Source organism: Labrus mixtus, chromosome 20, assembly GCF_963584025.1.
Source record: "Labrus mixtus chromosome 20, fLabMix1.1, whole genome shotgun sequence".
NCBI classification, from domain to species: Eukaryota; Metazoa; Chordata; class Actinopteri; order Labriformes; family Labridae; genus Labrus; species Labrus mixtus.
Window position 1 is genome coordinate 13,399,839 of NC_083631.1, and position 144,179 is coordinate 13,544,017.

The 144,179-nt window shown below is 39.1% G+C and overlaps 2 protein-coding genes across 2 annotated transcripts in view; both read left to right on the plus strand.

The window, feature by feature from the left end:
* Positions 1–5,904: 5,904 nt before the first annotated feature.
* Positions 5,905–75,904, plus strand: elfn1a (extracellular leucine-rich repeat and fibronectin type III domain containing 1a). The gene is made up of 3 exons (XM_061026814.1): positions 5,905–6,486; positions 51,658–51,759; positions 71,283–75,904. Exon 3 carries the CDS (start codon positions 71,679–71,681, stop codon positions 74,025–74,027), a length of 2,349 nt encoding a protein of 782 aa, XP_060882797.1. The 5' UTR covers positions 5,905–6,486; positions 51,658–51,759; positions 71,283–71,678; the 3' UTR covers positions 74,028–75,904.
* A 36,314-nt stretch (positions 75,905–112,218) lies between these two features.
* Positions 112,219–144,179, plus strand: part of gpatch8 (G patch domain containing 8) — a 197,666-nt gene continuing 165,705 nt past the window's right edge. The window contains exon 1 of the mRNA XM_061065664.1: positions 112,219–112,228. The gene's annotated coding sequence lies outside the window, so the exon portion shown is untranslated. The remainder of the gene's footprint in view (positions 112,229–144,179) is intronic.

The window sequence follows — 144,179 nt, forward strand, 5'->3', positions numbered from 1 at the left end:
CATATTGGTCTCATATCATGTTTTACAGTTGAATATAAGCATGATTGTTGCTCACTATTTGGTGAGGACTGGGTCTTTCTTTTCCTTTGATAATCCCTTTTATGCCATTTTACTCTACCGCCCTCTGGCCCAAACAGCTCCTTTTTCATTATCATCTATTTCACAGCACTGTAGACTTTTGGTTCTTGGTGAATTTTAACATTCATATTGATGATGCCTCTGACAGGTTTGCTTCTGATTTGTTTTTTATATAACTGAATTATTTTATCTCACTCAGCATGTTATGGGTCCTACACACATCGCAGGGCGCACGCTAAACCTTGATTTGATTTTTGGCTTAAATGTTGAATTACGCTTCTTTAGTCATTTCTCTGCAGAAAGGTGTTCTGCTTCCTTTTATGACTGCCCTGTTTTTAAAAATGGGGATGTGGATTTGCAAGTTCAGTCCTTCTATGAGCACTGGCTTTCAGTTTTGGTTGAAGTTGTTCTCATAAAATCCAGACTGGCACCTCTGAAAAAGTCCCCCTCTTTACAGCGAACATAGAGCGACTGGAAATCCACCCGTCTACAAGTTTAACATCATCATCTCAAAGAGCTTCAAGCTGAGTTTAATACTATAGTTAAGAGGCCGGAGCTACTTATTTTTTAAATCTTGTTACACACAATCGATGTAATCCCAGAATCCTATTTGAAACTGTAAGTAACATTGTCTCTCCCGCATCACCTGCCCTCACAATTTCTTCAGATGATGAGTGCAACACATTTCTTTCCTTCTTAGTTGACAAGATTATTGACATTCAAGCAACAGTTGCTCCGTTCTGTTGCTGCCCTGTACCCTTCTCTACTCAGCCAACAATCCTGGAAAGGTTTACTTTCATTTCTGTAGAATAACTCACAAACCTGTTTAGCCATTCAGAACGTTGTTTGACATTTTACTCACCCGTCTGTTAATTTTTTTTTTTTGATTCCATAGGGCCATGCATTTGTTCTATAATCAATAACTCACCAACATCTGGTTATGACCCAGTACCACTTCTCAAAAAAGAAAATGTTGACCCATCTCTACCCCAAAACTACAGGCCTATTTCAAAATCACACTTCATTTCCAGAGCTTCAGAAAAGTGGTTGCCAACAACTCACAGCTGCCTCAGACACACACAACATCCTTCATTAAGTTTCATGCTGGTTTTTGGCACGCTCGGAGGAGGTGTGCTTCTTAATCTGTTGTGTATATTGTTGATGTTTTATTTTGCCTGTGTTTCGTTTATCTTCTTTGTAAAGCACTTTGTCACTTAAGGTTCTTGACATGCTATTTGGCTATATTATTATAATAATTGTTATTATAATCACATAGCTCTGAAGCCATGTGAAACAAACAAAAAGAAACAACCTGTGAGTCCCTTCTAGATGTTTTTCAAAAGTCAGAAACATAGCCGGAAATATGAGATCAAATATGAACTCAAACAGTTTATCTGAGCTGACTTAATATTAAAATTAATGCAAATGGACTTCCCACAAAGGCTGATGGCTTGGGATGTGTGTCATAACCTAGTCCCACTCAGTGCTGTACCTAGTGTTTATGCAAATCTCTCTTCGCAGTTAGTTTGCTCATTGCTATTCGTTTGGTTTGATCAGGTTAAAATGTTACCTGCGTTCATATCTGCTTCCTCAAATCATTCTGAGTTTTCTTTTCAATCACTTCTTGATGTGGTCTTCAGTTCTAATGGGAACTATTTAAGAGCACATTTTCACTGATTGTTCTAATTATAACAATGGCAGAATCTAACTGCTCATTTTTTTTATCAAGTGCTGAACTGGAGTACAAATGTAAAGGATTTCATTGAAGTGTTTCTATTAAATCATGATATTTCTATTGAGCATTATTATGTATTTATTGCAATTTTGACTCCATTAAATGTATTTGACGACAAGCAACAAGGGATAACAATTCAATTTTCAATTTTATTTTTTTCTAAAACATATAAGTCCTCTGAAGTAGGGTGCACTGGAAATTAAATTAAAGTTCTCAACAGTATAAATAACCCTTTAAAAAATTGTTATCTAATAAAAAAAGATGTTTCAATTTGAGTTTTGGTTGTTACTAATCTTTTCCCATGCAGAGGCAGTAGTGTATTTTGATACTTTATGTGCATGTTCTGTACATATTTTAACTTAAGTAACTTTTTGAAATCAGAACTTTAACTTGTTGAATTTTAACAGAGGGGTAATACAAAATTAAAAGCTCTGATTACTTCCTCTACCCCTGCAAAACTTGTATCCCTATGTATTACTGTTTAGTGAATAATAGTTACTTAATAATAATAATAATAATAATAATAAAGTGGAATACCTAGTAACCAGTTTTGTGACCTGATCAGTGATAGTTTAACATGATCAGCCTATAGTTCTGTATGTTGACATTTATGTTTCCCTTTCTTTCATCATGTTCATGAGTTTTCACAGAAACCACTGAGAAAAAAAAAAAAGTACATTAATTCCATGACATGTTCCTACCATACTGCTTTCCTTTTCAAGGTGCAACACTCAATCTGTTTGCTGTGTTTGTGTGTAGCTATGAGGACAATGAAAATGTATGTTCTGTAACTACCGCTGTTAAGCATCAACATGCACATTGCAGAGCATCTTCCAATACACCCCACCGAACATTATCATTGGTGAAACAGCTGTAGATGTTGCTCCCTCTGCCATGCCTGTGAGATGGATCTCCTGCACTCCACTGACAGCACACATTCTATTATATCAACCAGCAGTCTCCGTCTCCTCCTCTGAATTATTGCCGCCCATGTTTCTTGCCTCAGCACCAAATTGGCTTAGCCACTAAATGAAGGATTTGAATAATACATTCCACCTATCTCCCTCTTTCTGCTCTCTACCCAGACTGCCTGGACTTCATTTGGCGACATTATAATCCTTTCAGTTGTAGTTCATGATTTACATGAAGCATTACTACTGCTAGCATTACAAAAATAACTCTAATCTGCGTATTACTGAAAGCAGTATAGCAGTCATTTTTAACTTTGATAAGCCTGAATTAGATGTAACTATAATAATATTTGAATTATACATTCAGAATTATAATACAACCAGAAAATACAGGAAATATATACACAAAATTAGAATGAAAATTCACCTTAAGATGGCTTCTTGTCAGTATTTGGTGTGACCTCCTTTGCACTTAAAACATCTTGAACATGTTTGGCTGTCTTCAAGTTTTCTCAAGTAATATTCTGGTACATTACAACAGGCTTCATCTGCCTGTATAACTTTCTATTTCCACATGATCCCATACTGCCTCTATTATATTGAGCTCTTGTCAAACTGTCAATGTTTTATCAGCTGGTTTTCTCTCCATACATATGCTTAGGATCGCTGTGATGCTGAATATAAAACCTATTTCCAATTAGGCACTTTCCAGGAAGAATGGCATACATTACTTTGCTATTAATTATTTATATTCTAAAGGTTGCCCAAGATTCCTGCACAGTTCTTTTTATCATCAGGTTTGGGCACTAGCAACAGAATACTAAGTTGAACTTGTTTATTTAAGATAGATTGAATGCATGTTCAATATTAACATCTATTGCACATACATTCAACTGTGGAACAAATCTCTTTCTAGGCTTTTAGAGCCATGTTCAGACTTTGCTTAGTCATTTTTAATAGAATAATTAAAAAGATGAATAATAGAGACCACTTTAACATTTGCCAGCAAAAGTAAAAAAAAAAAAATAGCTGAAAGCATGTTACGGTTTTTGTGAAGGTACAAATGCACTAATGTGCTGACCTGTTTCAAAGGACAATCACAGCAAACATAAATTGCAGCTTTAAAAACTAAACCTGAAAACATCAGTTTGACTCATAATGTAGCTGATCCATGCAAAGTGACAGAATAACAAGAGGGTTAAATACTTCAAAGTAAACAAGCCTGTTGCCCCATTGTGTCTAATGTAAAACCTGTTTGTTATTCCATGAACCCTTTAAAACAGAAAGTACATGTCTAGATTCAGTGACACATTCAATTTGTCAATCAAGTAGGATGTTGCATTAAACATCTGGATTTATTTAAACATACCCTCCAGTGTACATTTTACATTATTAATAGGCTGATCAGGAAAAAAAGGTCCTATGCATTGGGATTCAGAGCGTGTACCTGGACGACATTAAATGTATTTTACCCTAAGGGTGAATTCAGATAGGAAGGTTCATTATGAGAACCCATCAAGCCCAACCTCTCTGCTGCACTCTGATTGGTGCAGAGTCTTTATGTATGTGTGTGTGTGTGTGCGTGAATGGAAAATAAACAAACAAACATATCCTAAGAAATATAGATCATGTTTTTCTACAGTTCAACACGGGCAATATCAGTGTTCATGTAGTTTTGCTTGCTCAATCAAAGCTTGAGACCTCAGACTGTGACCTGTTCGTCTTTATTTTGCTAGCTGAGGCTCCTGATATCTTTAAACCTTCATTTTCTGAATTCGGGGTGGCGCACAGGCTACAGTGTCTGTATGAGGTCATGTATCATGCTCGGCCCGTGGTTTGTGAAGATATTAGGCAGCATTTAACAGTGTGTGTGTGTGTGTCATTCTCAGTGCTGCAGCTGCACCGCTGTGACTTCCTGTGCTGGGCTGTCCAGATCCACATTTCACAGCTCCAACGTGACTGCTGCAATGAGACAAGACATTGCAGCATCGGTGCCAAGTCCTCACACGGGCACTTGCTCCCTCTCTGAGAGGAGCATCTGCAGCCTGGCTGTCGCTTCCCGACTTGCTCGGGTCATCCCCTAGACTACGTCATTACAGAGGACATCAGGCTGCACTCTCCATAAATTAAATCTGGGAATGCGTTTACACGGGGACAGACAACGTGGGTTTAACCCTTGAGGCACAGACCTGATTCTATTTCAGCTATTAGCAGAGATATGTTCATTCTTCTGCTGTCTTTGTTTTCTTTTTCAGTCACCTTTGCACTGAAAATTAACTATAAGGTGTTAAATCCACCTTGCCATAACTTACATGTCGTGGTTAGTTTGTTTAAACCTAAAGGGGAGGTAATTGATCTCTTGGATATTAAAAATACAAACATACATGCATTTAAGAATGTTAGTATCCTCTCCTAGTCCTTGTAAACACTATCCTGTGTGGCACTGTGTGGATGGAATTCTGCATGAGTGGGAATTTGTATGCTGCTGCTTTTTGTATTCAATAATTTATCATTGATATGTATTGATTTACTTTCACTGAGACCACGGCTTGACCTCCTCGGTGAAGTATGGTCTACTTCAATAAATACCCTGCCTCCTCACTTTCTCTGCTCCCCCCCTCCATTTAACCCTGAAATTTACAGACCTCTGCCATCACTGTGTGGCAGTTTATACTTGTCCAAAGGGAGCCCTTAATGGTCTCCATTTACATTGCTGTGCCTGTGAACTGCTTCGACACAAACAAGATGCACTCACAGAAATTCAGAACATGCACACCATTAGCTCTACATGTGAATATGAGAAGAAAAGAAAATCTAGCATTCCTCGTATTATAGTGTTTTTTAGACTCCCAAAATCACCAAATAGCATTAGAGACACATTCAAGCCTCTTTGACTATTACGGAGCCCCCTGCTGGTAGGACCAATGGACTTTTTGTCCAAAAAAGTATCTCCTTTCATTCAATACCAAATTAAACATACCCCCAACTAAGCTGTGAAATTGAGCAATTCAAAAGCATTCCCAGGGCAGATCAGAAAGGGGGTAAGGGGATGGGGGGGGGTTTCATAGGCTGCTCGAGCCTTAAAGCTCTTGTGACGTCGCTGCTACTTTTCACTCTGTGACTGTTTTAATCAACTGGAAACTACTCAAGGTTTTTTCGGGTTTTTTTTTCTTTCAGAACACCGGCTATCATGCGTTTGTTTGCGCCTCAGCCGGAGGTGTTGCCATAACCCTCCCGGCATCCGTGATGATCCGCCACCATTTATAGCCTCGCAGTGACAAACAATCTTATTATGAGATTTAAACTTTGCCTCGGCTAGACTGGAGGATCAACATGCGCTCCTCTAGCATTTCTTCCCCGCAGTTCTCCAAGTGATACATTACCTGCCTACAGCTTCCTACTTTATACCCGCCTCCTCTGATAGTGGTTAAACGCCGGTTTAGCTCTCAGTGTAATAGAAAGCCCAAGCAGGGCTCTGGGTCTGTTCAGCATACATAAAGGCGAGCTCAGTGCTGAATTTAATCACTCAGCTCTTAATGGATCTTTGAGACTCTCCATCGTCGCAGGCTGCTGCCCGTGTGCGTCTTCAGAGCGAAAGCAGAAAACTGGATTCTTTTTCATTTGTTTTTTGATTTTTTTAAGTAGCTTAGCTGACAGTTATATGAAATGTGTCTGTGAAGACGTCTCGTGTTCGTGGTGACATACAGTAAAGCTGCCAGCTTTGTGTCGGGAAGAGGCTCGCGCTCCGAGATCATCCAGCAGGTAAGCTGTTACTGTGTTGACACATTTTACAGAGTTTACGCACAACATACTGTACTCCATGTCTCCTGCATTCAGTGCTAGATTTAGAGTCGATATTGAGTGCTTAAGGAACTAAGTGGTTGTATTTAAATAGTATTGCAGGGCTCTTTTGTGCACCATAAGAACAGCAAGGCTTCTATTATTGAATTAAAACCTTGCAGCTGAACTTGTGCACCATCACGTTGAAGTCGGTGCATGTCATGCTCTTTTTCTGCCGTATCTTTGGATGCATGGGCTGTTAGCGGGACATGGGGGACACTTTTGTAGCTTAAACTGCGATCCGCGTATGCTGCACATAGGCTGTTAACTTTCTTTTTTTTTCTCCATTTTTTTTTTTTTTTTTTTTTAAGTTTGAACAGTCTGTGTATCCACCTACACAGTGTCGCATTTAATGAGACAGTGCATTTGATACAGTTCCAGTGGAAGTATAGTGGTTACTTGGCAAACCTCCGGTAACAGCGCCCGCTTGAGTTGTCACTTCAGCACCAGGGACAGCTCCGCTGCCGCTTTACCGGCAAAGATTCAACGTCAATTCCGACTCTCAGATAAAAAGTGTCTATTCACATTTATGTGAGAACTCGTGCTTTGATATAACACCCCGTGTTGCAATAAATCTTGACAAATAGAATAGTTTTGATGGTTTAAAACACAAATAAAAAGTGCAGTGTATGTGCTGTACGTATCCTGTTGTCATTATACAGTCTTAGTACAGGAGTCCTGTTTGCAGTCTCACTCAGATTAGCTGAGGATTTTGCTGCGCCTGTGCCATCTGTCTTGGAAATACGTACTAGATACTGCACGCCTGAACGTGCTGATTTGTTTGATTGCAAAAGCCTTCAAATGGGTTTGATTTATTTCATTTACTTTGCAAAAGGCCTTGCTTCAAAAGATTACACCTGATCCTCGGCCGGAGAAGGAGAAGGATGTGATGATGCTAATAATGGTGTGGGTATTTAAAGTCTAAAAATGCCAAAACAATAACAGGCTTAAAAAAAAAAAAAAAAAAAGCAACACATGTGGTAAGATGCAGCCAAAGGAATGACATGCCCATTGGAACAATCGTCTTGCTTTCCACACAGATGCACTGTGGATGAAGGCGTATGGGCTGCCGTATCATCTCTGTTCATTCTTAATACTGTGTTACTGTCTCAGTGGCACTCAAAGCATGGAAAGCATTTAAGATAAAGCCCAAACAATCTGTTTAATGCCTCTGCACTGCAGGAGTAGGACTAATTATGAGTGGCAACCCTTGATCCAGTCATACAGAACATCAGCCTCAGCTTAGCCTCGACCACCAGTCTTACTTCCTCCAACTTTAATGTCGAGTTACAACTGTTTCACAACATCTTAGTTTTGCTGCTGTTGCTAAAGCTCTCTCACTTTAGCCTTCACATCTTCTTTCCCCTCTTCCTGTCCCCGTCTCCTTTATCTTGATTATGCAGCTGGATGATTGAGTCAGCTATTTTGTATGCAAGTTGCCTTAGCCTGGTTCTTTGTGGAGGAGAGAGAAAGAGAGGGAGATCGTGCCAAGGATACTGAGAGAGAATTACAGCTTCTCATGACGTGGAGGGGCTGGAAAAGACGAGGCTGCCCCGTTCAATAAATTGCTGGACGAGAGACACAGAGAGCCTGTAGGGGACAGCGGTTTTTAAAAAATGTGACCAACCTTCATAAATGGAAATGGCAAAGCACATTTTAGTCTTCCACAGCAGCTGACTTGAACTGAAGCATTCAAAGAGTCTCTTATCAATTTCATTTGATATAAAAATAATTATCTGATTTGAGAGTGGTACTTGTTTTTCGGACGATCCGTGTAAAAAAATGCTATTTAAGATGTTTTCAAAATGGAAGGTTAACAAACCCTTATCTCTGTTTTTAAAAATGTTTACCTTCTTCTCACTGATGTCATGTTGTTGGGAAGTCGCAGTGTCTTGGCTGACTGCATGTGCAACCAACTGCTGTGGTTATACGGTTAACAATGTGTAAAGTGTAATCAAAGGGACACGTCAGGGTATGCTGCTGAGCTGTGAAACATATGGTACAACAGCACGCCAAGTTTCACTTCCACGGGTCTCCACACCCGTAAAATGCATACAATAACTTCCTGTACAGTTGTCTGTTTGCCAGGTTACGGGAGCTGTTGCACCACCTCAGTCCCAAGTGTACCGTGTGACACGCAACATATTTATAAAAAGAACACTGAGCTCATTGTGGAAAAATTTATAGACCGGTAAATAAGTTTCAGGGGGGCATATTAAAAAAGAGAGAAACATGTCATATATTCTACAGTAGGCATCATTGTTGTCAAGTTAAATCCAGTTAAGGATTTAAAATTTCCAATCAGACTGAACATTGAACCTCAAATGCTCTGTCACGTCTGGTTTTTAGCCGGCATCTAGGAACATCCAAAGAGCATCAGGTGTGTCGTCTACTGTGCTCTGAATGGAGCATGCTCGGACAAGTATAGTGTTGCCAGCCCATTTAAATTTTAAAACAAGTAATAAAATCTTGAACTGGATCCTGAAAGTGAGAGGAGGCCAGTGGAGAGAAACCGACACAGGAGTGATATGATCACGTCGTCTTTTCTAAATGGGAAAGAGACGACGCAGCCACATTCATAACCAAGTGATGAAGAGACGACTGATCAACAATTAAAAGACAGAGAGTTACAATAGTCCAAGCAAACAGTGATAAACATGTGAACGTCTCTCAGATTAATTTGGAGGAAGCCAGGCCTTTACCTTTTCCAGAAGTCTCAACTGAGCTAATCTGTTTGTTCAGATTTAAAAGAGACGTCAAAAGTGATTTTGACTGCAGGAGACTAACGTGCCAAGAAAACTATCAATGCAATATAGGAGTTCAGATTTTCTAAATTCTGATTTCCAATGGATAGATTCTGAGGCGTAGTTATGTTTGATGAAGTTATAACACATAAGATTGAATTCCTCAGATGAAAATCTTAATAATATGTATTGTAAGTTGTTTTTCAGCAATATTTTTTAAATATGGTAATCACCGCTCTCTGTATATCTATTAGTCCTCATTGTTGGTGGCAGAGTTTAGATTCCATCATAATGCATGTTATCCAGATATAATGTTTTAAATGTTATTTGATTAAAATTGCACTGTTTATGTTCACTCTCAAATCATACGAGTTGAAGGAAAGTGAGGACCACTTAGTTAGCACAGCATAAGTATTCGACATGTACAATGCAGTATTTTGCTCTTATTACAATGAACGTCTTGTTAAAACAAAATGCCGCAGCTTGGTTGGTTTAGTTCGTTTCTTTATCTAAGCATTGAAAAGACTTACTGTAAGTGTTGTTAAAGACACGGCCACCACTTAGTGTCAGAGTTGTGCTTCAGGTACATGGTCAAGTCATGAAAATGTTATTGACAGTAACTTAATCTTCGATAATGAAAGGCGGTTGGTTGAAGATGTTCAATACTTTATGAAGACTTTAATTAGCAGGTAGGAAACACGAACACACCGGCTGTCCCTTAAATGCAGCTGTACTTGCAAAACTCTTACCTGAGTTGATATTTGTTGAATCCTTCAAATCATTTTCAAACCTCGCCATGTGTCGTCAGCTCAGACTCGTTTACTTCACATCATGTCTTTACAGGATATGCATTGATTGGGTGGGTTTCTTGAAAGTTTCAGCAGTGGCTCTTTGGATCCTCTCCCACTCTCGGGAAAATGACATGACATTTATGATGAATTTTTCATATTCCCTGACAAGTGATTAGCTCACCGAGATATGAAGTGCATACTGTGTGTACTTGAGAAGAAAAGCAGGACACAGTCAAGTTGGAACGAGCGACAGTGCCATTGACAGCTTGTGGGGATCAAGCCGGAGATGTAGGGATTCACTTGAGGGTGTGAATCAGTCATAATTAATTTAGGAGTGCACAAAAATTAATCCACCCAAGATTGCCAGAAACGTTTCTCTGTAGTTTCCCCAGCCACCTGCTGGCCGCCTTATGATAGATGAAACCCCTTTAGTAAACAAGCCACACAAAATGGCAGAGTATGAACATTGCTCAGTCTCTTCCTTGCCATCTTCAATGTAATTAGATGCCGGGATGCAAAACAGCATGACCGTGTATCTGCAGGCACCTGCTCAGCTCCGTGAATATCCTGAACACCGGAGCCCATTAAAGCCGCACATACATAACGGCTCTGTCACAGTCCAGAAGCAGGATTTATGTATGACATTATAAAAATAAAATAAAAAACATGCTTATTGTGACATCAGATTATGCACAAGATGACAAGGCAGCATTTTGCTGTGTGGAGTCGTGTCATTAGAGACAAAGAGCAGAAGGCCTAAACAGAGCTGGTTTGTAGATACACTGCTCTCAAACACAGATTCACATATGGAGGTCTGAATGAGCTCTCCAAAGCCAGCATGCAACATATTTCCTCTGTGCATTGTGCTTTGTAAACAGTCACATCCTATATACTCTGTGCAACAACACACACAAAACACTGGCTCAAAAAAAACAACAACAACAACCTCTCGCCTTCCCACCCATGTTATTATATGAAACTCAACAATTTAATTTGTGGTATTAAAAGAATGTGCTATTCTTTATAAGAGTTATAAGCAGTGTGGGTCTATGCCAAAGCTATACGCCAAAAGATAAGGATTACATGGGGGGTCATGAGTCAATACCACGGCCAGTTCTTCATTTAATTAATTCCTTGCCTTACATTCCACAGAAGAGAAGCATATATGTTATGATCGATTACATTTGACTCATACTTAGATACTTAAATCAGGGGAGTCTCATTATGTTGACATTAATTCTTTGATACACAGCTATACTGTACTACAAAATGATCTGCTTCATAACAGGAGTTTGTGTGGCTTAGAGAGGATGGTTTTAGACATTGTCTCGTCTGCTTTATTTTCAACATAATATATATGTTTTTCTAACTGTCTTATACTACTTACTTATGTATTTGGCTTCCAAAAGAAAACAACATTTTAATTGCATTGTGCCCTGAAAATGAAGAAATAGGACAAGAGGACTTGCATTTGAACACTACGTTTACATCAGACTAAAAAAGTTGAATTCTTCTCCTTGGTCCAAGTGTGATCTGGTGAAAGTGCTTAAAGGCTTCCTCTTCTCTTGAATGAATAGCTGGATACGACAATATCCAACTTCTTAAAGTACAGCTTTATGAGGATAAGGAATAAGGAATCGTAATAACAGTAATCATTTTTTTTTTTTATCAAGATTTGACATCATTGGTGATCTTAACAAAGTTTCACCTACATAGGAGATCTGAGGCTGACTTTTTTCCATTCCTTGGCATGGTGTACACCTGAGAATGAATTTCACTGATCTCCCCTTTTAATGAAACCAAACTCAAGAATAAAATGCGGTAGGATCTTCATGAATTAAATGTAGCAGACTCTTTGTGTGAATGTGCTGTGTCATGTGAATGAGCATTAATGACATTTAGCCGTCATATGTATTCACATCTCTTCTGTTTATTGAACGTAGCTATTTTCATATTTAGGGTATAACACTGCTAAGTTACATCTCCGGGATCATGAAAACAACTATTTTCAAGAACTTTCTATCATTTTAATTACGTACAACTTCTTTAAGGAAGTCCTCTCTAGCTCTGAGAAGTCACACAAAGCGGCATACATGTTCTTGCAGAGGGTGCACACACACACACCCACTCACACACACACTCCCTCTCTTTCACTGAAAAGACAGGACACCAATCACATTAATTGGTTCCTCTGGGAAATAAAACACCCAACGAGTAGGTTTGCAAAGTCTGCAGCACTCGAGTCCACCAATAAGAAATATATTTATAAATGCAGTCAGTCGATCAAATTAAAGACATTTTATACTGCAGACTTTTGATTTTGTGTTTCTCCACATGCGTCACATCTCTGCTTTAGATAATTATTAGATTTCCGCACGGTTTCAAAAAGTGTTAAACTCTTGCTGATTAGATCCCTGATTGGTAATGCAGCATGATTAGCAAGATTGCAGTTTAACTAAAAATTATACAATTTAAAACCAACAGCCTTTAACGATGACGGATGCTCTGTGAATAAAGCCCCGCCCACAAGCCGCTTTCAAAGCAAACGCTTCTCATCAGCCCCTCTCAGCTCATATACTAATGGTGCATTCATGGAATTAACCTGTTCAATGACTTCAGCAACTATGAAGCTGTAAATGTGCTCTGCTTTACATCAACATTTTGGTACCCTCAGCAAATCTCCGGAAACATGTCTCATAATATGAGCATTTTGCTTTTCATCATTTAAATGTTAATTTGTAGTTTTTCCTGGAATAAACAACAATCATCTATTTTGAAATTGTTTTCCGCAGCCTCTCAGAGTTTTTCATTTAACTCCTAATGTGAAGAAAACAAGTCTGGAGACTTCTAATTCACTTTGTAATGGTAGCTCATGTCTTAGTGTGATTCATTCCCACACAGTGTGAGCGTTTTCTGTTGTCAACAGTCACGCTGCTTCCAGGTACGTGTCCCGTCTCTGTCTTCGTCCCAAATAATAATCAGTCAACTAACAGCTGATGTTGAGTGTGATTATGTCAGAAAAGACTCCTGTTAATCACAGTTCCTTCAAGCCAACAGCAATAAACTAATGCATTGGTTTGATAATTATTGTACCTACACATAGCTCTTAATTAATTAAGACTTGAAACGGCTGAGTGTTAAGACTCAAATTAAAATTATCACGCTTCTCACTCATTGTAGACAGTCATAACTCAGAGACATTTACAGAGGATATACTGTATTTCTGCTATATATGTGTAAAATGTTGCACAATCTTCCTTTGATTGCTATTTTTGTAGTTCAAAAAGCCTACAGCCATAACCAGCTATAGAGACAATGAGCTCCTGAAACACACAAATAATAAAATACCTGCACCATCTACACAGATATAGGACCACCAAACTGGGGGGAAAAAAGTTTTGAAAGACATTGTTGTCATTTTTTATTATTTGTGGTAGTTTTATTGCCTCTTTGTAGCTGTGGTTTGTTGTTGTTTTGCAATGTTTTTGTAAAATGGTTAATCTATGTTTCTCATTGGTCGGTCTGGGTCTCTTTGCAGTTGTTTGATTGAGTTTGACGCTTACAAAAACCCTTATCTGGACACTTCTTATTCAACCTGAAAAGAACTGTGATTTAGGGGACAAGGCAAGTGTTTCATAATGCGATCTAGACTGGGATAAATAATAAAAAACAAGAACATGTCAGAATTGTCATTTCACCATTCTAGAACAATCTCAAAGAACTTCGCCACCTTCAGTCACCTCACATTTGCAGGATAATCTCTCTGTTTTTTTTAACCCCGGGGGAATTGATTGTAAAGTTTGTGCACCCAGTTGAACCTGACTGAACAAACATTCCTTAAAGTGTACAAACATTCCTTAAAGTGTACAATCACGTGAAGTGAACGCCAAGAAGACAAGGGGCAATCAGGTGATCAGTCAATAAGGACTCATCCACACATTGCTCTTGTGTGAAGGTCATCCCTCCATCTCCCCTCACACCGCAGACAACTACACTGTGGTACAAACGTCTGATGGATTGTGCAAACCAATTGCTTCCTGTTGAGCCAACTATAGGAGCCATACAGGGGACAAACTACATTCTCTGAGTGCTTGACTGTTGATAGGCGACCCCCACAGACACCCTGCTGCCCCATGGAGCAAGGTTATCATAGCTGACATCAAACAGCGATCACTCTAATCAGAGAAATGCAGTGACCTCGGTGACAGAATTATTCTTAAAACTTCACTAAAATCGGTTAGTTGGTTATCATTGCCACTTTTCTTAGAAAGCAAGCTGAGATAGAAGCTTGTTTGTTTACGTCAAGATGGCGATGTGATGAGAAAAGATAAACAAAGATTAATTCACTCGTGGCAACACACAACAAAGATAAATGTATGAACGTAATGCATTCAACCCACACGTCAACCTCAGTGAGGGAGTTCTAAAACCTGCAGTTCCTCAAATGTCCTCTTGAGGCTTGCACCAAAAACCAATGAATCTCCATTAGAGCCCATATTTATAAATGGCCATTTTTACAACATAAATACATTTGTTTACAGTCTGGTGCAAACCTCCCCACAACAAACATGTTTTTTTTTAGTTTTAATAGCTCATTTCTTATTGGTGAAAACTGTAAGGAGGATGTCATAAAATACATTTTAAAATAATGATTCTTCAGGCTAAACGTTAGGCATGCATTTGCATGATTGGGGGCGTGGTTGAGTTGATGAACAGGTGGCCGCGTTGTAGCTATTAGCCAGGAGGCTTAGGGCCTTCTTCAGCTCCACCACCTTCCTGTGTTTCTTGATTGACAGAAGGTTAGGTTGAGATGGCGCTTCCAGTTGGGAGACAGCCATCCAAGGCCTTCAAAACGCCTCTTCAGAAACCAATGTGATGCCATTAAGATGTCCATATTTAATACTGTCTGCAGTCCAAGTGTGGCTAAACACCTATTTAGCTTAAGGAGCTCAATATTTTCTGCTGCTTTAAATGATAATGGAATGTTTTCATTAAGTGATGAACATAAAAGGCTTTTAAATACATTTTCATTCATGAGAAGAAGATTTTTGTTTTTCATCAGGAAGTATATCAATAACAACACCGATTCCTACATCAACTGTCTTTTTCTTTGTGGTTCATCAGAGATGCTGAATGCTTGTCATGTTGACACCACAGAATAATGTCATCCAAGTGGTTGTAGGTGATTGTTTTGAATTTGAATTGCCCCCCGGGGACAAATAAAGTTTTTGGAATTGAATTGAATTGTCTGCACATCCTGTGACTACCTCCTGACGCAGAGTGCAGATTCTTTTGCAACACAAGGCTTAAATCTTTCAACCATTCCCAAATCTGTTCTACTATATCAGTTGTTGTCTGAATGAAAGCAGTCCAACTAAACTATAATTCCCCCAATTCTTGTTTTGGGGACTTTAAATGGATCTGGTGTTACAGAAAATAGGAGCTTCTAGCAGGGACAAGTAGCTTACATCATACTGTACTAGGATCGACAAAGTCAAGCTTCATTCAATGAGTTTGCTCCTTTAAAGACCAGCTGAGAAGGGCAGCGTGTAAATAATAGGGTGCCTGACTCATCAATAATTTCATCAGCTTGTCTAGCCTTTGTAACCTGCGGGCGACCTTGTTTGTTGCTTTGCCGGGGTCAAAGGTCAATTCTGTGGGGAAAATAATTAAGTAAAACGTCTTTTGATATAGCTATTAACTTAAAGAGTGTGTATGCTGCCAGAATAACCCCTGATGCTTCTTTACGTGTCTACTTAAAAGCCTTTAAGCACTTCAGTCATGATGGCTACAGCTTTTAAGTTTTGGCACACAAACAGCTCTGCTTACCTCAGCACATGTGTCTTGTCATGATTAAAGAGTGCCACATGTTTCAAAGCGTCCATTCAAGGACTAGCTGCCAGGCGTGAATAGAGTGTGATTTTTTTTTTTCATCACTAATGCTGGCTAAATCTACAGATTGTCAGTGAGCAAGATAGGACATTGTTACCATAGAAACTGCTTCCAAACTTGGAGCAAACATACTCGCATCTACTTATAAAAATGTGCCAGTGCTCACACCATTAGCAAGCCACAGTGTACCATAACACTCACACTGGAGAGCGTCGCTGAATACTTGACTTACTGCTCATTGACACTACCCGAAGCTTTAATAGGATGCAGATTATTCAAAGGGCCTGATTTCTACACAGTCATTGAAATAACATCCTGAAAAGGCTGCGGGGTAGATGCTGTACACATTGACTAGCTTTAAGGGCCTTGAAACAGCTAATAAATTAATTAAGACTCAAAGTGTTTTTTTTTTGTCTGTAAGAAAGATACAAACACAAGTAAGTGACTTAGTGGGTTTCTTTATTGTCCGGTTGTTGGGCGGGGGAGGGGGGTGGTCCTTTACAGAGAAGATTGATTGCAGAGCAACAATGCAAGGCAGGACACTGGACTTTCAGAGCAATAACTAAACCCAGCCACATCAACTGCATGGAAATCACTATATTTGGTGCACCCAGTGCAATGAAGTCAGTATTTCAGTGTGCCAAGTTTTAGAGTGCTGATACCAAATACTACAGATCATGATTCAGATCGGATGCGGGACCTTTCTTGGCAGCTTTCTTGCTTTGCTTACAGCAGCGATTCGGAAACATATCAATATTTAGCTGGATAAGTGCCATGCTCAGAGCTGATGTCTTTGAACCACAGCCAGATGAAAAACATCTTGTGCGCAGGGCTTACAGAAAAAATCTTGGTGGCATGATCACTTTTGCAGACATACTTTAAAATTTATGATTATCTCAGATGGCAGCTGGCAAGGAAAGTGGTCCATCGGCGGCTGCAGAGCATTAATCTGACGCTCCACCTGTTGTCTCCAAACCCTCCGCTGCTCATTAAACAGCACTGCCTTTCAGTCCGAATCAGCTCAGCCTGGTGATCACCCACTGTGAGACCAGAGCACAGAGGGAGACAGGATCTGGGTGCCAGATTGTCAGGCACTGTGAGGTGTTATTCCTCAAATAAATACAGAGATTGTGTGTACAGCCGTGTGCCAATTATGCGTTCTCACTTCTTCAGTAGAACCACTCAGAATCTGTGTGAAGCTACGCACAATGAAGGAAAACGTACTGTATAGTGTCTTGTGATTTGACGAGTGTTTGCCAGATAACATGAACAGAAGTGGAAAAAAAGTGTGAGATCTTTTTTTTTTTTAATTCTTCTTAATTCTTGTCAGTACAAAACAAGAAGTAGATAATGCCTCCACAGAGAGACTTAACATTCAAACTGGGGAGACAAACATAAAGTGTTCTGTATGTGAAGGCAGACTCTGTTCTACCCCCTGGGCCTACATAATGCCCATGCACACATGCATTCTTACACTTAATGTGTGCTGTGCTTCAACTTCAAGGTGGCTGTGAGATAAAATTAAACATTTTATCCCCAGGTTGTTGCTAAGAAGTGGCTTTATGTCAGTCAATGTTTATAGAAGGAGGAACTGGCGAGTCATTCTCATTGATGCAGTAAAACCTTCTCCTGCGCGCTACAACACTGAATATTCAAAGGATTTACTACACATTGGCTTACTGCATATCCAAGAGAGTCTTTTTTTTGTCATTGTGGATCATACACAAGCGCTCTGATTTGAACATTGGGATATTCCTGTTTTAATATAGCTCACTGTGATTGTCTGAGGAAACACCTATAAGCATCCATTGATAACATGTTAGGGAATCAGTTATTTAAGAAGTCCTCGTTCAAGCCATAGACTGTTTAAAACATGCGCGTATAGTCTCAGTGATGTCACCCATTGGTTTTCTGAAGAGGCATTATGAAGCCCAACGATGGTGGCCACTATAAATGAAATGCTGACTCCAACTAACTCATCTAGAAGCTGGCAAAGAGGTGGACTTTAAGCCGGCCAAATTCACAACCTGGTTGCTGATAAACGCCCATTCAGCTTGTCTAGCTCATCATATAGCCAGCCTATTCTAAAAAAATGAGAAGAAACAATGGAGACAGTTTAAGGTTGTAAGAAGAAAAATCACAAAATCTTATAAACAACTACATAGCGCCTGCCTGTCAATCAAATCCAACATGCCTTTTGTCGCGTTTAATTATGAATTACTCTTACATATGAGTTATAAAAACAAATCCACCCCTCACCCCAATTTGAACCATAATGCAACACTTGTATTTCATAGGCATTTAGATATGGTCTGCAATGGGGATTTCTTGGTTTTAAGAACTCATGTGGACACATACAGTACTGCAGTTTCTTTTGCACTACCGCACTGCCTTCATTTTTTTTGTCTGTTGCACTTCTTTAGTCTGACCTTTGACCTCTCCAGCATCACTACAATCATGTTCAAGACTGTGCTCTGTTGCAAAAGTGGGTGATTGTTAGTTATCCTTTGAAATAAATTCTCTTATTAAGAAGCTGCGTCAAGATTAGAGCCAGCCTCATTGTCCACTTTGTAAAGACCTTACAGTCACTTTGCTAAGTCTTCCCACACAAGGTCTGTTTCAACAGTTTTAGCCAGTAAAATTCAGTAACACAACATTTCAAATACTAACAAGGACATTTGGAACCAATCTGTTATTATCAGAAATCTTTTTCTTTGAAACAAAAAAAAATTTTTTTTGCTCACCAAAGATGAGTTAATTCTGCTATTAAAAAACAAAGAGAGTTTCATGCTTTAACCCTTCATTTAACAGTATACTGTGCTCCTGTGCATGAAAAGTCCAGTAAAACGTCACCTGTAATAAAGACAGAATCATTTTAAAGAATATAAAAGTAATGATAGTTGGCTGAAACAAAATACATTACAAATAAGAATCTTAACAAACTGCTTAACCTTCATTTTGATTAAGATGGTTTGTTGGTTGAGCTCTGTTGAGATCTCAGAAACAACATTTAAAAGGAAAACAAAATAATTTTGGTGCTCTCCATAGCATGTCATCGCTATGGAGAGCACCAAATACGTCAAGACATTACAATCACAAATACCACCATTTTCTGTTTCTACCATTCAGCTTTAGCTGGTTTGTGTGTTTGTATGTGTGAGTGTGATTTCCATGTCCCGTGTCCATGGTTGCATATGACTATGAGGTCTAAATGATGGGTTTTTCCCCTCTATAACGTGTGCTATAAATAGGCTACATATACAAACTATGTCATAGGTTAGAAATCAATACAGGTCCTCACCTTTTTATTCTGCTTGTTGAATGTTAGACGTGGACAATGCTGATGAATATAGAGGTTGACAGACTGTTCAAAACAATTCAAATAGTATTTCACAGTTTGAGAAGTCTAGCATGTGAGTGAGAAACTGAAGAAATAGATCAGTTGTCTTTAGTGACTAAAGGCTAATAAGGAACATATGATCACTTACAATTTACATGCGCAGTCTTTTGAGTGTTACAGTTGTTTGTTACAGCAAGAAAGAGAGGTAGCTCTCATGTGGTCAGAGTACTCTTTGTAGATAGAAAATTAAAACTGTCTTTGAATCTATGCTAACTTGCACCAGCTGTAGAAGATATTTGTCAGGAAAACAAACCCAACAAACTACAGTTATCGCTGTTCTGATATCTATACCAGAATCACAAATGTCAGCAGCAGTGATTTGTTAATGTTAGCTTAGCTAATTTGCAGGCCCTCTTCTTGTTTTTAGTTTTGCATTCCTCTGTTGATCTCCATGCTTGAGGTTTTAAACCAGAGCAGACTAAAACTGGCAAAATTGAACCAATAAGTAAAGCAGCTTCATTGGTGGTAAAAAAATCAATGTTTCTCAAATGCTCTCTTGCGGACATAAGCAAGACAAACGTGCCAAACAAGTCTTCTCAAAACACAATTATTTATTCCAAGATTTATGTTTTTACATTAGGTCACGAGTAAAACTGTCAAAGTAGATCAGAAAAGATCGTTGTCATCCACTCTCTGAGCCAGACGACATAACAACTGAAAGCATTCAGAGGACTTCCACACAAGGTTTGTACACAGCAGTTAACGTTTAAGTCTTATCCTTTGGATCTGCACTCAGTATTAGCTATAGTATCAAACAGTATCAAAACATGTCTAGGTATAGTATTCTGTGACCCTCATCGTCCTTTCTTGGACCAGAAATAAGAAGAGTGCACGTGAACGATACAGAAGAGAACACTGTTTTCTCTTTTTTTCCTCAGCTTTTATCTTGAACCTCTTCAACTGAGAGACAAAGCACCTTATGACCTGGGGAGGGATGAACACCAGGGCAGGGGTCCTCTCTCCGAGGAACACTTCACTGTGGGGAAAGACGACAAGATGTTCTCAGAAAGAAGAACATTTTCTAAAAACAGACATGCAGCACAATGCAGCGCAGTCATGTAGATCAGCACAGCTCCAGGGAAAATGAGGAGTGTTTAAGGCACATATTGTATAAGTTAGAGATGTACTGCAGTCTGCACATATAACTCCCTGTGCCATTAGAATAGAAGAACACCACTCACATCCTTTAACATCCTCAGAGTGCTCTGTGGAATAAGGCCTGAGCTGTGAATATGACTACAGTAGAGAATGTATGTTTTATTCGAGGACAGGGCCTCCCTCGAGGGCCCGGGTGCCTATTAGCCCTGCGGGTGAGCCTGCTCAGACTTCACTCCCATCTGCCGCAGGCACAGTCCCTCTGTCAATTCCTCTGTGCTGTGCCTCCAGTCCCTCCTCCAGGGGAGTTTTCAAAGAAGTACATCTGTTATGATACGGTCAAGCCAGTTATAACATGATGAGAAACTTGTTCTGAGGGTTTTTATTTTTCATTGTAAATGATCACAAGCTTAATGTTTAACTGACAGTCTCTTGTAAATGTAACTAAACCACTACTTTGTTCATCTTTTTCACTCTAATAGGACTGTATATGGATCTCAATCAAAGTCAGACACAGGATACGTTTGAGAAACTATTCTTATTCACGTGGGATCCAAAAAGTAATTAATAATTATCTTTGATTTTATGAAAAAATAAAATCATTACATAAAATGTTTCCTGGACAGCATGTGAGACAAGCTTTCAATATAGTAGTTAATGCCTAGATTAGGGTGTAGCATTAATCACAGCGTAAAAAGCGTGTGAAAACTCGATTAATTTCCCCCCCGATGGTCTCCTAAGATGTGCGCCTGATTAAAACGTTTAATCCACTTTGACCAGCGTGTAAATCCACATCAGAAGAAGCAGATCCATCCTTGAGGAGCAGTGCACAGTTTGGTGAGCGTTGGGCTTGGCACGCTGTTATTAGAGGTTCAGGCTTGACTAACTGTATCCTTTTCTGTCTGATCTGATTTGCACAGTTAAATGCGTATGCCTAGTGCTTACGTGCCTGTGTCACTGTACTTTTAATTGAAAGTGTTAGCTCTTTCACTTTTCATTATTCTTGCTGTTTAAGCTTGATCCGATCCGATTTTAAAGACGTACAGCATACGCGGCTGTTTCTGGACCAGAAGATTTTGAGTTCTGCCTCAAACTATCCAACAGGAAAACAGACTGCCCAAGTCCAAACACTGCACTTAATCCTCCTATCTTGTATCCAACACTTTCCTCGGCTCTAATGCAAGACTGCTTTGCTTTTTGCTCATATTAAAGCGGGCTAACTTATGGGACAGAATACATATAGTTCAAAGCATTCTTATCTTTTCCACGTTAATTGCCAACCTGCATGAAAGCTGCTTGATGAAAATGAGAAAAAAAGAGCGTCCTAATGCATGAATGTTTTATATGGACAGTGTTCAAAGAGACGACACTCTGCAGCTTCTATCATACACAGAGCACAGGATGTTTCTGTGGTTGAAAAAAAAAAAGGAAGTATGGGCAAAGTATGTCATTCACTGGTGGCCGGGATGGACATCAAAGCTTTTAGTTTTTTTGTTTTTTTCATGAGTGAATAAAAGCTTAAAGATTAAAGCTGGGTTCTATAGTGCTGTTGGCTGCCGGTCCTGCTGCTGCTCGGACTGCAGCCAGGGTGAGGTTTCAAAAGTTTAAAGTGACCTCCACTAAAGGAGGGAAACGTTTGAACTTTGGTCCCTATTCTCTGTTACTGAGTAAGAGATTAGTTTTCTGTGGAATAATCACCCAACAAAGTCTTAGCATCCCTAAGTGTGCAAACCTGCATAAGTTTTCAAAATGAATACATTAAGAGAGGAGGATGTGAATGCCTCATTAGGCTAGATTATAGTCAGGTGAAAATGGCACCATGAATATCTTGTGACAAAATCTATCAAGGATAAACGTATTAAGTTTTAAATTCATGATACATTCATAAAGACCTATTAAATGTCTCAATTAATTAAAAGCAGAAAAATGTACGTTTTTTCTTGAATGCACACAAGCACAAAGTGCAACATTTATTATCAAACAGGCTACCACTAAAATATGTCCATCATGATGACTCTGTATTTGTTTGATTTGACGTTTCATCCTTTTTTTCCACAATCCCTGAAATGTTAACTGTCAAAAGGCCGTCTAATTCTAATAAGTCATCTTTCAAAACAGAATGTCAGCCTCTCTCCTTCCATGTACTTTTCTATATAAAGCCTGATGTCTGCGTCTGCTGTAACCTGAGCAGCCTGCAATGATTCATTTGCATTTTCATGCATCACAAACCATGCAAGCCCTGACCACATGGGGCTTCTTGGTCAACCTATGCTGTAAGACGTGTTCGATGTAACCACGATGTCATCATCTGCATGAGGGGTTTGTCACTTTTGATTGTAAAATGTCGAACCTGAAAAAAAAAAAAAAAAGACATGCATGTGAGAGGAGCATCCCTGGCCTCCAGTGGACCTGCTAATCACACTGGATCCAGTGATTACTCTGTGTCAGTTTGGAGCTTTGCATTTTGCAAATGCTGCATATAATGAGATCAACCACTTAGAGTTTGATACACAGCCAGCGGTGGATGTTGCTGTATTAAAGTCAGTGATGACAGGGTATATTACTGTCTTTGTTTTGCTGCAGACACAGACAATACTGCTCACAACACATTGACGTGTTCTGTTTTTGCTCTCTCAAATCTGTAAAACTGTTAGCATAAAGAACGAAAAACATGTGAAAGAGAAAGGATTCCAGTTTTACTGCGAGGGGATGATGATGGTTGTGCACAAACACATTATACTGAGCTACATTTTTTTTTTTTTTTCACAATTCTTGTAATATATGCTTAAAGTGAAATGTTTTATGCATGGCTCCCATTCTCCGCTCAGCTGTTTTCTTACTATGAGTGTTTGGCCCACATTGGAAACAAAGCACTCATGTTTGTTTCAAATGATTCAATGTGTGCATGTAGCTGTGTGTGTTTGCAGAGGAGGAGCAGAAGATGTATGCAGATTTACATCTCAGTTAACAAGTTCACATTCACAAGTTGTTGTTCTTTTTTTTTGTTTCATTTCCTTCATTCAGAGCGTTTTCTGAACTATGTTGGTTTTTGTGAGTGTCTGGTGTGCGAGAAAAAAAAAAACAGGCTTTTGTGGAATTACATAACAAGTCCTTTCACAAAACTGGAGTAATGCCAATGGCAGCTTTGAGAGACCAGCTAGTCAGGGCTTCGCCTCTCTTTTTAATGTGCTCTGCATACACAGCCATAAGCCATCATACTTCCCCTGGTAGCCTACATTCAATAGCCGATGAATGTTTGTCCTCTGGGTTTGGCCTCTTTATCCAGCAGACTCTGACTTCACCCCAAACCACCAGCACTGGTTTTAAACGGACAGGTGGGAGGAACACATGCATGCTTTTATTGTTTTTATTGACTCAGACAGCTGAGCAGCAGAGAGAAGAAACAGACACTGAGGTTTGAGATTTAGCGCTGTGAGTTTTTTTGTCACAATATCTATTGTTTTTGTAAGGTGATGCTTTAAAAAGCTGGGGATTTGGATAAAAACAATATTATAATCAAATATTTTTTTCTTAACTTTGCATCTATATGACAATTTCAATTTGCAATATCCCATTAAAGTAAAGACAGTAAAGGAAAACACAGTTGAATGTTGCACCTTTTTTGCAGTAAAACAGTTAAGCATTTATTTTTTTTACGTCAAAACTTTTGCAGAAATATTTCTTGACAAATCTGTCAGTGTCCTGCATTTTCCCCAAATATTATTCTCCCCCCAAAAACAGACATCTAATTATTTAAAAAGATGATTGATGGCACTTTTAAACATGATCATATATGACAAAAATGTAGTTAATCTGCTGAAAATCATTTTAATAAAAGAAAAATGAACAAGCCAAAGAGCCATGGTTCTGCATAAAAAAACATCTCATTTTTTTCTATTTTAATAGACTGATAGTTAACAATCTAAATATTTAACATGTATAAATCTATTGCGCTTATATTCCCATCATTTTGACTGAATAGGAAAATCAGAGGAATAATAATGATAAATGGAAAAATGTTTTCCTGTGACTTTCAGGATCTACATTCCCGTCTCGCCCGCCGTCATTACGGCTCTGTTGAATTGGTTCTTAGCTCTTATAAAATACGTGTTTATGTGGACATGTATTGGAACTGCCAGCCACTTTGATTGCATAGAGTGTAGCAAACCAAGGCCACACAAATGCCCTGCCACTCCGGCAAGCTGTAAGCTCTCCCATGCACCGCTCTGAATTACCTGTCAGCATCGATTACACAGAGTCACCGTGGATAGGATCTTGGATTTTCTCTCTCTCAGAATTAAGATAAGCTCCTGCCTGCCCGTTTGAGATGCCCCTTGTTGACCCACCTGTTGAGTGCGATGCGAGATGTGTGTTCCGCTACCCTGGTCATATTATCCCCACAGCTACACACGCATGCACTGAGCTTGGCAGCGCTCACTGTCCTCGTCTGTTCATTTCTCCCCATTGTCTCGGCTCTCACCTTTGTTCTCACTCCTTGCTTTTCTCCTCTCTTCTCTAACCCCTCTTTCTAAGATATCTCTCTCTTCTCTCTCTCTCTCTACACCGCGTTGACAGCAAATTCCAAAGAGAATGTCCCATTTCCGCTGTTATCCAAGCAGAAACAAAACACTCTGCTCATTTGGGTTTGGGAAATTGCAACCATACCAATTTAACTAAGCCATTCCTCAAATAGTGGGCTTGCACAGAGCGATCTACTTAAGAGTAACGATACAATGTCTACTTGTTTGTAGATATGTCATTTTACATGTATCTACAGTAGATATCTACTGTGATAAGTTCTCTCAGCTGACTAGCACATCACCATGTCCACAGATAAAAAGCGAGGTTGATGAATACTATCAAAATAACAACTACACACTGAACAGATTTAGTAATAACTCCAAAGAAAGTTTAAGTGCAGCCACCATGTTATAGCCTATCGATTTTTTTTGCCCTATCCATCTGAAGCCTACAGTTCATTTTGCTGTAATGTCTCTGTCCTGGTTGAGAAGACACAATGGTAAGGACTCATCTATCACAGGAGGCCACACCCGGAAACCATCCCCGTTTTATCCTCTTTTTTTTTTTTTTTATCTCTGAATGGAATAATTGTATACAAAATGCTCAACATGCTGTATTAAAGAAGACTCAAAAATGGTGACTGATATCACAAATATTTTATAAGATAATAAATCAATTGAGAGATTTTCTTATCTGGTTTCATAGAATCAGACTTATTTCTGCAACAAGTCACCGTGCTGGCTGTTAGGGAGAGTGCAGGCACTTCCTCATCAGCTAGAATTCAACTCCTTTTACTCTTGCTCAGAGATTTTTCAACAGCACTGTAACAGAGCTTCACCATTACTCCAACGAGTAAAAAGAGATTAGCATTGATTAAAGCTTCATTAGCTTTACATCCTCAACCACAGCACCGTCCTGTCCCTGTCGGCGCCATCATTTACACGGACGCTCCGTCACCTCTGTTAATACCGCCGCGGCTTTATGGCAGAAAACCTCCAACACACCAATTCCGCCTCCTACCTCTTACACAAAGGCCAAGGCAGAATGACAACATAACAGTCCTGTCTGTGCTGTGCAAAAAGAAGCTTTGAACACCGAGAGTCTATTCCGTCTGCAGTCTGTAATAAGTCTCTAACCTCTGTGTCAGCACCACAGCAAATCATACTTAAGTCATTACTTCTGAGAAAATAGAAATCTGTGCTTCAGGCGTATAGACTGTCTACAATTAACATTCACAAGCTGGACAGAGTTTCTTAATAGTCTGCCAGAGATCAGAGTGCAGCTTTCAAACATTATTCCTCTTTTAGAAGACTTTGACCTGCTGACATTTTCATTATTAATACCATCCAGACATAAACAATGACCTCTTAGTCTTATCTATAATGCACATTATGTTACGCTAATATAGATTAGGTATTGATTAAAAGGTGGAGAAAGAGACTGTTACAGAAAATACTATTTTTAGATTGGATTCTGATGTATTTTCTCTTTTTTTAATGTAAAGCTCTTTCATTATTGCAGACAAACTTTTTATGAGTCCTCCTCGTCTCGTTCATTGTCAATGCAGGAGCTCTGGGCTGTGCGTCAATATGACAGTTTTTGAGTATTGGTTATCTGGCTTTGAAAGGGAGTTTTTTTTCACCTTTATGGATTCTGATTGGACTTTTTAACGCCCCAAAGAAAATAATGTGCGACTTTGCGGCGCTCTAAATCGTAAAAGGTTTCATCAGCAGAGAGAGGCCGGACCCTTAAAAGATCGCTTTCCATAATTTCTCAGCTTCCAGCCTAATGTTACGTTGATGAGAGTCTCATGGAGGGGAGTGTGGAATCTAATATAATTTCAGCTGAAGGCTGATTACACTCTAAATTGCGTGCAGACTTTTCAATGTGTTGGGTTAAGTAGATACGGGGGAATATATTGTTAGGTTTTCTTCTGAGGGATTTCAATTTCATAAACACTGATAAGAGTTTTCAATGCTGTAGAAATACGATTTGACTTTGTGGTGTTGTTCACTACTCTTAAAACTGTTTTATGTAAAATTAATGTGAACTACAAAATATATGAAATATTAGACAGTTAAAAAAGGACCAAAATGAGTCAAAGTTTTCTCGTCTTCCACTCAGAGCGCACTTACACTACGTGTCACATTCATCCTTTCACACCACATTCATACACTGATGGTAGAAGCTGCTACATAAAGTGCCATTAATACACATTTACATGCCGCTGGCTATGCAGTGGGGATCAGTGTCCTCCCCAAGGACACATCGACATGTGACTGCAGGAGCTGGAGATCAAACCCTCAAACTTCTAATTTAGAGATGACCAGCTCCTCCAAAGCCGCCCACTTGGGTATAGACAGGTTTTCTAACCGCTAATAGACAACAATCAAAGGAGAAGAAGGCAGACACCACAAAACACGAGAAGAAGAAGAGCAGCAAGATGACACGGTGGAGCTACAAAACCAGCCTGCTTCTTTAAATCAGATGTGTGGGTACCTTTCAGAGTCACAGAGTGATCTGTTGGAAACATAGTGTGTTGAACACGCTCTGAGTATTTGATGTCACCACCTCGATGTGCCAATCACTGGAGCTACAGGCACAAGAAAACAGTAGTTATAGGAGGAAAATCTTGGGTTTCAGCCACTCCACAGAGGGAGGTCGGTGCTCTCAAAGAAGGACCTAAGACGTAAAAAATTATTCAAAGGACGCCTTCACACAGGCAGAATCCAAGGAAAGTACAGGAGCACACGAATCACTTACGGCAAAATGATTAAGGTGCAAAGGACTTACAATTCCAAAGCACTGCGTGTTCCTCAGAGTCAAAAACGAAGAACATTAAAAACGAACGACAAGAAAACGGGACTCCAATAACTTCTCCCTGCTGCTTTGAAAAGAAGAAACGTCTGGGTATGAAAGAAGCGAGGGTCAAAAACATCACAGAGTTAGTAATACATTTTTAAGGCTATATGCGCATATATGGAATAGTAGAAGACCCTGGCTTCAAGTGTGTATTAAAAGTGCTCAAGCCCTGTTACAATGTCCAATCATGTGCGCACATAAACCAGTCCATCGTCTTCTACTGCACTGGCAAACATGAGCAGTGACTGAGTATTGAGTCCACGAAAAACAGACGAGCTCCCATGCCACTTTAAGACTGCACACTTCATCAATCATAAATATGATATATTGCTCCTGAAGGCAGGTATTTAAATGAGTAGATGCTATTTATTTTGCATCATTTTGTTTTTCCTGTAAGGTTTTGGTATAATGTTTGATACCCTACAGACTGTATCAAAAATCACAGGTAGACTTCTAAGCAAGATAAAACAAACTGTAACTTTCACTACTAGAAGTTCAAAATAAATTAGAGAAACCTAGAAATATGCATCCAGGAGTTTTGTTGCTTTTTACCTGTTGACCAGAACCAAAACGGTGACTCCAAATCTGAGGTGCGCGCCGAACTGTGACCTCTCTGAACTGTTGCACCCCTGTAGTGTCTGAATAATCCTGTTGGGTTAATTCTCAATTAAACATATACTATAGTTGCAAATAGAGTCAGCGTTAACTATGTCATAATTTGGGTACAACAGACAACAAATCAGTAATATATATTTAAAAAAATAATCATAATAGTGCTGACCCAGTGATTGTTTAGAGGGTCCTGTTATTTGATATTGGTTCAAATCACATCTTAGTTCAGGTGAAGCCCATTTTTCCACTGTGACAGTGACTCAGCCCTCATCTTGCGTGCCTTATCAGCTTGTCCGCAACATGGCAGAGTAATTGTGTCCTCGTCAAGCCTTTTTGTTATTGTATTTACAGTTCCTAATCCCCCCCAGGTAATCCCATCGACTGCACAACAGCCACAACCTCCAGGGTTGAGCTTTCCTGGACAGCTGTCATCCGTTTCCATTGAACTGTCACACTGTTTGGGTAGATAGGAGTTTATTAGCCAGGTGTGATGTGGTCAACAACTTTTTATTGGCCTTCGAGAGGGAGAATAACTGTGCCCACATGGACGCATGTGAGGTGTGAGAATATAACAGCTGCGTAATTGGATTCATTTGGAGATGATCACTGTCCCCCATTAGTGCCATTTGTGGACGCTGATATGGACTCAATCTTTCATTGCCTTTCATTGCCTCCTCCTCTCCCCTCGGCGATGAACAATTATCTTCTGTAAATTGATTTCTGCCGCACACGGAGTTACACATCAAACACATGCGCATAAAAGCAGTCAGAACCGTCACCCTTTGTCTCTCACACATGCCAACACACTGCATGGGCTTTATCTCTGCTTTTGGGTTAGCATACATCCAGGCACAATGAGAATTCAAAACATATGATTCTTTTCATGTTTGCTTGCCTCTAATCCCTCTAATCCACTATTTGTCATGCTCAGAATACGCCCGCTGTATTTGAACTTTCAGCAGGATCAAGTGATTCTGGTGGAGGAAAGGACTCAAAGGACTCAGTTGTTATCAGATGAGCTGGTCGACAACACGGCTGTGAGGGCGACGCCATTTCCTCAGTGCCGTCACTGATTTAATATTTCCAGGATCACTCTGAGGGCCTCTGTATGAGCAGACTGGCAGACAGAAAACATAAAGATGATTTGATCTTACTGGTTCATATCACCTTAGTATCAAACAGTCAGCTCTACCCTCAGACAAGGTAGCGAAGAGTACTAGTTTTGATTTTTCACAGGACTTCAGCTTTAGCTTTAGCTGTCAGTTTCTATTGTTGTTGGGGATAAGATAAGAATACCAAGTAGACTTTGGTTATTTATCACTGAACTGCAAAATGGACATGGCCTCTCGATTTCATAGTGAGGATAACAGCCTGTCCTAGCAGCTCAAGACGCAAGCGAGGGTCAGCAACAAAATCAGCCTGTTTCTGTTGTTGAGTGTTTGAGTGTCCTCTCTTCCCAACGGCGACTACACGCAAAGCAGCGTGACACGGCGTGCGGTTTTCACCCAAACACCCGTGTCTATTTTCCTCTCTGTCGCTTGTCTAAACGGACAAGGAACGAAGAAGAAGGAGGCTGAGCACAACACCGACGCTCGCTTTTGTCACTCAGCAGAAGCTTGTTAGCTTGTTTTGCAAAGTGGAAATAGTAGTGTATTAATAATATCCACATCTGTGATTGATCAGTTGAGCTTTACCTTGTGTCAACACCGGAGAAAAATTTTGTTTTCCGCTCACAGCGAGCTGTTTATTGACGAGTCTCTGAGTATTGTGATTTGAGTCGATGGCGACTCATTACAAAGCACCACAGACACGTTTCTCCACCTTCAGTACAGAAGAACTTGATATCATACTGTTTACGAAGGGGAAAAAGAAATTCACAGAGCAGAGAATAACTTATGGAACAGATGCAATGTGGACAGTAATCATGCGATCATGTGATGTGACGCGATATCTAACGCTCCGAGCTCTTACGTCGTGTGCCTGGTACCTGAATTCTTTCTAATAGCCAGAATGGGGCAACTAGCATCATGATTCCAATTGAATGGAACCAGAAGGGTCAATGACCAACAATCTCCTTCTTAGTTTTTTAACCACCTCAGTTAAAATGAGTTAATGGTCAAATCCATAGTCCAAAGTCTTCTTCAATGCATCATGAAGATCATTTTGTGAATCGTGCTCACATTTTAAGTAGAACTTTTGAAACAGGGTTTGCTTCCTGTGTCTAGTTGCGCTGTATCATCTCTTTCCTGGTTGAGAGGTCACCATGGTTGTGAGTTTACACTGTGGACCAAATATGGTCTGACTCCTAAAGATAAAAAAGATGGAAAAATCCCAAACATAAGGCTTCAAAACGGTCCTAAATGGGGCAGCGGATAGCCTAGCAGTTATGTTGCGCGCCCTTTGCTGAATGTCACCCCCCACTGTCTCCTCCCAACATTTCCTGTCTCCCTTTAACTGTCCGGGCAGTCGTATTGTAAATTATACAATTGGTTTGTGTACAACGCTTATGGTGGCTAAGGGAATTGGTCTTTTCTCCACCTTTCCAAACTGAACCGTATAAGAGAACAATTGAGGACCATACAGGAAAACTGTACTTTGGGCTCCAGATGAGTAAGTGAATTTCTATAGTCTTAGAACAACCCTAAAACTCTGCTGTAAATCTATTTCACTGAGTCGCACAGCCTTGTGCAGAGGATTAGAGAGAAAATCCACAACAAAGTCAGAGCTCAATCTCTGCATCGTGTCTTCATTATCTTGAACAGCTTTCTTTACGTGCAGAACTTTCACCCAAAGTTAAATAAAGAGCAAGGTATAAAAATAAAACACTACTGAAAGACTGGAGAGCTCCTTATGGCGCCTTGAGATGCTCTGTAGCTGCATAAGCTCACCAGGTGTTGTCTAACATGCAGTTTAGACCTTGCTCTGCTCTCTGCTGCTGCCTTCAGGCCGCCCGGCTCGGCCCTACAACATAGTCACTCTTACTCACTGTTTGTTTATCCTGACAGCCTCCGCAGGTTCACAGCACAAAGAGACGAGCACTGACCACTGCTTACTGAGAGACTACTTAATGGTCTGTTACTTAGATTCACCTTAGACTCTTAAGAAAAATGGTCAATCTCTTCAAACACTTGCATCCCCACGCTGTCTCTCCTGGCAGCCAGATCATTGTTTTACAGGTGTTTCATACATTTAGAATTTGTGCTTAAAATGTTTAAAACACAATATTTGCAGCTGTTATAAGGTATCTTATGTAACATTTTGAACGGTCTAAAAGCAGTTCTGCAACATTCTGTTCCCCTTAGAACAACATAGTTAAGTGTTTTCTAATCTGATGCTACAACTGAAAAGACAAACTACAATGTGTTGTGCTCTGGCATCACTAAGGTGAACACTATGTGATGGTAAAAGCAACATCAACGCCAAAGCTTTAATCTCCCGAGTGTCCCACACTATTTGATTCATCAAAGAATTTGTAGAAGTAGCCTGAGCGAGGCTGGCATCAGAGATGTTCAGTGAAGGACAAAAAAAGGTGACAGCATTGTCCCCTTAGGGTGCTTGAGGTTCTCAGCAGCTCGATCAACCGGCTGCTCTGCAGGTGGACAAACTCTAATCTGTCCGTGAGGTGGCAAACACCCTAGAAACTTGGATTTGGTGACGCAGTACTTCAAACGTGTTGAAGGTAATGGGGGAAAAAAGTATATGACTCTCATGAGCTTCCTCTTGCAAGAATAGAATACGAGTTTTATGTAACATTAAACCTTGACCTTCATCTAATTAGTCTAACAACAAAGGACATGTGACAGTTGACATACATTGCTATCCAATTTGAACACAGGAAGTGATGTTAGGAAACTATCAACATAATGCTACAGATGGTCTCTATGTATTTTAACAGACATGCAGGTTTTTCTGTTTACTCTTCTCTGGTTACTTAAAGCTCTTGAAGAATTTATAACTGCTTATGAAACAAACTGAAAATGATACTAATGCCTCTATATGAAAAGTCAACCAGAACATCTGGAATAATATAGATTACTTTCCTATTGTTAAATTTAATGGCTGTAACCATTGGCAATGGCTCAGTGTCAGATCAAATGTTTTACAGCAAGAAGATCAGAAGTGCCATTATTTTCATTTTCCATAGATACAGTGACACATACATTAGATAATACAACAGAATTAGACTTCTCTTCAGAAAACACAGGCAAGAGATACAACTTTGTCATCGTGTCACTTTCTTTTTGGGCCTCACACCAGTGACTGTAAATAAGGATGACAAGTCTCCACCTCCTCCAATTGTAAAGAAATAAAGCCAAATTACCCCCCCCATGACAGGCACTGACACGTCGCATGGAGCAAGAGATAGTCCAGGATTGAGGTGGCCACCCCAAAATCCTGAACTATATTGGCTATTTGCCTTGTCAGAGGCAGGACTTATCTTTAAATCAACTATTTGGTCTGCAAGTGGTTTCCTTTGCAATTTAGTGCAGCACATTTCCTTTAGGACTTTACATTTTGACTTTGGACATTTTTTATTTATTTTCCGAGTCCTTTAAGAATTTAGACAAGTAGGTTTAAAATGTGGCATTCTGTTACGTTACTTTTTAAAGTTAAAAAATTATACACATGACACAAAGGAATCCTTTATGACCTATACCGAGGCCAGTCAGTAGGGGGAACTATTAATTTATTGGCTTTTTGAGGAGCTGTCATGTCGTCCATCTTTTTATACGGTCTATACTTCAACTAAGAACATTTTATTGGTAATGGTAAGTGCAAATTAAATGAGCCTTACATCCAGCAGCAAACTGAATCTGAGTGAAGCTCTTTTTTGCTCTTTGCTCTAATTTGTTGGAGTATAATTTAACAAGATCTCGTTCTCCTACATGTTAAGATTGACCTCTATGCAGACATAATGTACATGTCCTCTGATGCATGTTCAGGACCACAACTACAGAGAGTTGATAGAAATGAGTGAAATGGAGAGGAGAGTGTAGCAAACTGTCACCCAAAGGCGGCAGACAGATGAGCCGTATACCTCCCTGAGCACTGATTCATGAGTCCTTCATACATTACAGTGATGGACGTTTGTCAGGTGATGAGAACAAGTCAAGCGACTTACACCAATCATTTGCTGCCTTACATCTTGGCAGCTTAACAGGCTCATGTAAAAGGAAAGATAGACAGTCGCTCAGCTCTCTTGGAGAAGACAGACCTCTTCCTACATATCAGCTGTTCCCCTCACTGAACTGACAGTCGAGAAAACTGTCGTCTGTGTCGGCATGGTGTGAAATTGTTCCATTTTTAAAACGCTTTTTCTTGTGAAATATTCCTCTGAGTCCATTTCCTGTTTGGTCCGGGGGATGTTTTTGTCTTCCATTGGTTTTGTAGTGAAAGCTCTTCTTTTTTTTTCAAACCAGCACAAAGAAACAAGTGTTCTGACAATCTGTGCCATCATTCAGTAAAATCTCTCAATGCACCATCGCTTTCTGTTTTGTATATGGCTCTGTTTGCTATAAGGGAGGCACAAAGAAACACAAGCTTTAAGAACCATGTTACACAAGTGACATGATTGACTATAGTGAGGTTTACAGATTGTCCTACTTTGCATTGAAATTTCCTGATTTTTTCTGGTTACTTTCAGTCCGAGCAATATTGCTATCTGTCATAGCCTCAGTGGCAAAGAAAGGACGGCTATGTTAGTATGGTGGAATCATTGGATGAATACTGCAAAACAAATATTGCTCAAGTCCGTCTTCTCCCCTTTTCAGTCAGTGTGTTTGCTACTGTTTGTAGTTACTTATGTCAAATGTGTGAATTTATTCACCATGTGGAGTAAATACAATTGTAACACTTCACAAAATGTAGCCATGCCTATAAAGTAACACCTGAATGTGCTGATTGCACTTCAGCTGACAAAAGCTGAAGAATTGGACACAGTGTTTGTAAGTGTGATAAAGATAAGTATTTCAAATTCAATCAAGGCTTGAGCCAAAAAGGCAACCAGACTGGACCAGCTCCTTTTGGATCAAGCCTTGGATTACTATGACCTGGATGTCTGAGAACCCACACAGACATTTCAAATCTTTTATTGTTTAAGCTTACACTCAAGTTTGAACACAAACACCAATAGATGGAAATGTTCAATGCAATTGTTAATGCTCATTTGTCAAGTTTCTGTCTTATTTACTGATTGCACTTGTGAGACATCTTGAATTGAAAGCCACTAAACTGTAGTTCATTAGTGAAGCAGACCTAGGGTAGAAGCTTGCACTCCCCTGCCTTTGACAGCACCTTGCTCTACAGCATCCATCAAGTACAACTCTAAAGACTAACCAGACTTATTTCACATCCCAATGGTGACTGAAAACAATCACACACAGAGCCCTTTAATGGGCTCTTTGCCACTTGTCTTTGAATCTGTGCTCAGGCAGATTTGCATATGCACCACCATTCAGGACAATCTACACAGTCCCATGGGTGCTGCCTCCCATGAGCTGCAACACCACTTCTCTTATAGGAGTGCAATTACTGCGCCCTCCACACTGACACAGCAGCGTAATTAACCCTGAAGTTGGCCCAATGCAACTTTCATAGTTTAACCCTTTGTGTAACAGGTCAGCAGGGACAGCCGCTACCCGGCTATGCTGAGAGCAGAGCAAGGTCTGCATTAAATCTGACAAAAACAGCCACTCAGGAAGAATCCAGCACATGCCCCCTTCGTTAGGAAATTGATGGGTTGACTGACGTAAGGCCCCACTGTGCAGAAAACACACAAACACACACCCACACCCACACCCACACGTAACATTATAAAGGAAATCAGAGAACAGGCCAAGTCATTGGATTTGATCTCCGTTTATACAAGATATTATCCACCCCTGCTTTTAGTTTTTCACATATTTTGGTGAGTCAAGTACCTTGCTTTTAAATGTCACCAATTGCACCCGGCAACACCTGCTGGAGATGTTGGACAGATGAGTCAATGATTGTCAAAATAATAATCCCACTTACATAACTACTTCTATGACCATGATGTGATGTTTATGAGTTACATTGTTGACTCATTTCACAAGACATACAGATATAATTTTAAAAATGTTTAGTGCTGATGGAAAGAATCTCATGACTCTATCTTCTTGTGGCATGATGATGGATAACAGGTATACCGTACCTTTAATAGGTCGTATCTGTGTTGTGATTAAAGAGAAAACATAGATTAAACATAGAGTGACAAACATTATGTGAAAACTAAATAATCGTATCTTGAATAGTTGCCTGTCCCCCTATGAAAAAAAAGGAAACTCACAAGGTGCTCATTCAGAATTTGTTTGTATTTACATTGTAAACCAAACCCCTATCCTTGTAATCAATGCAATATTTGACTCAAGAGTATGATAACTTGTAGCGAGGTTTCTAAGACATTTATAGACCACCCATTTCCTGATTACTCTCTCATGGAACATTGCTAAAAATGAGGTTGTACAGTATCGTACTATAAATTGAAGAGTGGATTCTTTACAGCCCCCAAAGCGAGGAGAGGAAGTCCATTACATCATGTTTTTATTGCTTCAGTGATCCTGCATGTGTCGTCATAAGACTCTCATCCAACCACTGATACACTAACAGCTCTGATTGCAAAATGGAGACCTGGGAAAAGGAACATTTTGACAAACATCTCTCTTCAAAGCAGAACGGTGATGTAAGCACACAGGCTTTTAGGTGGCTGGTGTGCAGCCAGGTAGAATGACATATGGCAAGAAGGCATGAGCAATGTGCTGCAAATCACACTTAGGTGAGCACAATCTCTGCCTTGACTTTCAGGTTTCATAAATAATGCAACGCGGGCAAGGGGAAACATTTGGATTTCCCAAGAGCAAAGACAAATACCTTTTAGATTTTAAAGTGCACTGACTTCAAAAAAAGCAAAAAACATTTTTTGGCAAGAGTAGACTGAAAATACCACTTGACGGTTCAACTTTGACCTGGAAAACACAATCTTTAAAACACTTATAAAGCCAAGCCAAGCAGGTCAGAGCCATGTCCAGACAAAGCTGTGCTAGGCTCTGTCTCATCTCTAACTCTCTAGTGTTCAATTGTGTACAATAAGAAGTCACACATTCTTTAAACAGTCTTTAGTGATATTCTTACTACTGCATTATGAGAAGTATACAGAGTTTAAGGGGAAACAATAGAGTGAAAATCAGTGTGAGAAGTGTGCAGAAATATTCAGTGTCTGTCTCACTCAGGGACGGTAAATATTAACGGACAAAGCCTTAGTGATGTCACCTATTTGTTACTGCAGGGGGCTTTGGAGTTCCATCGATGGTGGTCCCCATGCTGGGAATGCTGTCTCACCCTAACTGTCAGTCAACCTAATGACAGACTGAGGGCTGCAGCTGAGGTGGGTTTTAAGCCTCTTGTCAAACTGTAACACCACACCCACCTGTCATTCAAATCAGCTATGGGCCTTCATAACAACATCAAAACGGATGAGTTATCAAACCCCCCTCAGTGTGTGTCAATAGAGACCTGAGCTTTATTGAACCAGGCCATGTACATGTTCATTTCTGCTGTAAAAACAGGCTTTTTTAAATGGGTGTTGATGTGACTTCTGATGCTTCTACAGACAGCCTCTAGCAGACACTTGACGTATTGTCGAATTTTGCACCTCTGCATCAGCTTCATTTCTTAACAGCGGCGGTAAAAGCTTGGCCTCGGTTAGAAAGTGAGTATGAAATTGTGTCAGATTTTAAGTTTTTAAATGGTCATCTACCATAATGTAATGCCAGTAATGTATAATCATGCCAACTTTGTTTGAAGTAAAATGTGGTTTTCTGTGTCTAAATATGGCCAGTAGAGAGACCCTTTTGTGAGGAAAGATGATTCCAATACCTTCCAGTCTTATTCCTCCTCCAGCATGACTTCAGGGAAAGGAGAACAGACTCTCAAGGGCAGTGACATCAAAAGAACCCTAATAAGGCGTGAGTAGGTCACAGAATTAGAAAGCCCACTGGCATAAAATACACATTACTGTCCAGGAAATGAAAGCAGCACAAACAAGAAGAGATAAGAACATGAGGATCCTGAAAAATCCATCTTCATGTCACTTGTATATATTTCCTCACAGCATTCTATCAGATGTGTTGAGTTTCTATAGTATGGTACCATATAAACTCAAAGTATAGCGTGTGAAAAAGGTCAATGACAAAGAAGTGAAGTGGATAGGGAAGGGTTGGAGAGAGACAGAGAGAAGCTAGTGGGCTTTTGTGTGCTCGCTGGTGGCTGGAGGAAGCTGTGAAAAAGATAAGGTTTACTAATGGGCTGCTCACGAGAATGTTCAATTTGTTATCGTATTCTAATAATGTGACCGCGATGTAATATAAAGCGTCAGTGCTATTCATGCAGGCTTGGAAAGGTTTACATTGTAGGAAGGTAAGTGATTATTCCAAAAGCATTAATCCTGTCAGAGGTGGCTCCAGAAGCAAGGAGCAGTAATGACGTTTGGCTTAAGAAAGGCCATTGGCAACGTTACGTCTTGCAGCTCTTTGCAGTTTTGAAATGTTGAATGCTAACCAAGTAATTTCCAATGTTATAGGCAACACATTATTGCAGCATTTCTTAACAGACTATCCCACAGATTTTTGATTGTAACTGGTTTTGGTATAAATTCAATTTTTTCATACTCAACGTATCCCTGTACCTTTTGTTGAAACCTGTAAACTCCGTTACCCACAATGCAGCATATAAACTGCTGAAGATCAAGATGTGTTATGCAAGAGAAAAAGTAAAGTTGGATACAGAGGTCAGGCGAACGGAAATTTAACATGTGTACTGCCTGGTTCAAAAAAACGAAATAGGTCGGATTAGCTAATAGCTCAAACGAAAACAACACATTTTATGATGTCTCATCTGTGTTGATTTCATGAAAGGTAAGAGTTATTCACAATACTGACTTGATTGACGGACGGGCACGCTGCAACAGTTTGTCAAGAGGCTCAGCTACAGCTAGCCTGTCGTTAGGTTGACGTTAGGGTGAGACAGCATTTCCAGCATGGGGACCGCCATCGATGGGACACCAAAGCCCCCCTGCCATATCAGAAGGATGATGTCACTCAGGGTTTGTCCATTCATATTTACAGTTGGTTGTAACATTATCTAATCATTTATTTTGCTTATGTTTCTTCTTTTTTATGCTGTTTCTCTACATTAATCATTGCATTAGGATTTTTAAACTTTCTTTTCTTGTTCTCATCTTTGGTAAACAAATCTTTCTTCTTTTTATCTTCAGCTGAAAAGCGAATGAGAAAGCAGTGGAGTTCCTGCAGTTTTTAGCACTGTGATATAAGACTGCAGGAGTTAGCGCTTGTGCTTGGTCCTCTCTGTATTAAGATAGGTTAATCTATCATTGTTTATGACTTTATTATTCTATCTAGCTGACTGCACATTTGCAGGAGGCTTAAGCACCACCAGCAGGATAGTTTATCATTTTAAACCTTCACACCAGGTATTAGACAGGGTCTTATTCTTATAAACAGAGCAAACAAGAGTGATAGTGAGGATTACAGTCAATAACGTTGCACTAAACTACAACTAGTGCTTTTGTCTCACTCACCTTTCCCTATATGTACTTTCAATTAAGTTATACAGTGTGGAATGACACCTAATAGATAATCAACATAAAATAAACGGTAAAAGCTTTTAAGAAACAGTGATAAAAATAACACAGCAAATAAAAGAAACCACCCAGCAGATAGTCAACAGGACAAGACATGTAAATCTATTTGGCAGCAAATGTCTTGCAGTTGACCAGAAAATAAAAGCCAAGGAACGCAGCCAGCAAAAACAGATGCTAGAAAATGTACCAAAAATCCAGTTTCAAGCCAGGTGCTGGAATGTAGAATGAACGAGCAAGCACGACATGTGGACAAAAGATGACTGAGAAAAAATGTTTCCACTTGACAGTTGACCATTAAGTGTAGTGAAAGAGGAGTGGAAATCATCTTAAGAGAGAGAGCAAAATGTGAAGAATGAATAAAATGCTAATTCCATTTGAAAAAAAAAAAAAAAAGAGAGTTCATGCAACTGACATGAGGGGTGTGTTTAAAGAGGGTGGCCTGGGGTGGCATGGGCAACTCCTGAAATATGATTGGCTACCCAAGGCACCACCCCAATTTCTTAATAAAGATTGGCTTCTTGACTGGTCAAGGATGGGACTCAAGCGCTAACCAACTTAAGGGCTGTGTGCTCGAGGGTGAAAGCAGTTTTTTGTGGTATTTTACTGTTGCCTTTTCCTTTTGTCGGTTTCTTTACACATTGAAATGTAGAGGTAAATCTTTTAGAAACCACAGAAAAAATAAGTATAGGATTAGTACAACTGTATAACTGTTTTATCACATGAGTTAAAAGTTATACACATGACTTGAACATTATGTTAGATATTGAAATTGGAAATGTAAATGTGGTAATGGGTAGTGGAGACAGAGCTGGTGGTATTGGAGTTCAATGATTTGATCAAACTTCTACCTCAGAATGTTAGGATTAGCTTTTATTTTTTCCTGAATATAAATGTTTTGTGTATTCCTGGACAACAAAAGTGCTAACAGAAAGCAGTCTAGAAAGAAGAAATAACTACAACAAACCAGACTGCAAAGCAGGGATGCTACTAAAGCCCCAAATGAAGCGACAAAGCCGATGATTAACTGCTGTGCACAGATGTTTCATGTGATTAAATGAGAGAAAACTAAAAACTAAAAAGGAAAATACAAGTCCATGATGTTTCACACTTTGACATCAGCCCAGCTATATGCAGCAGTTACCTCTTCCCTTGATGCACCTTGTGGGTTTTTGGCAAATCCCACTGCATTAAAGCATTCCAGAGTGCAGGCTGCTCAATGACTCTGCATGACAGGTGGTATTTTTATCACTGCCATGTGAACTTGTGCGATTATCACTCAGACAAGGAGTTGATATCACAGGAGTAGATCAGAATGCAGGTAAACAAAAAGCCTGACACCCTGGTGGATGTCACTGGGTTGATTTCCAAAATAGTTGCTTATTCAGAAGTTTGACACACGCAGGTCTCTTTAACAATGTCGCCTGCTACTGCAAGGCCACCTAAGATGCTGCGATAAATCCGTACTAATAAATCCACCATCCAGGATTATGAGCAATCAGCTCTGACAGAACTTTGTACGGTGTCCAAGGTCAAGGTATGCCACAAAATATCATTCTCCCGTTCCCTGGTTCTCACAAACACTCAGGCTGTGTTAGACAGAGAACCCTGTGGAGGGAAAACAAGACCTGGAAGAAATTAGAAGGAGGAAAATAGGGAAATCTGGGTGTGCTGTCTTGCCTAACCATTAGAGATGAGACATTAGCCTTAATGTGCTTGATGCCCTCAGATAACCCAAGACAGGGAGGAGGTGATTAATTATAGATATCTTACATAATAATATTTTCAAAGGATAGTTATTGCTCTGACATTTCTCGTATTTTATGGTGGTGGGAAAACAAAGGCAATGTATTTACTGTATGTTGCCTTATTATACAGGTGAATCAGGTGTATATTCTGTGCATTGATTTTCTTAAAACAGATATTGAATTTTTGCATTTTAAGCAATGTGACATGTTGCTTGATTTATTTATCATCTTTTTTTATCTGATACCATTCTGATTTTTTTTTTCACACTTCAATGCCTTGATGAATAAAACCAAAGAAAGTGAATACAAAACATGTGACAAGCTCTACATTACAGTTGCCCCGACACACATATGTGTACAACTTTGGATCTTGAGGCAGGAATTTTATGTTTTAGTCCCGCCCCCTTTGAATTCATTAATTTTAATCAACTTTCCATGAGCCCCCGGGTGAATTTGCTTCTGTTGTGTTCATGTTATTTACGATAGGTAATCCATCACAGGGATGAGCATGTAATCCTCCTTTTATTTCACATTAATTACCTGTGATTGTTGCATACCAATGACAGCCACACATTAGCAGAATATACTCATACATAGGAATTGAGCAGACTTGTTCCAATTTAAAGTGTTCTCTTAGGGCTGTTCCTCAAGCCTAATCCAAGTTATTACTTTGCGAATTCATTTAAACATAATGTAACAAGGGGAATTATACAATTCCACTGCAAAAAAACACAAGAGATCAGAACAGTCACTGGATGTTTGAAAAAACTTTTGGAAAGTTTTACAAAGTGTCAAAATGTGCTGGCCCAGAAAAAATGGTGCTTGTGTAAACCTCTGTGTTGTTAAAGAAAGTAATAACTTATACTGAGTCCTAAAATATTAAATGAGGCCTTGTTTTTAAATCAAAAACTCAACTGCAGATTTTTTATGAGCTCCTTAATATGCAGCTCAAAAGACAAAACCGTTGAATGTACTGTATTTATTCTTATATACTCATATACGTACATTGCAATATGGGTAAAGGAATTAATAACCTATTTCCAGAATGACAAAACACAAAAAGCTTTAACCGAGAAACTACATTAACTAGTATCTGCTGAGCCATATAAAAGCTGAATTGTAACGCAGCTTGAATTCTTTTGTACAAAAATAAATTAGAGCATCATCAGCGTAACAAAGTAGCTGGGCGCTCTGTTTATTTTTGTTCCATATCATAAATTGAGGGCCTAGGGGTTGTAAATACTTTCTATTGTTAATTATTTGCATTTACATCGAGCCAATACTCAGTCTTTGAATTACTGTAGCTCAACTAAAATGAATGTCGTTGTGGTTTTACCTTGGGCTTGGAAAGATTTAATTTCATGCCCACAGTTATCAAGTTAGGCTGAAGAGAAAAAAAAACAATTAAATATTAATAGGCACTCTATGACTGTTCCAAAAAATTGTGTATGAACATAATGTGCTGTAATAAGCACTTACAAAACAGTCTAAGCAGTCAAATAAATTCAGCTTGAATAACTGACAGAATTACTCTGGCCAATGAGTTGGCTGACGCTCAGGTTTTAACAACTTTAAACCTTGGATGACTCAGATACTGTGATAATTTTATCAACAATATTTTAGTTTCATTACTGTACACTTTGCAATGTATGCACTGTTTTTGCTAAATTAAATACCAGCATGATTTAACCTAACATTTCTATTAAAATACAACATATTCTGCAAATGAATTTTTAAAAACTATCATTCCCTGACCAATTATGTAGATGTTCTCCATTGCACTGCAGAATGCACAGTGCATAGACTTGAACTGACTGCTTGGCTTCACTGTAGCTTCATCAGACCCCAGAGTGCATTACCGGCTCCACTCAAACCCTTTAATGAATCAACTCTGGCAAGAGCCATCAATATGAGGACACTGAATAATGCCTTTAGTGCAGACACTATGCTTGTTACCCTATCCATTCTATAAGTGCTGATGGAGGGAGCAGGGGAAAAGAGCTGCAGTGCACAGGTTGCTCTCGTTATGGTGTCAACCTCAAGGCATTTATGTTTGATAGAATTAGCTTGATCAATGTCACATCTGTTGATTTATATACATTATAAGTATGGAAAAAAAGTCTGCATAAAACACTCTGCAATACTCAAACTCAATCACACTGTAAATCAAACCATGAAATGTTAGACCAGTTATTTGAAGAGGTTTCTAATCAACAACCTGTACATGCGAGTGTCTAGAGTTACTTTCTACTCTTTGTATTATAGATGATGTCTGCTGTTCATTTTCCCTTTTTAATTATTCAATTCATTTGAGGGAGCCAATTACATTGATCACCTCTAGTTTTGCAGGACTTGGCAGTCATAACGTCCACTTGTGGTAATTTTTCTAAACTGAATTTGACTTTTCACATATTGGTATTAGAGTTCTTGAAATAGAAAGCAAAAGCAGACCTCTTTCAGGCGAGAGATTGCTGAGTCATTACAATTTATCCTCACAGACACTGACATTGGCGTGTTAGCGACTGCAGAGGTAAGGCGGAGCGTTGAGCTTAGATTTATTGAGTGGGCCTACTGCGGAGGGAAGCCGGGAGAGTAAAGTGCTCTCACCTGGAAAGTGAGGCTTATTCCGAGAGTCAGGAGAGATTTTTTTCAGAGGCTTTCGCTTCTTGCATAACTGTAAAAAGAGCTAATGAGGTCTGAATGACTCCAAAATTCTAAGTAGATTAATGAACAGTCACAGGAATGTATTTCCCAGAGCCAAATTGATTCTTAACATTTCTCAGTGTTGGACATATGAATGGACAAGACAGAGTAAGCAGAAGGTTTGACCACTTCGCTGAATAATAAACACACAGAGTGCATATCTCTCCTGCACACTCAGTTGAAGGGCTGGGGCAAACCCCTGTAAACTGCTTGAACACACCCTCAGCGTGAGGGAACTCTGCGTGATGCGTCTTCCTTGGGTTTTTTTGCTTGTAGGTTTCCATGTTAACGTACGTACAGTTCAGCCTCTGAGGCCCTGCATGCCCTCTCCGCTATTATAATAAACTTTAATGCAAGGATTTTGCAGCACTCAGTCGTGGTGACAGCCTCTGCAAAATACTTTAGGGCCTTAAGGTGCTCACCAGGGATGCAGCAATTCCAGGCTTTTACATCTCACAGTCCTCTAAGTCTCCTCTGATCCTATCAATTAAACTGCAAGCTCCTCTTTATAGTAGGCTTATACCTTCTGTCCTTTACACAGTGAAGCCTGCTTTAGAGCTAGACACTCAACTTTACAGTAGCTTTGTCAATCCCTGCAAAGTTACATTGTATTATGCATTGTCTGATGCAAAGGATGCCAACTAAAAACAAATGCATTATGGGCAAAGAGTACACACTATAAAAAATGGTATTTTAGATTTTTATTATTCAGGGTGAAATGTTGATTTTCTGATGATTCTGATGTCGATTACAAGACTCGGTATGAACCGTTGGATGTTCATGGACTTCCATCGCAAGCCTCTGAATCACAGTTTGAATTTAGGTCTAAAGATGGCACTGATGACAGGCGGGATTTTAAATGGATGCAAGAGCTGTTGGTAATATTTTGCTCAGATGTGCCTCTACTAAATCACCGCAGCTGCTCCGGAGATGTTCTGCAGATGGGTCCTGATAAGATCCCGATTTGAAACACAGAAAAAGCTGTTGGACAGGAGCATCACTGCAGAATCAGTGCCTCTTTGCATCGTATGTCTTGACCAGATTAATGTCTCATTTAGCTCATGGGAATAACAGAATTATTTTTGACATGAAGTAGCCGTTGAAATGTACACAGTACACTTTGGGTGAGAAATTATTCAACTTCAAACTCAAATAGAAATTATTTGGATAGAAAGGGTCCACAAGTTTCTGTATTTAACATGACAGACATACAGAACACTAGTATTGCTAAAAATAAATACAGGAGGTGGTTTACATGGGCTTGATGCATCCCTGTACTGAAAGTGCACAATGTGGCATGAATCCTTTCTCTTCCTGAAAAGAGCCCATGTGCATTAGTCTGTTCTCCAGAGTGCACATGCTCCTAACTGGTCTATATCCAGAATATCCCAGAATACCACACCACACAAAGCCCTCTTTAGCTGGTTCTGCCTTGAAGAAAATCTGCTACAACCACGTAGAGCCCCTGTTATACTTGTCATCCTTATCATTCTACCCCACTTATTCCAGATAATAACAAATTACTGCCTGTGTCACTCAAGAGATGTGACTGCGAGCGAGAATAAAAAGTCATTATGGTGCTTCACAAGATGTTCCTGATGAATAATCCTTGAGAGCAGAAACAGACCTGGGAGTACATTAATGTCTTTGTCACCCGCTTGTGTGTAAGGCCACTCTCGGGCACGGATTCTGTAACCATTCATCACTATTCACAGCTGGCCTGGAAGCGGAGAAGGAGAAACTTTTAAAGCAAAGATGAGACATTAAATGAATGATTCCCCAGACTAAACAAAACAGCCCCGGAGTTTGTGCTGTTTAATAGCTTCCCTGCTTCCATGCCCCTCGGTGTGTGTTCAGAGAGCGCGGAAAAAGACTCGAACAAAAGATTGTGAAAGCACCTCAGAAATGAAATGTTGAAAGGTTAAGTGCACAGCTTTCACATGTTCAAACAACAAAAGAGGTTCCACACTTGCGTGACACACAGCTCATAAAATAATATATGTTAAAATACTTCAAAAAATGGTAAACACTCCATCTGGAAATGTACATTTCTATTGATTCAATGTCCCGTAACTGCAGCAATGAGTGGTCATGAAATAATATTTATTTTTTATTTTTGTGTTGCCCCAGAGCTCAGGGTCAACTTGTTACTGCTGTGAACCTAAAAGGATGACGTTTTTACCTACACAAACTGCACTTCATATTAGCCGCTCTGTTTGATAGTGTAGAAACTGAATTCAGACCAACGGAGCGATTGAATAAGAGAAGGACTGTTTGTTTTTTACAAAGAGAGACCTCTCTGTACTGTCAATGTACAGATTCAACTGAGGGACTGAAGGAAAGTCTATATGTGTGTAAGCCTTTTGCCAAAGTGCAGTGAAAATAGATGTGAAAAAGATATAACTGAGACAACATAGAACTATACTAACCCCTCCCCATCCTCCACTCCCAAAATGCTAGTGCCAGATTGCTCCAGAATTATATTAAACAAATACGATTTACACATCAGATCATCCAATATGGAAAAAATAAAATATGAAATGTATATTTTAACGAAAAGTTACATTGCCTCATGAAGAATCAAGGCAAAAGCTAAGCAGAAAAAAATAGTACTATCAATTACATTAACAGTAGTTAATATGTTATAAATGTAAATAAAAGTAAATGGTGTATAGTAATAATGTAAAGTAAAGATAAAGATAAAGTTTATTGATCCCCATGGGGGAAGTTTTTGCGTAATATTGCAGATTTACTAGTATTGATCGATAGTGAAAGTTCAAGTAATATTGCTATGTGTGATGGATTTGAAAGTCAAATTATTCAAGTTTTCTAATAAAAAAAGAGATCAACTTATGAAGCTAACTAATTTAACAGCATATGGTTTTGCTATATATTCATACAGCTCGTAATAATCAGGTGACCCAATGGCAGTTTCGTAAAAAAATGCCCATTAACTTTTGTGACATCTTGTCACATGGCTGAAACACTGTCACGTGTCTTTGATGTGAATTCTTCTGGGGCACGTGGTATGACCGCTAGGCTATAGGGTGCTCTGAATTCTTCATCTTTTGGGTAAATTTTAGATGAGGTAGCATGTACAGTAAGAATGTATGAGAATTTTAACCTTAACATACATGACTAAGAGTCAGTTTCTCGCATGACATGCATTGAAATTTCGATGTGGATCACAGTAGGACGAAAATGTCTTGTGATGTTTGGTCTTTCAGAGTTTATCTCGCCCAGAAACCTTCCACACACGATCACTTTGTACTGTCCAAACAAGCATCCATGTTCTATTTCTCCTGTCGAGTCGTTACAACATCATTATGTGTGCTCTAGAAAGCAAGCAGTGCCACTTTAATATTGAATGAGCGGAGGAATAGCAACACCAGTATCTTGCCTTCCGTAAAGCTATCAGGACACCCATTCTGTGTGGAATGTGCTTTTTGCTGTAGATAGCATTTGCCATGGCTGACGGTACTGTAAGTATTACCACATGTCTATTTTTAGAAAGGCAATTTCAAAGTTTATTGTGCGCATATAAATGCATATGGGTAAGTGTTTAAATGGCAGTAGGCATGTGTGTTCCAGTGTGTGTGTGTGTGTGTGTGTGTGTGTGTGTGTGTGTGTGTGTGTGTGTGTGTGTTGCCTACTGTAGCTACAGGCTTGTTGTTTGAGGGTTCAACAGGCAGCACATCTTCTTTTATTCTCCAGAGGGGGAAGCCGGCTGTTTTGCTCTCCACTTTCTTTACCTTCAGGCTCGACTGAGACTGAATCACTCAGACGTTAAATCAAGAACTTCACATCTTGAATATTAGAAAATATGTAAATCTAATAACTTTGCCCCTCCGGGTTCGTTCATACATGGACAGTTGGAAGCTGGCTGCATATAAATCCTATCCCAATAAAGCCTCAGGTAGTGTTTTCTTTCAGTACTGTTGGGTGGTTTTAAAAGACAAATGCAGATTTAAAGCAGCAGAGTTAAAATTTAACAACAACCCTCTTATCACACACTCTCTCTCACATGAGAGTGGACCCATTAAGAGCAGCGATACTTTTAGCCGGTCTGCTTCTCACTGTGTGCAGACTGTTGCCTGTGCAGCATGCTTCAAAGATTTGCTAAATTTTCATCCACACTCCTCCACTCCAGCTGCCACACTTTTTTTTTTGGTGCTTTTTAAAGGAGATGTCCTCTGTGATTGGCAGCTCAGGATCAGTGAGGTACATATTCAATATAATATATGCAACACCTAAACTGTGTCATCCAGGAAAAACAACCAAGATTCTCTGAGTTATTATAAGTTACTCTGACAGAAGTGTGCCAGGCAAGGAGCAAATCATGTGTTCATTTAATTTGTAGTTTTCAATGGCATTTTGGCATTCTGCTACTAAAAGGAGATAACTATTAAAACATAATTAATTAGTGCTCATTGTTTGCTTTTGCAATCTGATTTATTCAAAATAAATCTGTTTCATTTGTATGATGTATGATGAGCCAGCACTTATAACAATACCTGCAAAGGAAAACTTTCTTTGAAAGACAGAAACCTTGAGCAGAATCAGACTCATTGATAGAGAGTCAATCGTTTCAAAAATCATGAAAGGAGACAAAAGTAGACTGCATGTTCAGAGTCTGACCTACATCGATGTCAAAAACACATAACTCAAACAGGTTACCACAATCAGAAGAACTTGTGTTTGTTTGTTTTCGTTTATTTAGAAAAAATGTGGTATAGATAGTGTTTAATGGATCTGTATTATAAAATTGGACGGAACAGTATGTTGTCTGCATTTTAATACAGCATGGTGTCAGGGTCAACAAGTTTTGAAGGACTCTTTCTCTAAATTAGTTATGGTTGTTGGTAGCACCTGCTGCCCACCGGGTTCACGCAGAAGTACAACACTTGAGATGAGTTTTGTTAGCGTAGAGGGAGAGAGCGGAAATCTTTATGTGAGAAATTTGCATATTGCTGCCGAGGCTGTTCAATTTAAATAAATTGAAAAATGTTGTATTGAACTTTTTGTTCACCGGCATCTGAAAAATGTATGAGTGCATGGCAGCTTCCTTTTCAACAGGATCATTCAAATGTGCAGGTTTGTATGAGATGATCTATTAACCAGGGCTTATAGGGGTACAAAACAATCATACCAAGTATGATATAGCAACAGAAAATCAATCAGGAGATGGTTCAAATAGTTATCATCAATTAATTGACTTAATTGTGGCTATAAAAAGTGATGTACAATATGTGTACTGCTGTTAATAATCAATAAATCAAGTTAAGTAAGCACACATGCAGAGGTGCTGTTTGTCAACAGGCGAGGCAGGCAACTGCTTGGGGCCCCAGACCAATAGGGGGCCCCTGAGGGCTCACAAATACAACCAAAGCAGTGGCCCAAAATGTGCAAATTGTGACCTCCCTAACGGGGCAACAATCTGACAACGCTCACTCTCATTGCCCTGATAAGTGTTGCATGCATTATTGCTGTGAAAACCAAAGTTTGTCAATCAAAGTCAACAAAGAGGAATTATCCGGCTATAGGAGAGAAAAAAGAAAAAGGAGAAAATAAGGAAGTGGAGTAAGCGTCGGGACACTAGCAGACATGATGGTTATGAACGCTGGTCGGAGGGGCCACTAATTGATTTTTTGCCGAGGACACCGGAATCACCACTGCACACATGTCGGGGTTCCCTTTGCTGCACTGACACTGCAAAAACAGAAAGTGTGTCATACTGAATGAAGAAATCAGTTCCCCGGTTGATTTTTCTCAAAACTTCAATTTAATATTAACTTTCCCTTTCTCCTGTCTTTATCTCTAACGTGGAGGCCTTCCCTCTGCAAACCACTTAAGCGCACTAATCTCTTCAATTAATGAATGGGCACAACAAGATAGACAGTTTGCCTGTTCATGCACAAAGATGAGGGGGGCACACATAATTTGACTCGGGGTCATGTATTTCTTGAATATTTTAACAGCTTGCTTTATTCAAATAGATTTAACACAACTTGTCTTGAATAGCAAATCTATAATCCCTTCCTAATGTGTTACAAATTTGATTTTTTTAGCATCCACTTAAAGTAGTCATAGCTTAATTTAAAATAAATTACCTCAAATATCCTTTACACACTATAACTGGCATAAAAAGTGAATAAATAGCCATTGATTTCATCTTGCGTCAAGCTGTTGACCACAGCGAGCTATTTTTACCCTCATATCCATGCTCGCTCCTCTGCACATCAGATCGGTGCCAGCGCTCAACCTTTCAGTGCTCTGGGTCAGCATCCTGGAAGTCTGCCAGACACTCCAGCTCCTCGAGACCATATGGGGTCTATGTCTCCTCACCGACCTCACTCCGCCCCTTCTGCACCTTTTGCTTCGGGGCTGCAACCTTAACCCATCCTCACCTAAATCACATCTCATGATTAAACAACACTAAAGCCGGAGCTGTTAGGACTGAAGCGACGATGCTCCGTTTCTCCAAATAGAAAAGTCACTCGTTTTCTGAAAATGTCTCCTTAGGTTGTGGCAAAATGAGGTGTTTTGTAGTTCTTCTACATTTTTGTAGACACTTATTTTCATAATGTTAATTTAGATGTGCATATTCCCAGAAGCTACTTTGTGCCCTCTTTATGGTGTGTGCCAACATGAAAAACCTGTCTTTGTCTAACGCACGGCAGCACTCATTAAGAATAATTGCTTTCCTCCATATAATGAACCCTTCTTTGACTTGAGTTCCCTTATGGATTGATGGTGAGTCCATGCTTCATTTGTGTTTCGAGGGAAGAAAATCTTGGGAAGCCTTTCTGTCAAAGCCCAGTGGGTGGGAAAAAGAAGTAGAAGAAGAAAAAAAATGTCCTCTTGGTTGGAGCATGGCAGGGCCGGGGCAGCTGCAGGACTGACCCTGCCAAGGACAGAGAGCTTCCCATGCCTGTTCAATGCCATAAAACGGGTCATTGAACAGCTAAATGGAGTCATTATGATGAGTAATTAAAAGAATACTGCTGAAGACTCCTAAAGTCCTCTTTTCTTTTGGTTCCGCTTTTTTTTTTTTGTGTCGTCATGGCCTTTTTGCTGAAAGGCAGCTGCCTGGGGCCACTTAAACTATCACCCCTTTCACTGGAATGCAAATAGCGGCCTTAGCAGCTAATTGAATCGCATTATCTATTGTCCTCTCATTTACGGGAAATCTAGCCATTTTGCAGATTTCCATTACTGATTGTTGGCGATTGAATTTTGCCCGAGCTTCATATCTGATACAGCATGTCATACACTCTGAATCACAAGGGATGAGAAAGCTGAATTGTTTCATTAGAGCAGGAGGAGTAATATGAATTTGGATCGTGCCGTTATCTAGAGCTATGCAGATATTAATATGTATGTAGGCAGGGGGAAAAAAAGGCTGTAGAATTTGTGTGTAAACAGAACCATAAAGCAAGCATGAGCAGCGCACAAAAGATGAGGAAATCATGTTTCGTTCGTATATTATTGCGAATACAAAACATCTCCCTGCAATACAAAGCTTCTCTTCCCTTTATTCTAACTTCCAATAAAAATGCATGACGTGCCCATGCGGCCTCCCTCCCTCCAGGGCGGTGTGAGCAGCACATTTTTCCTCACTTTTACCGAGAGTCATTAAGATGATAGGGGGGTGGGGGGAAGGGGGGGGGCCTGATGTTTGTTTAATTAGTAAAACTAACTTTGGAAAGAGCGGAAACTGAAACAGAGGATTTTTGAGCTCGTGCTCACTAGATAAGGTTAATGAGGTGGTTCAGAATCTTCAAATGAAAAAAGGAAAAAAAAAAGGATTCATACTTGCTGAATTCATTTAGGAGACTGCAATGCCAAAGAGGGTTATCCTCTGAACGAGCAGGTTTCATAACACTGATTTAACATGTTGACTTTATACGTGTATGTGTGAAAATGTTAAGTGCTTGTTGTAGTGGTTGACATGCTAAATCCATTCTCTTGCACTCAGTTGTTCTCAAACAAAACTCTCAAACTGAAATATTAATAAGTATCTCTGCTGTTTTTTCCCGCCCCCCTTCAGAGTAAACAAAAGAGGAATCCGTGAACACTTGCCCTGCAGAAGGACACCAGGGATGGTCCCTCGCTGCGAGGACTTCAGCCTAGATTACAGACGTAAGCGCAGGTATTTGGTACACTTGCTTGTTGCAGCTCTGCATGAGCAAACGCTTCCTAAGAGGATCACACAGAATCCATCGCTAAGCTTCTGGTCAATACTCATGACAGGGACAGTGCCAAAGACATGTCGCTCAAAGGACATGTTGCACAGTTTGCATATCACTCTATGGACTGTTGTTGTGTTCAAGCGTCCGTCGCTCAACTTCTGCTCTTTCATCCAGAGAAGCATTTCTCCACTGATAAACTAAATGTTTACGAGAGGGCTCACAAGGCAACGTACACAAACACAATAGGCTCGGGTTTGTATTTTTTTCTGGCAACAAACACATACCTGTAGAGATGATTAATTTACTTTTTCTTCTAGTTCTATTTTTGTAACCATCTCAAACTACTTCATCACTTGTCATTTTATTCTGCTCTATTCTTTACTATTTTTTTCTAATCTCTATTTGAAATTATTCTTTTTAAATGCAAAAAAAAAAAAATGAAAGAGCAAAGCTGCACAAGAAAAACAATCAGACAGGGTCACTTATTTTGAGCAATAAGATATGATTATCCAGAGTGCATCAGTATTTTACAAATATGCAAACTGGGATTTAAAATAAACAGTTGTTCTTTACCAGATATGGTTGTATGGTTACCCGGCTGAGACAGTTTTTTTTTTTTTTTTTTTTTTAAATTCTTCTTCTTCTCCTCCTCCTGATCCTTTGCTTAGTTCAGTTGTTCTTTGGACTTTGTTTTGGACATTTTAAACATGTTCACCTGAAGGAGCATGCTTTTTAAAGGTGCACTATGTAGTTTTGGTAGAGAAAGTTGAAAGTTGGAGAAGTGTACAGCTTCTGTGGTATGTGTCCATAACTCTATACACAAACTGTCCTCAGAGGAAAATTTGGTCCCTGTAACCCTGTTTGAAGATAAAATGATACGCGATAAGTTATGGTGGGGGGCCCGCAACAGTGAAACCGTAACTCTTCTGGCAGTGTTCCAGGGACCCAATTTTCCTCTGAGGACAGTTTGTGTATTGAGTTCAGAAACTATAGCATAGAATTGTTTCACTTCTCCAACTTTGAAATTTCACCACCAAATCTACATAGTGCACCTTTAACTATAGCATTAAGCTAACGTGCCATGCTTTGAAAGTTATTTTGAAAGAAAGTTATTTCCCTCTAATATGTGCACACTGATATGAAACATACGCATGCATCAAACAACGAGCGCTGCATGTACGGTAATTATGCGCCTATTAACAAAAAGGACATGACCTCAAGTTTTTAATCATCATTGACTCTTTTTCCTTGAAACACATTTTCAGAAACTTGCACAGCCTCTCTATTTAACTGACTCACTCGTTAATGGGCTAAAGTCATGTAAATCAGAGCAGATGGGGAGTCCCCTTTGGCTTTATTAAGGCTCATGTCAGCAGCAGTACAGTTTGTTCCTACTGTACGTTCCTCTTGCTGTTGACTTAATTGTAGCCAAAGGTGGACACACTATTACACAAGAATAAAGAGAGGTGGCAAACAGCCTGAAAGCTGCAATTACAGCTGTTGGCATAATGGAGCATCACCATTACATATATTACATTTAAATTATCTTGATCACAAGAAGTAAATTATAATGTTTGAAAATCCAGTGCCACAGCCCCCCATGTTCTAGATGTATTTGAATAAAATTCTTAGTCAATATAAAATTTCAATGCACTAAGTTGGTTAATAACAATTAGCATGTAAGATGTTATTAGCAAGTAAAAACATCACATTTCCACCTCATGTACATAAATATCTAACAAAACAAGCTTGTAATTTTATTCCTTCTCTGTCATGCAATTTTATTTTCTCTTGTGTAAAAAAACTGTTCCTTAGTTGTAAATACTTGACTCCAAAATGGGACTGCATAAAAACGTCCTATAGTGCCAATTTAACAACAAAGAAGTTCACACCAAACAGAGAGAAGCAATCTGAACATGAGAGGGCTCTGGAGAGACATGATAATAATGACCCTGCTCCAGAAACAAAGCAGATACAAATAATTTACACGTGTTTGAAAAGCATTTCTCACACTGTAGATAATGTATTCTGGGAGTTATGTGTTATCATGTCGCCTTAATCATTGCAACAATACATTCAGTGTGCAAGATCTGCCCGACGCCCTTAAACATGGAGAATAAGTCAGCTCTTTCAGTGCATTAACCAAAGTATATTTTGATGTTTTTCTTTAAAGGTTTGTTTTCTTTGACTTTTATGTTCACTTCGGCAGCTGTTTGAGTCACATTTAATTAAGACTAGAAGTTTAAAGAAAAAAGCCTTTATGATATATGGGAGTGTATGTTCTCATAGACTCTGAACATTAAGTCCCCAAAGGAAACATCAAACGTGGGGTTTTAGTGCTGGATCAATTTATTGACTTTGATTTCATTCTCGCTGCCTTTCAAGTGAAGCCAAAGGGGATTTTACTTAATTTGAACTTCCATAAATATTTCTACAGCAATTTAAAGATTTAATTTTAAAACGTGATTGTAAATGGAGTGCATGAACAAGCTAAATAAACCTACTACTTATCCCCATCCTAAAATAGGTTTGAAAGGCCATGGGAATTGTTTTTCAGGTGATGTTTTTAAAGAAGATGTGCCTGCACACTTTCTCCAATGCTACAAAAAGCCTTTATTCATGTACACCTTTTCGACCAGAGGTCTTCCTCAGGTGATAATTTTTAAAACCGTAGGTGGAGATATAGGGCTGCTGCTGCTGGAGAGGGTAAAGTGACAAATTTGTGTGTCCAGGGCCGAGGAGGGATCACAAAAGTCCCAGTTTAATTATTTCATTTAAAAAAAAAAAAGAGTGTCCAGAGCTATTTTCTTTTAGGGGACCCATATTTCACAGTTTTTCTGTAGAGATATATGCTTTAATTTAACTGGTTTGTAAAGAAACAAGAAGAAGAAATGGAATAATGATGGAAGAAGAATTTATTGTACATTTTGTTTTAAACACTACTCCCCGTCCTTAGAGGTATTATTGACAGTCACAGCTCCGGCAACTTTACTTTTGTACATTTGTTTCCATTTTAATTCATCACTCAATTACGAGATTTGACTATGAAATAAGTATAAAAGTTGGCATTGGATTCAGAGTAAGGTCCCTAATCCCTTTGATTGCCATCCTCCATCCAGGTCACAACAGCTTAAGGCTTTAGCCCTATCAAGCTGTAGTGCCAGCTCCCACGCTAACCTGGATTCCTAATTGATGGCACTCAAGAAGAGTTATTTGAATGGATTACTTTAAAGAGCATCATGGATTAGCCTGTGAGAGACATGGATCCAGAGGAAGCCTTAATTTAGCCACATAAAGTGGTTATAAAACATCTGTATGGATGGCAATTATTGAGCTTGCAACTCATCAAAGGAATGTAACCCTTCCTCCTCGATCGCTCGATGTATCAACCTCACTCTGGTCTGTTATCTCACTTTGGCATGTTGGCTGCTGTTGTGTTTGTTGGCGCCAAAACAGTGCATACTATTATCTGATCAATGCAGTCAAAAACACAACTGGTGGTATCTATGGCATCTATATTTGTGTCTTTTTTTCCGATAGGCAGAATAGCACCATTTCAAGGCAGCACGATCCATAATACAAGGCTAGATGTTACACTTTATGATAAGCATTGCATTTGATCAATCACAAAATACCAAACTAAACCATCACTGGTTCTGTATGGTTCTATATTAGTTTGTTTCACACATTGATCATCCAATTGTTGCGACAGAGCTGTCATGACTTCTAATATAGTTGATTTTTTTTAAATCACTTGTGACTCCTTTTGTGACAGTGACTCCTCCCCCTAAATTTCATCAAAGCACCCCTGAAATAATAGTAACGGGGGCACATACCTCACTACAGTTGGTTTGATCCAAAAGTCACAATCGAACCAACAGGTATCTACTGGCAGACACAGGAAGTGAGTTTCAGAATTACTCGGCATGACGATATGGAGTTTTAGGCTTTGTGCCTAACAAAAATGTCATCATGGTTGGTATAGGTCCAAGATAATTTACTTCAGATATCGTGTAAGAGATGCAGTGTTACATGTAAATGTCATGCATTCAAAACTTTCAAGATAGTAAAGTATAATAGTATTGGCATTAAAATGTGGCTCAACAAGCTGGATTGCTCCTACAGAGTTCCGTGGTATTAATTTGCAATGACAATAAAGATCTATCTATCTATCAATGAGTAACATTTCCTATTATACTAAAAGGCTTTGAAATATTGCACATATTGCAATATTAAAATTAAAAATACATGTAGTTAAATATTTCTTGTTCAGTGAAATTAGTTGTTTAGCAGAAGGATTAAACTATATATGTCACAATTACTTTAGGAGCTGAGCACCCCTAAAAGTCTGATCCTAAAATCGCCCCTGACCCAACAAAAACATGTCAAATGTTGTTCTTACATTGTTCTTATAATGTCTTCCCCCATTATAATCAAGTGTTGTATTTTGTAAATTAATGCTTGTACAGGCCAACACCCAGTCTTAGCAATGAATAAGGTTATCATAATGCATGAAAGTTACATAGCTTTGACAGACAGTTGTCAGGCTTTTATTACAGACTATCTAATTATTTTTTTCCCACATCATCGATAAAGAGCTGTGGCAACTTTCTCAGCACGACAGCAGACATTTCTTGATTCATGACACCTTCATTCTTCCCTCTTATTACATCTTTATTACACATCATTCAGGCATTCTGCCAGGGGACAAAAAAAACAAAGCCTATTGTCTCTGTTAGAATTATACGTTTTAAATTAAATCCATAAAAACAAACACTGATAATGTGCATGTTATTTTCAAACACTGACTCGGTGAAACTCCTGAGTGAGAAAAGAAGCGATAATTGAGGCTTTGGTTTAGAAGAAGGATTAAAAACTTGAGGCCACTCACCTTTAAAGTAGGATCTCCGGCCATCTGCTTTTATGTTCTCACTCGTCTGTCTCCCTTTTCGTTGTCCTCTGACTAGGAGTGACCCTGACTAAGGATTTAAATAGGTGAACCAGATTTGTTCATTGTCTACTAATCAGCAATGTATATGTTTTTTGGGCTCATTCCATATTCTCATTTGCAACATAAGAGATGAACCACATACTTAAATTTACAGACAGCCCTCCTGTGCCCATCAGTGAGTGTGGATTCAACCACCACAGCAGCATCAATCTACACATCTGTCAAACCACCGAAAAGGAAGCAATGATTTTTTCTGACCTACCATTTAAAACATTTCTGTACTCTCCCAATTTAAGTAGAACGGTCCTGATGCATCAGCAACGATCCTCACGATCCAAATCCAATGATCATTTAATCCAACACAATACATCCATAAATTCCACAGATTGCTTCAAATTTGCCACCGCTGTATTTTTGGTAATGATATGTTTTTATGATTTTCAACTGCTAAAGATCAAAATGCTGGCCTTTCACTGACCTTCTGACGGACACCTGATTAAGCCAATTAGGACCTTCAATTTACTGTTCCCAGCCCATGATAGCCAATGAGAGCCTGAGTTGAAAGGTGGTGTCTGCTCCGGTGCTGTTCTGGCAAATTGTATGCAACTGTGTCGATGAGTGACGTTTCTTGTAGCCAATACAATTCTGTGGATATGCTGCTTGGAGTGATTTCTTCATGCAAACAATAGAAGATTGATTAAAAATACAATATTGTTTCAGAATAGCATTAAAAGCATTAGCAAGTTAATATTTATAACAATATAGGCTGTAGTCATGATTTATTGACAGAAAACAGACAAATCCCTGTCAAATTAGACATTATTAAATAGAAAATGATCTCACCATTTCAGGTTTGATTTATGTTTGATGATGTATTTATATATTTCCAACTTATCTCTTTAGAAAGATTGCACTAAAGCTGTAAATTGCATTTCAAATGGATTATAGATTATTATCAGTGTCTGACTGTCCAACTTGGGCGGTGATGTGTCATGATTGTGCCACAGTCCCGACAAAGAATCACTCACCAAGAGTGATTTTTTTCTATTATTTGGAGGTGTAATAAATCACTTGTCTCCAACTTTGTGTGATGAAGATTTGTGCAGAGCTGGCTTTTCGGTACACAGCTGCATTGAGTAACACATGCAAAGGTACTCTGAACATCAAATAAACTTAAATTGAGCCCAATCTGATTTTCATCAGATCAAATTTATCATTTATTGTAAATTATTTACAATTTCCTCCCATCATATTGGTGTATTAAAGCAAGCAGCATACTATCTGCCAGAACACAATGCTTGCAAATGGTAGGATCCACCTCTTCCTTTCTGGAGGTCTCAAAGGGCATGCCCCAAGGTTCAGTTTTAGGACCTTTTTATTTTCTATTTGCATGATAATCCGTGTGAGATGTGTTTAATGCCATGTATTGTTTTAATTCCAATGACAGCATCATCAACTGCTGTTCGCCATCTGTCACACAGCTTTTGAGTTTTTTCAGTCAGAGTTCAATGTTGTCTAGTCTTGTCTGCAGAAACTAAAAATTGGCTTAAACACAGATAATGCATGTTCATATTGTGTTTTCTTTCATTTTAATGAGTCACCACTTAATGTCCCACAGATTGTAGTTTCCCAAGAAAATCAAATCGAGTTAGTCAAAATGTACAAGCACTTGCGTTTCCTTATTGATTGAGAATTCTTTCAAAGCACATATTGCCAATTTGGTCTCCAAACGTAAGGTGAAGTTAGACGGCTACTTTAGAAATAAATCCTGCTTTTCCCGTAGAGCTAGAAAACTTCTTGTGTCATAAACCTTTTTGCCTTTGTTGGATTATGGAGATGTGCTGTACACAGGTGCTTCAGCTAAATGTTTACAGTCTTGGACACTGTGTATCACTGTGCTTTGAGATTTGTTACTGGTTGTAGGGGCCTTACTCATCACTGTGACTTGTATACTAAATCTGATTGGCCATTCTTTAAGGTACGCAGGTGTATATACACACTTATTATTATTCTTATTTATACCACTCTTCTTGGTTTAGTTCCTTCTTATTTGTGTACATACCTCCAAAAAAAGCCACTATGATGTTTTGAAACTGTCTGTTCCTTGTCTCTGCACTGTGCTCAGGAAAAAGCGTTTAGTTTTGCTGTCCCCTCTGAATGAAACATTCTCCAGAACGACTCGACACTGGCAGATTTAATTTTGCTTGAAGCCTTTGGCTCCATCTTAAATGTCAAGAAAGTGAGACCATTGGACAGTGCCTGTGTTTTTAAATTGTTATCCTGTCAACCATGTGTCAATGACATGTGCTGCTGCCCTCTTGGCCAGGTCACACTTGTGAAAGCGATCTTGATCTTAATTGGTAAATTACCTGGTTAAATAACGGCTAAATAAAGAAAAATGTATTACAAGTTCACCTCACTTGTATTCAAAACCAATGGACTGAAAGTGAGGCTTTACGAGAATTGGGTTTTCAAACCCTCCCAGGACGATTAAGGGAGGCAGTATTACATCACGTTAATTAAAAATATATTGAAAATATATATTGAAAATATGTAAAGCTTACAGTAATGAATGACATTTTGTAATGTATATTTGATTTGTCTTAAATTTGATACAGTCACTTTAAAGTAAAACCTTGTTTTACTTGACTACTTGAATATCTCCCACAGTTACCTTGTGATGTTTTACTTTATTGTTAAATGATGACTCCTTTCTTGAGTAAAGCTATGAAACAGATGACATATTTTGGCAAGACAAACATAGTGAACAAGAAGCATTGAGGAGCCCTGTGAAAGACAGGAAGTTGTTTTTGAATGAAGGACTTGTATTATGCATGAAAATAATAGAGCCTGGTGTTAACAAACACTGAAACAGCTTCATTTCGGCTGCTTAAACTTTTGCACTTTGAAGCTATACTCAAGCGGAAGGTGACTCTGCTAGCCCAGTTGCACTTAAATATCTGTCCTCAGCGATAAAACAGTTACCTTTTTTTAAACCAAAGAAGCGAAAGGTCTTTTTTGCTCCGTCTGCCTTTGTGGAAGTGAATTCAAACAGACAACAACAATAAAAATGCAAATTCTGACTCAAAGTTATCAGAGCAATTTATGCCTGTTTATCTCCACAAATGTCCATTAGCATTTAAAGCATTTATTTGTTGCATCCTCTAGCCTATCTGGGATGATAGTCCTCCCAGTGGTGTACCTGTCATCTCCTGTTGAGATCTCCTTCAAGTCTACACTTTGCTTGCTGTGGTGCACCAAAAAAAACCCTTTCACTCAATTTGAGTGTCAAGAATGACGTCTGCCCCTTATGGAGCCTGAAATAATCTGCCCTGTCAGAGACAATAACTTTCCTTTCAAGAGAGAGAGAGACAGATTTATTCCGAACAACGGCATCACACAGGGTGGTTGTTTCCATTTGCCTCCCCCGTGTTTCCTTCCATCCCTGCATTCATCATAGACGAATCAAATTGCGACACCAGGAAAAGTCTGACTTATCTCACTTCCTTGCTAGCACATTTTTATTTTTTTCCTGTCATATGGTCCGACTGTAATGTTCCTTTCTGTGTCCTGAAACAAGGCTTCATACTGTAGGTGCAGATAATCAGTAAGTTATTATTCTCCCTAAATCTAATGATCATCAGCTGATACCTCTGAGCTCTGACTGCATACCTACACAAACAGTCATAACAAACTCCTGTATTTAAACTCCATGCACTATCATCAGCTACGGCTGACCACAACAAGCTTGAAAGCATCCTTACGACTGGTTGTGAAACGTATCTTGCCTTTTAGGCCAGAGCCTCTGTTAGATAGATAATATTGCCAAATAGATTCTCAAACTCACACAAAGAGGCAAAAAAGTTCAAAAGACTTCAAAGAGACACAAACAACTAAAAATGGATGTAGAAAAAACAGACAGAAGCAAAATGTCCACGAAGCTATATCTAAATTCCAACAAAGACATCTGAAATAAGCACAAAGACATGCTAACATTTTCAACAACAAAAATAAGCAACTTAAAGCGACGCAAAATGGACACAAAGAGATAGGTAATGACAACAAAATGATGCAAAATGACTATCGAGATGCCACAACACACTAAGAGAAGACAAAAGCACCATGAAAGAATGAGAAACAGCTACAAACAACATGTGCAAATGACCATAAATAAATGCAAACCAAGTACAGACAGAAACTGAATCACTACAAATAGATTCAGACCGACCTGAAAGAACCAAGAGCCAAATAAATGAAAACAATTTAAGACAATTGAAGTTTAATAAAAGGGCTTTGGTTGTCTTGCTCCTATAAAGGAGATAGGGGGTCTTCATCTGTGCCCAAGGTCTAACCATCTTTGGCACCATCTGCCACTAAAAGCTGACAGCCAAATTTCCAATCATAGCTGCTTTGAACTGTGATGACAGTCTCTGATTGGCAAAACCCTGCATGCATTGCATTTGTAGTAAAATTTGAAAACATGCAGTATCTTTACATTATGTCAGAGAGAGAAGTTAAGCAAGCAGGCAAATAGTAATATTTTCTCATAGTTTGTTATCAAAACGATTATAAGAAACTACCATCATTTGTTAAGGAAAATTTGAGGCATCAAAATCATAGCAAAGTAAAACAAGAGCAGGGGTTTCAGTGTTAGGTTCACAATAGGTTCACAGAGGTTGAGCTGAAATTAAAACGATTTCCTTGTGCAGAGAATGTTATCATAGGGTTAGCATAACTGTTAATTCAACATGTGCACAAACAGAAAGAGAACTACAATAATCATCTTTGTTATACTATTGAAGGAAAAAAAGAAACAAACAGCAATATAAAACATAATGCAACATTTTGAATGGTTAATGGCTGTATATTTAAATAGTTGTCTAATATGGACAAGAAACACTTTCCTGGTACTCATTTCACACTGCTCCCTGAAACAGGTTCAGTCATGTATTTGTGTGTGGATGTATCTCGAACATATGTTTATAATAAAGAACTAGATACAAAGGGGAGCTGCTATTTCAAAAACATACAGAGAAATGTAAACCCATAGTAAGCCAATCAAAGGTCATCACTGAAATGGGAGCTTATAGTAGCTCACATTTTCGAGCATATGTTCCCCTACATTCTGTAACCCGGCAGTATCTCTCACCAAACATCCTCCAAACATCAGTCTGCCCAGCAGCAGCTGAGCTCTACCTCTTTCTACACTGCTGCCTGCCATCAAAAGCATAACTCCCTCCACCTCCTCAGTCTATTCCAATTAGTATTCAGCGTGGGAATGTTGAATGTTTTAATATCTGCTCATGTTCAGTTAATGTAAAATGTGAAACTAATGCTCCGCCAGTACGATTTTGAGCGTTGGGATTATCTCTGTCCAACTTGATAAGGTTTGATTTTTTCTTTAAACCGCCAAATAAAAACTAAAAATGTTGTAATAAATCATCCGCCTTTGTGATGTCTGATGTCCTATTTACATTAAGTAAATCGGTTTAAAAGGATCAGATTCCACAATTAGCTCCAAACACTCTGAGATGATGTTGTCTTACTGAAAGTGTCAAAGAGTCTACCAGTGAAAGGCGGCTCAGCTTTTCACAGCTTGTCAATCAGAAGTGTTTAGGTCGTTCTGTCAGTCAGAGGCGTAATTGAATTAGCTCGTCGCTTTCTGAAGGTTAACTGGTGGGAAAAAGCCTTGGCTGCAGCTTGGTTGAGGTAATTGACCAAGATAAGGACAGCTGTCTTTTTTTTACAAAGTCAGCATAACTGAACTTTCAGCAGTGCGCTTAATGCAAGAATTTAATAAAACTATAAAAAAATAAAAAAAACAAGATGTTGAAACCCAGTTTCCCGGTTGAATCCCTTTCTGTCACACTTAGGATGCCCAGTAGCTCTCACTTAAGTCTGACTTGTCATGAGTCAGCAGCCAGAGACATTCCTGGCAGACTCTGTGGCTCGGAGGGCCAAAATAACGTGCAAAGTTGATGGTCAGTTGATGGCCTGGAAAATTGCATTTAAACCTTCAGGTGTTATTCCGAGTAGTATCTTACTCTCAAACGTACAGAATTAAATTAAACTCTACTTTGCTCCTGTCCCTTTGATAAATGCTCTCTATAGCCGAGTGGCTTTTTCCCTGCTCAGTATGCATGCTGCAGAGCTGAACCGTTATGGTTTTGTTACAGAAAGCAGCACAGTACAGAGATCACGGCATTAATGGTAAAGAAAACTGTGCAAGGTTGAGCCGGACACACATCTTTGCTATTTTGTTTACTGCAAAAACCCTACGCTTGCTTTAATTCCCCAACAGGGTGTCATTGATGCATCTGTCTCTGTGAGTGAGGTGTGATTCCATGCCATTCTCCATGGCTTATCATCTTTACAAGAGGTGTCACCCAAAGTAGAGCTTTTAGTTTGTAATGAGATTTTTTGTTCTCCCTAAGCTTGAATCATGCTAGGTCACGAGCCTGCTGAAGGACTCTTGATACACTGAAGAACAATAGAGAGAGATATTGGGAATTTACAAGAGATGGCGGGGCAGTAAGTCATTTAAAGTTTTACAAAGTATGACACCTGCGTTGAATACTAAGCAGTGAGAGGGCTGAATGTAACTTTTCAAAGGAACAAGAGGCTGTTTTACATTCAGGATGCCTGTGCACGTCTCTATCTATCCAACCTTTCACTCAGGGCCTTAATTATCCCCAAAAAATGATCTATCGTTTGACATTTAGCACTAATGTATCATCAGCATTAATTGAGATCAACTCACACTTCAGCCACACTTATCATCTTGATGCTAATTTAGCAGCTAATTGGGAGGGACCAATGCTAATTGGCAGAAAGAGGATTTCATTTGTCCTGTATTGATCTCTGCTAAAGGATGGCTGTGATTACTGAGGGAAAGAGATACAAACAAAGGTCTATGTATTTTTATATATTTTTCCCATTATTATTTCTAATAGTGTTATAGACATTAAGCATTAGTTACCTGTGAACACATGATACTTGTTTGCAGACTCTATTAACAAAATTTACTTTTTTCTTGTTAACATTATTGTTTCTGTATTACAACACATTTCACAAATACCATTTCAACACATGAGGCGTTTGATTTTGACCCTTACATTCTTACACAAGTCTGCTGTTTAGTTAAACATAGCCACAAACGGCCCCCCTCCACACTCAAAGCGGCCCGCCAGTCAACTTCTAATATCAATAAACTATAAAGATGAAGAAGCATCACATCATCTGCGGATTTCAGTCTTGGTTGCCAATAAGACACCATGCACATAGATCAAATGCATTAGAACATGAAACAGAGACATATTTCTTGATTCATTTTCAATACTGTTTTGCAAAATATAGCCTACTTAAATAACCATTAAACAGTCAGGTCATAGCACTTAAAAGTAGTTATAGTTGGCTTTTATACTGGCTTGTTAAATTGAGCTCTACTACGTGCATTTGAGTATAAATGTTGGTATCATACTTTCTGATGGCAGCTAAATATTTGTTTCTTATGTTAAATAATAAGTCACTCTTATTATCTAACTGAGAGTATCCCATCATTTCTCACAATTTGGCCCTCTGGCAGTGGAATCCAGTTAATGTTGTAATAAAAGTTGTCTATCCCTGCTCTAACGGAAGCTTTATACTGCTGATCAGTCAGCTGACAACCGTTAAACAGTTTGACTAAGACAACACACACATTTACAAACTATTTACAACAACATATACAGTTTTTAGATTTGCTTTGGTCAATTAATATCAGCCAAATATGTTGTTGTTGCAATCTATTTCACAACATGACTTTAGCAAAGAGCATAAAACTAACCAGATCACTCACTTACCAAAATAACGTGCAGATACTGAGGCTAAAGAGTTGTTCTTTTACACTCCAAAAACAGTTTTGTACTTAGTTGGGTTAGTTCAATTGACATAGCAGAACACAAAGATGTTGCTCCCTACATATGGTAACTATTTCCTTAATCTTCTGTTCTCATCAGCTTTAAAGAGGTTTAGAAAAAGTCCCAGCTCACTGTCAACCTGTTTAACCGCCACGTTACTCTTTGGGTTCACTTTTACTATTCTTCTAATGTCATTTGAGGCTGCGATGGTCAGCTGTTTCCATGAAAAAAAAACAGCTCTTAAAATCAACTTTAAGTTACATGCTCAGCACCAAACAACAACAAAACGGACATTTGGCATCAAGCAACCAAAACAAGAAGAGAGAGAATTTCCGATGTTAAGAGAATCTAGCAACTGAAGAGCTAATGACGGAGCTAAAGAGAAAATGATATGGCAGATGGCCACAAAGACAACCTGAGCTAAACACTACATAATACTGTTGCAACATAAGCACTGGATGAAACAACGATTAACCACATCAACTTAAAATGCTGATGACACGTGAACGTTACACTCACAGCTCGTTTACACTGCCCACGAGAGGCCTAAAATACAAATGTACTTAAAGCTTCTCATTTCATTGTTGGTAATCAGGCCAAAGTTGTTTCATCAATCCGATCAAAAGAAACTTGTGTTTTCAAGTGATCTCAAATCCCCCAGTACAATGAAACACCAAATACAGTTTCATATCAGCACATTTATCCCGTAATTTCAGCCTCAGGAGGTCAGACTGTGACAAATACTCTGCAGGATGTTTCTTCTGGCTCGGTTTTTATATGAGGAAGCAACTCCAATTGTCATGTGGGAATAAAGGGCTTTGTCTGGAAAACAAATGAATGCAGTGCATCGAGGTGGCACACAATATTCCACACTTAGAAGAGAAGTCGGGTTACAGTAAGTAGAAATTCCATCTGCTGACTTCATGTCTGCTGCAAACGACAAACCAAGTTTTTTTATTGAAGCAATAAAAAGTGCAGAACTTTAAGCGAACAGTATTCAAAGAAGACGGGACCATCATTTCTTTCCAATATTCAATATTCCCGGAGTAATTAATGTATGAGTTTAATATCATCTGTTAAAAGCCGAGCATATGCCCTCTCTCTCCTTCTCTTTGAAGTAATTCAGTACCTCGGTGAGCACAATGTTTCCCCTCCCCGAGAGAAGTAGTTCCATTTCAACTCAATTGATTCCCCACTTCTGGTTTCCCATCTTTTACTCTTTTCATTCTTCCCCGCATGCATTTTCAATGACATCAAATAAAGGGCAGTCATTGGTATGGATGAGGAGGGTCCTCAGAGATGGAGGCACCTTCACCGCCACAAAGCACAAAGATAGGAAGCGCAGGGGGGAGAAACAAGAAAAACGCAGGAGCCTCAGACTGTTAAAGCTGATCCTTTGATATCACCCGTGTGTTGGAGATAGAACAGAGAAATACCGGTTTAGTATGCGCGGCGAAATTGCTGGACACACAAGTAAAAAGAAACAGAAGGGGACTGAGAGGCAGAGATAGCCACAGAGGGTGTCGAGGTGCAGTCTGGTGTGTAGACGATTGTTTGCAGGGAGGCAGACACATTGGTTTAAGATCTTTTTTCTTATTGTGGCTTTCTGGAGCTTGTGTCAAAGTTTGCCTTGAAGCGTTGGCTCTTGTGGCAGCCGGAGCAGCACTCCTAAGGCTCTGTGTGAGAGAGAGAATGACTCTACTGCTTCACACTTAAAGACTCAAACCAGAACGTCTTTGCGGCTAAAAGATCTCATTCTTCTTCAACGGGGTTTCACCCCTTGTGTGAATTTTCATAGAAGACGCCAAAGTATTAGATACTTTTCTCAAATGTAGTCACTTTATTTGCTGCCAAAAAAAAAATAGACCTCTCTATTGCTGCACATTTTACAGAGTTTTGTACGAATGACATACCGAGCAGAAGTGAAGTATGAAGAGGCCCCCGAGCAAACTGAAATTTACAAGGTTGTGTTTGAATCATTCTTCAACAGCGGGGGTTTCAATAGGTTATCCACAGAAGAGAAGAAAAATAAAATGCCTTCATTACCCAGTGTATAAAGTCTAAATGGAAAAAGAGACTGTGCAATGGCTGTCTGTGTGTGATAGGGGAGTAAACTCGGCTCTGATGCCTCGGGTGTTCTGGAAGGCTGCACTCTGGGCTCGCACTGGACCACACAGATTGCTGTCATTATGGAGAGAGGGTCTGTGGTGGCAAATACACATAAGCTCTCATCAGGAAACATACCCTGCTCAATGCCTTGGGCTTATTTGGAGATCTGAATATACAGTGTGCGATTTGCATGAAAACAAAGCACTGAAAATTAATTTTGATGTAGTTGCTTGCTTTGTTTGTCCCCTAACGACTCACCACTACAGGCGTTGTTTTTTGTTGTCATGTGCTGTGGATTTATCAGGACATGTTTGCAGGAGTAGAGACCGTGTTTGAATGCGAAATCTGAATTTTTGTCATGCAAAAGCTGCAGCAACACCTATCCGTGTGTGCATGCCTGTGTGTGTTTGTGTTTCTCTCTAACAAGGGGGAACAAGCCCAGCTCTAATCTATGCATGGTTTCAGTGGCGAGGAAGTGAATCAGTAGAGAGTGAGTCACTGTGGACAAACAAAGCACAGCCGACGCATTCTAATAAGACGAGACTTCTCAGGTTCAACTTAAACTTCCTTTAAGCCTCCTAAAGCGTCTCACACCAGTGCCACACTGTGAGCGAGTTTAGGGTCGGGTCAGAGCTCAGTCACTGCTGTGCGCTATCTGTGATGAAAGGTCAGAGGCTTGAGAGTAACAAACATCATTTCTTTCTTTAAGAGGTCCTTTTGCCTCAGCAGATATTCTGCAGAGTATTTTCATACTCATTTCATGCAACATTTGATTTGGAACCTCTTTCCTCCCAGCTGTTGTGAGAGTGTTCTTTTCTTCAATGCTCCTCTGCCACTGCTCTTTTGTCGTCATGAAGGTGCTTTTTGTAATGGCAGCCTTTGGCATTATGTTGCTGTGTCCTCCACCACAGGATGCTCTTTATCTGTACTTGAAAAGCTGACCACTGCTATTACTTGGTCACAGTCAGCGAGATTACATCTAATTTCTCAGAGCTGTGTAGACGGGGGAGGAATGCAATTTCAATCTGTTTCTAAGCACCCAAAATTGCCCTTCATTTGTGTTATAAAATGTCACTCTAATGCATCTTTGAATAAAACCTGGCCTGTGCACTGTTAAGTGCTCAGAGACAGAGTCCTGCAGAAAGCTGGATTTGCAGGACTTAAATTCAGTGAAATGGTCTGCCCTCGGTCCTGGAACTCTGTCGCACTCGAAATGGCAATAAAATCTTCATGCTGACAGCAACTAAACCGGTTATTGGTTATTATTGAAAGTGGCTTTTGCATACACCACATAGCAATACAGCTTACTGTATTATACATTATATTTACAATACGGGGTAAAGAATGAAAATCGGTGAGTAGAAATTGTGAAATGCCAATGAAGACCTACCACATTGCATTTCTGCAGTAAGTCCATTGAAAGTGGGCAAAAGTGCACCTAATCTAAACTGTGAGTTGTACATTAACATATAATCACACCCTGCAGGGGAGCCGAAATCTATGTGAAAAATACAAAGCCTCAGATTACAGAACCCGTCTGTACCAGCTGATATGATATTTATCAGTGGACAGTAAAGTGTGTACCGCTGGACATGATTCAGAGCTCATGTGATTTTCTTTCTCCAACATTATGATGTCCAATCATTCTTGTATTACTTATTATTTATTAATTTTAGGTTTGTATGTCATTTTAATGTAACATTAAGCATGCAGTAACATACTGTTGGTTTTTGTCGTAGGGTATGAGAATACTGTAGGTGAAAACACAGGGGATGTTTTATTGTCTGTTAGATTTGCTCAGGGATAAGACATGTTGAAGATCCTCAGAATAAACTTCAATAAGACGAACAGAGAAAATACAAGAAGAGAAAGAACAGCCAAATGCCCAAGCTCTGTAACCTTTAGAATCATATACATTCATATTAATTTATACAAAGTCATTCCCTTTTACCTGCCTAACCAGAATTATTACCTACCACATTATTTTCAAGTTATTTTGCCTTTAATCAAAAGGGTATTTGCAAAACAAGATAACTGTAATAGTATCAAAACAGATGCTAATGAATAGGGATACAGGATTGCAGACCACCCAATCCTAAATATTAGATTTTCATTAGTGATTAACAATTACTCTGGTTTCTACCCCCAAACTGAGACTCATCTTATTAAGTGTCAAACCAAGGGAACAAAGGGGACAAATGAACATTATGTTCTTTGATGTATGATGAGAAGAACCACAGCACTCCAGGTTAAATGAGACTCAGACAAAGGTCAAATGTCAGCAGGAATAATCTTTAAGTCCAGGGTGGCAGGTAGGGTTACAGTTTCAAGTACACTCTCTGTAGTAAACTGTCACTTTCATTTAATTCTAACTGTGATTATCCCTGTTGTCACCTATGTCCTCTACCACAACCCCACACACAAACACACACACGCACACACACACACACACACACTCACGTACACACTCAAACACTTAAAGGAAAACCCAAGGCAGCTCAGCATATTCTGATTCAAAATCTTAAACACATGAGTTTGTCCTGTATTTAAAAAAAGTTAATCATGATTAATCACATTTTTAATTGCATGTTTGAAATTCCATGAGTTTGCATTTCCAATTAGTTTTTATGAATGTATTTTGTAGTTTGTACTTTATTCATTAAGGGTACTCAATCATTTAATTCATTTTTATTCATAACAGCTTCTTCCCCAGAGCTGTGGACACACTACAAACACACACACACAGATAGAACTCATCCCTGGACTACAATAATGGACTGTGCAATAACTTTCGTGTTTTAACTCCCTATATTCAAATTTATTGAGTATTTTTTACATTATTTTTTACAAATATTTACGGGTATGAATGTGTATGTGGGTATGGGTGAGATGTGCTTGGATTGTGTATGTGTATGCGTGCTGGTGTATGTGTACTTATCTTATATTTTATATGCTGCAAACAGGATTGCTTCAACTGAGTTTCGTTGTATAGCATGCAATGACAATAAAGATAAATCTAATCTAATCTAATTTGTATGACATCAATTCATAACAAATGTTATCTCAAGACCCTTTACAAAAAGAGCATGTCTAGACCGTACACGTTGTCTTATTCATAAAGATGTTACATTGATCCACCATGAGCACAGTATTAAGCCACATTTAGCAAAAGAATAAAGTGGCATGGAAAATTTGCTTTGAATTAACAAAATGTATATGTTTATAATTGCTGACCTTAATCACATCATGGGTAATGTGTTAACATTAGTCAGTGTAATTAGGTCAACAAGAAGTGTTCTCTTTGAGACTTTATAAATAAAAAATGTAATACTACACTAGATGTGAAAATATGGAGAAAATGACTTGAAAAAGCCACTGCAATTTATTATTAGTATTATAATTCTTATTATTCTATGATTGTGTTCTTAAAGTCAAAAATAAAGAAATAGTTGGATGTAGTCAGATTTATAGACCAGAATTTCTAAAAATCATGCTAGTTACCAAAATCAATTCTTAGAAAAAGAAGATAATGGATTTTGGAAATTAAGAATTTATTTACTTTTTACTACTACGTGGCTTAACTGGTATTATGTATAAACTCTACAACAACAAAACCAGATGGAGTAATCAACTGGAGTATTCAATCCAAGTCAGAATCAGGAATACTTTATTAATCCCAGCTGGGGGATATTCTGGCATTTGTTGGACACTGTATTTTTCACATGAGAACCAAGTTTTACAGCAACATAAGGATGTTTCTCAACTGCATTGGCCTATAAGAGCAGATTTAAAAGACAGAATCATTGCTCCCATTTTTGCAACCACTGCTTGTCTGCCTTTGATAAATATCTTAATTTAATGCAGAGGTCAATCTAGTAACCACAGCTCATCGTTGTCTTTTCTCTTTTAGAATAAGATATGAATCTATTCATGAAGGTCTTCTGAGGAAAATCCTACTTGCATTGATCCAGAGTGTCATTTCATGTGTTGTTGTATAATTGATTCAATGCAGCGCCTTAACAGTGGCCTCTCTTGGTTGGGCCTGACAGTCCTCAGGTTAATGGTGTGAAAACAGGGACCCTGCTTTCCCCAACCTGTCAGGTGGTAATTGGCCCATGGTTCCCTTAAATTGCAGTCCGCCACAGGGACTGCACACACTTTTCTAAATTGTGTACAAAACAATTAGTGTGGCATGAACATGGAGAGAATGCAGAAAACATGGATCCTTTGCTTTGTGTGCAACATTTCAGCACTATCATGTGCAATAGAAGTGAAGTCAAGTCATATTTATTTATAAAGCACATTTAAAAACAGCTATAGCTGACCAAAGTGCTGTACAATGCATTAAAAAAGAAAAAAAACAACTTCAGATCACAACGTCCACAAGAGAGAAATATATATATAAATGTATACATATATACATATATAAAGAAAGAATATATAAAGAAAGCAACAAAATAAAGTACAATACTCTTTCTGATAAAATGTAATTAATGTCAACTATGTGTTTGTCTCTCTCTCACAGGTTATTCCTCCATGCCAGGAAAGAGATGAATTAAGGAAGAGAGTGGCAGAAATAATAAGATGAGACCATTTAATGATGGTAACCTTTAAAGAAGAAAGCACAAGCCAAACTGGGGCGTTGAAATCTCTTCTAAACTTCACCACCAGTAAACTGAAGGCAAACCTCAATGAAAGAAACTGAGTGGAAGGTCAGATACCCAACATTTCTCTGATTGGTATGTGAGGACAATAGCATCCATCAATGAAGAGGAGACAAATAAAAGGATTGTTTCTGGCCTGGAGAACAGTCGAACATCAAGCTGATTTCCCAGAAGGGTCGTCTCAGTTGTCCTGAAACCACAGCAGAGTCCCTCTCCACTCATTTTATTTTTTGGCCCTTTCTCTCAGAGAAGCACCAATGGCCTGCAGCTCAGGCATGGTGATGAGTGCCTTGTTTTGGTCTGTAGCCATTGTATATTTGACTCATATTGGCAGAGTCAGTGGAGACTGCTGGCTAATCGAGGGTGAAAAGGGCTTTGTTTGGCTTGCGATTTGTAGCCAAAACCAACCACCATATGAGGCCATCCCACAGCATATCAACAGCACCATTGTTGACCTTCGTCTAAATGAAAACAAGATCAAAAGTATACATTATTCCGCCCTAAGTCGCTTTGCCAACTTGACTTACCTGAACCTGACCAAGAATGAAATCTCCTACATAGAGGATGGGGCCTTTTCTGCTCAATTTAATCTACAAGTCCTTCAAATGGGCTTCAACAAGTTGCGGAACCTGACAGAGGGGATCCTCAGGGGTTTAGGAAAGCTGCAGTACCTCTACCTCCAGGCAAACCTTATTGAGACTGTGACACCCAATGCCTTTTGGGAATGCCCAAACATTGAGAACATTGATCTCTCCATGAACCGAATACAACAGTTAGATGGGTCCACATTTACCAGTTTGACCAAACTGACCACCTGTGAGTTATACACAAACCCGTTCAACTGCTCATGTGAGTTACTTGGTTTTGTCAAATGGCTCTCAGTTTTCCCCAACAGGACCAATGAGCGGATGGTGTGTGACTCTCCGCCTGGTGTTTCTGGTTATAGTTTACTCAGCCAGAATCCTAACAATCCGACATACCGAAATGCGCTCCACATGCTCACCACTGTGTGTACTGATGACTACGTGACACCGTTTATTCCCCTACCCCCAGAGCCCACGACACCCCCACCGGACTCAACACTTTGTGGGCTGGAAGACTGTCCCTCAGGTACAGAACCAGAAGACCTTACCATCAGTACAACCTACAATGATGTGGAAGTATCCCCTATGATGAAAATGAAGCAAGTATCAAATACAGGTGCCACCATCACAGTTCAGATTCCTTATCCTTTCAAGAAGATGTATATCCTGGTTTTGTACAACAATAGCTTTTTCACATTTATTAAAAACCTGAAAGACATAAAAGAGGACGTCGAACTCAAAAACCTTAAACCCCAAACTGATTACACATACTGTGTCGCTTCCGTGCGTAATTCTCTTAGACACAACCACACTTGTCTGACAATCACTACTGGACCTCGGAATGGAAAAGAAAATGCTGTGAACAATGCAACCGCTACTCACTACATCATGACCATTTTAGGCTGCCTCTTTAGCATGGTCATTTTCCTTGGTGTGGTCTACTACTGCTTGCGAAGGAAGCGTCAGCAAGATGAAAAGCACAAAAAATCGACTAGCCTGAAAAAAAATATAATGGAACTTAAATATGGTCAAGAGCTGGAAGGTGGGACTATTTCTAGAATGTCTCAGAAGCAGCTGCTGGCCGGGGAGAGCATGGCTCGTATGCCATACTTACCAACTGCTTCTGAGATGGAGCAGTACAAATTTCAAGAGATAAATGATACACCTCAAATGATGAAAGGAAATTATATGGAGGTGAGAAGTATGGACCACCATGAACGCAGGGAGTGTGACATGGGTATGCCTGGGAATAGCCAAGGGTCGGTGGCAGAGATCTCCACCATTGCAAAAGAGGTTGATAAAGTCAATCAAATCATCAATAACTGTATAGATGCTCTTAAGTCAGAATCCACATCTTTTCAGGGGGTCAAATCTGGAGCAGTTTCCAACGCAGAGCCTCAGCTCGTTCTTATATCAGAACACCCACAGAGTAAATCTGGCCTTCTATCCCCAGGTTATAAGGACAGCTACCATCACTCCCTGCAGAGGCATCGGACCTCTGACGCCTCCCCAAAGAGACCCAGCACTGCCACAGGAGGACCACGAAGCCCCAGGCCTTATCGCTCTGAGTCTAAGTACATAGAAAAAACCTCCCCGACAGGAGAGACCATCCTTACTGTAACACCTGCCGCCGCCATCCTGAGGGCAGAGGCAGACAAGATTCGCCAGTACAGTGACCACCGGCACTCGTATCCCGACGCTCAAATAGAGGAACTTGAAGGACCTGACGGCCACAAGTCCTCCATGCTGGAGCCTCTAACTCACTCCCGCTCCAGAGACTTAGCATATGCCCATATGTCTTCTCATTACCATAATCTAAGCTACTCCTCCAGTCCTGAATATTACTGCAAACCTTCACACAGCATTTGGGAGAAATTCAAACTCCACCGTAAACGACACAAAGATGACGAGTACATGGCGGCGGGACATGCGCTGCGTAAGAAAGTCCAGTTTGCAAAGGATGAGGACCTCCATGATATTCTAGACTACTGGAAAGGTGTCTCTGCCCAACATAAATCATAACCTCTTTAGGTGTTTTTAAAATGGACCACGCGTTGCAGAAATTACACAAAAACCTCATCTGACATTTTCATCAATGGATACTTCCACGTTATAATTAACAACTCACTAAAAGTGAATCACATTCTCTTTTGACTTTGACGAACATGGGGTAAAGATTCTTTAAATTTGTCATTTTATGTAAAGCATTCATCTGGAAACTTTTATCTATTAAAAAGAAAATATATTGCAAATTAATAATATATATGTTACAATGGATTATAGGTTTTTGGGTATCGCATGGCCAAGTCCTGTGACAGTGGATTTGCTGTTGTGTAATATGAAACTACAATATGAAGATGTGTCTACTGAAACCTCACTCTTTTTTTCTGAGGAACTACCTGGACCCTTCATTGAAAGAGAACTTTCGTTTCTATCCTTCCTGCTTATATTTAATTCAACTAAACTATGTACAGATATGGGTTTCTATATTTGCAATGTTTGCTGTGTAAATGGAAATGTATTAGTAAGTGAATCAGGTTTCAATCAAGCAGAGCACTGTTCATTTAAGATAACTTGGTCCAACGTTTCAGATTGTTTGTCATTTTTACCTTCACTGCCTGTTTTTTTTATTCTCTTTCTTTTGAAAGCTTTTACACGCATTGACAGAGTACTACAGACAGATTCTGTTTTAATGTTCTCTTTATTACACAACGCGGTATTCAGTGGATGGAATCTCATTGACTTTATGCAGGTAGAATGCAGTATAACATGCTGTAATGAGGGTCTCAGTGAAGCATACTTTTATTTTTAGTACCAAAGTAGAAAATGGTAAAATGTTTACAAAAATTCTGCAATGTCTGAGATTCATCCAAACATACAGCAGTAGGTCCTGGTCGACTAATTTTCCTTTTTTTTTTTACTGTATCGGTTACTCCTTCGAAAGTGAAAACATGAAGGAAATACAGCATCCATATACCGGACATGGTATTGTAACCCTACAATGAATCACTTATATTTAAAGGTGAAGTCAGCTGTACTTTGTCGCCTGTTGTTAAGGTAAAGACAGCTGTTCTTCCCTACAGGAGGGCCCGATGGATGAATGTAACAGATACATATTCTGATCTGTCTATGGCAGCTTTCATGTAAGGAACTATTTATTTAATGCTATTAACGACTGTGTCTTTTCCTTCGCTTCAATATATTTGCTCCCAGTGTATTATATTGCATACTGTCTGATCCGATAAATGCAGGAAAGTAGTTTGATATTTGGATGGGCCTTGTTGCTTGCTGAGAGGTTTCATTTGGTTTGTAACTGCAAGGCTGTTCAATTCTTTTTGTATATTATGAAAGCTACGTACCATGACGAATATCAACATGCTAGAGTAACATTTGAGAATGTGAAACTGAATCCTCCGACTTACTGGCTGTGAATTTGTATATCATGAATTTTTGGAGTAAATATAAAAACTTAACGCTTTTTCTTTAAAGGGTGTTCACATAACTTATTACAAAACAGGCTCATGATGATTCATTTCCTATCGATGAATGAGCAATAAAAATGTATTTATACTCTCCTTCCAAGCTGAAGAGTTATGCTGTTGTTACTGTGTATGAATTTAAAGCTTTTTACAAAATTGTTATTATAACGAGATATCATTTTCAGTTCCAAATAAGGTAACAAGGAAGTATTTCCAGGTCATCTTTACATTCCTGATCTCATAATAAAGTTCAATTGAGATTTATTGTAACATTTCATTTAAGAAAAAGCTGAGACTTGTATGTACTGGTATTAATCCACTACTGTTACCAGAATAATAAGTGAAATGCTGACTGCTTTAATCCTCCAGACAGGTGCAATGGAACCATTGCAAAAGAAGAGAAAGAAATACACTGGTTTAATAAAAGTCAAACATTTAATGGATGAAAAAAATGTTGAAACCTGTGGGAATATGACATTTAGGTTTGGTTCATGTATTCATTTGAAGTAACATCAGGTCCACATGGCATGGATCAAAAGTTTGTTAACTGGTAATTTTTCATCTCTTTAGTGGAAAAAAAGCTCAAAGTTAAATGTGTCATGTAGCCCTAAATCATGATTATTTGCTAAGTCATTTTCTCCTGCACTTGTTGGCCCTTTTATTAAAATCACATTTCCCACCTCTGAAGTTTTAAATGTTGAAGATTTATTTTGAGGGGGGGTTGTTTTTATTGAATTTAACTTTATAACAGGTGAATAAAACACTTATTGTAGTCCTTGACAGTGAATTTCAAACTAAGCTTATCATGTTGCATCAAGTTTGAATTCTAACATGTCTTTTTTTCTGGATTCCATTATGCTTTAACCAAACCACAAGTATCAGACGGATGAAATTATCTACTTATTGGAGGTCAAAAACAAAACCTGTATTTTCTCTTGCTGAATTTTGTCCATCTCTATTTGGAAATATTGGGCATTCTCAAAAAGGTGCATATGAAACCTTCCAATATTGATCAAACAAAACTAAATTCAGGGCACATAGATGGATTTTGTCTGTAACCTGATAGCAGAGCTTACCCGAGGGATTCAAAGTATTAAGTGACGTAGTTATTCATTGAATCTTTTTGTTCCATTAGACTTGGAGTATGGAGATAACTGCAGGCATTAGTTAGCCCATTTGTATTTTTTCTGTGTCATAACTCTGCTTCCATTTCATGCAAGTGTGTCATGATGCCGCTATTATTCGTTAATGTGAAATGAAGCATTCATGAGCCTGATGTGAATGTGTTATGTAAGCATTTACAAAGTGTTAACTTGGTTGTCTGACTTAATATATCAACCGCCTTAAGATTTTGGGATACATGTACAAGTGTAAATTTTCTTTTTGGTTTATTTCCATGTTGATACTGTTGACGAGTCTCCATTTGTTGTTCTTTTTATAAAAAGCGTTTCAGAATCTTCTGAGAGCTGTCAGGTTTCTAGTTCATTTAGCTATTTAGCAACATGTTTTTTATACTGCATATTGTAGCACTTCTGTGTCTAATAAGAGTTTAAAGTGTTGATAAAAACCTTTAGAAAGATCAACAGTTGTTGTTCAAGTGCATCAAAACAAACAAGAGCACAAAAATGTGTTTTTTATTTTATTTCTTAATACTATGTTATCTGCTTTCAGACAAAGTACTGTGAAATAAAGTCAAGGGTGCACATACGGTTCACACTCGGCATCTTTATTATGACTTTAAGTCTGCTCTTACACTGCATGTATGCTAATGACTTTATTTGTTGTTGACATTGGATTTCTTACTTACTTTGTCCCAACACATACAAAGCTAAAGCTAGCTTTTCAACTTTGTGTAGTGAGCTAAAGGAGGAGAGATACCAGAGATGCCAGGATATCCGTCTCAGGGCCTTTTCTTCATAATGAGAAAGATGGACCCAGATGACATGGAGCGTAAAATGGCATAACAAGGCAAGGCAAGTTTATTATTCTTGTATATTTCAGCAACAAGGAAATTCAAAATTATTCACACAACAACACAAGTATAATGACAAAAGGAAAAAGAACATTGAAATAGAAAATGTAAAAATCACTTCAACAAACCATTAACAATAATCACAGAGAAGATAAAATATGAAAACATGTTAAAATATTAGAATAATATAAAAAAATAAGATCCAAAAGAAATACAGAAATATGACCTTAAGCGTTTAAAAGACATCACAACCAATAACCCAATTTGAGATGGAGAATTATGTTGGGTCTGTCAAAAATAGTGGAAGATTACCACAAGTAATCACTGATACTTAGGGTAAAAGAGTAAGTGGGTATTAGAGCTAATATTGTTGTAAGCAAACACATACATGCACCATTAGAATGGTCAAGAACATATATTTATTTTAAATATGTAAACCTTCTTTACAGCCGATACTTCAGGAGAATTGGCCCTTTGACACAGTGAAGGAACATGTGTGGAGAACTGGCCTGACATCACTGTTACTTTGCAAGTGTGCAAGTGTATTTTATTTCACACCACTCATTACTGGATTTGTGTCTCACTATGACATTATGTGCTGTAATTACTTGTGCACAACTACTATGGTGCACCAATGAATACAAATATACCATAATTTCCTTTCATACAGTGCGCCTGCTTGAGACCATTTCTACACCAGCAGACATGTTTCTCTGCACAGCTAATGGCAGAACAGTAAGTGCTCAGAAATTGGATTAAAAGCTTATTCCTACATAATCACCTTGTATTATTCTGAACACGTGTTGTTGTATGTAAACATACAGCAGGCACACTGTTGTGCAGTATGGAGGTATGTTTCTGGTTCTAAGCTTTTCTACAGTATCAAAATGTGTAAAGGGCTGGCTGTCATCCTCTCAGAATCAAAGCGCTGCCATGTCTGGCCTGGCCAGGTCACACCCACAGCAAAGGGAGAAAAAAAAAGAGTAGAAATGCTCTCTTTCTCCTTTCAAAGTAGCCTCAATAGACCGTGACACGATGTAGCCCCGTGTTGTCGGGAGCTCTGCCATTGTCGAAGCTGCACAGCAGCCACAACTATGACAGGAGGTAAAAAGGATTCGTCTGAAAGCTTTTCTTTACATTCCTATTCCCACTTTTGACTCGAAGCAAAAGTTCAACCATTCAAAATTGCAATTGAAGATTCTCTGTGCTTCCTCTTCTTAGTTTTGCTCTCCGAAATGAGAAGTAAATAGCTACTGGGCTTGCTGATTAGTCTGGGCAAGTAAACAAGGTGAGGTACAAGTCCAGACTGCATTCAGAGCAGGCCAAGGCTGTTTTCAGCTTGTTTCAAGGTCCAGCGTACATTTTCTGCCTTCAACGAACCACTACCAATTACGGTGTATGAAATCCAGTAATACTACAACAATCAATCAACATGCTGTCTACCTCGTGGACTGAACACTGCCTGGGAACTGCTGAAACTTCATGCCAAATAATTCATTTCACTTAAATAATGAAGCAACCACCATATTCCCTTACTGTTGCCATTAATAGCGTGTTTACAGCTCTTTCTGTCGCTTTATATCAATTTGCTTGGTTGGTTTGCCCAGAGGGAAATGAAGGGTAGACACAGTGGAGGGCGTCCACTCTGATTTGTTGTTGCTGCTCACATCACTGAACAGCAGGGGTTAGCATCAAAGCAGAAATCACACACAACCTCAACCTGTATCTCCACACTTAATCTACGCACTCCCTTAGGTAGGTCTCCTGCCATACCAAAGTCAACATTTTCCATTTTGATCATTTTAAAAGCCAGCGACCATTTTCCAATCCTGCGCATGACATCAAAGGAAAATGGCCACCATGGCAACACGTTGAATTACAACTAATCTGGATGACAGTATTCATCCCATTCACTCATGTTTTACAATCCCAATGCAATGCAACATTGGGCTATCAGTGATGATCATTAAGTGTCCAAAATCTGAATTACCGTCCCTGCTGCTGCTAGGGAGTAGTGAATGATCAAACAGGGGAATGATTTGGGACAATGCCACATCCTTCAATTCAACAAGACAAGAAAAGTGGCTCTGTGAGGCCGCGCTGAGGCCACAGAGGTGCTGTGAGCTAAATGCCAACATCAGCATGCCAACATAGATCTTAGTGTAGCCTATAACATTTGCTAATCAGCAGTAAACACAAAGTACAGGACAGGGCTGCTGGGAACTTGATTACTTTTCCAAGTGGTCATAAAACAAAGTATTGAAGAGATAGCATTTTTTGACACGCAGAATGTATTATATGGGAATCCGGGGGATTATCGAAGTCATTAGGATACATCATACGGGAGCTGTGAATATCCGCAAGAAATGATGTGTCTGAATACATCACAGGAAAGTGCAAACCTGGACTGTGATTAATGTCTGTACAAAATGTAAAGCACTCCACCTCCTTCATGGGATTCAGCCTCTGGGAACCATCAACATACACAGATCATCACGTCCATTCACTCAGTAGCTGCTGAGATATTTCAATAAAAGCCTGAAATTACAACCTGCTTGCAGCACTTAAGCTATACAATGTAGTTGACCACCAAAGCAGCTGTGATTCACCCTCTGGGGATCATCAACATTTCCGGACAGTTTACTCAGTTGTTGTGAAGATCTTAAGGTAAACTGAATGAACAACCTGCTTTCAGTTATACAGCAGAGTTATATGAGTTAACAAGATTCATCCAATGGGGAACATCAACATATGGAGTTTAATAATGACATTTCATTCTGTTACAAAGTTTCAAAGAAATATAAAAGTCTGATACTACAGTCGGCGCACAGTGGTTCAACTAAAGATCCTGGATCTCAAAAGTCATGATTCATCCTCTGGAGACAAGAGGATGAATCAGTAGTTGTCGAGATATTTCAGTCGGGAGACTTAAGGATTATTCAAGCAAATGAAATTTATTGGCACAATCTACCAACCAACGTGGCAGAATACTTACATAGTGTACTTTGGAGCAGAAACAATAAGACAAAGAAATGTACTGTTATAAGTTTTGACGGCACACCCTGCACTGATATAAGATTTGTTATGTTCTAAATTTTGTTAAAGGGTATTTCCTAGTGCTATCTCAAAGATCACATACGGAGTGTTTGTTGTTTGTAGGAAATGATGAATGAGGGAAGCAATGAGTGATTTCAGACACAGCACAGAGTGAACTCCGAGCTGCAGACTCCATCATGTCACAGTTGAGGAAACACGGCGCAGTACACTGATCACAGCACCAGGGTTTTTCCCCGGGCTTTATGCTGATCCTGAACAAACAACTATTTTAGGCACCCAGCCTAACAGCAAGATAAAATAAGAAGAAAAAAAAGGTCAACTTAAACCCTGAGGACATCTGTTTATATTGTTTGTGGCATTTTTTTCCCCTAGGAGAGCAACAATGTAAAACAAAAGAACAATTTCTGAGGTGGAATATAAGCCCCGAAGCTTACTTTTCTTTGTTTTTGTATCAAAGATTACTTTTGGACAACACCCTGCATGTCATCCTTTTGGGCAGCGATAGAAACCCTGGATCCTTGGACATGGCACACAGAGTGCGTTAATCAGCCGTCAGCAGAGCATGACTAAGGCTCCGACTTTAAAGTATCTAAGGACTGAAACAGCCAAAGTTCTTCAGCTCTTGTCAGATCCGTTGTCTAATTGGATATGGGTGGTAAACTATAAAAAACAAAACACCCATAGTGGACTCTGAAATGAGATCTGCACCAAGGTCAAAGGTCAAATAGCCTCTGCAATTAACAGATTGAGCTCTTATGAAGCTGATTTGAAGGATGAGCCAAAGAAGCACACGAGCACGGCCGTTGACCAGCTTGCTTTCTGGGCCAAATCCTCATCCAAATTGAATTTTCAAAATGTATTCAAGGGATGAAATATGACTGTTAATGTAATCATATAGGTTTGATTTTTCAGTAGCAAATGTGTGAAGTGCATACTGCAATGTTTTATACTTCCAAGAAAGAGCATTATGAATGAATCTTTCATGTTTTTACCAAGGGGTGTCGAAGCGTGTGATCTATGAGCACCTTCATGTTGCAGAAACTCTTCACTCTTGTTAGAGGAGATTTATGCTGATGGATGATTCCAGCGAGCTGAAAAGGCCCAGGACCGGCTCATTAATACTCAGCGCAGCAGCAGCCGCAGCGATCGCCGAGCAGAACGAGTGAATGATCCTTCAAATGAGCGCTGTGCAGAGGCAGGTCACGGGGACCACCAGTCAACACCGTACAGGCAGGGAAGAGACGAGGATATGCCGAGCGCACTTTATGTCGGAGCAGGAGCTACCGCACTGCTCATTATGATATGAAAGCGTGAGCAAATCAAAGAGTCTTTGCACACTAGAAAATATAAGACGTGTACCCACATGGGTCACATGACTTTTGTTCCATGGAACTTTTTGCTTCTGGCGATAATGAGCCTGCCTGTCTCTTCCCCACATCTTTGGTCCTGTCTTCTTTTCCTTTTTTTCTGCCAAACAAAGACTCCTCTGATCATAGCGGAGCACAAACGAGAAGAAGCTGAGTTTAAAAAAAAAAAAGGGAAAAATCAATGGTTCCATTCTTGAGGAAGATAAAAAGCTTTTAGGCTTTAATTATTTCCCTCTTGTAGCTTTATGAATTTGCTTACCACTCAATTCAGAGATAAGGACTCCCTTGAACACACTCACAATAGGCTGAATCAGTTCATTTCCTTTCACCACGGTTTAAAAGTAGCATGTTAATTACATGCCTGAATTAAAGGGATGGTTCTCATTTTTTTTTTCGGGATGTTTTATTTGAGGTACTTCTGCAGTGTCAGAGTATTACTTAGACTACTTACTGTAGAAGTCAGCAAAGCCTCTGTAGAGAAGGAGAAGCATACCAGAATACTGAAATGGAAACTTAGCTATGTACACTTATAAAAGTATACTTGGAAGCTCAGAATGAAACTTTTCACACTTTTCAAAAGATTTCAAACCTGCTTGTGAGACTCTACAGTTGACCATAAATATCTGTCTCCTGCAGATGTTAAACAGCCTCAGACATCTGTCTCTAGCCAATCCTAGAACTTACGGCTATTGCAGGACAACAATTTATCCTCAAGGAGCTAAACAGCCAAGTTTCAGGGCTTCCAGTGAAGCCAGCCGATAGCAACACGAGGATGAAGTTGAGAGACAACAACCAAGAGCAGATTGTTAGCTGCACTTGCATGTTTGTTCAAAGAAATTATAGATAGCAGGTGGACAATATTATTGGAATACAAACCAAAATACCACCTACACATTCTGCACTTTTAATAAAAACAGTTCTTATAAAAGTGTTTTATTTGATGCAACTTTATTCAACTTCAGCTCAGCGCCATTAGCTATCCAAAGCATGAACGAGCATATTGGTGGTGAGATACATTTAAAAAGTACAGAAAAGAAACCTGCTTGAAAAGAATATTCATCAAAACAAAACAGGATTTAACATACGTTGAATAAAATGATTAAATCAATTACTTTATGAGGGAGGGAAAAATGCATTCTATACTTTTGTAAGGCTGAAAATAAATGAAGGTGAACAACACTGATTGTAAGGTATTGACTTTCTATGGACCAGGAAAGTTTACATTCCAACAGGGTGCCAGAGGGTGCAGAGGGAAGCTACGTGCTGTTTGCATACCTGTGTTTGTTGTAGATAATATGATGAAAGTGTGAAAGGTAAAGAAACTTCACAAACATTTGAGAAAATGGGTGAATTATGCATCAGTGTTTTCAACCTAACCCAACAAAGAAATTCAGATTCAACAGAGGGACTCTATTTCATTTTATTTGGGCAGTGCATGCAGAGCACAGCTTCTGTGGTGTTTCCATTCAGAACAGGAAGTCTCTGTGTTGAGCGGACTAAAGTCACGCTGCTGAGCTTTGTTTTTTTTGTATCTGTCACTACAAGATCTTGAGCAACAATGTCACGGAATGAGATTTCCTTCCTTTACACTTTGTTGGAGCTTTTTTGTACCAGCTGGGAATTCACCACGGCGATGTCCCCAGAGCGATGTCGTTTAATCTCAAAATGCTGCAATCACGGGGCCTTTTTATTTTGTACTTCCTTTCCTGCATGGGAGACATGTTTCTGATTGCTGAGGTACTTGTTATTTCTTGGAGGAGGCTCTGATGCAAACGAGAGTTCTCTAATCTGTCCAGCAATCGTTAAGTCTCTGGAAACTGGTGCAGATTGCCGATAGTGGGATGGTTTTTCTTGGTAGTTTTGACACGTCTTTAAAACAAGCAGCAAGTCAGCCTTCATCTGTGGGATTTTTAAGCTTTCCCACATTTTTATTTTAAGAATTACCAACTCGAAAATGTGCATCCTTTTACTTTGGAATGACTTTTTGGTGTGGAAAAGAATGCAATTAGTCACAGCCTTCATGATTATAGTAGTGTCAATTGCAATCTAACAAAAAGTGTCATTCCCCATTAAAGCATTACAAGAATTATCTGAATAGCTGACACTTTGTTTAGTCATTTTCTGTCCTCAGTGAAAAAACAATTCTCCATTCCACCAAACCTATTGAATGTTTAATCAGGGAAAGGGAAGGAAGTGCTGTGATTTTCATTAGCAGGAGGTTTCTCACTCTGCTACACATTCTGCACAAACACTAACTATTCCTGTTTATCCTGCTCTCTATTTTAACGCATGAATCCGAGCGTTAATCAGAGCACGATGTCAAGAAGTACGGAGACGTAAAGGGAAGTGAAGAAGCTGATCAGGATGAATGGAACATCTGCACAGAATCAAAATCAAAAGAGACTGACTCCTCTCTTCAGATAAGATGCAAATGTTTGCGACTCGATTTCAAAGCAACTAATTGTCATTCACTAGTTCATTTTGTCACGATAAAAAGGTGAAACTGCGGTTAAAGTCAATCCTGGCATACTCAACAACAACCGCAGGACACTCAGAGTTAGACAAGCAAAGTGACAGTCACATTTAAGGGTGGATTTAGAAACCTTTATTGTGACGGGCAGATTGGGGAGACGTTTCAAGGGAGGGTGGCACCCTGAAAAAAAAGTTAAAACACATATTCACTCAAATACAGCCCTTGATATTCATATTTATTCAGGGTGATAAAAAAGGCCATTAACTAATTAAATTAAAGCCAAAAAAAGTCAATAACTCCAAATAGCCAACAGCCATAGATGTATGATGAGACAATGAGCTCTGTCATAGGCCCCTAACATCGTTACAACAGGAATAAGAAACACAAACTTTAAAGGACACCTATTGTGAAAAATCCACTTTTACAGTGTGTTTGAACATATATTTGGGTAAACTGAGTGTCTACCGACCGACAAAATGTGAAATAAACCCATCCAGTCCTTTGTTTGTGGTCTGCATACGTCTTACAACACAGAGAAAAATGCTTCGTTTCAAATTTGCTCTCCTTGTGACATCACAGTGGGCTTCTAGTAAAAAAAAAAAAGAAAACCCTCCCCCCCTGGTATCTGCATCCATGGACTCCACCCACCCTCACCCCCATTTTAACAAAATATATCTCTTGAAATCATAACCTTTAGAGTAAACAACCTGCAATCATAATGACCTAAAGTATTTGGCCTTTATAATAACAATATATGCTAATTTATGCAAACACTGAAATCATCCTGAAGTTGTAACATTTAAAAAATTGCACTTTGTTTATTGTGGACTAAAGAATGAGCTTCTTTACTGCAGCAGAAACTACTTGTGTTGCCCTTATGGTATTCGTTACGTTTTTAGACGTAGCTGACGTGACAGCTACGTCTTTTATATGTTACATGATGACGTCATTTCCTGTCGGGGCTCATATTAGACCTGCAGCAGGCTCAGTCAGATGGTGCATGCTCTGAAGTTAATCCGCTGCCATCCACTGCGAATCATCGGACAGGCAATGCTGTGAGTTATTTGTTTGATCAAAGAGAGGTTAAAGAAAGTGTATTGATCATTATTTTAAGAAAACGTTTGTTTAAGTAACAGTTATGTGTCACGTAAATATAAATGTAAGCATTAAACCATTACAGGGACAATGACTGTCTTATTGTTTTTATTTTGCAGTTTTCACCAACATGTTAATAAGGATCTGTGACAGTAAATGAAGAAAACTTACTCCGACTCCTCCTTTATTGACATTGGTTTAACTCGGTGTTTAGTCAGAGTTTCAACACCCTGCACGAGAACACTACACTACTTTTGAAGGATAAAAAACAACAAGTGATCATTTGGACTGAACCTCCTCTGCACTCGACAAAACAACAACACTCGTGCTGATGAATAGGGAATGAGGAGCATCAGACCAGGGAATGGTGTGTTTAGTATGCATTGTGACTCAAATTAAGCTTTTGTTCTTCGTTTTTACATCCCTGGCATGCAGAGAAATTAGAATTCCACGGAAATAGCTCCCGTAGGTGTCCCTGCATGAATTCATTACTTCTAATAAAAGCGTTTATACAAATGTTTGCTCGTCTTTTGTACGCAGAAAATGTTTTTTTGTTAAGATAGAAAAGAAAATAATGCTGATGTGTAATCAGAGCGAAGAAGACTTCCATGTTTTACCCTTTTAATTGATAGCGGAACAGAAGTCAAGTGTCACTGATTGAAAATTTGTTGTCTCTTTTGATGTGAGAGTTGGTACCTGATCTCCCTCTGGGTGCTCCTGTTTCCTCCCACAGCCCAAAGATATGCAGGTCAGGTGGAAGGAACTGCCTGTAGGTGTGAATGCGAGTGTGAATGTGTTTGTTTGTCTGTATGTATTAGCCCTTGCGATAGACTTACCACCTCTCCAGCAGTGTGCCCAGCCTCTAACAAAAGGCATGCTGGGATTGTCTCTGCCCCCCCCCCCCCCCCCCGCGACCCAGTGTAAAATGTGTGAGTACGGACAGACGGAGGCTGATAGCAGATGAAAATACCCTTAAATGATTTTTTTCGAGTCAGTGCGTTGTGAAGATCTCTCACGAATAGATTTATCTTCTTGGAGTCACTTGGTTTTTCAAAATAAAAGTCCCAGACAAAAGAAGGAAACACTGTTCCCCTCTCAATACTGATATTTGTACAGGTTCAAAATGGGAAAGAGTCATTCCAATTCTTTCTGATTTTAAGACTTACAAAATAACAGCGTGACCAAATATTAAAAACATGTCATTAGTTGGAATGGGACAGAGAAATCAGATTGAGAAGGCAAAGGGGGCAAATTACTAGTAAATTATTCATTTGATGTGTGATGGATACTTTCAAATTGCACACTATCCATTTTTTATGAGAGAGAAAAGCAACTCTTTCCATTCATTCATAAATCTACTTTAGTTTGCCTTTCAGCCGCTTTTCGGATCGTTAAAATGAAGATGACAGTTTGTAACACTTTAGGTGGTTAAAGTTTTGGTTATGGTTTTGAGACGAGTTGTGTTTCACATTTATTTGTATTTTATCCAATCATTTAATTGAACTGCAATATGAGACATTATAATAAATTGGAGGAACTGAACTCTTAAAATATCTTAGAGTATTGACACATTTTTTTTTTTTTTTTCATTTTTAAAATGTCACAGTGGAACAAGCATATAATAAAATTAGTTAGGCCTGAATTCCATTAAGTCACTCTGGGTTGTATGGTCCTGATGATATGCCTTATGGCTCAGGATGGTCAGTTATTAAGATTATCTACAATGTGAAAAAAGAAAGTCACTCTTTGATATCAAGAGCAACAGTACCATCTATGTACAAAATAAATGTTCGTGTAAATATTTGTTGAGCGTTTATAAAAATTCCCTGAGTGCATTTCAGGAGGAATCACAACCAGAAAAAGAATGTCAGATAAAAGACTTTGACTTAACATGTATACAGTTTTACTTATTTTTGTGTGACCAAATTTTTACATTGTCAACATTGTAACTTAGACATTGATAAAAACTGTTGTCCCTTGTTGCTGTGGATAGTTCTAGTTACACACTGTCTAAAGAAGTACTTGTGGAGCAAAATGTAGGAGCAAATGTAGGAGCTTCTAGCATGATGCAACCAGCTTCCTTGCTGCTGTAAGACCAGCTAGTAATGCCTTTTTTGTTCATTGTCAAGCCTTTGAAATAAGTGTAACGGAGTGAACTGATCTCAAATATCTCTAAATTAGAGGACTCATCCCACAAAATCTGGCCTGCGGCGAGCTTTCCCAGAACATGTGTGGAAAAAGTACCAGTAGCCTTCTCAGAGTACAAAGTACATGTAGGATCAGCAACCATTTTCATGAATTAAAACGTCCTTAACATCAAGTAGACTCAGGTAGAACAAAGTCTTAATGATTATGCTTGTGATGAGGGTTTCTGGATGTGAACGTTATATCAGCCCAGACTTCATCTGGGTGAATATCTGGGTCCAGATCATGCGTTTACAATTGTATTTACTGAAGTCATTTTTGTGAAATGTTTTGTTTTGCACCTAAGGGCGGCCGTATAGCACAAACAAGCTACAGTGGAAGTATTGCAGATTTGACAGTTATCTAGATAGCAACTAATAACATTAATTACGACTCAATTCAATTTCTCAAGTCCTAATTCCCTGCTAATGAGCATGCAGGTCGACTGTCATATAATACTCAGAAACCTAAATGCAACAAAGCCATGAATAATATTGTAAGTTTGAGGTTTGCAATTATAATTATCAAAAAGTAGATTTTGTGAGAAACATCCCTCCTTTCGGCAGTTATTTCATAGAGAAGAGAGAATAACAGCATAAACACGAACACTAGTCAGCGTCATTGGTGCGGGGGCAGCGCAGGATGTGATTAAGACAATTAGATCCACCTGTTCTCTAATGGCCTCTGTGTCGCTGATGATCCCCATCACGTCAACACTCAGTGATCAGAGGCTGCAGACAAATCAATCTCTCAGTGGCTTCTGTTTGAAACGTTTATCCCCTCCAGATCCTATTTATATCATCAACAATAACCTTCTTTGTTTGTTTAAGGTTTTTCAAGCCTATGTGCTGTGGAGAAGCCAGCTGTATAAGTCAGTCAGTAATCCAGCTGTTAGCAGGATGTATTCACTGAAGACGATACCAACATGAATTAAGTGGGAAGTAGTTCGGATGAAGTAGTGATGTGATATACTGATCAATCAATCAATCACATGTATTTATAAAGCACATTTAAAAACAGCAACAGCTGACCAAAGTGCTGTACATGAAACAAGAGAGCAATACAGATTCAAAAACAAAAATAACAAGGCAAAACTCACACATACATGTTTGCCTACACACATGCACACAGAATACTAACAATATAATTAGACAATAATATTCTAAGACATTTGATAGAAGTACAGTGGACAGAAGTACAAGCAACCTAACTAGGACTCAAAAGCCAACGTGTAAAAGTGTGTTTTGAGGCAGGACTTGGGGGCAGACCTGACTGAGGGAGGAAGGCTGTTCCACAAGCGAGGGGGCTTGACCGCAAAGGCTTCGGTCACCTCAAAGTTTATAGCGAGAGTGAGGTACAGCTGGGAGGCCCATGTTAGAGGATCTGAGGGGCCTGGCCGTTGTGTAGGGGCTGAGGAGATGAGTAATATAAGAGGGTGCCAGGCCATTTATAGACCCTGATTGGCCTTCTGCTCACAAACAGCTGGACAGTTAAGAGTAGACCTGCAGAAAGGATGAGCAAGCCAAACACAAATATCTACTTTAATCATCTAAAACGCTTTCCATACTGGATCGTGTTACATTAAAAACATTTCTGTTCTATGCTTTTGTTTGCCATAGAGAATCAGAACCTGTCCCTTTGGACTCTGTGGTTTAGTCTTTTTTTTAAATATAATCTTTCTTTGATGAGGACATTTATTTAAAACAAATGATTAATATTTAATAAATGAGGACAAATATTGCTATCCCTCTTTATTCAACAGTCATATATTTCACTCATTGTTCATCTTTGCTGTGAAAAAGATGTAAAAAAAAATCGACAGCAACTGTGTCTGACACCTACCCTCCAACAGTGGTTACTAACATGGTCCATTTCTATGTAGAAATAATCGTTCCTGCAAGTGGTAGTAATACAAATCCTCATAACTTTAAGTAGATCAATGTGGGTTTAGCATGTTGTGTAAACCGAGTTACAGCTGTCTTAATCCCAGCTTCATGATGTTTTTTAATAGTCAATAAATGAAGCAATCTAAAAGTTTTTATTTTCTATAAACATGGATGTCAAGGATGTGTGTTCATGGGTATAGAAGTGAAAACCAATGTGCAAACACTGAGCCAGAGCAGGTCAAAGAAAAAAGAATTTAAGAGATCAATGTTCAAATGAACAGGCTTAAAGACCAAACAAGCAGCGAGATCCAGAGGGGCGAGGTGGGCAGGAGGTTCAAACACAGAGAGGCATGGTTTAGAAAGCTTGGGGAGTCAGGGATGGGGACAGGGATAAAGAATTAAAACGACGTAGGAAGCTGTTAGGATTGAGCCCTCATCCCCAGCTCCCTTTTCTCTTACCAGTGTTTGTGGCCAATTCTGGTCCCTGCTTTTGTTACGACTCTGTCAGACTCTTTCACAGTCGCTGCACTGAGGACAGCCAGCAGTAAGTGTCAAGTTACAAGTTTTTCAATGAGCTGCTTTGGCTAGAAGCTGTTACACTTCAGAGGCCAAATTGTCTTGTTCAGAAAAAGTCGTTTACTTACAATCTAACAATTAAACATTATGTAATTACTGAGTCAAAACATATCAAGACACTTGGGGTGCATTCACACCTTGGCTGGTCCGTTTGAAATGAACTTTGGTTCGCCTTTGTTGGACGATTCGTTTGGTTTAGGGTGATGTGAACGCTGAAATGAACGCTGGTGCAAACCAAAGAACCAAACTCTGGTCCGTACCAGAGTTAGTTTAGCTGTAGGTGAGAACGCAATCCCCACATAACATAGGAAGTTAACTTAAGTGCAGTTCATTTTGGGTTGAATTTGGCCGTCTGTTAAAAACATCAAATGGGTTTTGCAGAGCGTGGCTAAGGTTAGCATTGCTAACAACACCGGCCTTCAGTCCTCCTTGCATGTTAAAGTCTGCATGCCTGCGCTAAGGGTGGTTACACATTGCTCTGGTCGATATGCCACTTTAACCTGACTCAGCCGACATCGAACTTTATCTCCATTTTATAGATCAAAATGCTAACAAGTGAAGCCACGCTACAGGATGCCATTCTTCCACTGTCCTTTTGTGTACTTCCTGGTCATAGTGCAGCATTAGCCACTGTCCGGAGGTACAGCCCTAACTAGTGGCGGGTGGCTAGGGTACACAACACTTGACATGCTTTGGTGCGCTTTACAAAATGCAGTGTAAAAGCAAACTGAACCAAATGAAAAATGCTAAAATGTCACAACTTCACACCTGAATCACACAAAGTCCACCGAACTTTATACGTAAAAGCGACCTTAGAATTATTTCCTAGTTTTTAAACTTGAAATAAGTATAAACCCACTCATACATGTACAATATTTGTCACAGTCAGAGGCATTTTTCAGATCTTCTGCAGGTTTACTTCACCTCCAGTTGCAAGAGAAGGATACAAATATGAATGCCACACAGTCCCCGGTGAACAAGAGAGTGTGACATTCTTCTCTCCTCTTCTGACGTGATAACTGTCACAGCGCCCTTGAGCAAAGAATCCACATCCATAACTGCTCCCATTGTTTTCATGTATTCATTAAAACTCTCAGTTGCCTTGATGAGCATAATCCATCATTTTGGAGAAGTTGTCAAGTGTTTGTATCAAAATCAGGTCATTGGTCTTGAATTGTATTATTAAGTAGCTTTCCCTTTTTTTAGACTTGAGGCAGAAGAGAAAGATCTAAAAGATGTGGAAAAGAGGCCCAAAAGATGTAACACGTTTAGTAAGCTGAAGTTTTAACAGATCTGTATGTCTGGTACAGCGAAGAGTTTGATTTTTAAAAAGCAGTGACATCAGATAAATACTAACACTTGATTATGTATTTTAAATTAATTGATAAGGTGCAAACAAACATTGCCCTTGCCTGTTTTTTTTTCTTCACTCACTATATGAGCCTCACAAACAGCTGACATAAGCTTATTAGTAAAGTAAATGAAGAGCAGTGGAGAAGCTGTCAGGAGTCATTAGAGTCACTCTGTTCTCCCACGAGAGAAGGTGCTAAAAGATGGAACATCATGAAAGATACTTACTCTACCTCTTGTACACTGCTAAATAAACAGAAGTGACACTTAATGAGAACTTTTGGGGAAATGTGTACAATGTTTTAACCTTCAATTTAGTACAGAGGATCTTCTTTAATGCAGATCTTTTTTTGTCATTAATTAATTTGACGAGTAAACTTTAGTTGAAGTGAGTCATATAGAGGGTAGAATAAGGACAATTCAGTGTGTGATCATCTTGTTTCAATAAACTCTAGAGGTAATATTGACTAGGGCCTGACTGATATGAGATTTCTGAGGCCGATAGCGATATTAGGAAGACAAAAAATCTGATACCGATAAATGGCCGATATCTTTCTTTAATCTATGTTCATTCTTTAGAGATAGATATACACATTTATTGCGTTCATCCCTCAAATGCAGGTAACACACACTAGTGCAAAAGATATAAAATGAAGACATGATGGTCACTCAACTGGAAAATAACTTCACATGTACGTGCATCACCGCGTGACACTCTGGAGAGTGATGAAGCTAGTTGTAATCCAAATAGCGCCCTCTGCTGGTGAAAGAGAACTGCTAGTGTAATACAATGAAACTCAAATTAAATGCTAATTGGCTGGTGAATAAATTTAGTAATATCTGCGATAAAATTAGTCAATACCGATAGTCACTTGATAGGCTAATATCGGCCGATATTATCGGCTGGCCGATTAATCAGTCGGGATCAATTATTGACAGATAGTTAACTTTTATAAGTTTTATATCTTGAAGGAGTGAAACTTGTTCTAAAAGTAATAGAATTACTTTTTTGTTTACAAAATAAAGTAGAATGCAGAAACACGAATTGAATCAAACTTTTAAAAGGCAAAACAATAATTCACCATAATCCTGCCCTCCTGTTTGTCAGGTTGACAGAAGTCTATACCTACTTGTGCTCCAAAGTGGGTTGAGGGATGGAAACCCTTCTCACACGTTGCCGCTCTGTGACAGAGCTAACAAAGACAAATACTTTCCCTTCACGTCTGTGAGCAGGAAGATGGATTAGAGTCTAAACTCTGACTCTCAGGTGAACCGAGAGGAAAGCACAACTTGCAAAGCTCACACTCGGGAACTTTGCTGGACTTCTTTGAGTTGGACATAATTAAAAACCAAATAAATAACACTTCCAGACTGTTTACAGTAATTACTGGGCAGAACTTTGGGAACTTTGTGTGCGTGGAGTAGTATCTGAAATCTAAAAAAAAAAAGTCACAGCAAAGTCACAGATCAAACTATGCGCGGCATTCTAACACGATGCACCACAGTCTGCACCATGTATCAATAAAAACAAAAGGATGCACCCAAACACAGGCCTGGCTGAAACACTGGAAGCTCTAATTAACAGCAGTGACACTGAGAGCTGGGACTCCTGCCAATATGAAGAGCAGCTATCGAACTAAATCCTTCTTATTAATGTCAACTGTGTCTGAAGAAGAGGCATGGAAAACTAATTTGCCTTAAATTCATTGTTCAGGACACTAAGGAGCTTTGACTCTGTCGGCCTGTGTCAGCTCTCTGAAAAGAGGAGTTGCATATTTTGGCTCTCTGCAACAATCTTTGGAGGGGAGGGGAGAAAAAGGGTGGGTGGACTGAAGACCAAAACATTGTGTATGTGATGCTCTTGTAATGCCTTCAGTTTGTGTGTTTGAAATGTAACTGCAGGAAATGCACAGTGGCTCCATCTAATCCACTCCAATTTGAAACCATCGGAATGTATTTTCAACTTCAGCAGAGCACATTTGAATAGCAGCACTCACACAATGATCACGTACGCAGGGTGTTACCATCTTCTCAGACATTTTTCTAAATGCTGTAAATGCACCATGTAGGCTGGAAAGACATTAAGTAGATGCATCTTAGATCAAAGTCCTTGGCATCACAGTGAATTGAAGTAAAATGTCTGCAGAGGATAAAAACTAATTTCTTTCCTCCGAGATGTGAAAAAAAAAAACCCCAATAACTGGTATTATTCTTTTAGGGTCGCCCTCTATTTTAGATCTAATAAATTTCATTACACTTTCATTTCATGGCCGCCATGAATACTGGATTCACAGTGACTCAGAGGATGTTGATTAATTTCAGATATGGCATTTAAAGCTCTGATGGAGAGGTCTTATCACTGATTTTAATGCAGCACAATGAGCTGTGTTTGCTGTGAGGTCGTCATTACTGCTGCACTGAACTGTTGACCAACATGCCTGATTACAGAAAATGGTCATATATGTATGTTTAAAAAAATGACATTTATGCTAAAAAAAAAACATTGTTTATGTTCTACAAGCAGTTATGGATAAAAGTTCCTCTGATTGCATCTTTAAATGAGTATCAGCATTATAGTCTTCACCAGCCAAGTTGGCCAGTAACCTGATAACACTTGAAATGTTAAACCACCAACCATTTTTAATTTCAAGCCCTGATAAGACCTCATCAACAGTCTCAAAGCTCAGAAACAAGCTGCAGAAACCAGGAGGGGATCTTTATAAATGTTGTTTCCTGTCTTTGCTAGTCATGGTCATAAAGCCAAAACTTTATATCAAAATAATGGTTAAAATAAATGAAGCAACTACGAAAGCAAAATACTGAGAAAACTAAGTGTCATTTGATTGCTTAAGTGAACTAAAAATATAATCTGAAAAATAAAGTTTGAAAAATATTCGCAAAGTCTCAAAGTAAAGTAGAAATAACATTGTTTAGATATCATAGATCATGCTTATGGTTTCACTGTTGAAACTGTCTTACCAGCTCAGTGGTGGCTAACGTGGGGCTTAGTGTGGACTTCCCAATTCATATGTCAGTTTTTTGGTTTGCAAATGAGAATGTGATTAAATGAAAATTCATCACTCAGTTTGGCCTCTATCTACAGGAGGCTCTTATACAGCTTAGCATCACACAGCATGATGTCTAACACGATGGTTAAAGCACTTATGACTCTATAATGAAAGGACATTAGAGACATAAAGACATGTTTGGACATTCACTCCCTGAAACTGTACAAAAAAAAAGTTTATTTTTTCATCTACACTTTGAAACTTTGAATATGTTGGATGACCTATAAGGTAGACAAAGTCTTAGAGAATTGTTTGCTTATACATTGGGGTAAAAGAGCTCAGTGTCATGTCAGAAATACTCTCAGTGAAGAGAAAATAAACTGACAAACATAAACAGAAATCACAGATAAATCATAAAGCATGACTTACTGATACATGTAGATTGTTAAATATATGAGAAGACATCAGGTAATGACAGAGACTTGGAAGGCAGGTGAGGCAGAGCCTCAAAAGTAAAAAACAAATAATGATTAAATAAAGTAAAAATAAAAAATTTCTACTGATCTGTGTTATAAATGTTATTTCTGTACGATTCCAAAAATTTCAATCATTTTCATGATTAAAATCGCTGAATTTGCACATTTCCGGCCGGCTCCGCCAGAGACATGCGAGATGAGGCAGCGACAAGTTGTGCCTGATAATGCTGATATGAGATATGAAACACAACCAGCAGTCAATGTGCAAGCTGCCAATTGAATGGTGAGTTTAATCTACTCTATAAATGGGTTCATATATTTGTAAATCTGACTCTGAAAAAGTCAGTGCCTCACCAGCCACGAACCTCACCACACGTCACTGGGTAATGAAGCTTTTCCAACCAACAGTCCATATTGCAAAAGCTCTCCATTAGCATCAAGCTTAAATACCCAAACCAGTTTTTTTGTGCTTGGAAATTACTGAAACTAGTTATTGACAGAATAAAAGTTCATATTCAAAAAACATATCATGGCAAGTCTATGCAGGAGGACACTGGGAAGCTCCAGACGTCAGCAAGCTGCAGGACCTGAGTCCTTTAAAGCAGAGGATGAATGACAATTCTTCTCTCCATGACAGTTTTAATAGGTTTGCAGACATTCACCTGTCTGACATGAACGAGTCACAGCAGAGGACAACTCTCACTTGTCTTTTTACAGTCCCTCTGATTTATTCCCCTGTGGACTCTTCTCATGTCTCGTGTGGCTCTTGAAGCTCGGTCTAACAGCGGCTGTCATAAAAGGCAGGCATATTGAAAGTGTGGATGTATGGTAGCAGTGGTAAACAGGATGTGAACAGGACAAATGCCTTAGCAGATCTCAGATAAGGCAGAACACAATGTTACCCTGTGCTGAATAAACTGTTAGAGCATGAGTGATATTAAAAAGATGACCTTGTTTCTCGTAAACAGTATGTTGTTGTGAAGCCTGACCAGACAGATTATTGAGTTTAAATTATAAAATCTGACTGGGGAGCAACATTTACAAGAATGTCTAATTCTTATATCTGAGTTGAAAACCTCAGGTCAACACTTTGGAGAGCTGAAGAATAAAACAACCAGTGACTGAACACAGTGAACACAGAAGACAATTTGATCTGACTCTGGAGCTAAGATCCGATTCAGGCACAATTAATTAAAACAATACCAATTTTTAATTGATCATTCACGGAGATGAGGAAAAAGAAACATAGCCAATGTGTCATTTCAAGATAACATGCCTAAAATTCTTCTGTTGTCTGGATCTCACATAGTGGTGCTTTGTGAAGCTCGGCTTACCGTTTTTTAAAAAAAAGTACTTAATTCCCCCAAGAGGTGAAAAGTAAAGCTAATTTTATTATAAAAGGATTCAAATAATAATCAAATTCTAGACATAACTGTTTCAGCTTGCATACATTCGCTGATTGTCACATATGAATAACATGTAACACACAGGCATGTGTGAATGAGACTCACTCTGCATCACATGCATGCAGATTGTCCGTATGAGACTTTGGTTGTTTATTTAAACCAACCTAAGCTAATGTTGATTGACATATGTCCTGCAGTGCTCATATGGATGGTTGACTTCTCCAGACAGCTACTTCATCGATCATTTCCTTGAACCCAGTATGTTTATGTTTGCGTGCAAAGGTAGAAGGAAAACAAATGTTAAGGAGATGGGAGGGGTGGGTGGTGAAAACCTGCTTGTGAAAAGATAATGCCTTTAACTGTGTCCATAGTATCAGTTTAGTGAAACCTTCAATGTTTGTTCATTCAGTAATCATCTCTAGTATAGTTTTTATTGTTAGTTAGTCAAAGGTTATACTGGATAAAACCTTTACATGATGGCTTTACAGTAAACAATTCAGCATGTCAAAATGATGAAAAAAATAATCACATAAATTAATATTATAATTATTTTGGCTACTTTTATTCTCCTGAGGATGTTTTGTGAATTTATTGACTGAAATACAATATGTAGAATTTTGCCCTGAAATATCTAAATTAATTAGAATTTGACTAAACCTGTGCCTATTTCTTTTGTTGAGTATTACTGTTCATTTCCTCCACTGTTTCCAACAGTTCTCAAAGCCAGATAAGTCCTTCAGTTTATAGTTGTAACGGGACACGTCATGCCACCGTAGGCTCCACGACAAACATATTTTTATCGTTGCCGTGGAAACACAGGATGTTATGTCAAAGACTACTCCATAAGAAAGCAGGTACTGCTGCTGAAAGCTGCTGTCCTGTTGCTTTATGTGCTGCTGTGGTGAAAAACAGAATGCGAAATATACTTGGATACATTAGCTCGTCTGGAAATGAATTATCTTCCTCAAGTCTGTTTTGCCCGTTCGTTCTGACAATGGTTGTTTTTCTTTCTTATCGGGCTTAGGGGTGGAGTTGCAGCCTCAACGTCATCTTTTGTTATTGTATTAGCCCTATTCAGACTGCACTATTTTCTTATTCTCCTCCATTTTAACCTTTTTTTTTGTATTTCTTTTTATTCATTTAAATTATGACAGCTGAAATATTTACATAAAAGCTTTTAATTAAAGGGGAAAATAAAGGAGAGCTTGGATTATTTTCCTCAAAGACCCTGAAAAAGTGAACTTTTTTTAACACTGATGTTGTTCTCCTTTGCTTGAGGCGTAAAAGTCAAAGATTTTTTTTGCATGCTCATCTTCTTTCCAAAATGCCCAAAGTATTTTACTTTCTTTTTTTCAAAGGCAGCAGGGAGCTAGGCAAGAGAAGGATACACATTTGAATGCCACACACTGCCTGGTGAAAAAAAAAGAGTGAGACGTTCTCTCCTCCTCCGAAGTGATAACTGTCATAGTGCCCTTGAGCAAAGATTTCATATTCCTAACTGCTCCACTGGAGCTGCTAATTGGTCTAAAGTAGACATAAGGAAACAATGGTCCTCTTGGGCAGCTCCCACAAGTGAATGTTTGTTACTTTGGGATATTAAGCTAAACGCTGCTTAAAATAATAACAACACAAGCTTGTTCATTATACAGGAGGGTACTTGATGTACAATCATATGTCTTCACACAAGTTAGAACAATTTAAAGTGTAAGTGTAGGGATGTAAAAATTCAAAGAATGGAATCAGTTCCCGAGTTTTAGGATGTGACAAGATTGGTTTGCGTAGCTCTGAATCTGTAAAAAATTCATTCAATGGCCTACAGTTATAACCCAGTGAACTAAGGTTTTACTGCTTGTTCCTCATTCTGTGATTACTGTGGTCAAGCTCATGAATCTCAGACCTTTAACCTTTGTAGTAACGTTGGGGCGTTGGGGGCACTGCATGAAAAAAAAAAGATTGGGATTATGATAATTGTATCAAACTTTCTCACAGTAAATTAACTCAGTAAACCTGCAATCTTGAAAACTTAATCTGGATCCTGGACCTTTTTTGAATCAATCTGGGACTGTTTTGGAGGAGGACTCAGTCATGTTGTCATGATCCAGAGCTTCCTTTTTAGTAGCGTTATAATATTGCATTATAGTGTCTTGTATTTCTATAGATTAAGGCCCCGTGTGCTCTGTGTCTGATCGGCAGACAAACGATCTTAAATAAAAAACACACAGTAAAAAGTAACAGAACAGGGTTATACAGACTGTTGTCATAGAGACAGGACGTGCAGCGCTTTTCTTCGCACACAAACCAGCCAGCGCTTTTCTGCCCAGATAACACGCTAGGTGGACACGGGGCCTTATGTGTTCTATAGTTGCTGTTGTTTTTAGGTGTGTCTTTTAGTTGTTGTTAAGTTCATGTTGAAATCTGTCTCTTTTGTATTTATTGATGATTTTAAGATGCCCAACTTGAGAATCTAGCTTTGGCTCTATAGATTAAAGTAAAATAGTAGACACACAACATTGACTGTGATAACTTTGCACACAGCGGTTGCAAAGCAACTTTATCCATCTTAAGTCATAACCCTGGCTACTAATTTAAATCTGTTCCTGTCCTTATATAAGCGCTGTTTATGGTCTTCTGTCACCGACTACTGAGGAAAACATCTAGCTAATGAGCTGCTAAACGCTTAAACATGTTCACTAGAGTCGAAGCAAAGAGCTGAAACTCCTCTTTTGGAGGCAAACTTCAGATTCAGATTGTAATTATCTCTGGTTCACCTTAACAGGAGATTCCTTCCTCAGTGTCCTCTGATACAGTGTTTTTTATAAAATATTACGTACTGTATTACTTTAAATTCAGGTTTTTTTAACCTAACTATGAAGCTCAAACCAAACACATTGCTAATTTTGCTTACAGTGCAAGTTGACACGCCATTTTTACCTTTTTTACTGTCTTATTACTGGGAATAAAAATATCCCAAAGTGCAGAATAAGTTATTGGGAAATACTATTCCATGTGAAAGGCAAAATATTTCATGAAAACAAATCAAAACATGATTTTTTTTCTTCACATTTTTGTTTGATGGACAGCGGAACGAAACAGCCATGTTGCCTCTATACAAACAACGTTCTTCATTTCCTGGGACCTTTACACCCTCAAAGTTACACAGGAGACATTTCAAATGTGCCAATACAATGATATGAACTCTCTGTACATTCACGCTGCACGGAGGTGTGATGTCTTTGAGGAAATGGCCGCCCTTGTTTCAACATCACACAGCTGTTCTATTTTTTTTTTTGTGCCATGACCTTTTCAGCCCTCATGAAAACCATTTATATTTTATTCCCTCCAGCACAGTGGCATTAATTCATGCTGGAACTCTGGATTTGAACCCAGTCGCAGTGGTCGTAACCTTCTCACCTCTGCTGGTTTGCACTCTCGACAACAGATCAGCATGTGACAAACGCCTGGAGCCATTTCTACACTGGGCTCTTTGCCGCTTTGTCACACCACCTCTCCCCCCACCCCCCCTTCCAGCACACCTGAACTCCCTGCAGAACCTGAACGTGTCGCTCCGACCAAATGCCAAGTGTCAGTGCTCATGGAACCTGAAACGCATCGGGCCCTTCGTACTCAATATCGTGATTCTAATAAGCCTCATGAACTTTAGGTGAATTCTCCTGCTAATTATTTAAACATCAAACAGTTAAGACCGGCAAGGCTGCATTCATTACGGCACTCAGGAAGATTAATGGGATCAGCCGAGATGGTGCACAACACCTCAGCGAAGAAACAAGGCAGCACATAAAAGCAACAACAGAAACGCACAACTTTGACACAACTTTGCATCAAGATCTAAAGCGCTGTGAACACATGCAGTCGCTTCTGTCATAGGACATCCTTCATGTTAATGGGAAATTCTCATGAGATAACTGATCTGCAATCAGTCTTTGAAATCACAGAGGAAGGAGTGTCTATTTACAGAGGTATATACTCTTAACACATTTGGCTGCAACCCAACAACACACTGGGCTGTAAGTGTTATACATGCAGACTGAAGCCTAATGATGTCTTACCTAAAAAGATGATACATTTATGCAAATCTTCTTATTTTACTTTTTAGTGCTTAGAAAAATCAGCATAAATTCTCAAATGTAAGCATACCTTCCCCTTTGTTCTGTATATCTAAAAAAGTGTGGGTTACAACTGCTGGTTGAACATTGGTCTATAAAATGTGAAAAATGTAAAAAACGTGTCTATCCCAAAGGATTAATAGGAAAAAAAATATTGGCAGTTTTATCTATCATGAAAGTGGACATTGATTGCATCTCCTCAAGATATTATCATGTTTACTTTATCGACATGTGAGGTACAACATAAACAGAAACACGCAGACTGAAGAGGTCGGTGAGAGAGGCTGCTTGGCCATTTTTATATAATGAAAATAAGGAAACAAGTGTATTTTTATTCATTTAAGTGATTAAATTTATTTATTTATCAAAATGAAAAAAAAAACAGATCACCAACATGACAGAGCATAGCGTTAGAAAAAAGATAACTTTTAATCTGAACAAAAAAAAAATCTACTTCTCAGGCTACTTAAAACTTTAAAGGCAGGGTTGGTCATTTTCTCCAAATACACTTTTTAAGATTTTGGTTGAAATTGTCTTTAGGTCCTGACAGAAATTAATAATTCATGTGTTCTGAAAAAGGAACAAAGTAAATCTGTCAAAAAAAATCCTTAAGCCTGTCAAAACTTCGACCTATGTCTGCCAAGAGTTACCAATCTAAGAACCAATCATGCGTCCCTGATACACTGCTCGTTCCCCCGTGTGCACTAGCCCACGCACTTTGAAATTGGGCAGAGTTCATACTGTGAGTTTGTCGTTGGCCGCTGTGAGCAGTAAAATAGTCATGTTTTGTGTTAACTTTCCGCTGAATAAGTCATGAGACGACTTTGTTTCTACACAATGCAAGCAATGAGCTGAGGTCCACTTCTGGAGCAACGGCACTCGTGCATGTCAGTGAGGGGCGTGGCTTTTGAAGGAGCGCAGAGGGGAGGGGGTGTAGACGGAGCACTGAGGGAATGCTACTTTCAAAATCATGCTAGTTTTTAGAAAATTACCAACCCTGTCTTAAAAACGTACATATTTACATTCAACCAAACACTTATCATTAGACTTAAAAAAAAACACCATACACATTATTACTTATGGGTGTAAGAGCGAAGTGTATGACATCATATTTACCCAAAACCAAGCAATAACATCCAACATTGACAAAGTAAGAAACACTATACTGTAATATCAGTTCCAGGGTTTCTGAACGGATCCTTTCCAAACGGATGTGTTGACAATTATCTGAATTTTCATATTTATCCAAATATATATATATATATATATATATATATATATATATATATATATATATATATATATATATATATGTGTGTATGTGGTGATTTTTCTGTGAACAGGTCTGAGGCTGATGAATGCTAACACATCATTGATTGATTTTGTTAAATGGTACAAGATTGCCAACCAGTTTCTTTGGTATTGACCAGAAATGTTTGTGTGGTTTGGTAGTTTGGTTTGGTTTGGTAATTGACCAGGTAAGTGCACATTGATGACAGTTTCTCTTAAAGATCAAGAGTTACTTTTTCATCAGTGGCCTTGGTCAGATGTTGATGCAATCTCAGTTGAGTACAAAATCAGAGGGGAGGGTAATAAAGGGGTTTTTGCAGAACATAACTCTTGATTGATTGACGAAAATAACACATAACACTATAGCGCTTCTTCCTGTGAGAGTCCCTGTATTATGTGCCTTGAATAGCATCTCAAGCGTTAAGTCGTTTCTGCTGAACTGTCCCAAAGAAGCAGGGTTTAAAAAGAGTCTAACCTTGATGTTTGCAGCATTCAAGAGAAGGACTTTTTTCATAGATCAAGCTCCACACTGCAGGCCTGAGGGGGAAACTTTTTAAATCCAATGTGACAAATTAAATGTGGTGGTTCAAAGATGGTTGACTGTTTGAAAGATTACAGATCACACAACTATAAAGAACAAGATGAACGGAATGGAGGCGATGCTCTAAATATCACCTGACCTCATTTACACCCACGTCCATCAAGACGAATGTGCTCTGGCTGCTTCTCTGAGCTTCCTTAAACACACACTACTTTGTCACTTCCATCCCCACTACTTTCAAAGTAAGAGCCCTCTGTGTGTGTTTTAACTTTGTAGGCCAGCAGCTCTATTAGCGGCTGTCAGGAGCCATATTTCAGCGTCTGCTCCCACCCCTCTGCTCCCAATAACAAACACCATAAAGTGTCTATTGAATTATGAGCCCTGCTTTCTGCCTACTCATTTTGATAATAGATTTTGAGATAAATCACACAGTGTTGTTTGGTGAGTAATGTGGGCCTGTCAGAGGACAAAGCTCTCTCACTCTGTAGCCTCCACCTCATGTAAAGCACTAACAAGATGCTGCTGGATGTTTCGCACAACAACACAGCACACAGGAGACCCTGGATTGAATTTTTTCCACTGCCTCCAAATCCATGAGAGACACAACAGAGAATCTGAGCGAAGAAAACATTAATACAAAGCAGGCCGGGATGTTTCCTGTCTCGATAAATGGCCCTGCTTAAATTACTGGAAACTCTGCAGTGACACTTTTCTATTGTTCCTTCTCCAATTAATAACTCCACTGTGAAAGGTTTGCGGGCAGTCCTCATTGATTCTGTGTTATTAAAACTCCCAGTGCTCCCCACTAAGTCCCCCAGCCCTCGCCTGCAGACTGTTAAACAGGAACCCTCTCCCCCCCTCCTGCCATCTGCTCCTCTCATTTGGTCAGTTTGCTATCGATGCTACTGTAAGTCATTGCTCACCCACATGTCAATTACCCTAGGAGGAGACGGCAGCAGCACTTGGTCTTAATGAAAGCAGATGGGTTGAGCAGTTGGACAGTTTACTTCTGTAGCCGATATAAAAGGGCCATCTGAAAGTAGTGAGAGCTAGCTCGTAGTGAAGATTGTGTGCAATGACTAAGGTTCATTGGTGTGGCTCTGGAAGTAAAAATCCCATTCATATACTCTATAGCCGATTTGATTATTGACCATTATATCAAAGTTATCCAAGATAGACGTACCACAAGCTACCTGTGTGATAAACGATGGAATATTCTCCCGTAGAAGACACAAGTTTGTGTAATACCAACCTTGTTTTATGGAAAACGTGGTTCATCTGTGAAAAAAAGAACTACACTACCCACGACCATAGAGTTTCAAAGCGATGTCTCGGATTTGTGGAGCTCGCTGCGCCAAATGCAAACTGATAGTTCCACAACACAATCTACAAAACTTGTATTAACAGTTCAAACACTATAAGAGCTACAAAACTTACATTTAAGAAGAAGGGATATCATTCGATGTCTTCAAAATCTTGACTCCTGATGAAAATGATGTACACAATCTTGTACCTTTGCCTTCTCAGTTTTTTGATGCCGTCTTGGCGCTGAATCAAATGCACTATTAGTCACGAGTATATAGGTAGCTGGTTGTCTTGGTTCCATGCTTCAATCACTTGATATAAACATTTTGTGAAATGTCAATGGAGGATACGGGAAACTTGACTTCAAGAACCAGAACCGCTGAGAAAGTGGATGGTCACGGTTGATCCCTTTATGACTTTACTGTAATTATAATGTCAGCTGAAAGTGTATACTGTAAACATGACGGTAGAAGGTGATCTATAGCAACCCGGCATGCTGTACGTCTGCTTAAAATTCAAGGTACTCCGTCTCCAACTCTCTATTCAGAGAGCAGAAACATATAGACAGGCCAAAGGCTAATTCTGGATGGCACTATGTGGCAGTGCCTGAGCTCTTGTCCATCTGACACTGAGTGAAGCTTATAGCCTCTAGCATGCAGCCAGCAACAGCAGCGCGGATTGGCAGCTGGAGACCAAATTCACATTTAGCTGCAATAGCCTCTAAATTCAATGAAAATACAGTAGACAGCTGTTGGGAATGGAAGAAATTAGTCTGCATCTGCTCTAGTGTTATGGTGAGCATATGCAACCATTCACTAAAATAGCATCAATTTTACTTATGCTGTATGTGATTACTTTTCAATTATCAATCAGACATCAGCTTAAGCTCTGAAAACATTTTAAAGATGCACGTCTCAGGAATTAAACACAGCTTTATTAGGCATCAAGACCTCAGAGTTTGTGCAATCATGATTCCCGAAGGCAGTTATTAGTACAATCTAGTCTGATGAGCTATTAACGCATGTCAATGGAGATGATTGCTGAGATGCACATTTCCTCACCACCTGCTGCATTTGATTATCACAGTCAGAAAAGGCGGAACCACAAGCCTGAACTTCAAATCAGAATCTTAATTTCAAAACTTTTCAAACAGGTACAGTGTGTGTGATGGCCCGATGGAGCCGACACACTTTGGTCCAAAACATTTTTCATTATTCGAGCGGAAGTTTTTAGCTGGAACAAAGTTTTGAAATTGGTTAGAGGATGTTTTGTTTTGACGGTGATGGGAGACTTTTGTCAAATTTAATGAGGCTATTTCCTTCACATTGCAGCAGCAGAGTGATGGAGACTCATGCATGAAAACGGGTTGATTAACAGGGAGGAGTTGCATTTAAAGCCAGAGTGTGATGACTAATGTGAGGAGACGTGAGTTATTTGTTCAATTTCAGATTAAAAAAGCCTAATTATCAGAGACGATCAAAAACAGGAAGAGAGTTCTGATGGCAAAAGCAGAGGCCCTGGTGTCGTAAATAACTCTTTGAAAGCCCCCTTGTCTGTGATGTATAGAAGGAGAGGACATCAGACTGGAGCTGAGGACTAAGAGAGACATTATAAGTAAAGTGTGTGAGAGCTCTCCTTTCGCAGACACAACTGATAATGGCATTTCATCCAAACTCCCACCATTCGTACGTATAGCACGGCCTCTTTCTTGCTCCATTACACTGCAATTCAAGCCTCCATCAAGAACGCCCTTTTGTGTTTCCATGGCTTTTAGTTAACATAACATTTATGGCTGATAACCTCTCCACAAAGCAGTAAAAACACAAAATGGAAAACTGCATTATGCGTCAGAAAAGGGTCCTTAAGAAGCTGCTATAGAAGAAGGAGCCACAAATACATCTAGACCAGTGGTTGCCAAAGATGCCTCCCATAAATTGCATATTTAACACATAAATTTGAAAAAAATAAAAAGTATGAATGAAAGCAACGTGTAAAAATTTCCTTAGAATGTATGTTTGCACACGACTGCAACAATGTTGGCGTCTTTTGCTCTTAACTAATAAAAATGCACACAGACACACAATGTTGTGTGTCCACTCAGCGCTTGGTCAAGGGTTCAAGGGTTTAATCCCCAGCTGAGTAACATGTCCGATGTGTCCTTGGGCAAGACACTTAAAGGGATACTTCACCCATTTGCATTAATGTGAGTGGTCGTGCATCCCGCCCTCATTTTCCCCTGAGATGGGAATCTTTGTATTTCTAAGTCTGAAAAGGAGCTTCTGATGACGCAAAAATCGTCATTTTGCATCATTGGAAGCTGTTGCGGTTAGCGGGGTGAAACTACAACGCTAGTTCCTCATATTTTCGACCACTGAAGCTACAGACCAATCACAGATCAGTGGGTGGGAAGTCACTCCCAGAATCGAAACTTAACGTCCGCCATATCGCTTGGAAGCTATGCTAACAGGCTCTATGGAGAAAGCTGATAATGGCGAAAAAATATAAATATAGCGACGAGACGGCTGCTGCCGACAGGACGGTCTTGTGTCTTGGCTGCTGCCGCCGCTGGCCGCCACTGGCAGCTGCTGGCCAGCAGGGCCGAGAAACAAAACCAGCCTGTAGGCAGCAACCATCTCGCAGCTATATTGCTGGCCGACGCCGGCCGCTGCCAGCTCAGCAGCCGAGACAGGCGACACCTGTCGGCGGCGGTGAGGACGAGGAGCCCGGGCCGGCTCAAGCTGGGGCGAAGTAAATATGTCTGTAAACCTGACCTTAGTGGGAGTGGCCTGCAGTGCTGTGCATTCTGGGATTTGGTGTCTTTCATCCACATGAGCCAAAAAGACACTTTCGGCCTTTTCTCGGCCAAGAAGGCACCAACTTCAAAATGTGTTTCACATTTCTACTACATATATGACCCAATGTCAATACAGATTCATGTTCAATGTTTCAAGTGAAATATCCCTTTAACTCCCGCTCGTTCGGTGGCGGTGTATGAATGGATTAGTGTTGTACTTACTCTCTGATGTACATCGCTTTGGATAAAAGCATCTGCTAAGTGAATTGTAGAATTGTAATATTACAGCTGTAAGGGTGTAGTGATTTTTGTGTTGTTCTAATGTCCAGTTTGTGTGTGTGCGAACGTTAATTGCTTTAACCACCTTCAGGGACCTTTGGGATCCCCAGTCTCTAGTTGTGTTATGTGGGAGGTTTCGGCCTGAGATGTTTGGGAACCCATGATCTAGACCACCATTTTTAAAAATAGGTATAGGGATGTAATAATAAAAAAAAAAAAGCTATTCATATTGCACACAGGTCTTTGTTTTTATGGCACCAAGTTGTACATTTATTGGAAATGATTGTTGTTTTATTTGCTGATTGTGACGACCATTAAAAGACATCAAGTTCACATAAGCACACATGGTCATAAGGTCTCTAAATTGGATTGTGGTTTGTGTGCTGTGATCAATATGTATGGAAAAAATGAAAAATGAAAACAAGGAAGGCATCAAATGAGAATGAGCGGTCACTTAAAATGATAAAAAGAGAGAGTCTAACCTGAAGCTGATGCTCCTATCCACTATATTAAGTTTTGACCTCATTGTTTCGCCATCCAGCCTGCAGATTTACTGCTTTGGTTCAATTTCACTTTTTTTTCTTTTTTTTTTTTTTTGCCAAAGGCAACACATTACAGCCAAAGAGTTCTGAAATCACACTGAACACAACCTTCCCCACTTCCTGATTCATGAAAGAACTGCTGTGTTTGTCAATTTGCATCAGGCTTATACTTTAAAAACCCTTCTCATGCTCACAATGACTTGAATCAGCAACTCATTTATGCCTGTGTTTCAACATAAATTATATATATATACACATACCTCAAAATGATGAAAACAGTCATCATATTCTAATCATGCAGCAAACTGGTCCATCTGCTTGAATTTGAGCATGATGTACAGTTCTGCAGATACTCGTAAAAAAAAAATTCTGTTTACACACGGGTAATGTTGACATAAACATGATGAAAGTGTTGCACAATCTGCATTATTTTTAAATCATCAGCATGTTAAGGAGCAGGATGCATGCCGCTCTGTGGGGGGGCAGAGGTGATGATGATGGCGGTGGACTTGTCTGAGAAGCGGACTGCTGGGCCATCGATCTACCACAACACATCACTCGGGCTCCATTTACAGAAGCAATCACATCTCCTGCTGATTGATGTGCCGATAATTGAGCTGTCAGTGGGGTTTTCATGTTTCCCCTTTACCTTGCTCCAGACTTTAGTTTTTGTATTGTATTTTACTTTAACACCATTTACAACAAAGGACATCCTGATGTGTATTTATGTCAATATTCTGTCAGATTGCTGTCAGGGAGACAGAGAGATGCTAACTCCTGCACTGGGCTTCATAAACCACTAGCCTGTCCAGGCTAATTAACCTCAGGGGCCGGGCCTCCTGGTAGCCTGCAGGGTCAGCCACTGTGGCAGCTGCTTCTCCATGACATCGAAGGCACAGGCCATTCTCTGGCTCTGTCTTAACACACGTTCCTCACTACTGTAGATCTGATCTAAAGTCATCCAATTACTGTGTTGTGTTCACAAGCTTTAAAAAAACAAATGCCTTGGTTTTGTTTAAAATTTCTTGAACGATTTTGTTAACTCTGTTTAGAGCCAAGTTAGCCTCACTCTCCAAATTACAGTCATGATGCAAATATATGCTAACGTAACAAGCTGCAAGCTCTTTATGCTTTCATGAAAGAGATTGCAACAAAGCAGGGTTACCGTTTCACCTTGTATCCAGTAATAATTACATGCTAAGCTAACAGGGTGCTAACTGTACATATTATTTAATATTTATATTGTCAACAGAGATGACATGAGCTCATTTAAAATGCTGTTTTACCTCCTTAAAGTAACAATGTGTAACTGTTTCCCCTTTCAGTGGTAGAGTCAAATGTCGAAGAAATAGCACAATAACTTTCAACATGGAGAATGGTGTCTCTCCCCCGCCCACAGTACAGCTCTTCAGTCTAGAGTCAGCTCTGTATTTAACATGTTGTATAATAGGCAGCAATGTTTGCGAAAGTAATATACAGAGATAATTCCACAGCAGCTATTTAGTTCGCTCCACCCCTGACATCTCTGTTCTTGTCCTCCTTCGGCACCAACTGCTGCTGTGCCACAAGGTGTTTTATATCCACTGATCACCTTTAGCTTTTCCCTGGTTTGAAAAGTTTTAACTGGCTTTGCTGACGTTGGGTTTTATGTGCAGACCCAGCCATCTGTGAAACCAGCTTTTTTTTGTTCTCAGGCAGGGTCATCTACAGGGGAGGGGGGGGGGGGGCAATCGTGGTGACTCCTTTACTCCTTTTACTGCAGAAAAGGCTACATTCACACTGCATTTCAATTAACTTCATATGTGCCAACCATTTGATGCTCTGCCATTCTCTCAAGCTTCATTTTTATCTGGTAAATAAATACTTTTAATTTGTGTTTAACACATCGCAGATTCTTAAACTTCGACTCAACAGTCTGCAGTTTCTTTTAAACCCCATTTATATATTTTGTTTTTCTTTTATTCATGCGACCTGTTTTATGTAGCTCTTGAAAGCACCGTTTTGGGGGGTTAAACAGAAAGTCTTTGTAGTGCAATAAAACAAATCATCTGGACCTCACCAAAGCTCAGTCATGTAAATGTTGTGATTATTATGGAAATTTGTTGCTCAGATGACGTGTCAGAAGCTTCAAAATAAAATGCGACAAAGGGAGCGCAACAAAGAGAGCAGGAAATCAGAATCCTTATTTAGGCTTTGTGTTGGTGTCTGCTGGGCCAGATGGCAGCTCACAAGTGTCCAGGGCGGCCAGACTTTACATGAGTCCTGTCACAATGATGATGAAAATGGCTTTTCTCTGTGGTCAGGGCAGTGCCCCTTTACTGCACACATTAGAGCATGAGACCCTCCTATGGTTTGTCTGTGTGTTTGAGTGGACGAGCAGCAGGTTAACGCTGCCCACATTGAAAAGCCGCTGCCAGAGGATTAATAATTAAAGAGGCTCTGCGTCTCTCCTCTCGTATTGTTCTCCCCCCGTGATGGCCATGAGCGAGTTGATTATCCTTTTCAGCGTCGACTCGGCAAGATTATCATCCGCTGCCCGCTGATACAGCGGCCGTCACATAAAAGCTTGCTTTCCAGCAAACTGCACCATTGCTCTCAGGCTATAGCAGCTTCATCAGAAAAAAAGAAACTGAGCCATGTATGCACTGAGATAGCTGATGATAATGCTTCCACGCGGGGGGGGGGGGGATTTTTTTCTCCCTCATCAATGTAGTAGCAGCTTTGGCTTTTCTTTCTATGTCTTAAATATCAATGTCATTATTTTTATTAGCATATTATAAATAACACATACATCACTTGGGGCAAAAAAAGAACAAGTTATTGAGCAGCTTGAAGACTGAGTGCAATTTTATGATAAAAAATGTACATATTTGATGGCAAAGATGACATTTGAAAAAAGGACAGACCTGGTTCAAAAAGCTACAAAATCTAACAGAACTTTCCCAGTCCATATACCGGCAAGAATAGGTTCATGATGTTTGTACTAACACTGTCAATGACCTCTGATCTCTGAAAGGTCAACACAAAACTTCAACAGAAAAAAAAGACTGATAGAGTTTTGTCATTTATTTTGTTATATGTCACAGTACACTGGGTTCTTGCAGACTGGGTATCGGTTACCTACACTGATGAAACTGAGACCGGGTTAAACAATAGTGTTTCACCTCTAAAGAGTCAGACCGGGTGAAGAGTAAGGAGGGCTTCGAGGGTCACTGAGTGTCAACAAAAGGTGGCAACAGAAAAGTTGAGACAAGCTGTAGAGGAGAGAGATTGGATCATTGAATGTGGGGCACCTTTTTCAAAAGCCATCCAATAAAATGAGTGTCAGAGTAAATTATTGATTTATTTTTTAAGGAAAGAGTTGAGGAGTTTACAGCCAGCGGCGCTTGCAGGCTGTACTTAGCAAGAATGCTAACATGCGAATGTTAACCTGCTATAACTTTTTTTCCAAATCCTAGTTTAGCATGATGGCAGTCCATACTTTGCAAGTTAGCCCCTTAACACAAAGCTATGTTTTACAGTTTGCAATGGTATTAGTATTGCAAGTGTTTGGCCTGAAACCAAATTCGATTTTGACCTGATGATGGCACAAGAGGAAAGTTAGAGCATAACTTAAAGCAGTGTGATCCATCCTAACTCATACATGTGGAAAAAAAAGACTGAAAAATAAAAGAATTACCATATATATACTTAGTCCTGACCAAAGTGTTTGACCAAAGGATCTGCATGCAGGTATTCCATTTACATAATCAGAAACACAAGTTTTTTCTCAAATGCATCCATCCATCAAATTGGCAAACTTTGGGAATGTGTAGAATGGATGGCCTAGAAAAACTTATCTACGTACATCTACAGAGTGTCAATGTAAAATATACCTCTGTAGACTAATTTGTGATCAAGGGAGTGTTGAATAATGACTGAGGCATTGAAAGTCCTTTTCTAAATGTTACGCAAACATCCTTTATAATGCAAAATATTCTTATGCCACGTGTGCTACAGGTACAGATGATGTTGGCAGTACCTTGTTTGATTGCTGCCGTCGAAGACACTGTGAAACAAGAGACAAAGTGAGGACACACACGATCTGCTAATAAAGAAACAATGTGTCATGTTGTTACTGGACACTCATACGGGAGCTGGGAGGCTCCTCTGGGAACAATGATACGGCTGCACATTATGTCCCCCCCTTCAGGGACAGCTGGCATGGATAGAGAACCCCCTTCCCTTTCATCTGTGAACTTGGCTTATCCGTGATTCATGAGGCAACAAACACTGGTCACAACTGGGCCCTTTACGCTTTACGTGCCCCCTTTAATTTGAATGCCTGACCTGTCAAAGCTCAAAGAGAAAACTGTGGCGCTTAAAGGGAGGCATGGATGAGAATGCTTTGGACATTTGTTTTCGGGTGCTGTCCCATTTCAACATGGATCAGTGTCCTCCCCACACATCAATTTCACATGAGTAAGATCCAAAAGCTTACACAGCCGGAGGGGCTACGGCTGCCTGGTACTCGAATCTTTGGGAACAAAGCCCTTGGACATCACAGGCCAGTGCACGAGCAAACAACATATGCTAAGCAGAAACCCTTCCGTACCTTAGCGCACAGCCTCTGCCGCTCCAGCAGGTTTATGGTCACACAACATACGGCTTATGATATATTTCCAACAGAGGAATGTGCAGAAGATTTGAGCTCCAACAGAACCAATATTCATCCAATCCTCTGCGGTGCATTCAAACACTGTAGGACCAATCTGAGCCCTGACTTTTATTTCCTCACATGTGAGCTAAAGTTGAATAGATCTGCTCAAGAAAATGAATGGAATAAATCACAGGCAAACATCTCTTTATATATTTATAAGCATTTAATAACACGATCACTCTCGTTGACGTTGCATTTATTGGTTGCGTACATCCTTTGTAAAGAAGGTCTCAAAATAACATTAAAACAGCAGAAACAACAGTGTGCTTTGCTATTTGGAGTTGCTCCCTGGTCGCACATTAGACGAGCAGAGACTCAAAGTTACAGCTCAGAGATGTTGGCTGCAGAGGGCACAACAGGAGGGACCTCTGCGAGTTGAAAAGAGATAACGCTGAGATGTGTTTGACAGTTTGTTGGAGTTTTACAAATTAAAGGGAGCGAATGGTTCTCAAGTGATATAACAAGAAGAGGATGAACAAACGGACAGAAGTATGTGGAAAACATTTTGCAAAGGAGACTCGACGGGTACATTTTGAGAGAGAAGTGCAGCAGAGCTCTGAAGTCCATATTTTTTTTGAAGTCGTTGTGCCACTGCATGAGGCTCGGCTCCTTTCATCTGAATTTAAATCACTTGCCTTGACTCAACCCTGGTTGCAAAATAATGACACCATAAGTATACTATTGGCTCAATGAAAATTATTATAAATGTTAGTATTCTTTTGTGTCTATAACATGCTTTCTAGATTAATGCAAAGATTATTTGAAAATAATCTGAATTTATATCCTATTAACATGATGTGTTCACAGTTTTACAGGGCTTAGTTTCCCAGCTCTTTACATATACTATAAAAAGTGTAAATATAAACCATTGCACCTTGTTGCTATGATTTCATTTATGACCAAAGGTTTCTTACTAAAAGCAGGTTGAGAATAAAAACATCTTTATCCGTACATAAAGTTAGGTGTGAAGATGAAGAGGAAACTTTTATCATTAATAGAAGGTTTTCATTAAGCAGATATTGTTCACCGAGAAATATCTTTGTTAAAAAATGTAATTAAGTTAAAAAGCCTCTGGGCAGCCAGCATATTATTTTAGAACTGTAATAAAGGAAACCAGTCAAGAGACAACTCCACTCCTTTCACTCCTTGTAAACTGTTTGACTGAGAATCAAATGCTTGAAGTGATATTGAAATCAAACTACAGGAACTAGATATATCTTCTTTTTCATCCATGCAGTTGTCATTAAACCTGGAACATGTATTACCCTTAATGCAGATTGGCCATTTACATTTGGTTTGAAATGTTGGGATGCTGTGCGAGGAGTTGATAGTAACCTCAGGAGGAGATAAGAAACAGGCCACAGAGGTCTTCAAACCCAGCAGATGCTGACTCAAGCGACATCACTTGAGGCACATTAGCAGATTGTTCTGCAGCCACAGAAGGCTTTATGTTCTTCTCATGTGGCGCCTCAAACACCCTGAGTGAAAAACATGTCTTCTACGTTGACTGCTGTGTTCTGTCAGATAAGTTGTTGTTTCTTGTAACTGTGTATCAGTGACCAACTAGTTTCCCGTCTCAGGGCGAAAAAATGCAGTCTTCTGTTGACTATTCAGTCTCTGGGAAACAGCATAGTGGGCTTCCTGTGCAGCAGGTGTTCAGCTAGGTAACTCAAAACAGATACCTGGGACAGGACACCGTCATTTTCCTCACCCTGGTCAAGTTGCAAACAATTCCATTGGCAACTTAGGACACAAGAAAGTACTTGTAGTTGTTTCATACATCAATAGCATGCTCAAATGTGATTGGTCCACAAGCATGAAACTAGATCACTTCCAACACCAACAATCTTGCCTACTAGCTGTTAGTGTGCGCCCGATGTAACGAGGCTGTGGTCCTCGAAGCGAGCGCTTTGAGGGTTTGAGTCCAACCTGTGGCTCCTTTCTCCCATGTCTTTCCCACCCTCTCTCTCCCCTCTCTCTATCCACTGTCCTATTTAAATAGAGGCATACAGAAAGCCAATTATGCTTTGCTTTGAAATAAAGGCCTTAAAGCAAAATACATAAGAAATGAGTAAGAAAGCTTAAGCACCAACAAAATATGCATCAAAACACTGGAGAACATGGAAGAAACCAAAAGTCTTTGTAACTCAAGGCTTCCATTATTATACTCTAATAGAATACACTCGTCTAATCTGAACTTCTTAGCGTCACAGTTGATCAATGTTACGTTAATGTGACAGTTTGTGTATTGACGAAACTCTGGCAGTGCAGCCAAATGCATGAATGAAACTAAAAGTTGGGAGCCTGTTTGCTGATCAGGCAGAGTATATAAAAAAACAAGTCCTGCTGGTTTAAACTCTGTCAGCTTTATGAGCAGTGACATAAAATAATCCCTGCAGCCAGGTCGCAGGTGCAGCCTCCAGGCCACTGTCAATCAGTCACTCCAAAATACATCCATCAAAGACTCACGAGCCAAAAAAAGTGCTCTACTGACCCCCACTGCTTCTTTTCTCCATTAATCTCTCAAAGGATTAACTAAGGGGGGAAACTGGTAACCATTTAGCCTTTAAAATCAGACGTACCACTTGGATATTGTTATATGTAGCTAAAGAAACATTGGGGGTTTCATTGCTTAGACATATTATGTCGAGAGGATCATTTTCAAAGATGGCTGTGAAGTGCTGTGGCACAAAGTAGGGAAAATGACCAAATCTGCAGGACAGCCGCGATCACATCTCATAATGCTTAAGGGATATGATTAACAGAGAGCTGAAGAAGTTACAGTTGTCTTAAATGCGGCCATTTGAATTTCTAATTATCTCTGCTTCTCATGTGACCTGGCAGAGACAGTTTCAGTGATTTACCATCATTATCGTCCACTTTAGCTTTTGTATTCTTCTTTTTGTTAAGCAGGAGATTCAACATGTTCTTCGCAGTCTCACTGAAGAGAGGCAGACAATGAGATATCCCATTGATTAGAGCGGTTATTTCACAACCTTTAAGCACAATTAAAGGAAATCATTAAGTTTAATGAAATACCGGAGTGCTGGAGTACTTTCTCAAAGGTTTCCCTCATTAGAATGGCCCCACAGAGTCAAGAATACGTGATTGGGCTGTGCTCCCTATATGAGTTAACCCTTTCTCATTAGACTTCGTATCCTAAGGGAGGGGTCAGCTTCACTACTCGCTAAGAGCATGAGGATGGTTTTTATGAACCCAAATCCCATTTAATCCTTAAAGGGATGATGCTGAATACTTTTATTGATATTTTCATTTTAACTAATCTATCACCCATCAATTTATTTTTAATTTTCCTTTATTTCAGCTGGGGGTCTTTTTGCTGAAGGTGCTGGCCCTAGAAGAGAGGAGGAGAGTCCTAAAAATGAAGCATCAAACACTTCTGTACTGTATAGATATAAAGGGCGAAATTGGAAATGCTTCACACATTAGATTATGCTTCCATTCTGACAGCACTTGCACCCTATTGGCAAGATTTTCAAGAAGGAGGATCAATACAATTACCAAATCCCTTTTTTTTTTAAAGGCAACCATTTTGTCCAGCAGCCCAGTTTAGATTTAGATAACTGATAAATATAATTGCATGGATGCTCCTTCATGGAGGTTGCTTGATCCAGAGCCCAAGCATACTAATTAAGATTTTAGAATAATCCAATGCCAATATTAGGTTGCCCTGAGCAGCAGGCCTGGATAAGCATTTTTGAAGGTCACCCCCCTCAATCAGCTTTGCTGGTTATCATGTCAGTCCAGAAATCGTGACTCGCAAGGCTTCAAAGTCAATAAACGTCTTAACCTGTGACTTTGTAATCTACAAAGAATAAACACATTACAGTGGAAAGTATCAAAAGTTTGAAGATGCGGATATAATTCCCTGAAACTGCAAAGACAAAGACAAAATCAAAACAATAAAGAAATAAAATAATGGCTTGGAAGGCAAATGTATGTAGTGGGTTAGAATCTAAATGTTAAAATGAAGACAACATGATTGGGAAAACCAAAGTGGAGATATATAATTTTAAAATGGCTTTGAGTGCAACTGTCCAGGTTTAATGAAGTCAATGAAATATATATATAAATATATATATATATATATATATATATATATATATATATCTTCCATACTTTGTTAAATTCTGGTTTTACACTCTGTTATTGAGAGACATATGCCCAGATTACACACTTAACAAACAGGACCTGTGGACATGCAGATGTCAGAGTGGAGCTGCTACACACTGCTACACACTGCTACACAGGTAGTGCACCAGAACTGATGGGGGTTCTGTGCCTTGCTCAAGGGCTCCTCAGTAGTACTCGAGGAGTTACCTGGCACCTCTCCAGCAACCAGACCAACTTCCATACTTTGGTTTGCACCTGGACCTGAACTAGTGACCCTTCAGTTCCCCACCCAAGTCCCTACTGGCTGAGCTACTTCCATTCAAAATATGCAGAATTTTTTTTTTTTTTTTGTTATTTTGTCTTTAGAAGTACTGATTTTGTCTGACTTAAGGTAAGAACATATTTCAAAACTGAAACAAAGTTGAGTTTCATTTTTGGATAATTAACAAGATGTACCAGCAAAGGGCTTTTTAGTCTTCTGTAAATATTCACATTATTCAACAGATGAGCCCATATAAAAAACATACATATCTTCATGCTGTCATATAGAACATTTAATTCAAACCAATAATACTGCAGTGTAAATGGAAGATTATTGAAAAAGAGGAGCCTTTGATTTTCATTCTTTTTGAAACGTAAGCAAACCTGCCAGATTGAATTCTTCTCCCCGACTGAGGCCTCCTGCAGCCAGCTGCAAGACAGTAACAAGACAGACTGAACAACAATGTGGCTGGTTTTAAAACTCATGAATAAGTTTGTGTGTAAATATTTGATGAAAATACTTTAAGACAATTACACAAGGGAAATCAACAGCAAAATCATTATGTGCTTTTGCAAACTGAAGATGGCAATGAAACAATCAGCCATGTACATGTTTTTTATTTCGTTTTCTCTCACCTTTTTTACCCAAAAGCGTTGGTTGAATATAATCCTGACCTCCTTCTGCACAACTAGCTGACTGATTAATAATGGGCGAACTCTTAGCCTCAAACTGTTGTTGTTTCTAAAGCACTGAAGGCTAATTATCAGGACAAACAATGTTTTGACATGGTTGTCGTGCCATGTCAGAGCTAAAGCGAGATAACAAATGAGCTCTCCAGGATGAAGATGATTTAATACACACAGCAAATGTGGATGAATGAAGATATCGCAGGTTCCTGCCAAAAATGATTGAGCAGCTGAGTCAGTGGTTAAACCAATGAAAGCATGAATGGATCGATGACTGTGTAAAGGACAAGCCAACCAACAACTCATTAACATGCAGGTGTGGTTGGAAATGATTGAGGTGAGTTGGGGAGCAACAAGTAAGGTTCTGATAAAAATGACTTCATCAGTGGGAAGATTGGACATTAGGACACAAACAGCTTATGGTCATGACTTGACTAAAAAATTCTGTAACAAAAATGAAAAATACTGAAAAATATATCCTAAAACATGGCTCTTTTTTTGGATTATCATCATGATATGAATCTTTAAATGGTTTGAGTGTAAAAGGAACTATTGTTGCTAATTTGTTAATTTACAAGCCTGCCAACTAGGGGGCCGCCCATACACAAAATATCGAATCAACTGTTGAATCAATCGCCACAAAATTGTATACACACATTCGATGTAACCAGAAAATGAACCACAATGACTTTGCTCATCCCGACTTAGAATCTTGCACCAGCAGTATCTTTTTTTTTTTTCACACTCATTTACTCATCCCGGTTTATATTTCCATATATTCTCCACACAGACTGAATTAAAAATGCTGTTCTGACATTCATAGTCTTCAGATCATGCACCCTAATGTTTTTACTAATCCCATTGCATCAATGTGAAGTCAACATTAGCAGTGGTTGAGTGGATTCCATGACATAGAGGATGCATGGGTCATTGCATTCCAGATAAAAAATGTAATAATGTCTCTGCTCCTGAGTGTTTTATCCCAGGTTGTTTTGTACAGATTTAACCGTTCTGTAAAATGAAACGCCCACTCTCCTCTGTTTCAGTATTGCAGCTCCGGGGACTATTCCCTTGTTGAAATGTTTTCAGGACTTTAGCCTAAGGTGTTTCATGCCATGAACAATGAAGTAGGAGAAAAAAAACTGGCAGGTAAAATATATTGATACACCAGAGAGAAGCTGGCTACAAACAGGAGATACAGTAAGGGGTTTTCTGTTTTTCAAAGTTTTTCCGGCATTACACAATGGGAACACATCATTGAAGTATTGTTTTAAGCTGCATTCAACTCTGTCATTTTCTCCCGTCGGTGCCATAATCACACTACAACAATAGAGGAGGAAATCTGGCTTAATACATCAAAGCATGTAACTGTGACAGGGTGATAAAAGAAGCAATTATCACTGTCATGTCGTTCATCCAGCTTTATTGTCGCTCCCCAATGTGCACGCCCATTATTGATATCTCTATCCACCTTTATCCTTATTACACTCAGAATAATAGCCTGCTGACATGTGAGAAAGCATGGCCTTATGGGAGCACGATACTAAACATAGTCTTCATGAGCTTTCATTATGATCTTCTGGGAGCCTGTAATTTACGAATAAGATTCATGTCGCTTTTCAAGGAGATAGAAGTACACAGTCATTTACAAATGACAGGCTCTTCTTAATGGGGAAGAAGTGGCAGCGATATGTTTTAACATTATTTTTTTGCTATGTGCTCTGGAAACAGATCCCACATGGGGAAAAGTTTGTGGTGAAAGTGAAAGGACCACTACTTACTTTCTCTTGACAAATCAAGGTGCCTTTGAGCAACACACACACACACACACACACACACACACACACACACACACACACACACACACACACACACACACACACACACACACACACACACACACACACACACACACACACACACACACACACACACACACACACACACACACACACACACACACACACACACACACACACACACACACACACACACACACACACACACACACACACACACACACACAGGGTTTTGCCTCAATGCTTTAACCAAAGAGTGTGGAAAAGGAAGCCTCCATTCTAATGAGTTTGGTTAATACAGTAAGTTCACTTCTGTAGCTAACAGTCTGCACTGACCTGTAATTCAGTGTGTGATGATATGTCTGAATAAATGAAGATAAAGCTTTATGTTCTAATGTAAAAAGTCCTTTGTCTACAGTAATAGGCAAGCGACACTGAATTTCCTTATGACACTAAACATCAGGGAGCTCCTGCTTCCAGAACATAATCAATTACTTTAACAAGCTGGTTCTAAACTGCCTGCAGTTACAACCACATTAACATCCCAAACAAATGTATTTAATACTGATTTCAAAGACTAATTTATTACACTGAGAATTGAACACAGATTACATTTAAATTATATTGGCTCATTCTGTCTGAAACCATTTGTTCCAGCTTTACCGTATCACCACTTTTTTTTTTGTTCTCTCCTTCCTGTTCTACCTTTCTCTCAGTCCCAAAGTCTCCTTTGTTATTTCATGTACAATTGTTTGGTTCTGTCTGGCAATGAAGAGAGAAAACTGTCTTTGAAGCCAAAATTGAAAAGCAAACCAAAGGGAAACCACAGGAAAACACAGACAGCCTTCAAAATGGCTCGACTGAATGTGAGCCATTTGGTTTTAAGCATGGATTTTCTTAGTTCCCTCTTCGATTCGTTCTTGCACAAAAACAATTTGAAAATAAGAACATCTTTCATGTGATTCTCTGAATTTGCTTGACTGAAAGCCAAGTCTTTTAGTACTCAAAGTTTTTGGTTTGCTCATCAAGCAATTTCCAATTTACTGATAAATCCATTAAACTCCCAGTGCAAACCAATAAGCTTACATTCACAAGTAAGGCTTTATTCAGACACCGGCCTTTTTGTACTGTGTGCTTAAAGGGATTCTTCATCCATTTGCATTAAGCTTTGTATCATTAGAAACCTGGTAGTATTTTTGAATGGTCGTGCATCCCACCCACATTTTCCCCTGAGATGGGAATCTTTGTATTTCTAAGTCTGAAAAGGAGCTTCCGATGACGCAAAAATCGTCATTTTGCGTCATTGGAAGCTGTTGTGGTTAGCGGGGTGAAACTACAACGCTAGTTCCTCATATTTTCGACCACTGAAGCTACAGACCAATCACAGATCAGTGGGTGGGAAGTCACTCCCAGAATCGAAACTTAACGTCCGCCATATCGCTTGGAAGCTATGCTAACAGGCTCTATGGAGAAAGCTGATAATGGCAAAAAAATATTAATACAGCGGCGAGACGGCTGCTGCCGACAGGCCGGTCTTGTGTCTTGGCTGCTGCCGCCGCTGGCCACAGGGGCCACCGCTGGCCATAGGGGCCTCCGCTGGCCGCCTGGTAGTGTCGGTGCTCTCACTGTTTGCCTATGGACACAGACGTAGAGTCTGTTTTCTGCCAGGAAATTCCAAGATACCAATTCGTTCTGGAACAAATCTTGGAATCAGTTGAGGAAACGGCCTTATGTGTTGAAGTAAACATGTCTGTAAACCTGACCTTAGTGGGAGTGGCCTGCGGTGCAATGCATTCTGGGATTTGGTGTCTTTCATCCACATGAGCCAAAAAGACACTTTCTGCCTTTTCTCGGTCAAGAAGGCACCAACTTCAAAATTTATTTCACATTTCTACTACATATATGACCCAATGTCAATACAGATTCATGTGTCAACGGGTGAAGTATCCCTTTAACCATTGAGCCTCACTTTGCAACCAATGTGTCACTCACTGATTATAGGCACGATGTAGCTAAATCCTGCAAAATGTAATTTATTACAACAAGAGACAATTATCCACCAATGATCCATATCTTAACCTGTTGCACTGCATGAATCATAAACTTCATCCATTCAGCAGACAAATCAGAATCAGAATTAGAATAGTTTTTTTATTGCCAAGTACATTTACACATACAAAGAAAACAGTTAACAAAGGAAATAAAGCAAAAATAGCAAGATTTTAAATAATAAAATATGGAAGCAATTACAATATATAATATACAATTTAAAAATGTAAAACATTTAAGAAACACAAAATGTACAAAATGTGCAGTGGAGAGTCTGTGCAGCTAAATACATGCAAGGCTTCTTCTTTCAATTCTGTGGTACTTGTGCAATGACAATAAAGACATTTTGATTCTGAAGATGTTAATCTCTGCACGACATTTTTTCATATATTTTATTGAATGTAGGGGTTCCACTGAGGATGTCTTAGAGAAAAAAAATCAATTTCAGCGTAATCAGGAGCAGCTTTTAAAGTGAGTGTAAATTGGTGTTTACTTGATGATACCCATGCGATTTCTGGGTAGAGGTATTACTGACATAATGAGGGTAATTTAAGTAAAAGAGAACATTTCTGAAATCATCTTGGTGACACAACAGTCAAGTCTCACTTAGGGCTACAGGCAATAATAATAAGAGATCTTGCTGTTGCTACTTGGTTGCTTCATGTTCTGCCTAGATAAATTCACTTTCCACACTACAGTTCACTACAATTCAATTGTCGTGAAATACTTTGGGTCACAATCATACTTTAAACTCAATTCCTAGGAGCAACACTTGCCTGTAAATTGTGTGTTGGGATTTGGATTTGTAGCTGTCTGATAAGCGGTTTGCAGAACTAATAAGAGCCGAACAGCTTTGTTAACAGTTGTCTTGGGAGGGGCAACATTCAGCTCTTATTTCATCAGGCCTCTGATTGCAGGGATTAATTAACTCTGCAGTCCTGGCATGTGTCTCAGAAGAGTGCTTCCATTTTGATGTGGGATTTCTTGGTACAGATTTACTCTAGCTTAATTGGTTCTGGCAAGATTACATATCAGAGATTTTTAACTGACATCAAGCAACAAAATTCTGCAAGACTAAAAATGCTGAAACTGCACTCTCAGAGAGGACATTGCTCTGCGTGGGTTATGAACCTGCCACTCAGGGTGTGAATTCAGCTAATGTATGAGAGGTAAATTATCAGGATGTCAATCAAAAACTTATCAAGTACTTTGTAGCACTGCGTCGGCGCTTTAATCAAGGTCAGCTTTAATGTGCGACTGTGTTTGATTGAAGGTTGAACAATGGGGTACTTTGAGGACGAAAACATGTGAAGGCATGTCACAGTCTAAGATAGAGACAAAACCAAAAAGTCCTCTTAATAAATAAGAAATGTTTTTTTTTTGTCCATGCCTTATAGTACAACAAATGAAAAGGTTTCCTGTCTCTCCCTCTCCTCCCACTTTCCCAAACCATTCACTCATGGCTGTCCACCAATGAGTCTGGTTCTGTGATAGGTTACTGCCTGTTTGAAAAGAAGTGTTTTCTTGCCATTATTGCCAAGTGCTTGCTCATTGGTTGAATAATGTGGCTTCTGTGTAAACAATAAAAAGAGTAAAGCTCTAAATGTAAAGTGTCATGTCGTATGTTGTCATGGGGGCCATAATATCTTATTGATGTATGTGACGCCCCTTTATGATTTTAACTTATTTCTTTCAAAACTGTACGACTAACTTTTGAGAAAGTAATCTCACTATTGTGAAACACTAACAACAGGGTTTGGCTTGGTTCAAGAAAATGATGTGGTCACGGTAAATCCAGTTTAAGGGAAGGATACCATTTTCTTCACAACAAAGGACTTTGTTGTTGTACAACATGTTCATTTCAATCCCTGTGATTTCATCACTTGACATCACCAGTCATTCTCAGCACTTGCTGAATCAACTGGTGTTTTTTTTTTTTGTCTTAGGAGGCCAGTTCTGTGGAATGGGCAGAAATGTAAAAAGTGCCCACCACCTCTTTTGTATGAAGAGACTCATCTGCATTGTTAATCCTATTGCTTGCTTATGATGTGCAATTTCTCACCTGCTAAACAAGCTATTTCAATGTAAAGTCAAAGCAGTCTTTCTGGCCGTTGGCAGCTGGAGTAACCATCTCAAAGGAAAAACTTTAATGACTGGTTGGATCCTTTCCAACAGAGGGGTTATTAGGCCAGTACCCATCAGGCTACTGCTGCTGACAATGATGTTAAGTTTGGGCATTATTAGTTTTATATACTGCAGGCTAATAATGAACCTTAATGAATGCACAGTGCAGTAAATGTTGTATACTGCAGCTACAACTAGCCCAAAGTGGATATGAAGGAGGCAGAATTAAATGCTGAGCCTTCTGGAGTTTTTTAGGTCCATGTCAGTGAACCAGGACCAACTTTACAGCCCTAATGAAACACCATGCCTCCTCATGCCTTTGTCCCACTTTTAAAGCCCTTTTATAGACACAATAGGTTGCCAAATTTGTATTTGAACCTCAAGTGGTCTAATCAATTGCAGAAACATTAAAGGTTCTATATGTAACTTTTTACATGTATAAATCGTTTTTTTATCGCCCATTAATAAGCAAACGGTTAACTGATGTGAAAAAGTAGATGTTCACTGTCTATCTGTGTTGCCTGTATACAATTTTTCCCCGGGTCCGCTTAAAGAGATCAACAGTACAAACTCATCACACACTCCTGCTCTCAGCCAGTGCCTGCCAAGACTGTCATTTGTAGGATGGAGAATGAATACAGACAAACAGACTCCTTCACAGACTTTCACATGTGTATGACCACTTACCTCCTCTGTAAACACTATGCCGGTAAATATCCAGTGTTTCGGGCCGATGATGATGCTCGTTTGTGTACTCACAAGCACGTATGACGAGCACGGCCATGCGGTATCACTACAAACGCAGTATTTTTGAAAGTTACATATAGCCCCTTTAATGAAATGAATGGCATGGCTGAAATGGTCAGATTCAATTCTCAAGAGTGGTGGCCCAAAAGTCAAGACAATTGGTGAAGGCACAAGTGTGACTGGCTTTGGGTCCTGGTGGCCAGTTCAAGTGTGGATCAAGTGTCATGTCGTATGTTGTCATGGGGGCCATAATATCTTATTGATTTATGTGAGGCCCCTTTATGATTTTAACTTATTTCTTTCAAAACTGTACGACTAACTTTTGAGAAAGTAATCTCACTATTGTGAAACACTAACAACAGGGTTTGGCTTGGTTCAAGAAAATAATGTGGTCACGGTAAATCCAGTTTAAGGGAAGGATACCATTTTCTTCATCAAGTGCTTAACACCCCAGTCTGGGGGGGGGGGGGGAGGCCATATTTTTCTTAGTCATTTAGTTATACAGAAATCTGAATCAGAAAACAGAGCCTTATGCAGTACTGACATCTTCGAATTACATACAATAATATATCAAATGTCTTTGAAAGAAAAGTTATACAATAAGATTATACAACATGGTTTCTTAAAGAAATTAAATGTGTGTGGAAATTGCTTATTGCTTGTTCAGTCAAGTATTAGAACATTCACGGTTCTTTTCAGGTAGAATATCTCTTAACCAGCAAAGTTTTTTTTTTTCTCCTGTTTACATCACAATTTTAGGTAGAGGAAAACTTTCCAGACTTTGAAGTACTGTCTCTAAAGTATTATGCATTGCTGTTATGGCATCTGTTATGCCCCTGAAATTCATCGACCTATTACTCAAACTGGTCCTCCTGGATTGATTCCCATCTTTCCACCAGAACCTATAGCAACACACCCACACCATGTTTTTTGGGATCGTTTTAAAAAAAAAGGCTATTTTTGGCCAAGAGAGTAAAGTTCCCACCTTTTCTCTTGGCCTCAAACCCACCTTTGTGACAGTTTCACACTCATCGTGTCCCCACATGAATGGGGTGGAGGAGAGGGAGGAAATCTTAAAACCTGCCAAAAATCTACAGAGACGAGGGGTGAAGAGGTTGTGTAGTTTCATGTATCCACAAAAGTGTGGCCACCCAGTGGAAAGACACTTCTGACAGTACACGTCTGTGCCTTGGCCAGTGAAAAGACAGGACTGAGCGACCCCCCCCCCCCCCACCCCGGGCTGCCACTCCTCTCTGCACTCTGCTGCCCGTGTCTGCTGAGAGGATGAGGCATGCAAGTGAAGCCTCCATGCACGGCACCCCTGGGACACCAGCTTGTGAATGTTCTGTCACAAGTGGTGAGCACCCACGTCAGGCCCCGTTTGCTCTGCTACATACACCCCAGCAGAGGCTTTAATGAGGCCGTGTGTTTTATCAGGCAAAAATTAATTACATTTCAAATCCTTTGGAGCAATTTGGACATTTTTGACAAAACCCGAATGTGTCTTTGGATAGTCTTTATCCAGTGTCCCTGCTGTGTTCAACAAATTCAATAAAGGCTTCTTAAGACCTTTTAATAAAACAAAACATGCAATTAAACACCATTATCACTAATACTGTTCAAAGAATTACAGGAAACCAGTGCAGACAATTATGTATTGAAATTTATGTAACGTTTTGTGAAAACGTCATGCTGTAAGCTCTAAAAATATTTACGATACCTGAATCCGGACCCGCAGAAGGAAATGATCAGTGCATGTTTCTGTGAAAATTGTCACTTATTCATTATAAGACAAAGACGTTAGCAGTGACTCTAGCAATAGTGGCCACAGTTTTAAAGGCACTTAGACCAGCTCCTAGGCAGCTAAATAACATCTCTTGACTTTTTCATACCTTACAACCTTTTCTGAGTTCAATCTTTTCAAAGACTCTTCAAGTCCTGCAGATACCCCGTTATCTGCTCAAACTAAATTTCTCAGGGCAGACAGTAATCCATAGTGCTGTTTATCAAAGAGCGAAGACATTCAAATCTAAACTGCTTTATACGAAAAGATCAAAAAGTAAATAAAGCCAGTCAATCCCCAAAGCTCCATCCTGCCTTCACCTAGGGCCCAATTAGAGCGCTATAGTGACAAGTCAAGCATTACTGGTCTCTGCAGGCCGAAGAGATCTGGACTCTTGTTTATCTCTTATTTCAATTGTAGAAACCACATTAGAATTCTCCTTCTGCATGCTATTAATAAGTGCCAAAACAACGTAAGCTGCACAGCCAATATGTGTTCAATTAGGATTATCCAGAGACACAATTCATTGGGAGTTTGGAGTTCAAGTCTTCACGGAGCTTGTCAAACTGCACAAACTTGCATAAGGCTTTAAAAGGGTTGGGATTTTGCAATTAACTAAAGCGACAGCAAGGAGAACAATGCACCTCCCCCAGCCACCCCCACCCCAAAGCTTTCCCATTATTTTAACAAGCACAACAACATATTGTATGTTAATAGATTTCCTCCCAGTCCTCTGGAGCTCACCCTGCCTGTTGTCAGTCTTGTTGATTAACAAGAACGCAATTAGAATTTCAGGGCGCTGTTAAACATTAGTATTCTGCATATACGGCTCAGTGCACCTACATGGCCTTCTTGGTGTAGCTCGTCGGCTTTACCGGCACGTTTCATCATCAGGGAGGGTCTCTGCTTGACCTATGATCAGCATGATATTTAAACCTTCTGTGGTGTTAACTTCGGGCATGATTACATCTTAAACAAAGCCTCTCTAAATGCTATATGAGTACTGATAAGAAATGTTGAACGTATAAATGTTGAAGCAGAAAATGCTCCTATATTAGGCACATTGTAGGTAAAATAGTTCAACACATTTTTACAGTGACATCCTCCATGAAACTGTATGTTAACATTTCAAACTGAGCATCAGTTCTCCTTATTTTTTGGCATTTTAAGTAAAAAACAACAACAAAGTAGGACTGGTCTTAACTTTTTTTGTGTCCTCAGCGGTAGACCAATGAGCCTGTAAGGGACAGGATGTATGTTAATGGTCTTTGCACTCGACATCAAATAAAGGTAGGCTGAAACATTACTAATTTCTCTGCTGGACTCCTTGGCTGCTATTAACGTGTTAACAGTTAACACGTTATCTAAGTTGACATAATTTGCAGCCTTATTCCAAGCACAAACACACATTATTTTAAACGACTGACTTGTATGGATTGGTCAATTTACTGACAGTGAGATGGTTGATTTGATTTTGAACCAGAAGACCCCTTGAGCCGTCAGACTTTAAGCTGAAGGTGATGAAGACGCTTCCTCCTGGTAATCTGGTGCTATTGTAAAATCTGAATTTACTGCTTCCATTTACATGATTGTTTCAATAAAGGCTGATTGTAAATGTGATATAGACATTGGCTGCTAGTGGTGGTGGAGGTAAATTCAGCAGATTCTGCTTCTGTCCCCACTCCTACACAAACATCCCACACAGTTATCAGGCACTATGAATAATCTATTCAGAGCACTCTCCTGGTGTGATAATATGTTGGAGGGACCTGCCAGTTAATGATACACTTGTGGTTCTGTGTACAAAAGGTCTACAAACACAGGGAAAATATGCTTTTTCAAAGAAAAACAGTTTAGTAGCATGTCATTTTACTTTTACTGGTTTGGATGTCCAAGCACACTTTGCTTCAGCTTTCAAAGTCCTTCTCTACATGCAGGAAAATGTGTGAATAGTATGCTGTTAAATAAACCCTCAGACAAAGTAGGTAGTAGATACAGCATAGGTCCTTAAACGGTTTTTGGAACCTGGCAGGTTTGATTACGCAATGAACTCTACTGACACTTCCATAAATCTGCAACAAACATGCAGCAATTTATGCAGTTTATACCCTTAATGGTAAAGTAGTGACATGAGTAAATACATCATCAATAAGTGGAAAAATGTGTTAAGAGTTTTATGGGAAATTCAGGGATAATATGCATGTAGACAAGTTTGTAATGCTTCTAGCAATATGTGTGTTTTGCATTATTAACTTATTTGTGGTGACTGTTGAAGCTGCATTCAAATCCATTTGGAGGAGGATGTGTACCATAAGGACCTGTGTCCACTGAGGACATTTGTGGCTCTGGCAGCGCCCATTTTCAATAAAAAAAAGAAAAGAAAATCAGCCAAAAATGCCCTGAACTGGTTTTTTGTCACTGCACTCACAGCGCTCTCAGTTGAAAACTGTTCAACATTTGGAACAGCGCTTGACTCGTCAATGTCACTTCCTGCTCACTGACAAATCAAAATCAAGATGTGGGCGGGACTTGTGTTACCAGCTCTGTCAACAACAATTGGCGCAGAAGGAACTTCTGTGACTCATCTTTTCGATGGTATGATTTCCTGATCGAGTGCTGCCACTTAGATGGTCATCATAATGGCAGAAAACACAGGTGGTAGCAACATGACACCTGCACAGTATGGAAGTGTTCATTTAGCATCAGCCGCTCTGTCCACAAAGTATGTTCTAACTTAGCCTACCCCTCGCTGACATCGTTTTTGGACACAGTCCCGACGCTCTGATGTTAGACTACAACCTAAACAAACAGACAGACAAACTGTTTTTTGTTTTGTTTGTTTTTTTCGATTGCCTGATTTGAACCTGTGTATGTTTTATATTGAGCCAGACTGCTGTAGTTTTAACCTTGAAAATGTTCTGTATTTAATTGGCACTCTGTCATCAGGCTTAAAGTGACTGCTTATGTCTATAATTAGTCGAGTTTATTCCTATGATGTAGGTATCAAAATGTGAGAATAAAGCAGACAAGTGTGAAGCATTATGCAAGGCAGGCATTATACAAAAGAAAAGCAATAATCAGGACCTTGAAAGGCTTCTATTTTATCATTTACCCCCTTACATATCTTCCTTAATTCTGATGACATGAAATGAAGGAAAATATTTTAGTTTTTGTCAAACAGTGCCATCATCTCCAGCATCCACCTCTTTCATTAAACCTACAGTTTGAGTGACCGGCATGCCACCACTCATTAGAGATGAAACATGTTTCTGCAGACTCACAAATGCTTTTTCCTTTTATGTCTAGGAATTAGATTATACAACAGGTATATCATCTCTAACCTCAAAAACAAATGTTCCTCTTTACACAACGTTTGCTCGAGTCAAAGTCTTCAGCTTTGTAAATGTCAATTTGAAAAGCAGTTTCTTGTGTGGGTTTTATTTATTTTTTCAGAATTTGTACCTTCATGTTGAAAAAGCTTATTCCATTTACTCCTTATTTTGAAATGTTGAAAAAACTGTTGAAAAAAAACACAACCAAGACTTATTTCTCTACAAGAAACTTTCCAGAAGACATTCTCACATCCCTGTATTAATGCCAGTTGAATCAATAGTTTCCATTTAGACGATGAATGTATTTACGCAATTCAACCTCAGGGGCGACTCGATTGATTATCCAAATGGCTCACTGATACCTGTTGTTATTCTGTGAAGTGCTGCAGAGAGCTGGAAACAATTCAAGCCAGAAATTAAAGACTGCAATAACGTTTTGAGAAAACAAAATCAAGGGAAAGGACTCGACTCTGTCTGTGGTTCTGTCAGCATTCCTGTTCAGAGAAAACTGTGCTGCTTTAAGCTTGTCAAGTGCCATGAGATTGAATGAATATAAATAACAATATTATTGAAGTGATGTATTTCTCAGACATTTGCACATGTAACATCCTTCACAAACAGTTCCAGCTCTAAGAGGATTTTCTCTGATGGTCCTTAGAAGGAAAAAAAAAGACAGAGATTTACAAAAGACTGCAAGACAAAACATGAGAATGCGTTTGTTTTCGATGTGCATTAGCAGAAGCAGCTGTAGTTGCACAAAACAGGCTCCATCACAGCTATAATAAAACGGCGGCGACACATTTTCTTTCAGTCTTCCACTTTTCTTACAAAGAAAATTGACGTCATACTTCTTCCTTTTCCACTGCACCTGCACCCTGCCTTCCAATCGCTCTCCTCTATTCAAACACACCGGGTGTCTAAATGCAGCAATTAGCCAAAGTCGTTCACATCCCAGAGCTCTATATAAAGCATGACACTTTCTTATCTGATTACTTTTGTTTCTGAGGAGCACTCTGAGGTGTTTTAAATGAAGGAAGTGTTTTTAAGCTCAATGGAAAGATTCAAGATCCTCAAAGCAGCAATTACCTTTTTTTGTACTTTAAGTAAGTTTAAAGGAATTTAAGACAGGCCTGTTTTTGTCAGCTCACAGAGCAATGTTTTACATCTCAGAGGGACGGAACAAACCTTAATTTGGCTGTGTTGAAACCAAAGCAACTAGGCGTTCAGCTTTGATGTTGCACTTTTGTGGGGGATTTCTAAAAAGTTAACAGCGTAGGGATCCCATCAAGAATTATAGAGCTATGACAGGCGGTAATCTCATGAGATTTCAGAACATTCAGAAAGCCTGGGAGATATTTTTTTGTATCCACCAAGTGAGAGGAGGAGACAGAGCAGCTTACTCAGCGGTCGTGGTAAATTAACAGGAAGTGAAATGTTTCTTCAAAAAAAAAAACAAGCTGACAGGAAAATTAAGCATTAAATGTCACACAACAGGTGGTTCCCTTTTCATCCACCTCCACCTGCGTTTGTCATCGATCCAGCGAGGGAACAATGATGTTGCATAATGATGACATTTTAATAAAGTATATTGCAGGGCTGTGAAAACTTTTTTTTACCGACACTCTTTGAAAGGAAGGAAAACATACAGCGAACAAAGGCTTTAAAACAACTTTCTTAAACAACATTTTGTTGCATAAAGTGTAACCTCAGTCTCACATGTGTTGGTAGACAAACTTGGGTGGGGGCGCTGGTGGCGCATTGGTTAGTGCGATCACCATGCATGGAGGCTGTGGCCCTCCAAGCGGGCGGCCCAGGTTCAAATCCGACCTGTGGCTCCATTCTTGCATGTCATTCCCCACTCTCTCTCTCCCTGATTTCTGACTCTATCCACTCTCCTATCTCTACAATAAAAGGCACAAAACGCCCAAAAATAAATCTTCAAAAATAAAAAAAACTTCATATGAATTTTTTATCAAACATAATGCAGCTCTCACCAACAGCAGACAATCATCACTATATCAAGACAAGTCTCCTTTGCTCTCATTAAGAAGTAGAAAACAAATTTTGTGTCATTTATGTTTGTACAACAGATTCATACGGTGACTTACAAGGGCAACCGGCGGCAATTGCAACTGAAGAAAAAAGGCTGCAAATTCAGAATCAGAGTGAATTCCAACACCATCCCAAAGTTTCAAAGAAAAAAGAACGGCCACCCGCTCTGACCAAACATACTGGTTTTTTTCTACTGTACATTACTTAATTCACATCTTAAGGTTTTCTTGATGTTTGATGTTGATATGTTGGACTGCCTTGGATTTGTAACTTGTATCATAAAACTATAACATTGTCTATTGCCAATAGGTGGCGCTCTAATAGCAAATGAACATTGCAATATGTTTGTGTTCAGGCCAGGGCCCTTATCAAATGTTTTGTTCAGAGTGGAGTATCTGAGCAAACAGCTGAGTTATTAATCACTTCCTGTGTCAGGGGGAAAATTTGAGGGCTCGCACGGCCATGGCCTTTGAGTAATGAAAACTATTTTGATGCCTTTTCATCAACACGGCCTCCTCTAGCTGTACACCAAGTTTGAGCTCAGATAGATCAGATTTATCCCCTATAGGAGGAGATCATCCTAATATGACCCTGGAAATGGGCAAGGATTCAGCAAGATTTCAACTCATAAAGAAAATAGTGGACTTCCTGTTGAGTTTAGATTTTAGACACAAGTGACTTTCATGGACGGGATACATGCCTACCAAAGTTCATACATGAAGGTTAAACACATTTTGAGGTGTTATTGATCAAAAATGTGTTCGATCAAGTTCGTCTTGCTGTGGAGGCATCTGGCGACACCTGTTTGTGTGATCCATAGAATGTACATTTGACCACTTTAGCGATCTGTGCAAAGCTTGATGAACTTTGGAGCAGGCCTTCAAGAATGAGATTTATCGGGCCCGACGAGGCAAACTCTTTTCTCAAGGAAAAACAAAAAGGGCCTCTGCACTTTTGTCGCTTGGGCCCAGATAATCAATGCAAAGCCAGACATGCAGAAAACTAATTACAAAAGAAAAAGGTTTCACAGCATAATAAAATGTCAACTAGAGAACAACACATGACATGGGAGTTCAACACAGATTGATCTCTCTGCTCTGTCAAAGCTTGTATGTAACTAGTGCGCCATCAAAGAGGGCATTTAGTGTCGACCGGCGCATCTTTGAAGACAGACGCACGGGCCTTGAACAGCCTTTGATCGACAACTATCTCCTTCTCCAAATCAAGCGAAGTCTAAATGAAGAAACATTTCATAAACAGGTGTACTGACGTGTAGGGAGAACTTTGTTCGAATTTGAACCGGCAACCCACTGGTCACTTCCCTTGCTGTAAGGCCTCCGATGTCAGGCATAAATAAAAGTGGAAGAGGAAGTCCTCTGCTAAACTATTCTGTTTGACTTCCAATGTTGTATTAAAAAGGACTGTTGCATAGTTGCATTGTAATATAAAAGGGCTGCTGACTGATAGAACAGACTGACACACTGGGAATTGTTTCTCATCAAAACAAGCAAAGAATTACAGGGCCAGTAGCATTAACTCATAAAAGCAGTGTTTATCTTCCAAAGGGCATTTGTCATATTGAATTTGTAATAGCTGACCATATTTAATATTGCTGGAATTTGAGGATGTAGCTGAGGAAAGTGCTGCAGGACACACAGTTTTAGTTGGCTCATTAATTGGACGGAAATTATAGAGCAAATCCTTCAGGCTGTTCTTGGTTTTCTGCAGCAGGACTGAATACTGGAGGTTTCTCATGGATCCATTACTGATAGTCTCTTCAGACCGGTGTGAACAAAAGTTTAAAAAAAAAAAAAAAAGATGCCTTAAGCTAAAAAAAAAAAAAAAGCACATTTCCTGAGATCAATAAAGTTTTCATTAAATTGGTTTGGTGTTATGCCATTGCTTTTGAGTAATGTAATATTTCTTATGTGGCCAATGCACAATAAGTTTCCACTGATGTTATAATGTCTCTCAGGTGTCACACAAGCGGCAACCTCCAGTCTTGAAAAATGATGCCAATGCGGAAGTGCAAAATCCTGCAGTTGGTCGAGAGTCCCCTAGAGGTTGGCTCCAGGAGCCCCAGAAGTCACATACACACCACAGCCAAAAAAAGCCGGTCATTACAGCTAATAAACATGTTTACAGACTGGTACAAACATTTTTATATTTATTGTCATCATGGGCACATACTGGTGAATTTTTTTTAAATGGCTCTGTACAGGCTTGTCATGAGTCTTAAAACCCACCTCAGCTCCAGCCTGTCGTTAGTTTGAATGAAAGTTTGAATGAAAGTTCAGCTGAGACAACATTCTTCAGCATGGCGGCTGCTGCCAATGAGCCTCCAGAGCCCCCTGCAGTAACAGATGGGTGAAGACACAAATAAACTCAGGCTTCATCCATACATTTTTACAGTCTATGGTGTCACATAGATAATGTGGATGCTTTTATTGTTTGTTTTTCACTTTATACTAACTATAGGTGTATTTAATTTGGATGGATTGGATAATGTCCTCTATAAAGCAACTTGAAGATCAAAGTAAACCACTCGTGTTGTTCCTTATGTGTCACTTCTGAGATGGTTGTAAATTTGTTCCTGCATGAAACTGTTGTTGTGATGTGAAGGAGAGCTTAAGTTATTTCAGTCAAATCTCCGGACTTGTTTTATTCTTCAAAGCAACAAACAGAATCATTTGTGACAGCTCTCAGTCGTCCATCAGGAGCCGATGATGAAAGCAAGAAGATGGCTTCTTTTCCACCAAAGAAACCAAAGTTATTCATGAAAGCCCACTAACAGTACAACAAGCATCAAGTCCACACATTCAAACTTTTAATGAATTTTACTTAATTCATATTGTAGCAAATCAAAAAGAGATATAGGAGGGTGTTAACTTCAGGCACAAACGTTCAAATTGTCACATTTTAAGAGACAAAATATTACAAATGAATGCTGTGAGAACTACTCTGTTATATGTATGGAATGACCAAATTGTCTATGGGGTTTTCAATCAGACAGTCGATGAGTTGTTCAGTCAAATAATGGAAAAACAAAAACTGCTTCATTGTACACAAGCTGGAAATGTACTGGGTCCAACTTTTACCGTGTTTAAAATCCAGCTAGAAAATAATCAGCAAATGACATTACAACAACAGAACGTTATGTGAGTTTCATCTCTACAATGAACTCTGCATATTTAGAAAAAATTAGAAAGCAGAGAGGATGAAGAAGATGATCAGATTTACAGACTGTTCATTCTTAAAGCCATTCATTCCTCTGCTAGAGGCCCACAGTAAGTCTGCAGCAAGACAACAAATGGACACTATACAAAAACAACAATTCAAAGCCATAACTCTAAATCTTCATAACCGACATGCCACACAGTCGAACAAAACAGAAGTTCAACAAGCGAGGCAACATTTTTCATAATTAGCAACAAAACAGCAGGAGAGCAGCAGAAGAAGCCTTCGGAGTCAAACACAAGTCTCTAAAAACATCGACACACAAACACTGATGGAAATAAAAACCAGCAGCATTATCAGTAGAGACAGGAAGTTCATTCTTGACTTGAAAACCTGCTAAAAATTGATTTTTAACCTCAACTTGTCAACCGACATGGAGAAGAAGTCCTTCACAGCTAGCTATCTTGATTCCAGGTGCTTTGTCAGCTAGTTTTCTTTTACTAACTGTTTGGAGACGTAACAGGAAACACTGAATGAGGCACTTACTGTGGCTTGATGAAGTGAAGCTGTGGTCTCCTTTGTTATGTGGCCGATGTAGAGAAACTACTACTGGGGCAGCAGCAGCCAAACCTGACGGAAGGGCCATGCTAGTTTGAATATCCCACCTGTTAGCAAAAAGGTGCATAACAGGAAGTGACATGACATACTCCTGGCATCTTCAGGAAGTAGTTTAACAGGTTATGATGTAAGGTTTTTTTCATTCTTTATTCAGAACAATTAACAAACAGGCATTTAAACTTTTGAACATGTCACAAATAACTACAAGTGCCACATTAAGATGACAAATCAGACCAGAAAACAACAAAACAAAAACATATTATGACTTGAAATAAATTAAGTTAAAATTTAATTGCATTAAAATACAATTGGATGGCTTTGATCAATGTAAAACTAAAGTATTTTGAAGGAGTTTCAAGGCACTGTTTCAAACTTTCTTAAAGACTGCGTTAAGTTTTTCACGTAATCTTTAAATCCTACATGTAGCATTGGAGTAACTCTTAAAAGATCTATATTTGTTAATATAAAATTAACCTACCATCAAAATATCATTAAAAAGAAAACTGCAACCTCTTTGTTCTGCATAAACACACCAAACCTTACCATGATACTCAAAAACAGCCATGCTTTGTAACCAATCATTCATAGATTCTGTCCCAAAAAAACTTCACAATGTTACCACCATAGAAAAGATGTGTCTGAGATTCAATATCTACATGGCAAATGTACATTTATTACTATCCAAATTAAACATCACTCTTAAAAACTCATTGACATTTTAAATGTTTTCTTTTAAAGACAGATATCTAGTTCGGATTTTGACCAAGTTTAATCTTGAGTACATTTGAGAAGGATATGATGTAAGTGAAAAAAAAAAAGTATTGGACATCATGAGGACATAATAAGATAAGACAAGATAAGATAATCCTTTATTTGTCCCACAATGGGGAAATTTACAGTGTTAAATTTCATAATCATGAATGATGCAGTGAATATTCATGGCAAGGCTCTTAACTTTCTTAGCTTAAAAAAAATCAAACTTTATATGTATGCCGTGGGTTTAGTCTTTTTTCAGTTCTGGTCTAATTACAATGATAAAGGTGTAATGTTGTGAAAGACATCAAGAATCATCACTGATTTAACTACAAATTCCATTCATGTTAAAAAATAATTTTCTTTATTTTGCATTTTCACTGAGATTTTGCTCAATTAAGCGTCCTGAAGACAAATGTTCCCTCTTTAAGTTTGTGTATCTCTTTAGGTATTTCCATCAGATGCAATAGGATTCTGCCAAAATGTATCCAATTATGATGAAGACTTGCATTAATGTGTGACATTAATTAAAATAAGTGCATCATAATTTTTTTTCAAAGTGTTGTTGTCATACTACTAAGTCGTCACGCTCTAATTCTCCCTAAAGAGCTCTAAACTGTACGCTGCTATAGACTGAATATTGACTTTATAACTGTTTCACTTCATGTTGCTTTATTCAGCCACTAACTCGAGGTTTAACAGCTGCTTTGTGAAGATGCAGCATTGTGTGCGTTATTTGTTATTGCACAAATAAATATTTGACATTAATGGTTTTAGTATAAACCATGAATGTCGTAATTTCCTACTAGGAGCTGTTGCACACAGACTTTTATGCTCAGCGATAACACGGCTGTTACCTTCACTGTAATGACTCTACATGGCAGTTATTCTGTGTAAAATGAGTCTGCAGTCTTCTTCTCAGCAGAAAATACATAAAGAGGACACGAATTGCTTTATTGTGAGATTTAATGAAATAAGGCTTTTGCTCTCCGCATGAGTTTCAGGTTTGGAGACTTTATCGCACAAGCTCAACAACACAGGACCACAGAGGATGCTGGGAAAATGGTAGGTAATGAAGTTTTGTGATGAGGTCCATCAATTTGTTGTTGCTCAGTGCTGACTCTCTTCTTTCCTCTATTTCAAAGAGAAGCACTATTAAATTTATGTTACCACACAATGCAACTAATAACCTGTAACGTTATTTCATTATGTTTTACATTTTATTTTGATATCCATTCTAAGTTATTGTTTTGTTATTCTGGAGTCATTTGACAGAATTCAGTTATAAAAACCTGAACTTGCTGGTTTTGTTTGGCCACCAGGGGGCTACCCAACAAACCATAAACGCAACACTAACACATAACACTTCAAACATGTTGATAAGGCACAGTTGGCTGCAAACAACCGCTTATTTTCATTGGGTTGTGAGAGGGTTTAAGATGGAAACAGTTGCATGCTGCTAGCAGAAATGAGGCTGAGCATCGATAAAATCATAAATGTTGAATTATAGAAACATTAATAGAACTGTTAAATACAAACAATTAGTTAAAGGAGCTTTGGGGAAATGCAGGGCTGGGTGAGTATTCTCTAAAGCCCTTTTTACACATAAACCCAACACTAACATGTGTCTCTGTTCTAAAAAAAAAGAAAAGAAAAACAGATTTTGAGATGAGTCCATCCTCTCCGTCTTTTTCCTGCTCCACTTTTCATAAAATGTGTGCTCAAACAGGCTGTTTGGAGATTTTCCCTTTGTGACATCACAAAGTTATGGAAGTAAACCCTCCCCCGGATGGGTGACACTCCCACAGATAGGTGCTTGTTCTGTCCTCTGAGTCCGCCTTTCTGACGTAAACAATAGGGCATGGAGCGTGAAAGCTCAAGACACGTCCCCTTCCAGAGCGGCATGTTTGGACACAGCTCATTTTCATTTAAAGCTACAGACACAGAAACAGCCTGTTCTGAGCAGGGATGAACTAGAGGGGTTTAGAGCCATGATCAAATACAGGATCAGAGAGGATTTTTGACATGACAGACATGTTTTGGGGAGCTCTGAGACTTATTTAAACTGGTTGAAAAGGAGGATAATATGTGACCTTTAAGCTGTTAAACAAGCTGAAGCAGCCAGCAACATGTAAGAATACGGCTCTAGAGGTTGAGATCAGGAGAGAAAGGTGAAAATCAAAAGCCTGATACACATCAGCCTGTTTGACGTTATTGTTTCTCATTTGTTTCTTTTAAAAACAATAATACTAAAATCTACTGCATCCCATGTATGTGCTCAAAAAGGTCTGTCAAAAACAAATCTTGCATTCTTTTAAGCCAAATAAGGAAGGTTATTCTCACATCAATCATATATAACAATTTAAATCCTTTTGCCAAAAACTTTGGACAGCTTTAACAACAATAATTGTTTTCAGTAAGATATAAGAAATGTTCCAGTGCCGGCTTCATCAGCCTCGCATATTTTCAAAATGCAATTAAGGTGACACACAAAATTGCTCTTCCAGACTAGGTTTGTTTTCTTCCGCGGGTGTAAGAGTGGCCTCCTGATGATGGGTTACTCATCCATTGTCACTGTGATTGCACATCCAGCGCGATGATGGAGAGTGAGCTAATTTCAATTTTGTCGTGGGTAATGCCACCTGATTTCTCTGCTGCTGGATCTCAAGAAAACATCTATCAAAGTGTCCCCATAAATCACTCTTGACAGGGTGTTTAAAAACAAATGAAAACGTTGAAATCACAAATGCAGACTCACACGACGCCCGGGCTGTGCACTGACTCAGGATCAGCACAAGCAGGGGCCATATATTTTGCATCAAATCATCAGTCATATATTTGTCTTCTTTTTCTATCAGTGTCCACAATTACACTGATTAATTATGACATTTCATTTTTTTTTTTTTTTTTTTTTTTTTAACACAACTTGCATTTGCTGTTTGTGCAACAATGTTGGCATGTGAGTGATAAACAACAAAGCACAACACAAGACGGACAGTGCTCTTTCAGCAGCACGAGTGACGTGTTTTGATGAACACACAGAATCAGGTTCATTGAACACAGACGCACCGCCGAGTTGGAGACAGATTGGCTTCATGGAAACACAGGAATAATCAATGAGTGTGCTCCGCTGTTTCAGCCGTGAATCAAGTTGAGTGACGTGAAAGCGTGCCGGCATCCTGCAGAGGAAGAATCGCGCCTCTTGTTTTCATTTCACTTTGCTTTTTGATATCCAATAATGGCCGCCTGATCTCCTGCTGAGAAGATGCAGCTATTTTCAAGTTAAGCAATGCCATCGACCTGATTGTTTTAATGCAATTCGCTTCTAAGACTGTGGACATACTCTGTGGGGAATTTTTTTTAAAACATTTTTACAACTTCTTTTTAAGTCTCAAGTTTGTCATTTAGAGTGAAAGAAAAATGGTGCCTGTCTGGAAATGAATGTATGTTAATTTAAGGTGATTCCGCCCTTGTCTGTCATGGTGCCATTTTAAGGCCAGGGTTATTAAGGAAGAGAGTATCAGATATGATTTAAAGCCAGGAGCACAAAGTTTTATTTTTTAAATTAGCAATTAAAGATTTATATTAAAGATAAAGATAAGGTCGCTAATAAGACATGATATTGAACCAATTGTCTCTTATTTTAGTCCATCTGGTTGGGTTGTGATCACATTTTGTGCAGATTTTTAAGGGTCCAAAGCAGAGAGCACTGGGGGACAAAAAGTGTTGCCAACCAATTGCAAACTTTCCCATGAATATTCCTGGTAAATGATTTATTTTCTCAATCCTCTAAACCTGTCAGTAATCGTGACAAGACTCACACAGTTATCATTTCCATCAGGATAACTCTGTGTAGCCTAAAAATACGATTTTTGAATTTGTGTAATGAATGTTTGTGTTGTGGTTTCTCTCCTGCTTTTTTTTTTGGAATATTAAACTTATTTCATATTTCATAAAGGTTCTTTAATCACAGGTATTAGCAATGTTAACATTATTTTTTATTAATTCATTATTTTTAATTGGTGGTAAACAATATTTAAATAACACGAAGCTGAAATGTGGCAGAAGAAGAAAGAAGAAAAAAATATACAGTGTAAAGACAAAAGACAATGACAAAGGATAGGGTAAAGATTATTTTGAGGGGTATATATTTATTTATATACCTATGAGCGTCTGATTATAGTGCGGTAGGACGAGGCAGCAGAGGTCAGCTCTGGGTTGATTTTCTATGGTTGTATCGCATAACATGATTGCGGGGGGGGGGGGGGGGGGGGGGGTGGGCCAGGTGATCAAGCACGGCAAGGTGATTTAATTTCCAGGAAAACATTTGTTTTCATTTGTGATCGGCAGAAAGCGGCTTGTTTCAATGCAAGGAAGAGCAGAGACGCCACTGATTTACAACCTACTGGTAACTCCAGAAGATCTGTTCAATAAATGTTAAGGAAAAGGAGTCGAGTAGTGCAGCGTCCTCTGTCACCTTCTATGCCTTTTCAAGTTCAGGTAGACATTCACGACACACACCAGAAGGACTTGACATACAGTATACTTCACGCTGAAATACACACACACATGCACAAACAGGACTCTATGATCATGCACTATAGAGAGATGTCAGAGTGAGGGGGCTGCCCTAGCGAGGACTCCTGGTGGAGGGGAGGGAGTTCGGTGACTTGATCAAGGGCACCTCGGGAGTGCTCAGAAAGTGAACTGGTACCTCTCCAGCTACCAGACCAAATTCCAAATTTGGTCCACACCGTGACTTGAGCCATTGACACGCCTGTTCCCAACTCAAGTCCCTATACAGACTGAGCTACTGCAGACCCCAAAATGAATCCAACAATGCAAAACCACCTGCTGTTGTTTGTTGTTTAGGTTTACTGAACTGGAAATTCTTGCTGGAAAATTCCTTACAAGATTTGGTGTGTATTTGTGAGTGTTGTTAGACTGTGTGTGTGTGTGTGTGTGTGTGTGTGTGTGTGTGTGTGTGTGTGTGTGTGTGTGTGTGTGTGTGTGTGTGAGAAAGTGTGTTTGGCCGGTTCAATGAGGTTGGTTACAAAAGCCATTTGCACTTTTTACACAACATTGTGTTTTACTTTAGTTTCTCATCAGTATTTTTCGGCTGCTATTGACTATGCTTTCCTGAAGTAAATGTGAAGCAAATGTGGCATTATCGACTGAAAAGCCCCATTTTCAACTCACAGCAGAGGAGCAATTGTGTTATCACCATGACTGCAAGCTATAAAACCCGTCACTCTTGAGTAATAAAGCTTCAAATTAATCAGGCAAATCGTGTTGTTGTGGTTGCTATCAGTGGCCCAGGCTGCAATGTTTCATCAACACGCAGAAAGCCAATGCTCGCTCCTTCTTTCCAGGAAAACACAACTGCTGTTCGGAAAGAGTTTCTTCAGATTCTGCGAGAGAGATTGAATTGGATTTTAGCAGACTTACTTCATGAATCCTGGCTCCATCCAAGAAGAGCTGAGTCCATTCAGAAACAGAGAAGAGAGACATGGCATACAAAATACAGTCTTCTTAACCACAATTTTGCTGATGCTGCCAAACAATAATTTATATGTGTTATATTCATTTGTTTATTTTAATAAGCTTTAAAACAACAACAAAAACATTTACACCCCCTGTAGCCAGGGACAGAGTACTGGGATCAAAATAAGTACTCTTGTTGGAATGTCAGTTACAAAACAAAAATGATCAAAAAGAAACACAAATTCATCAAAAAATATAAACTATAAACAAGACACAAAACAAATACAAAAAGATTTTTTTTTAAAACAATAAAGAGACATAAACATGGTCACACTATAACTTCAAAGAGACACACACAGACGGACAATCCAAAGCCTTCAGAGATGTGAAACAACAACAAAGACACAAACTACTTCAGAGACACACAATAACCGTAAATAGACATAAACAACTTTAAAGGCAAACAAATAAATACAAATAGACGCAATACAATTTTAAGGAGATGTCAAAACAACAACACATTCACATGAACAACAAAATCCAGAGACACAAAATAAGTTCAAAGAGACACAATTTCAAAATTAAAAGAATTACATGAACATCTTCAAGAAGCACTAAAAAAGTCTAAAAACAAGATCAAAGAGGAAATGAACTTGAAGAGACATCAAACACACAACAGTGAGTCTCTTAGTGATGGGGGCAGGGTATGGGGTCTTTACATGCCAGTTCGCAGACGCCCATATTTTCCAGTATATATTTAGTATTTGGTAATTCAAACCAAATATCACGACACATGATTTCCTACAAACATCTAAAGAACCAAGTTTGAAATTTAGAATCAGTAGGTTTAGACTGGTGACAGATACCATTAGCACAGGCATCATATTTTTTGCCAGCTATAGTTTTCTAATATAAATTGGCTCACTTGCTAGAAGGTGTGTCAGAATGTAAGATATATGTCTCTGATTTATGAATCATCAATATTATTGATGGTCAACTGCAACGTAGCCCGTTGATTAACTAAGTGCATTCTGATCTACTCTCATGGGCTTGTGTCAGTCCGGACTTTAATCGATTTAGCTTTGTGTTTGTTAAACAGGCACATGATCCTGAGTTGTATTTTTAACAGCAGCAATAAAATCATGTATTGATTTGCCATTCTGATTTAAGATTACGTTTTAAATTTCTTTGATGTGTTATAAATGTTTAAAACACTGGAGAAGAGAATATAATGATGTGGCTATTTTTCTAATTTCAGACTTTATATTTTAACCATGTCCAACCAAAAGTGTTTAATCACTTAATTCAAAGATGTACTATGGAATCCTGGCTCTCAATTTTAGCACAGTATTGTTTTCTGAAGTTGTGTCTTTAGAATTTAAAAAAAGAAGCCAACGCTGGACAATTGACAGAGACAAGCTCCCTTCATTAAGGATAGAGATGTGGTATTCCCATGACTTCCACACAGAGATTCAGTTCTTCCCTGTGAACGTGGACCGCTCCTCTTTCTTTGATCTCTGAAACAACGCAGCCTAAAAACCCCCACGAGGACTGGTAAGCTGCTGCATTGACAGTAAGTGTCACTTACAGTCAATGTGAGAGACGGATTCAGCCTTAAGAGCAGCATTGCAGACTGGAATGGCTACATCCTTATGTGACTATCATGGTTTTAACCAGAGCTTCACACTATTGCATTGCCCCAAAATCTGAAGCTTTTAATCTGAAAACAGGTTATTCATTAAAGGGACTTTAAATGTCGAGATAAATGATGTGACACAATACACAGAGACTGATACAGGCAGCAGATTTGTATTGACATGTTCCACTGTCTTGCTTCAGTACAATTCAAAGTTGGGGTCTCCAGCAGCTTCCCATCAAATCTGTTGGTGCACAACTAACCACAGACCTGCATTGACGCAGGGTGTTTCTCAGCAGACGTAAACATTTGTGATTTATTTGTGATTTTTTTTTGTTGTTTTCAATAACTCAAATCTTCTGTTGATAAAAACAGCCGATCGTTCCACATGAGATGCTGCAAACGATCTATTCCTCGGGCAGTCGATCTGAAATGCAGCAGACTTCATCCTTGAACAGTTCATTATACATACAATGGGTTTAAAGTAAAATAAGCTAATGTACTGCAGGTTAATGGTTTAAGGCATTCAGTATTTTTGAGGGAAAAACAACAGAAAAATGAATAAAGCTATAGCTGAAATCATCATTCATCGTGTCATCTGTTTTATTGTGACTCTCTATATGACATACCATTCATCTGTGCATTAACAGAAGGGCTGTAGCAGCAGATTTCTCTCTCTCCCTCCTCTCTCTCCTCTCTCTCTTTCTCGCACATGATGGCAATAGTGCAGATTTTGAAAAAGGTCAGCAATTACAGTTTAGGGGGACCATAAATACTTAGACAACGCTCCCCCTGATTAGTGTCTATGTGTGAAAACACAGTGACATGACTTGAATAACAATAAGAATCATTTCTGCTGACAATGTTTCGCCTTTTTAAATAATTGTTGTTTTCAAGTATGGTTTATAAGAGTCAGTCTAGTCCCAAAGGAGCCACATGTTTGAGTATCACTGATAGAAGAACTCTCTACTTTGGCTCAACTGCAATTTAAGATCAATGCTAATGGACTATCAAATGCTATGCTAACAGGATAGTGGCTGATTTTCAAGATGTGTGAAATTTACCTAATCCACAAATTTTATTTAGCTTGATAGCATGCTAACTAATGCTAATTAGCAGAGTTTCTTAAATGAAAAAATAGGCTTACTTTTAAAGCGTTTTAACTTCAGATTGCGGCGATACAATTAAAGATAATTAATCAAAAATAATTATTAACATTTGTCTTCGTACAACAAAATGAGAACACAGTTCACTGTCTTCCATGTAAATCCATCTCAATTAAAGTCACAAATAGCAACCTTAAAAAGGTTCTTAAAAGAACAGTCAGGAAATAACCAAAGTCAAAATCCGTCACTCTCTCTTTACCGAGAATATCTGCACAACATTTCATTGCAATCCATGAAATAGTTCAAATATAAGTCTGAGCCAGAGGAGTAGATGAAATACATCAAAAGACCAGCGTTGCTGCTAACATGGCTAATATGTGATTTATCATGTACAACAATGTACAGAGGTATTTTTTATTACAGGCTGATTTAGGTATTAATATTCATTGCGTTATACATATGGCCGAGTAGCTGGACTTTAGAGTTAGCATTCATTATTAATATAATACTGTTATTCTGATGCAATACA

Bases quoted from the DNA above. Each gene is read 5' to 3' on its own strand.
- elfn1a (XM_061026814.1), top strand. From the start codon at position 71,679: ATGGCCTGCAGCTCAGGCATGGTGATGAGTGCCTTGTTTTGGTCTGTA.